General features: G+C 41.9%; 5 protein-coding genes across 8 annotated transcripts; 2 read left to right on the top strand and 3 right to left on the bottom strand.

Moving 5' to 3' along the window:
* Positions 1–7,098: 7,098 nt before the first annotated feature.
* LOC117397822 (uncharacterized) lies at positions 7,099–21,773 on the bottom strand. Of its 4 annotated transcripts, XR_009310849.1 has the most exons (7): positions 21,466–21,773; positions 18,612–19,148; positions 18,462–18,517; positions 18,205–18,317; positions 17,991–18,098; positions 17,766–17,888; positions 7,099–17,408 (listed from the first exon to the last, which is right to left on the bottom strand). XR_009310849.1 is itself a non-coding variant. In XM_059008734.1 (6 exons), exons 1-5 carry the CDS (start codon positions 21,640–21,642, stop codon positions 17,812–17,814), a joined length of 960 nt encoding a protein of 319 aa, XP_058864717.1. In that variant the 5' UTR covers positions 21,643–21,773; the 3' UTR covers positions 7,099–17,408; positions 17,766–17,811. The 4 variants fall into 4 exon arrangements, 2 of the variants coding, with proteins under 2 accessions (XP_058864717.1, XP_058864716.1); XR_009310850.1 differs by lacking the exon at positions 17,991–18,098 and having other exon boundaries at positions 21,663–21,773; XM_059008734.1 differs by lacking the exon at positions 17,991–18,098.
* Positions 21,774–21,848: 75 nt separating this feature from the next.
* On the top strand, positions 21,849–43,464 carry LOC131706859 (prosaposin-like). The gene is made up of 11 exons (XM_059008732.1): positions 21,849–22,000; positions 26,075–26,208; positions 30,362–30,436; positions 31,998–32,123; positions 33,306–33,452; positions 35,496–35,576; positions 36,145–36,328; positions 36,843–36,985; positions 37,648–37,728; positions 40,434–40,544; positions 42,485–43,464. Exons 1-11 carry the CDS (start codon positions 21,955–21,957, stop codon positions 42,518–42,520), a joined length of 1,164 nt encoding a protein of 387 aa, XP_058864715.1. The 5' UTR covers positions 21,849–21,954; the 3' UTR covers positions 42,521–43,464.
* A 297-nt stretch (positions 43,465–43,761) lies between these two features.
* LOC117966076 (U4/U6.U5 tri-snRNP-associated protein 2) lies at positions 43,762–53,500 on the bottom strand. The gene is made up of 13 exons (XM_034911489.2): positions 53,205–53,500; positions 52,793–52,874; positions 52,042–52,136; positions 51,093–51,229; positions 50,527–50,679; positions 50,016–50,241; positions 49,556–49,630; positions 49,329–49,396; positions 48,791–48,979; positions 47,954–48,096; positions 47,425–47,560; positions 45,500–45,586; positions 43,762–44,028 (listed from the first exon to the last, which is right to left on the bottom strand). Exons 1-13 carry the CDS (start codon positions 53,257–53,259, stop codon positions 43,975–43,977), a joined length of 1,500 nt encoding a protein of 499 aa, XP_034767380.1. The 5' UTR covers positions 53,260–53,500; the 3' UTR covers positions 43,762–43,974.
* Positions 53,501–53,551: 51 nt separating this feature from the next.
* On the top strand, positions 53,552–62,107 carry LOC117397676 (UPF0561 protein C2orf68 homolog). Its single transcript, XM_033996446.3, has 4 exons — positions 53,552–54,003; positions 54,610–54,731; positions 55,618–55,763; positions 61,076–62,107. Exons 1-4 carry the CDS (start codon positions 53,708–53,710, stop codon positions 61,196–61,198), a joined length of 687 nt encoding a protein of 228 aa, XP_033852337.3. The 5' UTR covers positions 53,552–53,707; the 3' UTR covers positions 61,199–62,107.
* A 45,037-nt stretch (positions 62,108–107,144) lies between these two features.
* On the bottom strand, positions 107,145–113,937 carry LOC117966061 (S-adenosylmethionine synthase). Its single transcript, XM_034911446.2, has 9 exons — positions 113,714–113,937; positions 111,681–111,758; positions 111,392–111,514; positions 111,179–111,291; positions 110,928–111,071; positions 110,447–110,665; positions 109,848–110,030; positions 109,478–109,611; positions 107,145–108,733 (listed from the first exon to the last, which is right to left on the bottom strand). The coding sequence occupies exons 1-9, from the start codon at positions 113,805–113,807 to the stop codon at positions 108,631–108,633; spliced, it is 1,191 nt and encodes a 396-aa protein (XP_034767337.1). The 5' UTR covers positions 113,808–113,937; the 3' UTR covers positions 107,145–108,630.
* Between the last annotated feature and the right edge of the window lie 7,959 nt (positions 113,938–121,896).

Below are 121,896 nucleotides of genomic sequence, written 5' to 3'. Positions count from 1 at the left end.
CTGGGAAAGACCATCAAAATGTGGATTATTTTTCCCGAGAGGGGGGAGTAATGGGAAAGGTAGATTCAGCCGAGTGTTCCTTCGGTTCCACTCTGAGCGGTGGGATATGTGACAGAAACATAATGAATCTTGGTTGTAAATCTCCCTCCCGACCTGTGAGGGCACTAAGCAGTGAGGACAGAGTTCTTTTGACGGCCTAGCCTGATAGTTCTTTCCCCAGGTCAGGAAGTCGGTCAGTCTGGAAGAAAGCGAGACTCCGTTGCAAGAACGTATTGACCCGGAAGGGAAACAATGTTGCAGCCGCAGATTGTAAAGGCAGCTGCATTCGTTTACCAAGGGGTCATGCGTGACAGCATATAAGGGGGACGGAGAATCGTAATCAGTTCCTTCGCAATTTTAGTCTAGCCTAGTTTATTTTTTCCACCATATTTGAATCTTGTCTGCATTTTTTTTTTTTTTTTAATATAAATAGATTCCTAAAAAAGTGTCAGTGAGAAGTGTTTTTGCATCCTCAGCACATGATTCTTCACATTAAAGGTAAACTGAGACAGTATTGTGCTCCACTACAGTAGTAAATGCACCAATTAGCAGCACAATGTTCTCTGAACTTCAAAAGCAAAGAACGGAAAACAATTCAAATATCAAATCAATACAGTTATACAATATATTGAACATTACTACTTTATTATTACAATTGTGCAACATCAAGCAACCATGTGGAAAATCAAGCTGTACAAAGATGGCTATATGATGTAAATTAAGAACAATTAATTGTATTTTAGATTAAATCTGAAAATGACTTTATTCAAATTCACATTTGCCTGCCCCAAAAATTTAAATGTAAAACTTCATAACATCCATACATTTCAGTGTAGCTTATGTATGTTTATTAGGCCTATTGTAATTATGAAAGAAAAAAAAGAAGCAAAAAAAAGCTTTTAAGGTTACTTTTATTTATTTTATTTTGTTTTTAGACAATGATTAAACCCAAAGTCTGAATAATACCTTTACGGAAGTTGTATACATAATAAAGAAGATAACATTGTTATTTACGCGAATGAGTGGCTTTATAGTCTTGCGGCTTTATATTTAGAGGCCATTTCCTTGATGTTTTTTCATGCATGGCGACCTCATGGGCACATACGGAAGATGCAAAACTTCAAATGTTTTTTTTTTCCCCCAGCTATGTTCAACAGTTCCCTGTTTTTGCTGTATGTGATAATGGGAGCAGACCCTTTTTGAGGATATGAGAATATCATAGTAATCACTTTCAGCCATTATTGAGAAGATCCTTCAGAAGTATCTATTGATCCAATACAACATGCACTTAGTGCGATCTAAACCCTGATTTTCTTTAAAAAGTGTGCTGTAAACACAATTAGAACATGGCAAAAAAAAACAACATTCTGTTAATTTCAGTGTCCGATGCTATAAATGAATAGCGAAATACTCCAAAGATGAACATTGTACCATTCAACTAGCAGCTCTGTAGATAAGTACGTGTCTTATGCTGATGTCAGTATTATGAACTCATCAGTCACTAGGAGGAGATTCATTACAACTGATTGGATCACATGATATACCCCCTAGGCTTTCAGTAATTTATTTATATTTCAATCACGTATCTTTGATATATTTTGTAGTAAGAGTGGCACAAAGTGTCTTGGGGTATATCTACACATGCTGGGGTGTATCAAGCCAACTTAGACAAGTTCTGAATTGTCGTTCTGGCACAAAACATGCCATGGTGCACACAATGATGCAATCGCTCCATAACTTAAACAACACTGATAAACAGGGGTTCATTTGTTCATTTGTGCTTGTCTGACAAGCAAAAAATATACAGTTTGCAAATGATGAACTGTATGATTAAAACAAAAACAGAACTCTATATACATGTACAATAAAAAAAGAAATATTTTCTTGCTCCATTAATTGAATGACAGAAGAGTATATTACAGGACGCGATGTCTAGGAGTGAGAAAATTGCTCTTAATAACAACGGTGTTGTCACTCCTGTTTATCAGATTAGTCGGCCCGCCGCTGGTATTGTTCAAACCTGAAGATTATGTTCACACATAGCTAGGCAACACCAACAACAAGGCATGAAACCAACAATTAGATGACAACTTGAAGCATACATGAAAGCTACTGCAAATCCTTAATTAGAAGTTCTGGTACCTTTTTGTTTACAAATTATCCCCTGCTGATGAGGTCAAACTTAATAGGAAACTAACTCAAATAGACAAATGTTTCAGCCAGTGCCTTCATCAATGTACAGAATAGAAACTGCACATGGAGGTGAGATTATTAAGAGCTAGGTGGATGTAAATTGTCGTTTATGAGTGAAAAGGGGAGGGGTGGCCTAAAGGTGTACTAAAAAGTAGAATGGATACAGAATGAGAGAAAAGGAAATTAATTATAAAGTGTAGCTTCTCTGGAAAAGTGGTATGACTATGTGTGAATCATGAATGGCACACCTCACAAAACCACCTGCAATTAACCTACCTATTATTAACATGAGTGCTGTTAAAACTGACAGATTTGCTTTTTATGTAACCACTCATTTTTGTAAGCACTTGTATTCTTATACATTAAAAATAATTTCCATTTATGTTTATACTTTATTTTGTGTGTCCCAAGAATCCATGCTGCAAAGGGACAGCATTGATCAATGTGATAATCGTTGGAAAAGATCAAAATATTACAGGAGAAGCAACAAAGTGTGAGCTCACCCTCCACGCGTGAGAAGCAGAGGGCCAGATGAATGCGGGTGGAAGCTCTTCATAAATGCATTTAGGTTTACTACTCACTGTTAAAACGTTAGCACAGCAGTCTGCACACACACTGTGGACTGGTGATTGCTTCTCAGCAATTCAAATATTCATCTGTACTTCCCAGTGCAACAGCTGTTTTGTGAACCTACCTTTCAAATTTGCAGCTCTTATTAAGAAGAGATTTTCATTGATTGTCGTTTAAGTAAATTTAAAGTCCAAAATGTGGCAAGCTACCCAGTAGAGGTAATTTGACACTGTTATTTTTAAACCAGAGCCGAATTATATTTAGTTTAAATGTACATACGCAGTGTTTAAATGTACATACGCAGTGTTTAAATGTACATACGCAGTGTTTAAATGTACATACAGTGTTTATTTAGGCAGCGGGAGTTTTTTTTCTTTTTTTTCCAGGAAGGTGAAATTTCTTTCCACTACACAGCAGTGTTTCGGGTCCTCATTCATGTCATGGGAACGTGTCCGCCCGTCTGTGCAGATACTCTTCTGAGTAATTCCCTTTAAGATGTTTTAAATAGGTATTAATTAAATTAAACGTGTTTATTACTGAGAACAAAACAAAGTGCTCCCAGCACTTTGGAAAACCAACAAACTCAAACAGCCTCCTGGATGTTGCTTGCTGTCCATTAACACCAGGAAAACAACATTTGTAATTGTGTGTAAATAGTGTGTGTGGGAATGTGAGGTTGGCAGGGATGGGGTTAATTTTGTCCCTGCCAGCAATCACAGGTGTGGCCATTCCCCAATTCGCTCTTAATAGAAAGAGATGACTAGCAGAACACTCCAGTTAGCTGTGATGTAAACCTGGATGGACACGACTTGGTAAGAAACTGGAGCTATTCTGTAACATCACTCTAAAATCTTACAAAGTCGTTACAAAAACCCTTTTTAATGCAATGCGTGTTTAATTATTGGTGCATTCTTGTTATATGAAATATTAGCATGGTTTCTTCTTAATTTCCATAACATGATGAAGAAGAGAATCAGGCGTGGCGCAACGCTTGGGCCTGAGGGGCCTGGGCCCCCCCATTTCGCTCATGGGCCCACCCAGTTATTGACAATTAAAAACATTTCATGCCAAACCGTATCAGACTGTAATCCGGTGCGGCAAGTCTAGCTCGTCCTTGCGGTTCAAAAAATATATCCGTCCCACCTCAGCACCGTTGTCATGGTTATGAAAAAAAAGATTATTTCGATTTTACAATTGTGTATGTAGGCCTACTTATAACCAGTTTACAGCTGGTTACACAATAGTGTTTATTTTATTATAGTTTTTCATTTTTGAAGTCGTGTTATGCAGCAGTGTAATGTGAAAAAAGCCTTTTATGTTATTTTTGTAAATAATGACTTCGTTTTCACAATTTTGTTAGTTTCTGTTTGCACTTTGTCAAATGAAACGGCTTTTGCAGTTATTGTGCACAGTGTGTTTGTTTCTGTAGGTTGTATGCATATGTGCTTTGTATTTGTAGTGTATACATGCAACTACTGTTACAAACTGCAACACAGGATGTGGAATAACAAGCATTATCAGTTGCACATGTTTCCTGCTATAAAATTAACGTCAGAAAAAGACTGACCTACGTATGGACTAATTGAGAAATATTCTTAATTTCATCACAGTGGTGCAGAAAGAACAGGTAATGACACTGCAAACAATTAGAGTGAGAGAAAACTTGTTATCTTTTGTTAATTTAATTCACCAATCTTAGCTGTTGTGCTACAAGCTGCTGTAAATCTCAGGATGGTCAGATATGTGTGTATGTGGAGGAAATCAGGGGATGCGTTTTCTATGACACCTGGGGCCGGTTTATCAAAATTTAATCTGGAGAACAGGGACCCGGATTAGGTAATCCTATATTTTGTGATCGAGATTACTTTTGTTCAGATCGTTTAGATCAGTTTTTTCAAAAAATACAACTGCTGGATTACAAAATATCACAATAACAAAATTGTTTATTTATTTTTTAAATAGGCCATTATTTATGATATAGATTAACTTAAAAAGATATGATGGTTAAATTATGAGTATTAATACACAGGTTTATTTATTTCTTATGTTTTATATAGAAATTTTTTTTTAAAAAAAAACCTTGACAATTCACTGCTCACTTTTAAGAACATAAGAAAGTGTACAAACGAGAGGAGGCTATTCGGCCCATCTTGCTCGTTTGGTTGTTAGTAGCTTATTGATCCCAGAATCTCATCAAGCAGCTTCTTGAAGGATCCCAGCTTCAACAACATTACTGGGGAGTTGGTTCCAGACCCTCACAATTCTCTGTGTAGAAAAGTGCATCCTATTTTCTGTTCTGAATGCCCCTTTATCTAATCTCCATTTGTGACCCCTGGTCCTTGTTTCTTTTTTCAGGTTGAAAAAGTGCCCTGGGTCGACATTGAGAAGTAATCTTTTATGCAGGACTTTGTCAAAAGCTTTCTGGAAATGTAAATAAACCATGTCATATGCTTTGCAATTATCCTCAAAGAAATCAAGCAGGTTAGAAATCAAGACACATTCTCCCTTTCCTAAAACCATGCTGACTGTCTCCCAGGATACTGTTACCATGTAAGTAATTGCACATATAAAGCATGCAAAGAGTCTTTTTTTTTGTAAATTTACTCGTTGCCAATTTTTTTTTTTTATTATTTGCTCCCAATTTGGAATGGCCAATTATTATTTGAAGCTCAGCTCACCGCTACCACCCCTGCGCTGACTCGGGAGGGCTCTGGAATAGCCTGGACTCGAACTCGTGACCTCCAGGCTATAGAGCGCATCCTGCACTCCATGCGGAATGCCTTTACCGGATGCGCCGCTCGGGAGCCCCCAAGAATCTTTCTTTTATTTACTTGGTAGAAATTAAATAACTAAAACGAGATGCACACTAGAACGCATCAACGGGGTCCTTGAGATGATTCGCTTGTCTGAATTGCGTATGGAACTGCTACGAGCATGCAACACAATTCTAGCCTGCATTGTTTTGCACAATATAGGTATCAAATGCAATGTACCAGCAATTGAAGGTGAGGATTTGAGCGCCGACCTGCCTGAGCCTCAGGCAGGACACCATGATGCATCTTTAGCAGAACCACAACAGGATGGACCTGCTGGATGGGCAGTGAGGGATGCCATTGTAAAGAACTACTTCTAGAAGGATACTCCATCGACGTTTCACATGAAACATATGTCATTTCCCCCACATCTGTATTTCTACACAGCACAGCACACACACATTTAAAAAATTAAAAAATAAATACATAAATCATGTGTTGGTGTCACGGATGGCTGGGTGGGTGATGTCACAGACCAGGAAATACACAGGAAAAGTATTGCAGGGCGAGTCTCCAATGCGCTAGTTCTTTATTCAATAACAATAACAAGCACAAAACAAAACGGCACAGTGGCCAAAATAAACAAACCCTAAAAACACGCTGTACAGTCCAGTGAAGTCCAGGGGTGAAGTGTAGCTCGTGAGTGCAGTGCTCAGGTGCAGGTGCAGGTGATAGGGCTGCTTCCGGGTTTGGGCACTGGCTTGATAGCGATGGTTCCCGGGATGCAGACAGCTGTCTGTAGTGCACAGACAGGGTAGAGTGCAGAAGGGTCATGCGGGGCGTCAGTTCCCGGGATGCAGACAGCTGTCTGTAGTGCACAGACAGGGTAGAGTGCAGAAGGGTCATGCGGGGCGTCAGTTCCCGGGATGGCAACAGCACTCTGGATGCACAAAACAGGAACACAGACAAACAAACAAAACACTTAACTCCTGACAGTTCTCTTCTCTCCGGAATCTCCTTCCAACACGACACGCAACTTCACAGTACACCACACCAAAATGAACCCACCCCTTCCCAGCACACAGCTGCTGTTTATATTGATGTGGCTGTCCTCACACTGGCAAACAATCAGCTAATTTGAAGACACATTCCACACGAGAATTTCTGGCAGGGAAGGTTTTTCACTTCTTCCCTGCCACACACAACAACAATAATAACACCACAGGGTTTTCCCCCCACAAAGTACATTTAAATAATAACAATATACAAAAACAATACAAATAAATATAGGGGCAGGCATACCCTGTCCCAGTTGGACATCATGTAAATAAATGGAAAACAAAGCTGTTATTCTTGATAAGAGCTAAACCACTAAATGCATTTTTTCCTTAAAATCAGACACACATTAATTTACAAAACTTAAATACGCGAAACATGTATTATAATACTTTATTTGGACATATAGTGTGTGTTCTTGTGGCAAAGTGGTGAGTGAATACAGGTGAGTGCAGTGCAGAGCGAATATAAAACACACAGACAATGATTTCCAGGTGCAAGGGTGTTTATTGATTTAATTAACAATGTCCAGAGCCTTATGGCAAACACCTGTAAATAATAATGATGGAGTGATACAGCGGCGTGTATCACTCGGTATTTGTAATTCCCCGGGTTTGACCCGTAACTAAAAAGTCCAGTTTTACACACCAACACTAAACACAAACACAGTGTGTTCTCCATTATAGGGATACCAAGATGGTTGTTACTACAGCAATGGCCAAAAGTGTTGCATTACTGGATAGAATTAACAATGTTTCCTTCATAAAGTCGAATGAAACCTGCTGAATAAGGCTATGTTAACATACGTTACCCCTTTGTAGTTTTACTACTATTATGGCTTCCGGTAGACTTTTGCAATATCATTTTGTAGTTTCTTTGATTACATGATGTTTAATAAAACATTTCTCAATCATAAAATCCTAGATGATGCAGAACTAAAACACTTCATTTAAATAAAATAGAACTTGTAGAACTAGAATCATCAACAGGTGACAACAGCAACAGAAATCCTCATTTCCTGTTTCCAGTGGGTTTTTGGTTCCCTTTTCTCATCCGATTCAAAACTCCTCTGCAGAGATTCAGCGAGTCTTTTTTTAGGAAAGTAAATCTTAATTAGCACGGAATGACCACTTTGAAGTAGACTGTAACTGTTTATTGCCTTACCCATGGAAAATATTTATTTTTGCTATTTAACAGACGCAAAACTCTGCAACTTTCAATTGTAAACGTTCTCCCTCCAGAACTCAAGTTTATTCACCATATTCTAACAAGGCATCACAGTACTAATCGATGATACAAGTAAAATAATAAAGCCTTCCATAAAATCAAAAGATTTCCTTCTATTATTATTATTATTATTATTATGACTATTTATTTCTTAGCAGACTCCCTTATCCAGGGCGACTTACAATTGTTACAAGATATTTTTTACATACAATTACCCATTTATACAGTTGGGTTTTTACTGGAGCAATCTAGGTAAAGTACCTTGCTCAAGGGTAAAGCAGCAGTGTCCCCACCTGGAATTGAACCCACGACTTTCTGGTTGAGTCCAGAGCCCTAACCACTACTCCACACTGCTGCCCTAGGGGCTAATAGTCATTTTTGTTTAAAAGTAAAAGTGGTTTTGGACCTAGAGCTAGTTATTTTACATATATTCACATCACAGCACTTACGATGATGCACTTTGAAGAATAAAGCTTATGCAGCTTTATTTTTCAAATTGTTTGTTAGTGCCGTGATACATATAATTAAACAAGCTCTATGTTCAAGTCTAAAAGCATGTTACTTTTAAACAAAGGACTGTATTTGGACTCTGAAGGAAAACTTATTTCCCTTTCAAGTATGAAATGTAACCATTACCGCATGGGAATTTACCTCCTAAAGACCTGAAACCTGAATATTGATATACCAAAGCTGCTCAGCAAGCCTGTGATGCAGTCGTGCCCCGCCCCAGAGGATACTTTTTGCTCTCACCCCAGGAAACAGATTAACAATCCCACAAAACAGAGATAAACCACCGTCCTGGTACCGACCGGGTTCCAACCCAGTGCCGTACCATAGCGAGCCGGTGCTAAAGTCACCGAACCAGTACCAAATACACCCGTTACCGTCCTGGTTTCTACCCGGTCCTACACAGCCCACTACCGACCGATGCTTCGGTACCAAACCGGTCCCTTTCAGGTCTTGACCCGCCCAGTCAAAATCTATAAGCAGATTGAGGCAGAAACTGTATAATTATATACTGCATTGCTTGCTCCTTGCATCATGCCTGGGTTCTATCCCTATGAAAAGTTCACCTCCCACCAGCAGGGGGAACAGGAGGAACCTGCCCATCCAGCGGGCTCTAGCAACTACGGGGTTAACATTCTGTAGGTGTCAGCCTGCCAGGAGGCTGGCGGAGGGGAACAAGGTACACCTGGTTCCAAACCCAGATAATTGGATAAGGGGCGAAGCCAAGGTGTACAAAAGGGGGCAGCCTCTCCTGGGACCAAGGAAATGCAGCCACATATGTCTTTGATGGTACAGTAAACTCTCCTGTTTTTATCTCCTGCAAGGTAACGATTGCTTCAGAAGATTGCAGAGCAACAACATTGTTGCTGCAGGGATACCTCATCCTGCAAATGAACAGAAATCTGTTTAAATACGCTTCACTATATATGTGCGCTTCCTCCAGGTACCTATGTACCCATTTATTTTGTGACCAGTTTTCGGTTGTTTTTTTGTAAACAAACGTTCATGCACCGTTTCACCTGAAATCCTGAACTCTCCGTGTGCCATTTCGAGGCCTTGCACACACAAGGAAATGTTCTCACGGAATTACTGTGGGACCGTTCAGTGCCGCCTGCCTGCCTGTCCCCTTGGGGCCTACGAGCGCAGATTGGCCACAGGAGGACATACTGTCCATTGCCACTTCTGAGGAGGTAGGTGAACAGTTCCTGTCTGAGGACTCCTCAGGAGTCTGACAGCTCATCCCCTGCAGTTAAGCACTCCCTGTCGGCAGAGCTTCTACCGCTGATCAAGAGGAGCACTGCAATATTGTAAGTGCCCTGGCCTACAGAAGCCGAAACAAGGAACTCGATTTTCGATGAGTCTACCGCCTATCCCGTATCCACCCGAGTTCACCCAGATTTTCTTTTTCCTGGTATCATCCGGCAACAGCTGTTTCCTGGTCGATGGACGCACTATATATAATTTCCGCCAGTTGAGGCTTCTATTGCCACCTTGGTCCAGGTGCCTAATTTCTCACTGCAGACAGGAATCCACGAAGGAGCTGGTTCGCCTGCTTCCCAAACGACCACCTCCAGTGCACAAACCAGCGGCAAACTGGCGCCCTTGGCTCCAGCAGCCTCAAAGACTGGCACAGAGGTGATGTTTGGGACGGGCCAAGCCACAGGTTGAGCAGCAGTACTAGGAGTTTGCTGCCACAGGCCCAGGGCTCCTTTTCAGGGAGCCATCTGGAGTATCGGTGTCATTATTCTGACCCATATTGATTCTGCATTGTTTTCTTTGTCCTGATTTAACACCTGGGCTTCAAGACTATTTCTTATGTATAGCGCTACCCCTCCTCCTCTTCTGTCCTGCCTGTCTTTCCTTGAAGCCCAGGTGTTAAATCAGGACAAAGAAAACAATGCAGAATCAATATGGGTCAGAATAATGGACAAAAATTCAAAGGGCATAATAACATGAGCATGCTATAGACCGCCAAATTCAGACGCTGAACAAAATAATCTGTTATACAATGACATTCGAAATGCGTGTAGAAAAGGAGAAGCCATACTAATGGAGGATTTCAACTTCCCCCGTATAAAATGGGAGAACCCGGTGGGGGGCACGACGGACGAAATTGAAATGGTGGAAATGACAAACGACTGCTTCCTAACGCACTTTGTCAAGGCACCGACTAGAGGGGAGGCATGCCTTGGTTTAGTCTTTTTAAATAACGAAGACAGAATAATTAAAACAGAGGTCAGAGAGCCATTGGCAAACTGAAGTATTTTTTAAAACCCCAAAAGTAATGACTAAAGCTAAGGTTTACAATTTTAGAAAAGCAAACTATGAAGGTATGAAACAGAGACTAACAAAAGTAGATTGGAGTAAAATAGAGAAAACATCCACAGAAAAAGGATGGCTGTTTTTTAAAAATGTAGTACTAGAGGCGCAAAACAATTACATCCCAAAAGTAGACAAATCTAAATCTAAAACAAAATGGCCAAAATGGTTTAATAGATCAATTAAAAAAAATATTCAGCGAAAAAAGGCACTTTACAGAGCGTTTAAAAGGGACCAAAAACAAAGTACACAGAAAGAGTACTTGGAACTGCAAACACAAGTCAAAAATAAGTTAGAAAGGCCAAGAGAGAGATAGAAATCAATATTGCTAAAGGGGCTAAAACCAATTCCAAAATGTTTTTCCAATATTATAAGAGCAAGAGAACATTCAAAGAGGAGGTTAAATGTCTAAGAGAAACAAATGGCAAAATCATAGATGAAGAAAAAAAAATAGCAAATATATTAAATGATTACTTTTCACAGGTTTTTACAAAGGAGGACATGGACAACATGCCCCACATGTAGACCTGTTCCTATCCAATTTTAAATAACTTTAGCATAACAGAGGCAGAAGTGTTAAAGGGACTAGGAGCTCTTAAAATAAACAAATCCCCTGGGCCGGATGAGATCCTCCCAATAGTACTCAAAGAAATGAAAGAAGTTATTTACAAACTTGGTTACAAGCTAACCAAGATCATGCAACAGTCTCTTGACACAGGGGTTGTACCGACAGACTGGAAAATAGCAAACGTAATACCGATCCACAAAAAGGGAGACAAAACCGAACCAGGTAACTACAGACCAATAAGCCTGACTTCTATTATATGTAAACTTATGGAAACTATAATAAAATGGAAAATTACCTATATGGTAACAATATCCTGGGAGACAGTCAGCATGGTTTTAGGAAAGGGAGATCGTGTCTAACTAACCTGCTTGACTTTTTTGAGGATGCAACATTGACAATGGATAATTTCAAAGCATACAACATGGTTTATTTAGATTTCCAGAAAGCTTTTGACAAAGTCCAGCATAAAAGATTAATTCTCAAACTGAACGCAGTAGGGATTCAAGGAAATGCATGCACATGGATTAGGGAGTGGTTTCAAAATTCTAAAAGGTATAGACAATGTCGACCCAGGGGACATTTTTGACCTGAAAAAAGAAACAAGGAACAGGGGTCACAAATGGAGATTAGATAAAGGGGCATTCAGAACAGAAAATAGGAGGCACTTTTTTTACACAGAGAATTGTGAGGGTCTGGAACCAACTCCCCAGTAATGTTGTTGAAGCTGACACCCTGGGATCCTTCAAGAAGCTGCTTGATGAGATTCTGGGATCAATAAGCTACTAACAACCAAAACGAGTAAGATGGGCTGAATGGCCTCCTCTCATTTGTAAACTTTCTTATATTCTTATGTTCTTAACATGTAGAAAACAGAAAGTACTGATTAGAGAAGAAACCTCAAAATGGAGCTAGGTAACCAGTGGTGTACCACAGGGATCAGTATTAGGTCCTCTGCTATTCCTAATCTACATTAATGATTTAGATTCTGGTATAGTAAGCAAACTTGTTAAATTTGCAGACGACACAAAAATAGGAGGAGTGGCAGACACTGTTGCAGCAGCAAAGGTCATTCAAAATGATCTAGACAGCATTCAGAACTGGGCAGACACATGGCAAATGATATTTAATAGAGAAAAGTGTAAAGTATTGCATGCAGGCAATAAAAATGTGCATTATAAATATCATATGGGAGATACTGAAATTGAAGAAGGGAACTATGAAAAAGACCTAGGAGTTTATGTTGACTCAGAAATGTCTTCATCTAGACAATGTGGGGAAGCTATAAAAAAGGCCAACAAGTTGCTAGGATATATTGTGAGAAGTGTTGAATTTAAAGGGAAGTAATGTTAAAACTTTACAATGCATTAGTAAGACCTCACCTAGAATATTGTTTTCAGTTCTGGTCACCTCGTTACAAAAAGGATATTGCTGCTCCAGAAAGAGTGCAAAGAAGAGCAACCAGAATTATCCCGGGTTTAAAAGGCATGTCATATGCAGACAGCCTAAAAGAATTGAATCTATTCAGTCTTGAACAAAGAAGACTACGCGGCGATCTGATTCAAACATTCAAAATCCTAAAAGGTATAGACAATGTCGACCCAGGGGACTTTTTTGACCTGAAAAAAGAAACAAGGACCAGGGGTCACAAATGGAGATTAGATAAAGGGGCATTCAGAAGAGAAAATAGGAGGCACTTTTTTACACAGAGAATTGTGAGGGTCTGGAACCCTGGGATCCTCCAAGAAGCTGCTTGATGAGATTCTGGGATCAATAAGCTACTAACAAGGGCAGCAGTGTGGAGTAGTGGTTAGGGCTCTGGACTCTTGACCGGAGGGTTGTGGGTTCAATCCCAGCTGGGGGACACTGCTGCTGTACCCTTGAGCAAGGTACTTTACCTAGATTGCTCCAGTAAAAACCCAACTGTATAAATGGGTAATTGTATGTAAAAAATAATGTGATATCTTGTAACAATTGTAAGTCGTCCTGGATAAGGGCGTCTGCTAAGAAATAAATAATAATAATAATAACAACCAAACAAGCAAGATGGGCTGAATGGCCTCCTCTCGTTTGTAAACTTTCTTATGTTCTTCTTATGTTCAATGCACCACGGACATCTGAATGCTTATTATTCAGAGCGGTTATTCAGCTGTAGTTCAAGCATGCTCCCCCTCCCTTCCACTACAACATCAATCACGGACCCACAGGATGCCACTGTGGTGTCTCAGGAGGGAGCAGCTCTGCTGCAAAAACTGGCTATTCACATGATAGTGGGAGGAGTGTTTTTACTCCAGGTACTTCCTAGTGCCAAAGTGGGATGGTAGCCTCAACCTCATACAGGTCAACCTGTATCTGAGCCGAAGGTGTTCAAAATGTTGATGATACAACAGCTGTTGCAGTCAATCAGGCCAGGCGACTGATTAACCATGGTGGACCTCAAAAGACAGCTATTTCCACATCCCCATAAGACCAGCGCACAGGAAGTACCTGTGGTTCGCCTTTCAGGGAACAGCGTACCAGTTCTGTGTCTTGCCATTTGGCCTCTCCCTAGCTCCACGTGCCTTCTTGAAGTGCATGGAAGCTATCCTGGAGCCACACTGACACTCAAAGGCATCAGAGTGCTCAATTATCTGGATGACTGACTGGCAGAGGCCCACACGGAAGTTGTCACCAGCCGCCTTCAATAGTTAGGCCTTACTGTGAGTCATGCGAAGAGCCAGCTCATGCCTTCCTAGACAGCCTCCTATCTAGAAGTGTGCTTGGACTCTAGGGCCATGTTGTCCACTCTGTCAAACGGCAGACTGCAGAGAATAGTCGCCTGCTTAGAGCTCTTTCAGCACAGCAGAGTGCTAAAGGTAGTAACGTTCCAGAAACTTCTGGCCCTGATGGCAGCAGCTTCCCAGACCCTTCCATTGGGTCTCCTGCACATGTGCCCTCTGCAGGCATGGTTCAACAGCAGGGTTTTGCAGCACATATTGAACCGTGGCCACCTATTGACAGTGTCTCATCACTGTCTAAAGGCATTCTTGGTGGAAACAGCCGGCTCATCTACACCTACGTGTACCGCAGTCTGGGCTGGAGCACTGCGTGGAATGTTAGAGCTGCAGGCGGTTTACCTGGCCTTGCAGAATTTTTTCCAAGCGGTTCGAGGGAGACATGTGCTTGTCCATACAGATAACCATAACCGTGTCTCCATCACGTGGCCCACAAGCTTTTGCTCTGGGCACACAAGAACCTCCAGTACATCTGCCTGGGGTGACAAACTGGGAGGTGGACCTTGTCTCAAGGAGAGTTCCCAGTGGCTCAGAGTGGAGGCTTCACCCCGAGGTGGTGAGCCTCATTTGGGAGAGGTTCAGGAGAGCAGAGATAGATCAACCCACTGTACCCTCGGGTTCTTGCTCACTATCACCTCCACAAAGCGGGTGAGTAAGATGCAGGCATTCTCGATAGCGAAAGCCTGCTTAATTTTTAGAGAGGCCAGGGCAAAGGTTACACTTCGTACCAATCCTGCCTTTTTGCCGAAGACAATCTCGGCATTCCACGTCAACCAGTCTGTGGAATTGGAGGCTTTCCATCTGCCTCCTTTCCTGTCTGACAGAGAGCAGCAGCTCCATATGCTCTGCCCAGTGTGGGCCCAGGCGTACTACGTTGACAGGACTAAAAGTTGGAGGCAGTCTGAACAATTTTTTGTCTGCTATGGGGCGAAGACCCATGGTCAAGCCCTGTCTAAGCAGTGGCTGTCCAAGTGGATAGCACACACAGTCAGGACTGCCTATGAGTAGGCCAACTTGCCCCCTCCAGTAAAGCTCACTGCCACCAGGGTCATGGCAACTTTGAGGGCTTTATTCCAGGGTGCATCTGTCAAGGACATATGCAAATGTGGCGGTGTGGGCTACTCTCCATAACTTTACCAGGTTCTACAGGCTGAATGTCGTGTATCCTCAAAACCCTGGTTTTGGAGCTTAACTGTTAATGGCGGTTTCCCAGTGGACCCTTACAATACAGGAGTTGAGAGGTGAGTTTCTCCCTCAAGTTTTTCACCCTAGCTACTTGTTACTGGGTTTCAGTATGGTAACACACAAGACAGCCTCTCAGCTTAGCCTTGTAGCATTCCAGTCATTTTGCAATCTTGCTCTTGTGATGGCTTTGGTACACTCACCCACACGATAATGGTTACATTTCGTACTTGAAAGAGAACGCTAGGTTATTATCATCAAGGTCGCTGCGTCCATGATTGCAGCAGGCTTGAAGGAAGAATGACGCTGAGGTATGTGAGCGCAGTCCTTAGGTACCCTCAGGGGCGGGGCATGACTGTGTCACAGGATCATTCAGCAGCTTTGGTATATCAATATTCAGGTTTCTGGTTCCTTAGGCAGTAAATACCCATGTGGTAATGGTTACATTTCTATTTCAGGGAAGCAGGATTATGATATGAACCTAACATTTCTTAGCGACTTTACTGTAATGATTTGTTTTATTCTAGACAGAAGTACTCGCAAACCGAACATTTCCTCATATTGATACGTATCAAAATACGATCACAAGTTACATTTGCAGATGTGTGAAAAACTACATTTGACAGGTTTGTGGAACTAGGCTTGTTTCACATTTATCCCACAAATTATACACCCTTAAATTTACAAACAAAAAAAATACAATAAAATAAATCAAAACACCAAAAAAACACATCAATATTAGAGAAATAAAAAAAAATAATAATGTAACATTTTATATAAAATGCTATTTAAAAAATATGAAGTGACTCTGCATCTCTAATGTCAAGATGGTAGTTTATTCCATAATCTGGGAGCATTGTAACTGAAAGCTGTTTCTCCTTTCCTTTTTGTCTTAATCTTTGGCAAAATGAGCATTGCAGTAAATCAAGTCTAGATGAGACAAAAGCATGAATTAACTTCTCAGAATCCGGCAATGAAAGACAAGACATAATCTTAGCAATATGTCGAATATGAGCCTCAATACATAAATCAGAATCAAACGTGAATCCCACATTTCTGGCCTTTGATTTTGGGTTTGAATTTAAATTCGAGAATTGGCACATTCTAGCTGTTGCCGAGACGCCAAAATCAAAACTTCTGTCTTATCCAAGTTTAACGTCAAGAAATTTTGAGACAACCAGATTTTTACATCATTCAGACACTCAATTAATTCAGAGACTGCATAGGTATCCGTAGGTTTCACAGAAATATAAAGCTGTGTGTCATCAGCACAGCTGTGAAAATGTACACTGTGTTTGCAAAATATCTCCCCCAGCGGTAGCATGCATAAAGAAAATAATATGGGACCAAGAATGGAACCCTGGGGAATGCTACAGGAATTATAGATAATCCTGATGCTGAATCTCCCAAGGATAATAACATTTAAACCAGTTTAGTGCAGTTCCAGACAGAGTATACCCAGAGTCTGCATTTACAAATAAGTCATTTACAACTCTAAATTATTTGCAGGTCTCTTATTAGTTGAAAGGTAGTTGATGACTGTTTAACAAAAATACACAGTAACCTCTAATGATTAAAAACTGTACTTGGATGAAGAACTAAAACCAAGTCTCTTTTTTATATTACACTTTATTTAAATAAAATATAAGAACTATAGGGGGAAGCGGGGTTAGAATCTTCAACAGGTGTCAACAACAATAGAAATCCTCATTTCCTGTTTCCAGTGGTTTTTTGGTTCTCTTTTTTCTTCCGATTCAAACCCTCTCTGCAGATTCAGGATGCAAGTCTTTTTTCTCAAACCGCTTTCATTTTACAGAAGAGGGAACTCACATCATTAAATATTTACATAGGGGGCCGAGTGGCTTACCTGGTAAAAGCATGGCTGCGTGGTGTGTAGGGTGTTATACAGTCATGAGTGCACAGGTTCCTGTCTGTGCCAAGTCATGGTCTTTGAGGGGGATTCCAGAGGGAGCATCGCATTGGTTCTGGTGCACCAGCAAATCTAGCAGGGACTCTCTCCTCATTGCTCTACGGCAAACCCTATCGGCCAGGCACTCAGTGATCTCTGACGGACACATGCAGGGCTGGCATTTGGCCTCCAGAGGCCGGTAGCTCGTCGACATCCGCTCTCGAGTTCCCGGGTGCAAAGAAGCAATTTACTTGGTCTTGGTATCGGAGGACGCCCACTGACCTTCAGTTCTCCTGAGCTGTTGTGGGGGATTGCTGCAGTGAAGGAACATAATGGACATTCTAAACTGGGGAGGAAATCTGTGGATAAAGCAATTGAGCACTCTAAAAAATGTTGCAAGAATGCAAGAACCAAAGACAGAAACGCCATGGAGGAACAGAATACATTACCCATTTACCAGTACTAAAGTATAAAAGAAAGAAGATGAAAAAGAGAACATTTAGCAACTCTGTAATAATGTACCATTGTGCAATAAAGAAGGTGTGGTCTTTTGGTCACGTTAGACAAGTTGTCTTAATACAGAGAACTCTCAATGTTTAGAAAGAGAAGAATGCAAATCAAATGATATCTGTCTCAGGTATTCTAAATATTCTGCGTATAGTCCACCTTACCTTCAAAATTGCAAGGCGAGCAATTTCTGGGAGGTGCAATGTCATATTAAATGCCTGGGGCAAATTTAACGGCGCCAAAATGTCGGGTTATCGTGCGGTAACTTGGGATTGGATACTTGAGTTCTGTAAAGTAGAGCATAATGACTGACTTACAATAACATATTTCACATTAGTCCCCTTCACAAAAGTGGCAGGCAATGAAAGTAAATTAAGTCAACATTTTACCTCAAATTGTCATCAACAACCAATGAGTTCCTTGGTCACATGACTAAGGTCATTGGTCCCGCAACTGATCAATGACCTTTGATCCCTGACAACACTCCCCACACACGCCTGTTTTATTGATAAAAATGAGTCAGTAACTAAATGTATATATTGACTGCAACATACACATGATATTGATGTACTGTTGGAAAAAAAAAACGAAATTATAACTTACCCTTTCTTAGGTATTCATATCCGTTCAGTCCACAAGCAATTCTGATCTTCAAACTGTTACTAAGTGTCTCTGAAGACCACTTGTAAAGATCATGTCCTGAGCCAGGTGTGAGTCTGTAAAATCCCATCACAAAGAATATGTAAAGGTTAAAGATTTGAATTGACCGATTGAACTCCTCAAACAAATGCAGAACGACGTTTGGTATTCCGTGCAACCATTAAACATACCAAAAAAAAAAAAATTGCTGCTTTGTTTACCTGCTCTCAAGCCACTCTATTTGATCTGGACGGAAGATTTGGGCCAGCATCCGTTCCTACAAAAAAATTAACATGGATCATGAACTATCTGCCCTTAATTGTTTCTGGCAGTAAAACAGCAGGATCTGAATAGAATGATTAAGCACTTACCTTTCTCTCCACCTCCAGTTTGAGACTCTCAATCAATAGATCTTTGTCTTGTGATGGCCTGTCTTTGACATTGTCAAAGGTTCGCACTGTTACTTCTGATATATCCTCTGGTGGATCAACATTGTCGTGGAAAGAGGATGGATCTTCCACACAAGCATGATGCACAGGAGTTTCACATGCAGAAAGATCAGTAGTGTCTTTTGGTGAATTTGAATGAACATGGACAGAGGACCCACCTTCCACAGATGGATCATGTGCATTCATTTCAGGACAGGAATGCTCAGTGTCGTCTTTTGATGCATCAGAATCCACGTGGGTGGAAACTTCATGTTCCAGAGGATGGTCACCTCCAATCAGCTTGCAGTAGGAATGATCAGTTATGCTGTACATTGTTGTGGTTGAGGTTACTTGTACTGCTGCCTGTTGCCTAGTTTTGGTACGTCTGCTTGGTCTTACAGGAGCGCCAAGAACCTTATCTGGTACAGCGTTACGCTTGAGGAAACCATAGCTGTCAAACTGGGCACTTGAAAAATGGTCCTGTAACAAGAAGGAATACATATAAAACTAGAGAAGATGTTGAGCGTAATCTACAAGAATCCTAAATTAGTCTGTATACATCTAAAGCCTAAGGCTGTCCAAGAATAAATCATTTTTATATTATATAAACAAATTCTTGAATTTTAGGATTGAGACAATTAAACGTTAATATTAAAATAAAAACTATATGAACATTATTTAGATCTCACATAATCAAATAAACTACAACATGATTATCGGTCTAATTTATACCACTTGTTCAGATCAGTTAAACCAGTTACAGGGACCATCTGTTTAGTACGCTACAATCAGGAGTAAATTAATACAGATTTATAGGGTTTTCTAGTCCGCATTTCAGTCCATTTGATGTGACTGAATCACTGGTACGCTGCAACTGATAATTAAGGTCGTACAAAAGCAAAAATATTCCCATCAAAAAATAGAAGGTACGAAATGTCAGCATAAATACACTGTTATTTGTCAAACAAATACACTAATAACCCTTTCTGCACAAGTTACTCAAAAAGTTGGCTGAGTAAAGGGCATTAAAATTAGTAGTATACGCCCCAGGGGTGTAGCGTACATTGAGGTGGAAATCGTAGCGTACATTGAGGTGGAAATCGTAGCGTACATTGACTCTTTTTGGACATTTTTGGGGAAAAAAAAGTGTATCTAATTTTTTTTTTTTTTTAATAATGTGCCCACTTTCATTAAGCGTGGCATAATCTACATGTTTTTATTTTTTTTTATTTGCAATTGCTGTGTGTAGCTCCAGACCTCATCTCTAGGTAAGAATGTTTAGTCATTTTATTTCTTCTTGTACTAATATTGTTTCTCTGCTGTCAGTCTGTTTTTCTTGTGCAATGGCAACGCCGATATAACGATTCATAGCTGTTAGTTTTAGTACTTTTATGTATTTTATTTTTGTGTGATGGCCTGATGCCATGGGTGAGAAGAATTGGAGGTAATTCTATCCATAAATTCACTGTTTGGCAACAGCAATTAAATTATATTATCAGTCCCAGCAGTGTCAGCACCAGTCTTACCAGCCGAGCAGTGTCAGCACCAGTCTTACCAGTCCCAGCACTAGTGTTACCAGTCCCAGCAGTGTCAGCACCAGTCTTACCAGTCCCATCAGTGCCAGCACCAGTCTTACCAGTCCCATCAGTGCCAGCACCAATCTTACCAGTCCAGCAGTGTCAGCACCAATCTTACCAGTCCAGCAGTGTCAGCACCAATCTTACCAGTCCAGCAGTGTCAGCACAAGTGTTACCAGTCCAGCAGTGTCAGCACCAATCTTACCAGTCCAGCAGTGTCAGCACCAATCTTACCAGTCCAGCAGTGTCAGCACCAATCTTACCAGTCCAGCAGTGTCAGCACCAATCTTACCAGTCCAGCAGTGTCAGCACAAGTGTTACCAGTCCAGCAGTGTCAGCACCAATCTTACCAGTCCAGCAGTGTCAGCACAAGTGTTACCAGTCCAGCAGTTCCGCACCGATCTTACTAGTCCTAGCAGTGCCAGCACCAGTCTAACCAATTCCAGCTGTAGCATCAGTGTCACCAGTCTCAGCATTAACTTAAGTAGTGAACCAAACGCATGTCTCTCAATGAAGGTATAAACCCATCTACTTATTCATATTTATAAGTTATATTCTTCATGTGCTTTTAATATCATATTTCTGACAGTGTAAATATGGTGATTTTAAGTTGGTGTGTTTTTGCTGGGACATTTATTTTAAGAAAATATGACTCATGAAATTTCAAACATCATCCAAGGTGGGTCACTGGGTAAAAAGAGTTATATTGCTTTGCAGTTTGCATTAATAGTCTCCAGGCTTTACAAGATGATAACTTTCACCTTCGTAACATGAACAGGATATGCAGGCATGTTTTTGAAAAAAATTAGATTTTTGCCTCAGTAAAAATCTATTCTAGCTACACCCTTAAATGTTTGTAACTGCATCACAAAAACTGACAGCTATTTTTATAATAAAAGTAAAAGTTAACGTTTTTCATAACGTGTCGACTGTAGAATGAAGATCAGCCCTTCCCAGACAGGAGCACCTCACATAGCAACACTCGGGGGCAGCAGTCGTACTAGTAGTAGTGCTGTTTTTTTTTTAGAACATAAGAACATAAGAAAGTTTACAAACGAGAGGAGGTCATTCAGCCCATCTTGCTCGTTTGGTTTTTAGTAGCTTATTGATCCCAGAATCTCATCTGTTAAATGAATAAAAACACACATTTTGAGAAAACACTTGACAGTCGTTCAATGACTTGTGAATGAAGTTCTCTGGAAAGTTAGTTACAGTGTTACCTCACATAGCCTGGAACCCGGAGTAGGAGTCCAGAGCGTCACTCCGTCCGGTCCTACTCTGTTGATTGATAAGACCCATTCCTTACATCTGTTTCTATCCTTTGGGAAACGAAAAGTCCGTTTCTTCTGCCGTCTATCACCCCTTTTAGAGCACTTTGGCGCTGCACAACACACCATTTCTCAATGCTTTGTATTACCTTTACCCTCCACTTCTTGAGTGGGCTCCAATAATGGCGCCTGTATTGTAGTCATACGCGCATTGAATCATGGGCTTTGTTGTCCTAGTCTTCGTTTTACTGTCCTTGGTTTTATTTCCAAGTGAAGCTGATAAATCCATTCCAATTGGTTCACGATTCTCTAACGCCCGCCCTATGACTCGGACATGTGTTTTGTGATAGGCTAGCTTCCCTACCATTCGCTTGTTTATAACCTGCTTGATGTTCTACTTGCAAAACAAGACCGCAGCTGTCGAAGCTTGAAAGAGAGGCAATGGCTGTTGTTCATTTTTCCCTGCTTTTGTTTTGTGTTTCTTCAGGTAAGCAAATACACATTGAAAAAGACTCTGTTTTCTTTTTTTTTTTAAGTGAACACTCTAGTGAGTCGTTTTGTTTCTGTAATTTCTAGATTATTGATTGACCTTTTAAATTTAAATAGCGGTTAATACGAACTAGTCTGCCATCCATTATTTTGTGATTACTGACATTGGCAAAACAACAATTAAAAACACAAGCAGTTGTTCAATAATGATCGTTTTACTGTATTTTAATTTCTCTTCAGTAACTCATCAACAATGCAATAGCCTTATATTTTTTAACCGCACCCTACTCAATATAGACACTGTCACAACCACAACAAATGGAAACGTCACGTTGGGAGTGCTGACAGATTCAGTAGTTATGTCATTTATATTTTCCGGTAACAATTAAAGCTAATAGAAATCTTCAGAAACAAAGACAGAAGTCGGTATTCATAGTACACGCACTGTCAATGGTAACGCCTGTGCGTGATATTATAATCACGGGTTTTTGTTTCAGTTTGCCTATCACGACATGCACTGTCGGTTTTGAATCAGTGCTACTCCCTGATAATAATATGTGTCTCACTTAGTTGCTTCGAGACAGGTTGACAGCTTGGCAAATGCTCCCTAGAATATTATTTTGCTATAACAAAGTTAGTAATTTATTAAGGGGAAAACATTATGACCAAAGTGAAGAACATAGTTAAAGTACAAGTAATGTGTTTCTTACGCGTGCCTCCTTTTTTAAATTAATAAAATATTTTGATTGAAACTGTTCGACTGGAAGTGTTTATGTTTTAGAACACGTTGAGAAAGTCTTCCAGTGGATCCAGTTGTCATTTAACTTACTGGGTCAATCGTAGGGGACTGTGTTTTAGTCGACTTCAAGAGGACTGAAAGCTGCTACCTACCAGACGCGTTGCGACCAGCGAAACTGTGCAGCGATAAGTATCTTTCACCCCGCAGGCGACGAGGAAGCGACACTGGAGCAACGCAAAATAAATACGATTCAATCCTATTTTTTGCGATTGAGCAATTAGAAAACAGCTTTAATGCACGTGGTCCAGCAGGGTGAAGCAGCATCCAGAATGACGGAGTAAACAATAATACTTGCCATGGAAAAATACCCAGAGCTTTATGACAAAGGGCATCACAATTATAAGGATACAGATTTGAAAGACAATATGTGGGAGTTCATTTCGAAGGAACTGGATAAGCCTGGTATGTATGATTTATTGTCTCATATGATGAAATACCGTCAGAGAAGACACTTGTGTAGTTTCCACATCATGTTGTCCAATATGTACCAGTCTTGCTCGTTTTGTCAATGGCAATTTGTAGTAGTTGTATGATGTCAGTTTTCAAACCTGTCGCTTCTGGTGTGTGGTCATGTTGCTGTGAAAGTATCTTGTCGTCCAATGAACAAACGCATCTCGTCTGGTGTGTGGCAGCCCACAGGTGTCCACACACCGGCTAGACATTTTCACAGCGACATGCCCATACACACCAAAACTATGATCAAGACTGGTACATATTCATCAACATGACGAGGAAATTACGAGGGTCTTCTCTGACGGTTTTTCAACACATATGGCAATACATCATACATACTTATCCAGTTCCTTCGAAACTGACTCCAATATATTATCTTTCAGATCTGTGTCTATAATTGTGATGCCCTTTGTCATAAAGCTCTGGGTATTTTTTCAAACGGCAAGTATTATTGATTCCTCCGTCATTCTGGATGCTGCTTCACCCTGCTGGACCACGTGTAGTAGCTGTTCTCCGATTGCTCAATGCCCTTAGTTGATGCGCGTCTAAATCACAAACAATAGGATTCAATCCTGTTTATTTCATGACTGCGGTGCCGCTCCCACGTCGCGTGTGGTGTGAAAGATACTTATCAAAAGTGTAGGTTCTGTTCTTTTTTGTCGCATCGCTGCTCAGTTTTGCTTGCTGCAATGAGTCTGGTGGGTAGCAGCCTTAACTTTAGGACTAGAAAATCCCAAACAACTAAACAAAATTAGTCCCATTTGCAACATACTAATCAGGAGAGCCAGTTAATTAATTTAGCTGATCTAATCAAGTGGACCAAGTTTAGACTGATCATGGGAACCAACCCACAGACCAGTGTATAGAAAATATAAATTAGGATCTTAGACAATTTGAAGAAACATATTCTGTTTGTTGTAGTGAAAATATAATTAGACCACATTTTCCCTCCACATTTATACAATTCTCACTGTTTTTACAGTTAATCTTCACAATGCATAAAAAGTGGACATTTACAGAACTATCTACACTACCCCATTGTGCTCAGCATACATGTTAATGATTTAGCCTGCTCGATAAACGCTGTTTAGTGTTCGTTCTTTTAATAGTAGATTTGTGCGGTTATTTTATGTGCAAAAAAAATCCATCCAAATATTTTAGCTGTTTTGCGAGTGTTGTGTAGGGAATTGGTGACTGCACCTTTTAATTGTCTCCAGTTGCATGGTAAACTCTGCAGCTGCATGTTCAGTGCAGGGGAGTCCTGTTCCGAGAGCATGCAACACAGACAGCTCTTATGCTTTTTACTGTACATGTAACCATTTGTTGTTTCAGTGAGTTTGTTCTGTTTACGATGTTAAATACACCAAAGTAAACACAGGATCATATATTTTAGATATTTCCAAACTATTCTTTTTCATTATCACAATCTGAAAGCAGATTTCTACTGCAATCAAGTAAGCTGCAGTACATTTAATTTAATTATTTGTGTTCTGCTGTCACCGCTCTTAATGGTCAGTTTGAGAATTAAACTCTGTTTTCCCTGCAGCAGCAGCTGACCCTGCTTTAGTACAAAACTTGTGCCACATTTCCGGTTTTTAATTCTGGTAACATCTTAATACAATGTGTTCATGTTAACTCAAAACATTATTTAGGCACCCTATGATTTGAGTGCGAAAGATAACAGTGGTTTATTGGAGTTCACAAAGAGAACTTATTTCAGCTTGATATAGTAACCTTCACTTCTGCTTTTTGGTTTAATTGACCTTTTTGCTGCATTTCAGGCTTTCATTATAATAATTTTCTTAAGTTTTCAGTGCATTTTGTTAATGGCACGTGTGGCTTTTGTTTTTTCGTTCAAGTTCAATTTTTTTTTTTTAAGGCAGTATTTATTTTAAGCTAATGTACTCGCACAAGTTTGGTCACCGTCACAACTGCTGCATGAACCTGTGGTTCCTGTATTCTGCTGGTGTTAATACAGCACCTCTGGAATTCCAGGCCTTTGAGTTCAATCAGATTGCCATCAGTTCTCTAGCGCTTCAGTTTGAAACATGTGATATGATGGCTTTTTTTCCTTTTACAGACCGACATCGCACATTTATAAATATTAACACAAGTGTTGTGTGTGGAATTGGTGCAACATAATCATGTTATTGTTTGGATCCAAACACTTCCTCATAAAGGCGTCTCTTTAGTTTCTGTAGCTGAAAGGGCATAGCGAGCATAATTGCTCTGAATAGGCAAACATTTTGAGGGGCACTGCAGCAATTGATAAGGGCACTGCAAGGTTGTGTTAGAAGTTTGGCATACCTTTTTAAAAATATACATTAAGTGCTGTATTATATCCTGGCTGATTAATTCAGGCATAAGGAACAAAGAACACAGTTTTCACATGTGTAACTCGTATTAGACAGATTTTCAAGCAAATATTGAGACACAGGACCAATCAGACTCCATTAATCCCCCAAAGTACATTTTGTGTGCTCCATCTGAACGATTCATTTTCTTTTTATTATTTCTATAAAACAGAAGCATATATTGAAGTATAAAATACATAACCATGTAGGAACATACCAAAAATATGTTCTAGTCAATAGATTTCAATACTGATGCAGCATGGGATACAACACATCATGGTTTGCCATTATAGTAAATTCATTTTAAAAAGTGAATAATGACACCACGATTATAAGCACTCGGAGGTATGCTTTAACCTTGTTCAGCTGACACTGATGCCTCAATGTTAAAGCCTGGGTGTGTGAACAGGAGTTTTACCGTTCTGTCATGCCCTGCCCATACCATCCTGTGGGTTCTTGTCCCCAGCTGTGGCGGGTCTGATCCCGGTCCAGTCTGAGTGCACGCTGGGCCCAGTGTTCTGGTGTCAGGATCTCCACAAGGCTCTGCAGTGCGGGGCAGTCCAGCAGTGCATGCAGACAACATGGAGCCAGCAAGCTGAGGTGAGTCTTGGGGGTGAGCCGTGCTAATTGATTAAAGATGCAAATGTCTTAGCATTAATGTCTTTCTAGCTTTCTTCTCTAAAGTTACACCTTTTTGTTCATCTGAAATGTTTACAATTTAAATAAAAAATGTAATAAATAAGTCCGAGAGAGAGAGAGATGCATGGTGTAATGTGTGTGATATCAGAATTTAATGCCCATCTGAGGGGTATTTTTTGCTAGGTTGTGGGGCTTGTTTAACTACACTTGGAATGCTTATAAATATATTTGACTGTGCTTTATCATTTGCATGTAGTTTAGAATTTTGAGATATATTGTATCTGAAATATGCTAAAAAAAAAAAAAAAAAGGAGAGCAACATTCCCAGCACTACTCTCACTGAAAAATAAATACATAATGAATTAATACATAAATACACTGCCATGAGATTTACAGTCTGTATTTTAAAATAACATATTGTACAGATAATCTCATATGTAATTTCATTTCTATCATTATAAACATATGTTAGTCTTCATGTTTTAATAAATCTATGGATTGTGCATGTTCAATAAATAACTAATATCGCTTCTTTCAAATCTAGTAAAAAAAAAAAAATGTACTAGTAAATATCAAACCTAGGTTAGCAACACTAAAATCTAAGGAAAGAAATTGTCTTGAAATGCTTCTAAATGATACGCTTCACCACGAAATGTTATAAATGATAATATACGGACAGCGGGGACCTTACTCGACCAATCACATTGCTCGTTTCATGTTCCATTGCCAGCCCTGGATTATAAACGTAGATATTCACTGTTGTTTTATTTAAAGAGACCTTTTGGTTTCCTGCCAGTCTTCCTCGCCCTCGCTTTACAGCACCTCGGTCTCTTCAGTGAAGCAGTGTGTACCCCTTAGGGTCATGTTGTTTTGTTTAATGTATGTTGAGCTTTAGAAATGCATGTAGTGCAACGATACGATAGTAAAGTAATTTACATTTTCAACAAATCACCAACAACAATTTGAGAGATGCAATAAAAGAAGTTCATAGACTAAATACAGCTGCATGAAATGATTGTCAATCATGCTGATGAATCGTTTTGGTTTTTGCAATCCTGTATGCAGAATTCTAGGGGTTTGGATATGCTTTGCTCTTCCAGTACAACTACAGTAAAACATAGAATCTCTTAAGTAGCTTGTATAACGATGTACTAAAAAAAGTATATCTTTGAAAAAAGGTGTCAAGCCAAAATAATCACTCAGTTCTCGTAGAACAAAACAGCAGCACGAATGCACTGTTAAATTAACATTTTAGTCTCATTTAAATGACTAATTGTGCTTTTAAAGACAGATTAATCAGTGCCCGAAATATTCATTAATGGCTGCAAAATGCACTAAGAATTACTTAAATAATCGTTGCAGATCCAGTGACCTATTACTTTATTTCTTCAGAAATATGAATCGTCTTCTGTTGCTTTATTGTTTTATTCCAGCAGCTATGCCTCAGTTGGGAACACAGTGATAAAGAGATTTAGGTTTGTGGTAGCCTGATCCCTGCTGCATCTAATCTCTGTAAATACACATAAACTAATCACGTTCACACAATTTAAGCAAAGCAAACAGAATATTCGTAATGTAGAAAATAAACTGGCATTGCCTTCGGTTGTGTTTGTTTAGTCACAAGCAGTACCTTAGAATACTTGTTTACGGTATTTAAGGTACCCTTGACTCAGTATTAATATTGAAAAAAATTCTAAATCAAGAGGGTGATTTAAGAAAGGGGAAATCTGAGCAAGCTCACAAGAGACTAGAATACATGTGTACGTCATTAGGACCTTAACTTCTCTTTCTGCTTCCTGTGTCTTTCAAAACTACACCCCAAGCACACAGATGGCTATGTTGGTATCAGTTTTGCCTGATGTCTGCTGAATTCTTTGTTCTTCAAAAAAATGTTTTTAATTGTGGTTTGAGGACAATTTTCAAACCATATGACCCTTTCAAAAGAGGAAGGGTGTTCTATTAAACCCAAACGCTCCATGTCACCTGGTGTGCATGTGTTTCTGTAGCCTGCAAATTACTGATGTTTTAAGAGGAGCAGTCGAAAAAGTGAAGTCTTTTTGGTGTAGATTTCCACATTTCTTCAAAGAATTAAACGAGGAATTGGTCCTGTACTGACAATATTATGTTTGACCCCTGTTAATTAGGCACAACGTGCAAGATTGTTGGTCTGAAATAAATGACATTCGTATTCATTCAAAAAATAACAAAAATCCTGTAAAGACAGCTGGGAGTTGCGCTATCCCCTTTGACACTTAGAAAGTCTAAGCGGAGGTCACAGAAAGAGGGTGAAGGTGTTTGGAAGTTGACCAGGCCAGTGCGATAGCCTAACAATTTGAAACAGAAACCAAAACTGTACAGTTCACTGGCCCAAGATGCTGAAATAAAAACTCTTTAGGCGTCTGCAACAAAACGGGTCCTTGCTTGTTTGTGTTCAGGAAAACTTGTCTCAAATTGTGTTGACCCTGTGCGGTATAGCAGGGCAGAGAGTGGGGATGCGGGTATCAGCATGCTGGTCTGGGGATTCATATATGTAAGTATGTAGAGTTCGTTATAGAACCGCTTATCCACTTGATAAAACTTGCCAACGACATTCTTGATAGTACAGTATCCGAATCTGGGATATATGGTGGCCCATTTGTATGTACCAGTATTGTCCATCTGTCTGTAGGTCTCTTATAAAAGTTCCCCATAATAAAAGTATAGCAGAGTGTAAGCATTGTAAAACCCAATGAGGTATAGTAAATCATATTAAGAACATGGCAAATCATGATAAACTATGCTAAATGCATAGTATAATTAAAGAGAAAAAAGGATCTGCACACCGAAGTAGAGGAGATGCAAGTTCACAAGGCTGAAGCCATAGACCAATATAGAGAAAGAGAACCGCAACCGTCACCAATGCGCTAACACAGAAGTGCCTTTGTCAGGGTGCAAAATATAAAAGTGTTGGATTACAGAGTTAAATACAATTGAGGTTATAAAGAAGCGGTGAATATAATTGCACATTAGTAAAATACAGTACTGTGAAAAAGTTTTAGGCAGGTGTGAAAAAATGCTGTAAAGTAAGAATGCTTTCAAAAATAGACATGTTAATAGTTTATATTTATCAATTAACAAAATGCAAAGTGAGTGAACAGAAGAAAAATCTACATCAAATCAATGTTTGGTGTGACTACCCTTTGCCTTCAAAACAGCATCAATTCTTCTAGGTACACTTGCACAAAGTCAGGGATTTTGTAGGCATATAGTCAGGTGTATGATTAAACAATTATACCAAACAGGTGCTAATGATCATCAATTCAATATGTAGGTTGAAACACAAACATTAACTGAAACAGAAACAGCTGTGTAGGAGGAATAAAACTGGGTGAGGAACAGCCAAACTCAGCTAACAAGGTGAGGTTGCTGAAGACAGTTTACTGTCAAAAGTCATACACCATGACTATATATAGAAGATATATTCTCAGAGCCGGAGACCACAACAGGTACATTGGAATTATTAGCAAAAAACTCTTAATACGAACATTCTTAAGAAATTTAAACATCAACTTTAAATCATTCATTCCAAAAGTAGGGACACATGTTAACCCCTGATCTAAAGTGCTTAATTGTAAAGGAGAATCTTCCTTGACAGGTTAAACACACAGTTTGTTGGTTAGGCCCGTGTCATGGGTCTCGTACGTCGGGTTCGTTTCTTCCCCAAGATCGACCCCAGCATCAAAATCCATTGTGGTCTTTTACTCTGTAAAAAACAGTCCCCCGCTGCAGAAGATCTGCTGTCTGTGGAAAGGAGTTCCGACGGGCTGGCGTGAATGTGAGCTGATGTGAATTGGTGTGATCTGTTCTTTGTAAGATAAGAGTCTTGGAAATTAGGTCTGTTAGAACCACTCTTTTGCCAGAAGTGTACGTTATTTTCTTTCTTATCATTTTGATCATGTTTTGAATTTCTTTTATTTTCTTCTCCTTGAGATCAGTAACAAAGTATAACCATGGAAAAAGCATGGGAAAACTGGAAAATGACCGTGCAGTAAGGGGTAACACTTACATTTCTATCTGAAGTGTTCTTTAGCAGGCTGGTTACCTTGTTTCTGAAGACATGTGTCTGTTTCCCCAGAATAATGATGTCTGTAGCGACTGCACTAAGATCATTGAGCTGATGATGGACATGCTGTCAAACCAAGACACCCAGGTTATTATTCTACATTTAAGAACTCGTAAAAAGAATTGTATAAAAGGAAATGTTTGTTAGATTAAGCCTGCAAAAATCAGAAAATGTCATAATGTAGGTGTATGAAATCTCATTATCCCCTTTGGTCACAATTTTTTATTTAAATGTTTAGTCATTTTAAAACAGTTTGTGTGAACTCGATGGAGTCTGAGAAGTTGAACAAACAATTATGCATTATAAAATGGACCGGAAACTTAACATCGTACAATTATACACACAGTGACTGAAGGGGATATACCAAGATGTACTGGAGGGTTTGTGATACTACAGTATAAGAGAGTTATTTTTATGTACAGTTATGATAAGCAGAACTGAAACTACTTCATTTTATGTTTTAGTTTTTTATATTTGTATGTATGTGGTTCATACCATGCCTGAATGCCTATATATATATTAGTGCATCTGCCCCGCAAATTGACTAAAATACAACTGCTTTCTATTGCATTTACATTTGCAGGGATGGAAGTAAGACCCACTGCACAGCAGTTTGATCCATTCCTGGTTTTACTATGAGTTTGAGACACCTGTGCTTGTTACCTATACACTGTGGCTAATCAAGCTCTTAGTTAAATCTGGAATGGGTGTAACAGCTACGCAATATGAGTCTTATGTCCATCCCTGCATTGATACATGAGGTATTGGTTGTCACTGTACTAAGTATAACAACCAGTCATGCTGGATCTCTTAAGTGATCTGGACCTGACAGTCTTTTTCATCCACAGACCAACAGCAGATAGCACAATGTGAGCCACCCTAGCATGTAGCAAGCATTATGCAAGATTGATTAGTTAAAAAAAAAAAAATGTTTTGGAGAAATTTTTACAAAAAATGTTTTCCCCAACATATTAATCACCTGCTTCATTTTGACATCAGTTCAAAGCAGAGATATCAGCAGGTAAAACGTACGAGATGCAGTAAGTAAAGCAGACAAGCGTTTGTGCTTTCAACAGTGTTGGCAACAGCCCACATGCTTTCAACAGTGTTGGCAACAGCCCACATGCTTTCAACAGTGTTGGCAACAGCCCACATGCTTTCAACAGTGTTGGCAACAGCCCACATGCTTTCAACAGTGTTGGCAACAGCCCACATGCTTTCAACAGTGTTGGCAACAGCCCACATGCTTTCAACAGTGTTGGCAACAGCCCACATGCTTTCAACAGTGTTGGCAACAGCCCACATGCTTTCAACAGTGTTGGCAACAGCCCACATGCTTTCAACAGTGTTGGCAACAGCCCACATGCTTTCAACAGTGTTGGCAACAGCCCACATGCTTTCAACAGAGTTGGCAACAGCCCACAGCAGAGTTCAACTCTTCCGATGTTTCATAAATAGCAAATCTGTGGATTTGTTTAGCTCTGTACCCCCTACAGCAGCTTCTGCTACTGGCCCTGGATCAGGTCTTAGGAAACGGTTGAAATCCAGAAGTAAGTGAATAGAATGCAACCCTGTTTATACCAGCGGCTTCAATCATCAAAACTAAATTCTTTCTTTTTTCCCTTCCTGCTTGTCTTGGCTCATGCAGGCTCATATCAAGAGCACCCTGCACAGTGTCTGCAGTCAGTTGCCAGGGGCTGGCTTGGTTGCCGAGTGTGACAAGCTGGTGGATTCCAGCCTGCCCATTTCCACCCGCTTCATCATGAACCATGTGGTAGGCAGCCAGTCTGTTTGTTTCTCTCTGTAGAGTTCCAGAAGTAACAGAGTAATACAAAAGAGTCAAGGGTAGAGATGGTGATAAAAGTCCAAGTGTTTCATACCTGTAATTACTGTGTACCAGTTTTACATGTTGCCTACCACATTTTCCAAAATATTAATGTTGGGGTGGGGGCAGTTCCCCACCTTACCCATAGGGTGGGAACAGTAATCTATTATCGTGATATTATCAATCATTTATTTAGTCTTGATAGTTTTTTGTCCTGAAAAGTGATGAGCGATAATCGTGTCAGCAGCGATACTTTCTGGAAGTCTATCCTTCCTGTAGACAACTGATTTGTCCAGAAGGAAATGGGGTGTTAAGTGGCACTAATTAAACCGGGCATGAAAGAGGCACTTTGAATTCAGTCACCCTCTAGAATTGTGGCTTCATTTTAAAAAGCCAACAACAAGCAAAAAGCAGACAGAGAAAAATAAGAAGAGCAAGGGGCTTCAAGTGGCACATCCGGTAAAGGCAAAAGTGGAGTGCAGGATGCGCCCTATAGCCTGGAGGTCGCCGGTTCGAGTCCAGGCTATTCTGTTGCCGACCGTAGATGGGACCTCCCAGGGGGCGGCACACAATTGGCCGAGCGCCGCACACACCAGTGACTCCTGTAGCCTGGCCGGGCGCCTGCAGGCTTGCCTGTAAGATGCCCAGAGCTGCATTGTCCTCCAATGCTGCAGCACTGAGGTGGCTGCACGGTGAGTCTGCAGTGTGAAGAAAAGCAGTCGGCTGATGGCACGTGCTTCGGGGTCTTCACCACTCCCGAGTCAGCGTCGGGTGGTGGCAGTGAGCTGAGCCTAAAAATAATTGGATATGCCAAATTGGAAGAAAATAATAAAATAATTGGCGATTTTACTAAATTTACACAAAAAAAATAGGAAGAGCTACTAATTATGGAGAAATTCTCAATTAATGGTAATTTAAACAGTATTTGTAATAATAATTGAAAATGTAATTATCATCCAACTCCACTTACTCACTTACCCAGACAAAACTGAATGGGTTAAATTGACATGTCTAGTGTATTTAGCGTCCTGGGCTTGCAGCCTCAGCCATTTCTCTTGCGCTTGTAGAATTGTCTGTCTCAGCCCCTCCCATGTTCCCTGTCCTTTTTTTTTTTTTTTTTTTTATCTGCAGAAGCCTAGTGCTGTTTGCTTCGCTCTCGGATTGTGCACACCCCAGCAATCAGGAAAAGGAATGCAGGAGCTCCTCACCAATGAGATTTCAGAGACTGGCTACATTGTTTCTGAACAAGCACTTCCTCGGGCAACTAGCCAGTTAGAGGTGATTGGGTAACCAAGCGTTACAGTGATATCTGAGATGAAGTTGTTGTTTTATATGTGTAAACTTTACTACACCATGAGACGCTGTAAAATCCATGTTCTTTCTACACACACACACTGTGGGTTCCATGGAAACTGTCCCCAGTTCTGCAGTAGGCGCAGAACATGATACTGCAGTGCACCGCAGGTTACTGGTCAGTTGCCGTGGAAACTTTTTGTTTTTGCGTCAACCAAATTTGTAAAAAATCCTCCAAACAACCGCCAAGTGGCGCAGTTTTCTTTAGACACTAGATGAGTAGACACTAGATAGTGTCACTGCACCAGAACTCATGGAACAAACACCACTGCAAGTGAAATTAATGGTAAAAAAATGGAAAATGCTGTAAACCAAATGTATTGTAAATACAAAACATGTTGTATGTCTGCTTTGCTGCTAGAAAAACAGATTAGGTATCATCACAGCTAATATTTTAGCATATTTCCCTGTCTTTCGTGTGGATAAAATCTGGAGTCATGAATTTGGAATGCCAATGAAAGAGAAAGGCAGAGAGATCTAAAATACATTAAACAATAGTTTATAAACCATACATTAGTATTTCAACTGAATTGGAAAATCTAATAAAAAAAAAAAAAAAGAAAGTTGTTGAAGAAAGACTGCATGCATGCATGCCGTGTTCTGAGATCACAGTGCACGTGCCTCCTCTCCCGTTTACCCCAAACAGCAAGAGGTAGTGAAGTCTGTGTCTCCTTTAGTGGTACTTTTAAGGGGGCGTGTGACAGGAATTAGCAGAGGGTGAGGCTCAGAGACAGTTGAAAGTTCAAAATAAAGCTTTTTAATAAACAAAAATACAAAATAAACCAGCACAAGGGCCAAACAAAAAGGTTTCAAACAGAAAATACACACACAAAACAAAACTTACAAATAAAGGTTCCAGGCTGGGCGTTGCCTTCACTGGTTTCAAAAAACAAAAACACAGCACACACAAAAACACTCTTTCTTCCTCTCCTTCTAGAACACTCCCCCTAACTGGGAGGCTGAGGCCTCCTTTTATGCCAGGTGGCTGGGTCCTTAATTGAATAATTAATTAGTCGATTGCTCCCACCTGACGCAATCAATCTGGGCAGGGAGGAGAATTTAACTCCTTCCCTGCCAGTATTTCTAAGGGCTGAGCTCTGCTCTGCCACACACCTCACTCCACGTACAAAGTACGGAGGCCGCAATCGGCCAAACTCCTCCCCCCCCTTTGAACCCAAGTCCTCCCCCCAAGAGTCCCCTTATGTCCCGTGGGTGGGCTATTTCAACGGGCGGTGGTGGGCGGGATTGATGTCGGCTCCCCCAAGCTTTCTTCAACAGCGGGGGCCCCGGACCTTCCAAGAACATGAACGCTGGCAGGGAGCTTGGACCCTCCAACACACAAAACAAAACTTACAAATAATGGTTCCAGGCTGGGAAACACAGCACACACAAAAACACTCTTTCTTCCTCTCCTTCTAGAACACTCCCCCTAAATGGGAGGCTGAGGCCTCCTTTTATGCCAGGTGGCTGGGTCCTTAATTGAATAATTAATTAGTCGATTGCTCCCACCTGACGCAATCAATCTGGGCCGGGAGGAGAATTTAACTCCTTCCCTGCCAGTATTTCTAAGGGCAGAGCCCTGCTCTGCCACAGGGCGGGTAATAGACCCAAGGCAGCAGACAGGGTATTACCTTTTGTGTATTTTAGTTAGTTTAGATGATTCACAGGTGGCTTCTTTCATTTTGAATTGGCTGGAAAAGTGTAATTTGCACCATATTACAGTGAAAGAAATGTAGCCTGGTCCCCCATCACATTACCTGTTAAAGAAAGGAAAGAAACACTGTACAGAAGAATGTGTGGTATTTATTTGAAATGTCATTTATGCATTGGTTTCCTTTGCACAATCTCTTTTTGTTCAGTCAGTTAAACATTTTAAGTAGCGTTTGTTTGAATATTTGTTTCAGCACTAGTTTTAAAATAGTTCTGTGCATCCCAGTCTTACTGTCTGCCTGTCTGTCGGTCTCCCAGCTGCAGGCTTCCCCCCAGTGCACACTTTGCCTTCTTATCATCAGGAAGCTGGAAAACATGCTCCCGAAGGAGAGGACAGAGGTAAGACTTTGAAGCCGTTTCTCGGTGTAAGAGCATATTCAGTGGTGGGAACAGATACTGTAAACTATATCACTGTCTTAACTATTTTTAAGAAACTCTAAACTTCAGTGAATGTTAAGCAGTAATAATTTTGCAGTGCATAGAATCGTGGTGTCAGCATTGATAATCTGACATTCCTCTGTGACTGATAATTGATTTGATATATTTTTGCATAGTTTTTCAGTGTGAATAATACGGCTTAAATACGTTCTACGTGTCCCTTAGTTTTGTTCAGTTTCCTTAACAAGCTGTCAAGTTAAACTTGTTCATATCAGTCATGTCTCTGTTGTCATAATGATGCCCTTTCTTCATTTTGCATAGGTAGTTTATTTTAGTATTGTGTAGTATACAGTACAGCACAATTAGCAACCGTTAAGGTTAGTGATTAAATACAGTGAAATAGAGATAAAAAGGTCAAATAAAACAGATTAAATTCTGTCCTGTCCTTGTCTTCACTAGGACACTGTGTTACAGCTGTTGACCGTTTCTGATGTCCACGCTGTGTCTGTCCTCTCCTTGTCTTCACTAGGACACTGTGGTCCAGCTCCTGGAACAGATCTGCTCCCACCTCCCCTCCGAGGTCTCCCAGCAGTGCCAGGACTTTGTGGACAAGTACGGGAAGACTGTCATTGACTTCCTGCTGTCCTCCATGGCACCGCACACGATTTGCACCCTCCTGCACCTCTGCCTCGGAGTGGAGAGCCCAGTGCCAGGTGAGGCAGCACAGCGCTCTCTGTCACTTCTCACATTCCCAGATGTTTACAGAGTTTTCCTTTCCTTCCAGGGGATGTGTATCCTTAGCAACAAGGATTTTTTTTTCTATTATCCAGTGATCTGGTCGTCCAAATGTGGTATAGACATTCATTAGCACAAGGTTTTGAGAGATGTATTTTTATTCTTCTGGCAAATAAAAATGCTGAAATGCTGATAGTTTGACCATATTAAGATTCAAATAAGAACCAAAATAAGGCTAATCTTGATAAAGATGTTCTATATATTTGGCCATGGTAAGACAGACACAACCTACGCTGACTTGCCCCCCCCCCTCCTGTTTTTAGTATGTGCTCACAAGTTCCAGTTGTTTGTTTTACAATTTTAAATGAATCTATTCATAAATATTGTTTCTATAGAAATATATTGGGAAGTACTGACACATGTAAGTGTATAGTCATGTTTACCAATGTCTCCGTCTCCTGGTCTCTGTAACCCTCCACTTTGTTTATCCAGTCATCTCCACTGTATCAGACTGTGAAGTTTGTGACAGCCTGGTCTCCAAGGTGAAGCTGTCCCTGGGTACGAATGTCACAGCCCCTGAGTACGAGGCTGTCATGGACGCTGTGTGCTATTCCTACCAGCCTGCCTTCCAGGAGGTCAGTGTCCCTCTGTAGGGTTTCTTACAACATTCAGCCCTGTTCGTCAAAACTTTATTCATTATTGTGGAAAGAAAAGAAATATCAGTGGTACAAAACTACCGTAGTAAGAAATGACTAACAGGCTGATCTAGAGACTCTGAACTGCACCTACATGGTTTCTTCCTCAATAATTTGTTTTTCACAAAAACATTTTTCCCATGGTCATACTGTACATTTACCATAGCTTGCTGTGTTTTTATACACTTTACCATGCACCTCTGGGCTTTACCATGCTTTCAATAAGTTTTATTACACTTTGCTAATCTATTGTTATTGAACGTTTTTAGAAGGGCACACAAGGAAGTAAGGAGTTAATAATATAAAAGGCTGTTTTGCTTTAAACTAAGTATTGTCAATAGAAGTCCTTCTGTAATACAGTATATTGGTATACAATACATATTTGTGTGACTTTGGATTATTCATTTAATTTTAATGATAAATATGTACTAATCAATGTGTATGTGAAGTTGTTATTTGGAAAACTTAATTAAAAAAATAGTAACTGTGTTTGATTCAGTTCTCTTTTTTTCCACAGAACAAACAAATAAATTGTAGCCAGGGCAGGTTTCATGTTGACATCCTAGTATTCAAAAAATGAATTGGTTTTTTGTTTGTTCTAGTGCAAGAACTTTGTCCAATCCTACAAGCCCCAGCTGCTGAAGGTGCTCGGGAAGCCTTGGGATTCTCAAACAACCTGCAAGGTAACTGACTGTGTGTTCATGAGAAGCACACACTGAACACAGGCACAGACTGACCTGTGTGTTAATGAGAAGCACATACTGAACACAGGCACAGACTGACCTGTGTATTAATGAGAAGCACACGCTGAACACAGGCACAGACTGACCTGTGTGTTCATGAGAAGCACACACTGAACACAGGCACAGACTGACCTGTGTATTAATGAGAAGCACACACTGAACACAGGCACAGACTGACCTGTGTATTCATGAGAAGCACACACTGAACACAGGCACAGACTGACCTGTGTGTTCTTGAGAAGCACACACTGAACACAGGCACAGACTGACCTGTGTATTAATGAGAAGCACACACTGAACACAGGCACAGACTGACCTGTGTATTAATGAGAAGCACACACTGAACACAGGCACAGACTGACCTGTGTATTCATGAGAAGCACACACTGAACACAGGCACAGACTGACCTGTGTGTTCTTGAGAAGCACACACTGAACACAGGCACAGACTGACCTGTGTATTAATGAGAAGCACACACTGAACACAGGCACAGACTGACCTGTGTATTAATGAGAAGCACACACTGAACACAGGCACAGACTGACCTGTGTATTAATGAGAAGCACACACTGAACACAGGCACAGACTGACCTGTGTATTAATGAGAAGCACACACTGAATGAACACAGGCTCAGACTGACCTGTGTATTAATGAGAAGCACACACTGAATGAACACAGGCTCAGACTGACCTGTGTATTAATGAGAAGCACACATGCTTAGAATTGACAGTAGATCATATTTTCTCCATCTTTTTACAGTAGGGTTGCCACATAATTACAGGACACTAAGAAAGGTCAGGTTTTTAACTCGCCTCTCTCAACCAAATGGAACCGTGTGAGCTGCCTTGCTAAATGAGTTGAATTGGGTTACTTACCAGCTACTCAAAGCACACACCTACTTGATTGGGAGGGGCTGTGTGAAGCTGGAAGAAATACTGAATAAACAGAAATTTCTATATAATGACGGAATTGAACAATTTTAACTGCTATTTGTTTTACCGTATACCCTTCGGCGGCAAATATTTTGTTACATTTTTTGGTGTTAACACTTTGTGTGAACTTTATGGAGTTTGAGAAGATGCCCTGCCAAAACTTTGAAAGAAACAGATATCAATTATAAAATAGATATATAGATAGGAAACTTAACATGGTACAATTATTATTATTATTATTATTATTTATTTCTTAGCAGACGCCCTTATCCAGGGCGACTTACAATCGTAAGCAAAAACATTTCAAGCGTTACAATACAAGTAATACAATAAGAGCAAGAAATACAATAACAGTCACTCAGTGACTGAATGGAAAATACATTTTCAAGCAATAGGATTTTAATCCAATGTGTTGCTCTTGGGATGGAATTGGCAACGCAATTACACAGTCAGTAATGAGGCAGCTTACACAGTTCACTCACTTTACATGTTGATTAAAATTAATTCATTTGTGGTTTAGAGGGGAGTCACAGTTAAAGACTGTACAGCTTTAATTACAGATCTAGTAACATATCTCAATATATTCTCATGAAGATTTATGTAAATAAATTGCAAGTTCCTGAACAAAGAGATTACATCTTGCAAAATCTTCACACCACATAACAAGAAACCCCCTGAAACTACACAAATATGATAAATGTATTAAAATCAACATGGCAAACTGTATACAAAGTGCTGAAAAGTAAAAAAAATCCCCTCCAAATCAGCGGCCGTGTCAGTAGATCGAAACTGAGTGAATTGTGTTAATGTGTTGTGACCCGTCATTCTCCCTCAGGGAAGTGGAACAAGCTGACGTGCAACATTTCCTGACATTTAATATTTGTAGAACAATGTTGAAGCATAGCTTACGATTAGCTTCCTGTAACTTTTGAAGAAATCTGTAATTTATAAGCTGTTGTCTGTGGTTACGGGGTGAGGATGAATTCATTCTGTGTTGAGTAAGGACATTACCTGGGCAACTGGGGACATTACTTTGGCAAATGTGACGTCAATATAAGTGGGGGCTTGTTTTGAGAGCATGGAGCAGGCTTTGACAGTTGCTTATTGGGATGCTGCCCTTGGTCATCTCGCACCCGGATATCTGGGTGTGAATCTTGAATTCTTTCTTATGTGTCATTGCTGCCTGCTCTAATAAACAAGACCTAGAATGTACTTGACTGTCTCAGAGGCCTTTCCTACAAAATGAATGAATGATACATTGAAGCTGATCTAATGGGTGATCCCTGGTATGGATACATGTGAATGAATTAATTCTGATATAGTTAATTGGGTAACAGGTACACCCCTAACATTCCTGGGTGCTGCACTGACTGAATGTTTCTGAAATGAGTTTTCCTGTGTTGAAAGACACTTCTTTAATTTGAACTGGAGACCAACAGGCTGTCCTGTCATGTTCAACTTAGATTACATCCTCTGCCAAGCATTGCAACACCTTATACAAGCAGAGTCCTTTCATTTTACTTCATCTGGCTGTGAGGATTGCGTTTTCCCACAAGTCACAAAAATGCTGGCTCTTAAAAAAAAAAAAAAAAGCATCTGTTAACATTTAACCAAAGCGAAAGAAAACATCCATGTTATAAATGTTGTTGTTAATTTTCTGGTATTTACTTAAATGAATATTAAGTTTGTCTTTTTTTTTTTTTTTAAACAGGAAGTTGAAGCTTGTGTAACTGTAAAGACTGTCCCTCTGTTGGGAACAAAGGAGTGCACCTGGGGACCATCTTACTGGTGCACAGACATGCAGACTGCAAAAGAGTGCAATGTGAGTACTGACACCAAGAGGATTTTAATATAAATGTAAATATGCTCAAATACATATGTTTACATCTACAGTTTGTCAAATTGTTTTTGGCTGTCCTTACGATACACTTTTTTTTTTTTTTTTTTATGTCATGCTGGAGATACAGTACTAGTGGTCCAGGTCCATTTAAATATTCAAAAGATTATTTTGATAATTGGTGATATGTAAATGTACCATCAGGAGATGGTTCACATTTTATCAATCCGGTTGGATTCCACCTGCCCAGTGATCTAACTATGAGATCCCAAACCCATTCTCAACTTCTAGTCGAAACGTTTGTCATTGAATTGATTTATGTTTCTTTTCGTATTTCTAAATGTTAAATTCTGTAAATTAACTGCTCATAATGGCTCTGCATATTTCATACATAACTATAATTGTGCTAAATTTAGAAATACTAAAAGGAACTTTAATAAATGAAATGAAAGACTATTACTTTTAGCATTTTTAAATAGTGGCTCATTAGTAGTTAGTCAATACAAAACAGGATTAGCCACATATATAAAGCTTCAATTTTAAGTTGTTATTAAAGTGCATTCCTCATAACTTAAATGAATAAATTAGAAACATTAAGCAGCATAAAAGTGTTATTTGTGTGTTATGGTTTTGCATTTTTAAATGTTGCAAGTCACTGTCTTTGTTTGAGTTACACTTGCACCCCCTAGTGACCATTTTTAATTAAACATTAAGGTGTGTATTGAAGATGAAAAGTAATTGAGAAACAGATACCTTGCTGCTTTTAATAATTACAGACAAAGCTTGGATTTTGTCTAGCTATTTTGTTTTAAATACTGTATATCTAGAGAACTGTTTTTCCAGTTGTGTTTTAAACTTGCTAATCAGATTCCTAAGCAGTAGTTATTGAGTGCCAGATCCTGGGGGTATATGGAAGCTGGCTGTCTCTCCACACGATGTAGGGTGCGTTGTTAAATTCACTGCTGCATGTGCCGATGTAGAGCGGATTCACCAAACCGTTGTTAAATTCACCGGTGCGTCACCGCTGAAGCAGCGGATTCACCGGGGGTGAGAGTTGGTGAACTGCAGCAAAACCAAAATGGCCGCTCCCACTGTGGAAGTTCCCTTTCAATTTGAAGACCACCACCAATGACTTTACGTATGGGATATGCCTGCCTATTAGGTACGTATTGCTGAGCTCTCTATACCAGAGCTGCCGATAGGTCCCTTCTTGGTATGATGCACTCAGTCCCGCCCACCAAGCGAATAAAACTCTCATCCAAAGGAAGCCATTTCTCTTTTTCCATCGAACCCGTGAGGGCAACCGATGCGACCTCGCGGTTCGTGGTCGTCTTCTCTTTTAGGGAACCAGGGTTACCGTAAGTAACCTAATGTTCGTCTTGTATGGAGATACTCTTTAATAAATATATAATCGCGCAAATAAACATTGATAAACAATATCACATTTGCCAACTTATCCAGAGTAGTCGACTGAGCTGGTGACGTACAAGAATTCAATGAGACAGAGAACAGATTATTGTGTTTTTTTTTTTTTTTTTATCGTGTATGCTATTTGTCCTTTTGTACTTCAAACAAATATGTTACAAAGTTGCAAAAAGTGGGCGAACTGTATTTGAAAGTGTATCCATTAATATATCTATAAATATTTAGTTGCAGGCTAGCTGCTTTCTACATTTGAATGTAACAAGTTAGCTCGTAATTAGTCGGTTAAAGATAACTAAACCTTAGTCCCGATAAGCTTTCCGCTCGCACAGGTCAGCCACAGCCTTGCATGCCGCAGCAGCAACCTTTCTGTTATTATTAATACTTTCTTGATCTTGTGTATTTGCATTGTCCTGAGTCACCATTGTGGTTAAATATGACATTTACTACCTTTTCCAGTAATCAAAAAATGATAATAAAAACTATTGTCTTTTCTTTAATAGGCTGTGGAGCACTGCCAGGCTCATGTCTGGAACTGAACCCCTCCCGCACCAGGCTGGCTTGAGGACAGCTCTCAGCAAGGTCTTCACCAGCATGCCACTGCATGACACAATAGCACAAACCAACGGACCGGAGCAGCCTCAGCCAAAATACACTGTCCAATTCATATCTGACATTAATACTAAAATGAGTGTGCTAAAACCTTTCTTTCTAATTATGTTACTAACCCTTTGAATTTGATGGTTTGTACAATTCAGTTTATGTAGATAGGCCTACAGTGTAAACATTATCTTACAGCTATATTGCAGGAATTAAACTAATATATTTGTTTGAACTTTTATTCTAAAATCATCTTATCACAGGTGTTTTAAAAAATGTATGTGGTGTACTAAAGCCTTACTTAAGTTAATTTTCTCCAGGGAAACAAATACTGTATTTGGAAACCATTTCTTTGAGCAGTCAAGTATTTTAATGTAGTTGGGTGATCATTTCAGACTACCAAGAAAGAAATGATAACTGCAGCAAAAGTGAGCTGTCAAAACGATCAATCTTTGATTTTATTTATTTATTTTTCCCTATTATCCAAATCTGGCCTCTACCCACATCCGTTGTCAGCTTGTTCTTCTTTAGGAATAATGCATACAATTTGTTTTGCTAATAGATTTCAGGTTCTGCTGTGTATTTTACACTGTTCTCGATCAAGTGCTTCATCTACCAAGGAGGACAGTGTATCATTTCACCAGTGGACCTGTTTAAGTAATTTTAATTTCACCAAGTTTTGAATTAATTCATTTCCATCATCATAAGTTAGCCTTTTAGTAAATGCAGCAGTTTATGCTTGTGTTTTAAATGTGATATGTAAGGCTTGCCAGTTTACTCCCAGTGACAGAGTACAATCATTTGTATGGGTTGTTCAATCTAGAACATGGTAATTCTGTACATTTTTTTTATTTTTATTTAAATAAAATCTTTTTCCTGTTAAGTGAATGTCCTTTTTTTTATCCTGCTAATTCAGTTTGTTTAATTTTTAAGAAAAACTAAGTTTCATGATACCCCTGATGTACCCCTGCTAATGGTAAAGTGACTATGCATTTAAACCATGAAGTCAAGTTAATATCACACAGCACTAGAGTGTTAAATGTCGTAAAAATAAATGTGACAATGAAAAATGCAAAGCTTTTTTATTATTATTATTGTTACCCATCTTTCTTTTCTACGGTCCCACCTACAAAACAAACAAGTCATTCATAGAATGTATTCCAAAGTTTGTTTAAAAAAAAACAAAAAAAAAAACACACACCTTTTATACCAAACCCTGTTAAAGACGCTTGGGGAGTACTTAATGGTTTTGACAACTGACCACAACAGCATGTATCTGTTTTCATAGTTTTGTGCAACGGAGATACTGTATCAAAACAAAATTACAATTAACAGCATACTATTTCCAACTTGCTTTTGAGAAAAAACTGCTAGTCCTTAAACTGTGATGCTCTCACGCACCATGCTGATTAATCTCATCATCATCTTCCTCTCGTCTCTTCCATATCTGCAAACATAAAATAGCACTTTTGATAACCTTTACAATTTGTTACTCATTAATGCCAAACAATGCTGTAGTAGAAGAAATGTGCCTCGTACAGTTACAAAAACACTTATTAAAGGGATTGTTTTCAAGCCCATGTTGAAAAGATCAGCTAATTGTCACAACACACTCCGATGAATGTGAATTATGTAGTGATGGATCTGATGTAGTGAAAGAAAACAGGGATTGTCTCCCGTATCAATTCGAGCCGTATGCCTCCGAATCAGAAGGTTCAAACGCTGAGAGAGACTCAGACAGCACCAACGCGGACGAACCACAGGAACAGCAGATGTCCGCGGAGAATCAGCGTCTTGGCAACATGGAATGGTTAATAAAACCCTTACTTTCAACATCGGTTGATACTTAAAATAGTTCATATTACCCATAATTGTATAGTTATGACAGTCCTTTAGTTAACAATATTGATACAAGAATTATTGATACTAGGAGAATAACCGAACGCTGTGGGTTGCTACTGGCATGTATTTAACATCTCTCTCTCTATATACATATGTACAGTATATTAAGGATATGCAAATCATAATGCAGAGATGTCAAAGGCTACGATTTGGCCGTAGCAACTATATTTTGGAGGTTCTGCTTCGGCGCTACGTTGAAGGGGTATGTATAATAAATACTATGATGGATACTCCCTGAACGTTTATGAAATATTATTTCAATACCATGTTTTTTTGTTCATTTTTTTTAATGAATTAATGGTTCGTAATACTGTGTTTATTGTGGCATTGACATACTGAAATCTGAGTCGTGCTGCTTAGTAACCGATTTAGAAACTGTACTGCCGCACAAAACTCTAAACAGTTGTTTTTATATAACCAAATTTATATATATTGCACATTGTGCTTATAAAGACCCTGTGCTTGCACTGTATTTTTTTCTGAAAAAACAAAAACTAAAAACAAATTACTAGTAGTATTCCGGCAGTGTAATGCAAAACTCTATAAACCCTAATTTTATACATGAATACGAAAATACCTGTACCTCCAAATAATAGCTGATCTCCGTTTATCACGGGATGGGATGGGACGGGAACATTTTTGACAGGACAGGATGGGACAGGACTGATGTTTCTTTCCCGTGTCACTCTCTATTGGGAACATACAGACCCTATAGGAGGCTGTGTGTTCCAGTGGTTAAAGAAAAGGGCTTGTAACCAGGAGGTCCCCGGTTCAAATCCCAGCTCACTCACTGGCTCACTGTGTGATCTTGAGCAAGTCACTTTGTGCTCAGTCTTTCAGGTGAGACGTTGTTGTAAGTGACTGCAGCTGATGTTCACACACCCTAGTCTCTGTAAGTCGCCTTGGATAAAGGCGTCTGCTAAATAAACAAATAATAATAATAATAATAATAATAATAATAATAATAATAATAATAATAATAATAATAATGAATTAAATGGTCAAGGCAGTTTTACCTGAATATAAGCCTCTGAGAGCGTAATCATCTGGGGCAGGATGTCAGTCACCTGAAGATCCTGGAGTTCATACCATTTCCCTGTCCCCTGTTAGAGAGTGGCACAAACCAAAAACAATCACTGCACGGCTTCTACATCTTTTCAACTAGCAACTTTACCAAGGGACCAGCAAGCATTCTGTACTGTCTAATAATGCTTTCATAATACCTACTGCATTCTGTAAATGGTTACATTTTGGAATACTGTACCTACTGCAATCTGCAAAATCCATTGTTTCAATATATATTCCATCATGTACCAGTCATCACAAATTGCTAATTCAGTCCCCATTTCACAATATTTATACGGTTTATATTCTGAAACATTTATATATTTACATGGTTTACAAGACCCCCAATAACTAGAGGGGCCTCTTCCTAGTAAATCACCTTTCTGAAATCTAACTCGCTACTGAAGCTTCTACAAGCAGAAGTTATTAATGCATATTTTCAGTCAAGATACTTCATTACATGATGCAAATAGTGATATTAAAGACAGTGAAATAGTGGCCTCTTAACACAGGTGGTCTCTTGAAAGAGGGCCTATAACTTGAATTGAATTTTTCTATGTCTCTGACATGCCTTCCTGTAATTATGTATGTCTTACATACACTGTCAAAGCCAGAAGATGTAATATGAACAAAAGGAAGTATGTAATTTAATAACATTCATTTAGATAATGCATTTACAAAAAAATTACTTTCTGAAAGTAATGAATGCTTGCCTGTCTCAGGTCACACAAAATGTTTTAAATCCTTTGCAAATTTCAATTCCTGTGTCTGCCTTTCAGGTACATATTGATTCATTGCATCCTGAAACCGACGCCAGCATAAGCATAGGATCTTTTTTCGATTACCGTGCACATTGTTTTCATACTCTTATAAGTATGGCTTGAATTTGTCGGTGTTTATTTTCCTTTTAACGGTTTGCCTTTAAGTCTTGCGCCGCTACATCCTAATTATAAGAACATTCTGTTAAATTACTGGGAAAGAACAACACAACACGAAACTGACACATTGGAAGCTACCTAGTTCCCAGGCAAGTGCGCAAACAAAATGCAAGTTAAAATAGGATCTGGGGGGAGTATTAATGTCATTGCTTGCTCTTGTGTTCGAATAATGAAGAAGGTGAAACAGAATCAGCAAGTCAATCAGGACATCAAGGTAAAAAGAGTGACTGTTTAGTAATCAACAGTTTTTTCCAAGTTTAATTAAGATACAGAATCAGCTCAAAACACGGTCACCTAAAACTTCAAACCCAAGTTCTTTCCGTTTCAAAATATTGTGTCTGTGTCTTTCTAGTGCCGAATTGTTCAGCAGTTTTTCTGGCACTTACTGTCTTTACAAGTTTAATAACTTTAATTCCGTCATCTAGGGAGGACCTTTTGTTTCTCCACGTTTTCTCTCTTCCTTTACAAGACAGTGCTGTTGTTTTATGATTACGGATAAAAGACCGCTAAAATGGTTACCGTATTCCTTTGAATTTAGGACGTACCATTTAAAACCATATTTTTCTTATAACAATATCACTGGGAGGAATTTAAAGTGGTGGTTTAGACCAGGTGGTCGCATGAGCAGATTTGACTGTATGTTAGTAACACACATCTTCCTCCTTGGCTGCAAATACAAAACTATAACCATGAGAATCATGAAAAAATAGAGCTTGAGCCACATCCTCCTTATGTACCTTTAAACTAGACTGTTATTATTTACTAGTGTTGGATACACCAACACTAGTAAATTATGCTGGTGCCAGGTTTAATTGGATAAGCAGTTCTCTAGTTGGATGTAAAGACACATGGACAAACACCTCCTTATATCACCCAATCCACACTCTGAGTATCATGCTGAAACATTGAGGTTTGATAAATGATAGTTGCCCTCTTACATGATGCAGCACGTGGATTCTATAAGCCCCCTCCGATGGTTTCCCATCATGCACGACGTTAGCCACAAGGTCATATGTTGTGTTCTTTTCTGTCACCTGAGCTTCCTCAGTAAGGTACTCCCGCAGGTCAACATTTCTGGGGAAGAAAAGAAATAAAATATGAACAAATAAAATCATTATCCAAACATGCCTGTAAATACAAAATCGTCAAAAATTTAAGTAAAAAAATTAAGTGTTGACATACTTCCAGGCAGGTTTACAGATACATCCCCAGATTTGATTCTTAAAATAGTTTACTGGATATTTGTAAAACTCTAAACTGCTTGGCGGCTGAAGACACTGATGGGAAACCAGGGCTACCAGTCAATGGTCCGTGTCTAAGAAAATTCTCTGCCTACGACTTAACTATATTCTCCCAGAATACATTCAAATGGGGCATTGTTCGTGGTGTAATTAAATTGTCGGTATGATGCATCACGTATTATGTCTCATAGGTGAAAAGTCATCTTGCAGCACTACCGTTACTCACGTGATAGGGAAGTTGACAATGGTGGGGTTCTTCTCAACAAAGAAGTTGTTTTTTGTGAATCTCTTGATGCAGAAGATGAGGTAGGGAGGCAGTTGGGTCAGCTGAAACCTCTTCAGGAAGTTTTCCTTGTAGGTTTTGTATTCCTTGGAAAATGAAAAGGACAGAGTTGTGAAAAGTATCCCTTTTGTTTGATACTGTGTAACTTTTATATGCAATTATTTAAGCTGATTAATGACAACTGATGTATGAATTGTGCAGATAAACATTTATACTGAGAGCTCAATAGTCACACCGCTCAAGGGACCACTAAAAGTGGAATTTTGAAACAGATGATTTAACGTGAACAGTGTCACTATAGACAGGCTTAAATCACGTGGAATGTAGGGGCTCCCAAGTGGCGTTCCGCATGGAGTGCAGGATGCGCCCTATAGCCTGGACGTCACTGGTTCGAGTCCAGGCTATTCCACTGCCGACCGTGGAGGGGAGCTCCCAGGGGGGCGGTGCACAATTGGCCTGCAGGCTTGCCTGTAAGCTGCCCAGAGCTGCGTTGTCCTCCAACGCTGCAGCTCTGAGGTGGCTGCATGGTGAGCCTGCAGTGTGTTAAGAAACGGGCGGCTAACGGCACACACTTCGGTGTGTTCATCTTCGCCCCTCCCGAGTCAGCGCAGGTGTGGTAGCGGTGAGCTGAGCCTAAAAATTGGACATTCTAAATTGGGAGAAAATAGTAAAATAATTGTTGACTACTACATTTAAAAATAAATAAATAAAAATGAATGTGGAATGTGATAAGCCCACGCGTGTATTAGTGTGGGAGTCCCAGTTGAAAGCCGTGCCCACCTTCTCAGTGCTGCCGTTGAACTTGCCGAGGATGTTGAAGAGGGGGACCTGTGGGATGATGAGCTGCTCCTTCTCATCCTTGTAGAGTGGTGCAGTGGGCAGGTCGAGGGTCAGGTACAGGAAGGTCGACTCGGACATCTTCTCCTGGTACTCCTCATTCAGCAGCAGCGCCTCTTTCTCCTCTGCAGGCTAGTGGCAGACAGACACATAGTGAGGAACGAGTAGTGTGGCTAAAAATCACTGAACCCCAATGGGATATTTATAGGCATTGTCAGTGTTTTCTCTTTAGACAAAGGCGAGGTACAAACAGATGACAACAAATATCACAGACTTTACCCTTTTTACGGTGTTGAGGCAAAAGCATACCCAAAAAGGATTTTAAGTTTGTGATTAGGGGTGTTTTCATTTTGTTTCTTTACCTCAAATTGTAATGCAAAGTTTCCAAGACAGACTGTTTTTGCAATACTTATTGACAACACAGAACAGGGATTAAATACAGTAATCAGAAAGCAGGGAATTTTAACCCTGCCAGACTCACCAGATCAGGGTGAGGGAGCTTCTTGGAGAAAATGCGCATGGACCCCTGGAACACCTTTGTAATTATTGCTGCAGAGAGACAAACAAGCTTAAATCCTGTATCTTTATATAGGGAAGTCACACAGCCACCCAATCAAACTCCCTCAGCTACAGTGAACAGGTGACTCGAGCAGAGACTCTTTATGCCCAGTTGGCTATCTGTGCCCCCAGTGGAAGGACTGTACTTACAGGGCTTTTTCTTTGTTCCCCCGAGGGCCCCGTGCAAGGCATTCACAAACCAGGAGAGAAAGTCCACAGCATCACCTAAACAAATAATAAATAGGAAAATAGATAATCTACAATAAAAAAAAATGTTAAAAAAAACTGATATATACAATGTTGGGTGTAAATATTGTAATGATTCCAAGCTCTAGTTTTACCATCAAAACCTAGAACTGCAAAATATTTACTTTCTAAAGGTGTGTTCTTGTTCCTAACAGGTTTTAGACAGTTGCTGCCAAATAGACTGGGGCTCAGATTATGTAAGAGGGCTGGTACTGCATATGATCCCGAGATGAACAGATAGATGAGGGGAATTCCACAGATGGGACATTTACAGAATACTTTTTCCTTAGCATCAGAATTGTGACACATATTCCTAATACTCAATAACTTCATCCGATCATGAATATTTCACAGGTGCAAATACCCTGTTTGGTGATCTGGAAGTTCTTCTTGCTGCACAGCACGACAGCCTGCAGCATCTCGTGGGGCGAGACGTGAGCCTTGAAGTTGCGCGGGTTCCACAGCTTCCTCATGAGCTCCCCAAAGCGCTGCACCAGCAGGAACATGATGTCTCCAGGCGGCCGCTTGATGGTCCGGTAGTTCTCCTCCTCCAGGAAATAGTTACGCAGCGGGGGCACGTTCGACAGTGCCTGCATAGCAATCACATAGAGAACATTCAAATAAAGAGGGTGCTGAACCGACTGTGATGGTAGTGAAAACAGACAGCAAAAAACGTAACGTTAGCCTGATAAAAGCCTAAACAAGGTGTGAAAGTAACTTATTTCCCATCAAGGACCACATTAGAAGTCAGTATGACAAAAAAAAAAAAAAAAATAGGTCACGAAGACAAAGTGTTAACCATGTGCATAGCATTAACAGCATTACTGGGTTAATCAAGACTAAAATAATCAAAGAGCTCGCTTCCATGCAATTACCTGCAGCACCACGTTGGCATAGTCATTCGCCTTGATGTTGTTCAATCCCACAATGCCCGGCAGGTAGGTGGTACCATCGTAAGCACGGTACAGTTTGCCTTGTTTGTCCAGGTTAGCGATGTGCTTCTTTGTAAAGGTAGGCTTCAGTACATACTGAAAAAATAAGGTTTTTTTTTTACCAATTAATTTTGGATTGTCCTTCAGCAATGTTACCTTCATCTGTGCCTAGAGTACATTACGCTACATTATAAATCATGAAGCCAAAACAGATGATTTCATTCCAGTACATCTTATTTTGAATAAAAACTGACAAAAATATACATATTTCTGTCAGTTGTTAATATACAGAGTATATTGTTTTATTTTTTTAAATAAAACATAATCTATAATAAGTTAATATGTACAGTTTCTGTTGTGATTTCTGAGTTCCGAAAAAGAAAAAACAAAACCTAAATAGGTCTCAGTCGAAGATCTAAGATAAAGTTTGCTTTTCTCCATTTAGCGGTCCAAAATAAAAAAATGGCTTGGTTACAGTTTTTTTTGGTTCTTGTCCCTCTATTACTCACTGTGATGTCCTCCAAGGAGGAGTCGATGATCTCATAATTGTCCGGCAGGCAGTAAAACTTAAGGGTGTGCAGGTTAAGGAAAACATGATGGCTGAACTGAACACTGTGTGTGTAGGCATGAGACTTCAAACCACGACCTGCACAGTAAAGAAGGAAACACATGCATTGTTGATTGTAGCTGCTGCTTATCGGGCTACAAGCTAATACAGTTCCATATAGGGCAGCAGTGTAGAGTAGTGGTTAGGGCTCTGGACTCTTGACCAGAGGGTTGTGGGTTCAGTCCCTGGTAGGGGACACTGCTGCTGTACCCTTGAGCAAGGTACTTTACCTAGATTGCTCCAGTAAAAACCCAAATGTATAAATGGGTAATTGTATGTAAAAATAATGTGATATCTTGTAACAATTGTAAGTCGCCCTGGATAAGGGCGTCTGCTAATAAATAATAATAATAATAATAATAATATTGCTCCATTACAACAGTGCACTGTGACTAGCACATTTCATCAACATTAATGGCTGGTTTCACAGACCGTGACTAGCACTAATCTTGGACTACCCACCATGTGGGTACTAAGAAACCATGTGGTCCATTGCATCAAATGAGCAAGATCCTGGAAAATATTAGGCAATGAAGACAATCTATACCCTTAACATTGCTTTGATCAATATCAACCTATTTTAATAGCTGTCCCATTAAATTATACATATATATATATATATACACATTATATATATATATATATATATATATATATATATATATATATATATATAAAAATCGGGAAACTTGGGACCCAGTATTGCTGCAAAGCATGTGGTGTTAACATTTATGTAAAAAACCTGGTCTACAAACTTGAAACCCTCGCCAAGCATCCTCCCCAGGAACTCCGTTATGTAAGATGTTAACATGCTGTTTTTAATTTCACCAAAGCGGAGAGAGAGAACACACCTTGGAAATATTTCCCACAGATGAGACAGGCGTAGACGTTGATGTGGGAGAGTGAAATGGAGCACAGCTTCTCAAAATCGAAATCCAGGACACTCCTGTGATGGAAAAAACAGACAACCCCACTTTATTTCTCACATGTAAATCAGTCCAGTCACAAATGCAGGGATGGAAATAAGACTTCCACTTCAGAGCAGTTGGATCCACTCCTTTCACTGAGTTTAATAAGACACGCCTGAGCTTGTTACCTATACAATGTCACTAATCAAGCTATTTTAAAACCTGGAAAGGGTCAAACCGCTATGTAAAAGGAGTCTTATTTCATCCCTGCAAATGTCAATATGGAATGATATGGTGAACATAGTCCACAACAAATCTTAAAAGTGCCCCATTTTTGTAATGTTTTTGTACAAAATGCTACTGCCTCTAATATGTACATTTTTTTTAAAGCTTGCATTCTCTGTCTACTCCATTTTGGAAAAAAGCAACCCAATCTTTTTTTTTCTTATTTTGCTTCTTGAGCTAGCTTGGATATCTGATTAATAATGTCTTGCTGCTACAGGTCATAGGGGAGACCTACCTGGCACACAAGAGAGGAGGGGGGGTTTACACCTTCAACAATATAAACAATCTGGACTGTCAATCTGTGTTTTGATGAGAATGTACAGGCCAAACTACGGAAGAATGTAGTAAGCAGTAAAGCTAACCAGTGATACCCATACAAACCGGCCATGCTGGCGCAGGAGCAGCCTACCTGTTAATGGTGTCCAGGTACGGGCAGTGTCGGCTTCGACAGTCTTCACTAATCTCCTTGCATCTCACTGCCTTCGCTGGAACTGAATACATCGGGAAAAAGAAACGACCCAACTTACATGTTTGGCAACAGAAAAAACTGCATACTACAGTAATTATTATTTATTTTGTTTACTTTTTAATTCTAATACCAAGTATGTTTCCGTGAAATAACCTATGTTGTTTAAAGTATATTTTAGTAGTTCTTACATTTTTACTTATATGTTTTTTGTTACTCAAGATGTAATCTTTTCTAGGACTGTTCGACCACTTCTCCGAAAACAAATTTCGGCTATATATGTAACAACACAATAATCATATACATAACACGTTCGTTTATTTATGGCGTGTGTTTGGCTCGGGTCACTTCTTACCCTCATCTTCGTCGTCCTCCCCCAGTTCAGGGTCTCTCTCCCTCTTCATCGACATTTGTTCTTTAGTATGATTAAACAATATATATTTCAATGTATTTATACAGTATACAATGGTATTACTGCTGCGTTTTCAAATTCCGTTTCAAACGACAGCCATTCACTCTCTGAGAAACAAAAAAACAGGCCGACCGAAAACTAAAACATGTAGAAAGTGCGACTGGACGCGGCGCCAATGAGCTATGAAGCTGTGAAGCTGTGTCTGTGTGTCTCTGTGTCTCTGTGTCTCTGTGTCTGCCATCTTGGCTCTTCCTGTTCACTCGAATGATAGATGGAGCCTCATGTTGGAATCAAAATGGCGCGGTACACAAAATACTGCATAATACTTCAATGTATTGCATTAACACTGCAAGATATGCTGGCTCTAAATCAAATATAGAAATTTGCCATTTATCATATCTACAAAGACTACTATTGCACGATGTATTTTATTTAGTTATGCATGAATGTCCAATTATCTGGTTTTAATCGTCACTCTGGGTAACTTGTTTGTTGGCCAATCGTATTCTTATACGATTCTTTTCATTCAATTTAATGTAATCGACTGGGGACGGTTTGATGAGGTATACAAATTAGGAAGCAGTAAAGTAATATTAATACAAATACTCGAAATGGAAGTCTTGCGGGAGGAGGAAGCAGCAATGGGACCAGAGTTTGACCACCAGACAAAATTCAAGCCCAGAGGCCGTTTGGACATGAAACACGGATTCCTGCACCACATCCGCAGGAACCAAATTGCCAGGTTCGGTTTGCCAAACAAAGACAAGAAAAATAAATACAAATACAATTAAATCAATTACTGCATTTAATTATAATGTTGTGTAAGGGTTTATAATGTTAAACGCTCGATAGCATACGTGTGTTCTCTCTGCGCATGCGTAGTAGTCTAAAGGGACGGACATGGTTTGACAGCTGGATAACTTTGTGACCTGTAATCTTAACCTGTTTATCTTATGCTGATAAATCGTCTAGTTTTATTCTGACAAAGAATGCATAACGTTTTACTCGAATGAGATTTCGCCTATTGCACAGGCACTAGATTTACAGTACACGGTAACTTAGCTGCACTGCTACAGTTGTTAAATAGTGCTGATCATTTTAAAAACTAAGGGGAAAAGCACTTTGGGATCCTTGTGATGTAAGGCGCTATAGAAATGTGAATTGTTTTTTATTTTATTTGAGAGGACTAAGTGGCCCTCGGGTGCATTGGCAGATGGTGCTGTGACCCTCAGTATAGCCTATCCTGTACCATGTCTGACTGCATTGCCTTCAGCGCTCATGGGCACTGAACTTCACATGCAGCAAAATACAAAATGAATAAATAAATCATTCTTCCTTTCTGATACAGAGATGACTATGACAAGGAGGTGAAGCAAGCCAAGGAGAAGCAGAAAAAGAGACACACGACCACGGCCATGCCCACTCGGCCGCGGCGTCCAGACCTCCAGGTGTACCACCCCCGGCGCAGAAGTAAGCATGCAGACCACACCTAACAAACCTCACAACACTGGGCTCATTCCAGCTCAAGGGGAGCAAACGTGAGAGGTGTGCCCTCTATTTGGGGCTTATACCCACGTGGCTGGGACCTGATTGATGATCAGTTGTTCAATCAAGACCCAGCCACGTTCCACACTTGTATTCAGCAGAGATGAAATTAACCCCATCCCTGCCAAACTTCAATACAAAACACACCCACACTATTTACACCAGCAGTGCTGCCGATGATACATAAACCAAGTAGGCCCATCCTGGGCATGCAGAACAGAATAGTGTGTGATGAGGAAGTCCCTGAAGGTTCTAAGAGTTCCCATTCTGATGATCGTTGACTTAATTTATTTGCCATGTGGGGGATGACCTAAACATACAACATTGTAATTTTAAAGCATCATTAACTTGACTCGAGATGTTCCTGTTCAGGAATTTGTCCCATTGCAGTTCTAAAACAGACCACTGGCCAGTTCAATGAACTCATTTAGGACCTGGTTGGAAAACAATGTCTGGAATGGATCTGGATGGACACTGAGTTTTGATCCACTGTGTTTGGATGTTGAGTACCACCTATTAGATTTACAGGTGTAATACCTAAGGTTTACAGTAAATAAATAAGGCGGCACAGCTTGTGTTAAGTGGAGTTTGTAATGCAACGAAAGAAAGAAGGGGAGGGGGAGGGCGCTAATAGCTGCAGACCAACATGGAGAAGAGGGCAGAAGAACAAACAAAGAGGAGGAAAATGGACTGATGCAAAACCTGTATCAGAAAGTCAGATCTCAGTTTTGAAATATCTATGGATGATGGTCTCTTAACTATTACATGAAAATCTTTTACATATGTAATTGTCATCATTGCCCAACCCCAGGTGGTCCAGAGACCTCTCCAGGCCTGGAGAACGAGGATTCGAACGAGAGCAGCTCCAGCACTGATCCTGACCAGCAAGGCACAGAGCTGTTCTGCCTGGAGTATGAAGCTGACAGCGGGGAGGTCACCTCGGTCATTGTACACAAGGTGAGAGAGAAATTCTTGGACAAACACTTCAACCTTCCTGTTTGTCTTACTGGTCTGTCATGTCATGTCTTGATTTAAACATGAGTGGCAACTACACTCAAGGTCCTTTCACACCAAGCGCGCTGCGTCAAAGCGTCTGTGTCAAGCGTAACATTGTTTTTTTAGAATACTCTATATCTTATGGAGGCTTTCACACCAGCAGTGTAGTGTAAAACAGACGGTTTCTGAAATAGACTGTGCTCCGATTTCTCTGTGCGCATCCAGCGTAAATGTATTTATTTAACCAACTATATATATACATATATATATAAAAATATATATTGGATATATATAAGGCTGGAATTAAGTCACAGTGGTCACAGGTTCTGTGATTTTTGTTGGTTTCTGTGATTTTAGTAGAGAACATTGAACTTAGAGTTTACAGTAACATATGATCTGTGTTCAGCAGCCGGTTAGCAGTGTGGCAGGGTGGAAGTCCAGCCGGTGTGCGGGTGTGGGGAATATTGGGTTGGCAGGGAGGGGGTTAAATTCCTCCTTGTCAGAACAGGTGGGAATGTGGCTGGAGACGTAAATTGAATAAATGATTAATGATTAATTAGGCTGCAGTCCCAGGTGTATAAAAAGGGTGATCACGGGTGTTATGTTAGAGTTAATGTTGGTGATAGAGGTGGAGGTTTGTGTTGTTGTGTTGCTGTGTTTATGTCAATGAGTTTTGTAGACCTTTTGTTTATGTGTTTTGTTTGTTTAGTGTACTGTCTTTGTGCTTAAACGGCAGCTAGAAAGCCAGTGTTCATACAGTTTTATAATTAATTATACAATTAAGTCATTGTTGTGCGTGTATGTCTGTGTGTCAAATGGGAAGGCCCTTAACTTTCAACAGTGGAGACGTACAGTAAAGACTGCTTTACACACTCGAAACGGAAAGCTAAACAAATGTATATACACTAAGTATTCATAACGTATTCCCATTTGTATTAGATTTTTTTCTGCAAAAGACACAGTCCTTTATTATTTAGTTTTCATGAGATAGTATTATTTATATTACAGTACTTAGTGCTGAAAGACCCAAAAATATAATTCTGTACTTTAAGGAAAATGTTGAGTTCAGTGACAGAGCTTCAGATTGATTGACGCCTTTGGTATGAAAACAACCTGACGGCGTCTAAATACGCCGAACGCTGATGCTTTGACACGATGCGCTTGGTGTGAAAAAACCTTTAGAATGCATCGTAGAGTGTTCTCTAGCACCCAGCATATCAAAACTCCAAATGCTCCACGCTTCATTACCAGTTAAATGTTGTCAACAGTATGGGTAAGTTAGTAAAGTTAGTCTTTAAAATCTTAAAAGGAGTTAATAATGTTACCCCTTATCAAGAGAAGCACAGCAACCAGAACAAAATAAACACATTTGGAAATGGGTGTGGAATGGGTGAGGGTGTGGGATGGGTGAGGGTGTGGAATGGGTGTGGGTGTGAGTATAGAGTGGGTGTGGAATGGGTGAGGGTGTGGAATGGGTGAGGGTGTGAGTGTAGAGTGGGTGTGGAATGGGTGAGGGTGTGGGATGGGTGAGAATATGGAATGGGTGAGGCTGTGGAATGGGTGAGGGTGTGGGATGGGTGAGGGTGTGGAATGGGTGTGGGTGTGAGTATAGAGTGGGTGTGGAATGGGTGAGGGTGTGGGGTGGGTGAGAATATGGAATGGTTGAGGCTGTGGAATGGGTGAGGGTGTGGGATGGGTGAGGGTGTGGAATGGGTGTGGGTGTGAGTATAGAGTGGGTGTGGAATGGGTGAGGGTGTGGGGTGGGTGAGAATATGGAATGGTTGAGGCTGTGGAATGGGTGAGGGTGTGGGATGGGTGAGAATATGGAATGGGTGAGGCTGTGGAATGGGTGAGGGTGTGAGTATAGAGTGGGTGTGGAATGGGTGAGGGTGTGGGGTGGGTGTGGGAGTGGAATGGGTTGAGAGTATGTGTGACAGGGCGAGGAGCCCTGCACATGAAAAGGGGGCAGGGCAAAGCCCTGCCATAAATATATTTGTTTATTTTTAGAACGGGGTACCCCTCCGCCCCTGGGCAATTTATTATTCATTATTATATTTGTTTTGTTGTATTATTATTATGATTTATTTATATGTATTTATGTATTTTTAAATGATGGCGTAGCCGTGCGTTTTTGTTTTGTTGTTATTTAAATGTGCTCTAGCAGAGGCGAGGTCGGCAGCTTGTCCTCTGCCAGTAGTAATGGCAGGGGTAATGAGATAATTGATAGTTAACCCCTCGGCATCAGTAAATAAATGCCTGCAGCTCTCTACGCTCAGGGTGGGTGTTCAGAGGAGTGAGCGAGAGCGAGAGTGGAGGGTAAAAAAAACCAAAGATAAAAATAAGTAGGATCAGTGAAGGCTACTGCCCTGCCTGATCGTATTATTTAGTTTTTGTGATTTTGTTTTGTTAAAACTTGTTTTGTCAGTGGTTTTTTTTCAAACCTTTTATTTTATTTTTGTTGTTTAAATAAATGGCTCAAGCACCTTTGCACCGTAGTACTTGCCTGTTTGTTTTTCTTCCTGTATCTGTCGTGACATCACCACTCTGCCATCTCTGTCACAGTATGGAATGGGTGAGGGTATGAGTACAGATTGGGTTTGGGTGTGGAAAGGGTGAGTGTATGGAATGGGTGAGGGTATGAGCTTTTCACAAAGTCCCGCATAAAAGATTGATTCTCAAACTGAACGCAGTAGATATTCAAGGAAATACATGCACATGGATTAGGGAGTGGTTAACATGTAGAAAACAGAAAGTACTGATTAGAGGAGAAAACTCAAAATGGAGCAAGGTAACCAGTGGAGTACCACAGGGATCAGTATTAGGTCCTCTGCTCTTCCTAATCTACATTAATGATTTAGATTCTGGTATAATAAGCAAACTTGTTAAATTTGCAGACGACACAAAAATAGGAGGAGTGGCAAACACTGTTGCGGCAGCAAAGGTCATTCAAAATGATCTAGACAGCATTCAGAACTAGGCAGACACATGGCAAATGACATTTAATAGAGAAAGGTGTAAAGTACTGCACGCAGGCAATAAAAATGTGCATTATAAATATCATGGGATATACTGAAATTGAAGAAGGAATCTATGAAAAAGACCTAGGAGTTTATGTTGACTCAGAAATGTCTTCATCTAGACAATGGGGAAGCTATAAAAAATGCCAACAAGATGCTCGGATATATTCTGAGAAGTGTTGGATTTAAATCAAGGGAAGTAATGTTAAAACTTTGCAATGCATTAGTAAGACCTCACCTAGAATATTGTGTTCAGTTTTGGTCACCTCCCTATTGAATCTGAATTGAGTCTATTCAGTCTTGAACAAAGAAGACTATGCGGTGATCTGATTCAAGCATTCAAAATTCTAAAAGGTATTGACAATGTCGACCCAGGGGACTTTTTCGACCTGAAAAAAGAAACAAGAACCAGGGGTCAGAAATGGAGATTAGATAAAGGGGCACTCAGAACAGAAAATTGGAGACACTTTTTTACACAGAGAATTGTGAGGGTCTGGAACCAACTCCCCAGTAATGTTGTTGAAGCTCACACCCTGGGATCCTTCAAGAAGCTGCTTGATGAGATTCTAGGATCAATAAGCTACTAACAACCAAACGAGCAAGATGGGCCGAATGGCCTCCTCTCGTTTGTAAACTTTCTTATGTTCTTCTGTTCTTCTGAGTATGGAATGGGTGTGGGTGTGGAATGCGTGAGGGTATGGAATGGGTGTGGGTGTGGAGTGAATGAGATAATAAAATAGTAAGTGAACAAATTAAGTATATATTTTTTTTAATTCTTGGAAGGTATTTTTTAAAATAAATTGTTACCTTAGGTATCCTGGGGTAAACTAAAGAGATTTCTTTTCACAGTTTCACATTCATCATTGAACCTATAGTTATACTCAACATAATGAACTGCACCACATTGGTAAAATAGTGTATAATTGCACATAAAATGTCAACAGGTTGCATAATAATACAAAATTAATTAATTAATTAATTGATTAATTAATTCATTAATTCATTCATTAAGTATAAATGAGCTTATTAAGCTTAAAAATAGCATCACCCCCATTCAGCAAATTAATTTACATAAGTATTATAATACAGATCTAGATGTTTAAAGGAATACAATAAAATATGCATATATATATATATAAAAAAAAAAAAAACTACTTTGTACATTTGGTTATTACGTTATGTGTCCGTCCACAATACAGATTTAGAAGTACAAAGAAAAACATGAATCCTTTACAGCATCTGAATAAAATACAAAGTTACAGTACATGGGCTGTTACACTTCATACATGCATATTTTTCTAAATAAATGTATTTCTAAAGTTTAGAATATCACAAAATGAATGACTTGCCTGTATTAGATGTTTTCATTGTCCTTTGAATTTTTGTTGGGCTGACACTCTGTGCAGGCAATGTGAAAATGTGGGTGTGGCAGGGCAGAAGAAAAGCCCTGCACATAATCAGAGGGGGCAGGGCCAAGCCCTGCATGTAAATACATGGGTTGTTTTATTGTAGTATTATTGTTTGTGTTTCTTTAGAACGGGTGTTTTTGTTTGTTGTTGTCTGGCAGCGTGGATGGGGTTAAAAGCCCCATCGCTGTAAACTCGTGTGGAATGTGACCATCTCCGAATTTAATAATTGAGATGGTCACAGGTATAAAAACCTGCAGCTTTTCTGTGTTGGGGGTAGGTGTTTGAGAAGAGAAACGAGAGTGAGATGGGAGAAAATCTAAAGCGAAAGTAAAAAGAAAAGAAAGCATTTGCTACTTGTGCTGGAAAGCACCAGCACAATACTCGTTTTGGGTGGAGGGAGATATTTGGGTTTCTGAGTTGTTTTTGTTTTCAACCTTTTATTTTGGCTCGGTGAGAGACGAAGACGGACACACGCGTCCTCAGAAACATGTGCCATCAGCCGTCCGCTTCTTTTCACTCTGCAGGCCCGCTATGCAGCCACCTCAGAGCAACAGTGTCAGAGGACAACGCAGCACTGGGCAACTTACAGGCAAGCCCGCAGGTGCCCGGCCAGTCTACAGGGGTGGCTGGTGTGCTGTGAGCCGAGGACACCCTGGCCGACCTAAGCCCTCCCCACCCTGGGAACTCCCGTCCATGGTCAGCAGTGGAATAGCCTGGACTCGAACTGGCAATCTCCAGGCTATCGGGAGCCCCCACTGTTCTTGTTTTAATTAGACCCCTGCATTTAGGTGATCTGAAGCTATTTACTGTTTAATAAAAGTACATCTGCTTATTCCCCTTCCTCCAGGATGATGCCCCTGACAAGGTGGTGGAGATGGTTGCTGCAGGAAACAGCCTGGACTCTGTGATGAAGGCAGCTCTGCGGACTCGAATCCAGGAGGAGATGGACAAGCGCAGGGCTAAGCGCTGAGCAGAGCTGGGGGGAGCGATGCAGCTCCCTGAACACTTCTCAATACAGTCCAGGGGCATGGGAGGAGGGAGAATATTTTTTACATTTTGTTTGGAATTGAGCCAGACAAGAGAATTCTCTGCTTCTGGGTTTAAAGGTAACCCCGTTGTAAAATACAGGCGTGTATATGACCTCTGTGAAAAGAAGATGGCACATTGTTCAAGACACATGTTTTAGCAGAACTGCTGGCAGCCAGATAGCCTTCTGATCGGAGCTGTCAGTCCAGAGCCGTTGCTCCTACAAAGACTTGCAAGTGGCAAAGTCTCTATAAAAGTGGCAGACTTAAGCGCAGGGCAGATGAGGAAGGGAGGGGAGGCAATAACTTACACTGCCTGAGTAAGCCAGGGCATGCCACTGGCCCAGAAGCAAATACTGACAGATGAGCCCCACTGTCCCCTACAAATGTTGAGGGGCCCTAAGATAGAACTTCATCCCTGGTTCAGGGGATTATTGACTTTGACTGGGCAAGAAGGCAGGTAGGAACTGCAGAAGGAATTGTTTGCAGGAAGGACCCTTCTCTCATCTCAGCTGTCTGTCACAGAGCCGCATTTCTCAAGCAATAGCACGCCCGTGAGTGCACTGCAGTCCAAGCATTACGGCATGCAATTGCTTTTCAAATAGGACTCTGCAAACAATTAAAGCAATACAGAGCTTTTGTTTTTAGTTTTGTTTTATAAGCTCATTACTGTCCACTCTTGTTTTAACAATTTCAGTACAAAGTTTACATTAATCTGTAATAGTGTCCTGTACTATAAAACACATGTCAATAAAATGTTTTAGTGCAATTCATATCAGCTCAATGTTAGTTACTATATAATAATTCTATAAAGCAATAAACATTTTGAGGTCTTGCTAGTTCCTCATAACGACTGTTGACTGTACTTTGTGTTACTTCCTTGTACAGTATTTTCTGGTTGTAGTTTTATTTTAAAATAATATTGCATTCTATCCCTTATAAAGGTTTCTTGTAGTAAAAGCCCAGCAAAGTGTAACAAATCATAAGTAAGCACTGTAAAGCACAGAGAGGTCTGGTGAAGCATACTGAAAAACAATGCAAACCATGGTAAACTAATTCATAGTATAACCATGGGAAAAGCATGGGGGGAAAACTGCAAATTGACAGTGCAAATGTGCTGTGGTCAACTTTATAAGGGATAGCTTGAATACATAACTTTGAACCAGGAGATGGGCAGAACTTTGGGCCAGTCTGTTCAAACGGGATTATAAAACACTAATTTAAATAAAAATTGCCCCTCTCACTGTATTGAAATGGGCACGCTCAAAGCTCACACTTACTGCACACCTTCACATATGGGTCAAGTGATGTTTAATTGCCTATAAGCATTTGGTGACCAGACATGGTAGGTCTTATTAATGATGTCTCACGTTTCTGTAGCGTGTGGGTATACAGCCCCAGAACCAGGTGCATGTTACTGTTTTAAAACTAAATCTAAATCCATCCTGACTTTATAAAAGAACCATAAAAATAAATATGCAATTGACAAAAGCAATTTATTTAAAACAAATAAAAGGGAAAAAATTGATTGTAAGTAATGAGTTTATTATAAAAAAGACACACGGCTCACAGATTAGGTTGCTTTACCTAACCTAATATTTGGAGATTAGTGCTCATCAGAGTCTGTAACCAGCCAACGAGGGATCAGACTGACCACGCTGTCCAAAGTGAAATTTATACTATTTTTGTTATGAACGTGAAATGAAGCTTCTTACAAAAACTTGTAACAAGCATTTTAGTAGGTTCATTTAAGGCAGGTTCCTGGAGGGCCGCAGTGTCTTCTGGCTTTCGTTCTACCCGAGCTCTCAGTTACTTAATTGGTCTAATTATCTGATTAACTGGACACATTTAACACTTCTCTTCAGGCCTCAAAATGTTACATAGGTAGTGTACCTTGAACCAAGTCCATTTTTAAAACCATCAACTGTAAAAGACCTTGAAAAATATGAAATATGTCAAATTAAACAAATAATTAGATCAATTATATCAATTGAGCTCTTAAGTTGGAATGAAAACCAGATGACCCTGGGGCCCTCGAGGACTGGAGTTTGACACCCCTGATTTAAGGATTTAACCGTGTGCAGTTTTGTGGCGTTTATTGAATTTTCCTTTCATAAAAACTGAGATTGCATTTAGGCCTATATCAGGCCCTATGTTCAAAGCACTGATTAGTGGTGACAATATCGCTAAAGGGTTCCGTGCCTTCATGGCTTGCATGCCCGAGTGTGAGGGCTGTTTCAGGGTAGGGCACTGTGGCTGTGGCAGCATTTCCCAGTCCTGGTCCTGGGAGACCCGTTTGTCTGCTGGTTTTCATTCCAACTGGGTTCTCAATTATTGAACCCTTAATTGAACAATTAATTAGCTTAATTAGACCTTTTTAATTGTTTTCAGCTTTTAACAGTTGCAGGTTTCAAGTTAACTATACGATTTTATAAGTAACTTTTTTAGGAGCTGATAACAATTAAAAATGTCTCATCAAGCACATGATTAGTTCAGTTAAGGGTTTGATTAAGTAATTGAGAGCTCAGTTGGAATGAAAACCAGCAGACACAGGGGTCCCCCAGGACCAAAACTGGGAAACCCTGCAACAGAGGATATGGGATCCTCCAATAGAGAACTGAACAATAAAGGAAGTGGCTCTTCACATTTTCTTGTTTCTTGATTCGGCTCTCATCTGCTTACTCTGATTAGAACTTTTTGTATTAAGCTTTGGGTTAGGGTTAGCTGACGTGGAGTGCAACACTGTGGTTCTGAACAGCCTGGAAAACTAAGAAGATAAAGTGACAACAGCACAACAATAAGGGACGACTTCTGTAAAACTGCTGCAATGCTTCTGAGAGGGAAGAAGTCTTGATTGTTGCACTAAAATTAAGAGAAAATTAAATGAGCGATTGAGTCGTCTTCTGAACATGACAAAGTGCAGACAGCTGGTGGAGCTGCTGTTGGAATACGATTATAATACCAGTGTGTTACCTATCAGAACCATTGGAATACCATTATAATACAGTGTGTTACCTATCAGAACCATTGGAATGCCATTATAATACAGTGTGTTACCTATCAGAACCATTGGAATACCATTATAATACAGTGTGTTACCTATCAGAACCATTGGAATACCATTATAATACAGTGTGTTATCTATCAGAACCATTGGAATGCCATTATAATACAGTGTGTTACCTATCAGAACCATTGGAATACCATTATAATACAGTGTGTTACCTATCAGAACCATTGGAATACCATTATAATACAGTGTGTTACCTATCAGAACCATTGGAATACCATTATAATACAGTGTGTTACCTATCAGAACCATTGGAATACCATTATAATACAGTGTGCTACCTATCAGAACCATTGAAATACCATTATAATACAGTGTGTTACCTATCAGAACCATTGGAATACCATTATAATACAGTGTGTTACCTATCAGAACCATTGAAACACCATTATAATACAGTGTGTTACCTATCAGAACCATTGGAATGCCATTATAATACAGTGTGTTACCTATCAGAACCACTAACTCACCAGGAATGGTGAAACAAATTGTGACATATAATTAACTCTTGTTTTTTGACTGTCCATTTTTTACTTCATAGAACTAGTATCTAAGTAATGTAATTGAAGATACCTGAAGTATTTAAATGGTTTAGTTCTCAGTTTTGTATATCACTGTTGAATTTTCATCTTTAAAAAAATAGGAGTTAAAAAGAAAACATTGCTGATGTAGCACACCATGGTATTTCAAATACCACTTTGATACCATTGGTACGTCAAAATCCGAAAGTGATGAATTTCTACCACTGGCTCATAAGAGTGAGGTGTGTCTGCTTCTCCACCACTAGAGGGTACTGTTGATCCATCATTGAAAATGATCCGAGCACATTACATTACATTACACATCAATTCATCATTTCCAGGTCAATGTGGCAGAGCTTCCAACAAACTAAAGTGAAGTGAGAAATCATTTAGAACATTAGCTAAAGCTAAGGTTTACAATTTTAGAAAAGCAAACTATGAAGGTATGAAAAAGAGAGAAAACATCCACAGAAAAAGGATGGCTATTTTTTAAAAATGTAGTACTAGAGGCGCAAAACAATTACATCCCAAAAGTAGACAAATCTAAATCTAAAACAAAATGGCCAAAATGGTTTAATAGATCAATTAAAAAAAATATTCAGCGAAAAAAGGCACTTTATAGAGCATTTAAAAGGGACCAAAAACAAAGTACACAATAAGAATAAGTTAGAAAGGCCAAGAGAGAAGTAGAAATGAACATTGCTAAGGGGGCTAAAACCAATTCCAAAATGTTTTTCCAATACTGTAACAGCAAGAGAACATTCAAAGAGGAGGTTAAATGTCTAAGAGACACAAATGGCAAAATCATAGATGAAGAAAAAAAAATAGCAAATATATTAAATGATTACTTTTCACAGGTTTTTACAAAGGAGGACACGAACAACATGCCCCACATGTCGACCTGTTCCTATCCAGTTTTAAATAACTTTAGCATAACAGAGGCAGAAGTGTTAAAGGGACTAGGAGCTCTTAAAATAAACAAATCCCCTGGGCCGGATGAGATCCTCCCAATTGTACTCAAAGAAATGAAAGAAGTTATTTACAAACCGCTAACCAAGATCACGCATCAGTCTCTTGACACAGGGGTTGTACCGACAGACTGGAAAATAGCAAACGTAATACCGATTCACAAAAAGGGAGACAAAACCGAACCAGGTAACTACAGACCAATAAGCCTGACTTCTATTATATGTAAACTTCTGGAAACTATAATAAGATCCAAAATGGAAAGTTACCTATATGGTAACAATATCCTGGGAGACAGTCAGCATGGTTTTAGGAAAGGGAGATCATGTCTAACTAACCTGCTTGATTTTTTTGAGGATGCAACATTGACAATGGATAATTGCAAAGCATACAACATGGTTTATTTAGATTTCCAGAAAGCTTTTGACAAAGTCCAGCATAAAAGATTAATTCTCAAACTGAATGCAGTAGGGATTCAAGGAAATGCATGCACATGGATTAGGGAGTGGTTAACATGTAGAAAACAGAAAGTACTGATTAGAGGAGAAACCTCAAAATGGAGCAAGGTAACCAGTGCTGTACCACAGGGATCAGTATTAGGTCCTCTGCTATTCCTAATCTACATTAAGGACTTAGATTCTGGTATAGTAAGCAAACTTGTTAGATTTGCAGATGATGCAAAAATAGGAGGAGTGGCAAACACTTGCAGCAGCAAAGGTAATTCAAAATGATCTAGACATTCAGAACTGGGCAGACACATGGCCAGTGACATTTAAGAGAAAAGTGTAATGTACTGCACGCAGGCGATAAAAATGTGCATTATAAATATCATATGGGAGATACTGAAATTGAAGAAGGAATCTATGAAAAAGACCTAGGAGTTTTTGTTGACTCAGAAATGTCTTCATCTAGACAATGTGGGAAAGCTATATAAAAGGCCAACAAGATGCTCAGATATATTGTAAAAAGCGTTGAATTTAAATCAAGGTAAGTAATGTTAAAACTTTACAATGCATTAGTAAGACCTCACCTAGAATATTGTGTTCAGTTCTGGTCACCTCATTACAAAAAGGATATTGCTGCTCTAGAAAGAGTGCAAAGAAGAGCAACCAGAATTATCCCGGGCTTAAAAGGCATGTCGTATGCAGACAAACTAAAAGAATTGAATCTATTCAGTCTTGAACAAAGAAGACTACGCGGCGATCTGATTCAAGCATTCAAAATTCTAAAAGGTATTGACAATGTCGACCCAGGGGACTTTTTCGACCTGAAAAAAGAAACAAGGACCAGGGGTCACAAGTGGAGATTAGATAAAGGGGCATTCAGAACAGAAAATAGGAGGCACTTTTTTACACAGAGAATTGTGAGGGTCTGGAACCAACTCCCCAGTAATGTTGTTGAAGCTGACACCCTGGGATCCTTCAAGAAGCTGCTTGATGAGATTCTGGGATCAATAAGCTATTAACAACCAAACGAGCAAGATGGGCCGAATGGCCTCCTCTCGTTTGTAAACTTTCTTATGTTCTTATACAGCGTTAATCAAGTCACAGAAACTGCAGGGTTTAAACTTTAGTCAACATTTAAAAAAATGTAACCATAATCAGCCCCTAACAGGGAGTAGTTAAATATCTAGCAGGACAAGCCAGGAAACTCACTAAGAAAGACATTTCAGTGACATATTATTGGATGCTAGGAATGTAATAGTTTACATTCCATGTGTTAAACATTTCACATTTTTCCTAAATGCTTAACCATTATCAAAGATATGCATGTCAATTAAAGTGGTGTGTTGTTTCCAGTAGGATGTGTGCAGTGTAAGGTAAGTCTTTTACACATGCACATCAATGTTGTTCACATGTATCCTCATGCTTTAGTGTATCATAAAACTGACTGAGGGCTGCTTTGATTTTGTTACAAAAATTCCAATATGTACTTTTTTTTTAGTTTTTAGTTTAAGTTTTTTATTTATTTTCCACCCAATTTGGAATGTCCAAATGCAGAGCAGAGGTGGGCGGGCACCGATCCCAGAGAACAGAGATCAGCCCTGCCAGTAGGGTTCGCTGTTGCGTGATTAAGAAGAGGAGTCCCTGCCGGATATCATAGCATATTCTATTGTAAACCGCTCTGTAATCTGTTAATCCTGCACATTGAGAGTTTAGGTTTTATTTTATTTTATTTTGTTTATGATTTTTCACTGGTTAATAAGGGAGGGTGCATAAAATTTGAAATAAGAAATCAATCCATTGATACAAACTGTATTTACGGTATTAACCCTTAAATCAGTGCTGTTATTGTGGAAATAAATATGAAAGAGAAACAAGAAATGAGTCCCTTTTTTTTAAGCTCCTCAGGTTCCAAGTAGCTGATTGATCTCAGAACTTTGTCAAGTTGGGGTTTAAAGTATTGAAGTGATTCAGCATCAACAACGTGACTAGGTGATCCAATCCATACCCTCACCACTCTTTATGTGAACACGTATCTCCTTCACTCTGTCTAAAGTTTCCACTTCATTTTCAAGTGTGTCCTCTGGTCCTGGTTTCTGGGCGGCGCTTAAAGTATTGTTTAGGGTTAAGTGTTTAAAATGTCTTCAATCAATTCCCACTGATTTTTCTATTCTTAACAATAGATTTGGTTCGTTCAGCCTATCTTTATAGCTCATGCCATTGAGCCCTGGTATTAATAGCAGTCTATGCACTTAAAATTCATGATCTGAACATGATGGGTAGATTAAAATATCCTGCTAACCAGTCTCAGGACAGCTACTGAGTCAGTGTACCGTGCTGTTTCTATACCCACTCTGAGAAAAAAACATACTGTCTACTATGAGCTTGGATCACTGCAGTTCGTCAGTATCCTAATGATCTCCCCTACAGAGAACAAAGGCTGTGCATGTCCACTTTAATCCTAAATCATTTTCTGACACCCAGACATTAGCACCCACTTTGAGCCTCTGGCTAACCAAAGGGCACCCGTCCAGCATTTGCAAAGTCAAACTCATTTTTGATATTGCAGGAAGAGGCTTGGAAGCAATGCTCAATGAGTACCCTTGAGCAAGGTACTTTACCCAGATTGCTCCAGTAAAAACCCAACTGTATAAACGGGTAATTGTATGTAAAAAATAATGTGATATCTGTATAATGTGATATCTTGTAACAATTGTAAGTTGCCCTAGATAAGGACGTCTAAGAAATAATAATCTACGGAAACTGAAAGGGAGTGGGGAGCTTTGAACAATATAGCTTGCATCCAAATCAAATAAGGCACACCCCATTAGTCCTAGATTAACAGAACATTGCTGTTTTTTGTGCGCAGATGGTAAACTCAAAATGCAACCTAATCATGACAAGCTGTTTTTGTCACATGTGGACAAGGGCCAAACAAAAACACACACTGTGATGTTGCTGAAGTCTGAAAGTTTTCTCTATGGCCTCTATGTTAGGGTTACAGGAAGTCTTATAATTGTTTCTATTTTTAAGGCTTCTTATCCAGCAAATTCTAAGCTATTGTAAAAGATTTGTAGTGGGAGGTGTGTTTGGCAGGGTCACGTCAGATTTCAATGCAATGGCCGCTCTTGGACCAGCTAAGCTTTATTACAGGGTTACAAAACAAAAGATTCCTATTCCCTCTATGGGACTGTGACAGGGTGGCTGGGCAGTGACATCACGGCAGAAGCAGGAACTAAAAACACTGACACCAAATACTGCAATAAATCAAAGGATTAAACAAAAACACTGTACTCACAGAGCAAAAATAAAGCAGTAAACAAAAATAATCACCAACATAAAATAAATAAAACAACACAGGTCAGGCTGGGCAGATTGCCTTCACTGTTCCTACGTTTTCCTTTCAGTTTCGCTTTCACTCTCTCTCGCCGCTCTCTCCACTCTAACACCCACCGCGAGCTGGAGAGCTGCAGGCTTTTTATATCGTGGCCGAGGGGTTTAACTCGCTAGCAATTATTCTATTACCCCTCGGCCACAATCTGCATGAGTTTTTTAAATTACTGTGGATGGGGTTTCCCATTCATGCTACTAACCAAAATAAACATTCGGCTACACCGTCATATTTATAAACAAAACATACGGCCCTTCACCGACAAATCTAAATAATAAATACATAAACAAACACGAAATACAAAATAACATGGGCGGAGGGGAAACCCTGTTCTAAAATAACCACACACATTTACACAGCAGGGCTCTCTACTGCCCTGCTACATATCCCCCCCCTTGTGCAACGCACACTTGGCCCCAACGGTCACCTCCCCCCTCAGTCTTAAAGTCCCGGAAGAGGGGAAAGCAAGGTGTTTCCGGGGGTGGCCATGGTGGAATGTCCTCCACCCCCCACTTCTTTGTGGCTAACAGCTCCCTCTTCCGGGGCTTCAGCCACACTATCTCCTGCCGCGAAAGTGCGGCTGGGGGAGCTGGTCTCCTGACCTCCCCCCCCCCCCTCTTCATGGGCGGCAGTTCCTCTCCTTGGGGCTCCGGCCACCCAATTTCCGGCAGCGAAACTGCTGCGGGGGGAGCTGGTCTCCTGACCTCCCCCCCCTTCTTCATGGCCGGCAGCTCCCCTTCATGGGCCTCTGGCCACAGTGTTTCCTGCTGCGAAAATGCGGCTGGGGGAGCTGGTCTCCTGACCTCCCCGCCTTTCTTCATGGCTGGCAGCTCCCCTTCATGGGGCTCCAACCACAGTACCTCCTGCTGCATGGCAGGACCGGCAGCGACCCCAGGCGAAGCAGAGCCCCTGGCGATGACCCCAGGCGAAGCAGAGCCCCTGGCGACGACCCCAGGCGAAGCAGGACCCTCGGCGACCCCAGGTGAAGCAGGACCCCCGGCGACCCCAGGCGAAGCAGGACCCTCGTCGACCCCAGGTGAAGCAGGACAGGCAGCAACCCTAGAAGCAGCAGAGCTTGCGACGACCCCAGGCAACGGCAGCAGCAGCGGACCCTCGGGAGGTGACGGCAGCAGCGGCGGATCCTTGGGAGGCAAACTCGGGAGGGGAGCCCCTGGCCATGGAGGCGGCAGCGGGAGCTCCACTTCTCCCTCGTACCCTGTACCCTGTGCGGAGCAACAGGCAGCCCCAGGCGATGCGGAGCAACAGGCAGCCCAGGCGATGCGGAGCAACAGGCAGCCTCAGGTGATGCGGAGCAACAGGCAGCCCCAGGCGATGCGGAGCAACAGGCAGCCCCGGGTGATGCGGAGCAACAGGCATCCCCAGGCAATGCGGAGCAACAGGCAGCCCCAGGCAAAGCGGAGCAACAGGCAGCCCCAGGCAATGCGGAGCAACAGGCAGCCCCGGGTGATCCAGGCGTGGCATCCCTGAGCAGTGCGAGGCAGGCATCCTTGGGCGGTGCGAGGCAGGCATCCTTGGGCGGTGCGAGGCAGGCATCCTTGGGCGGTGCGAGGCAGGCATCCTTGGGCGGTGCGAGGCAGGCTTCCTTGTGCGGTGCGAGGCCGGCATCTCTGGGCGGTGCGAGGCAGGCATCCCTGAGCGGTGCGAGGCTGGCATCCCCAGGCGATGGCGAACTGGCATCCTCGGGCGATGCACGACAGGGCAGCAGCGGTCCCTCAAGAGGCGACGGCGGGAGCAAACCCTCAGGAGGCGATTGAAGGAGGGGAGCCAGAACCAGCGGTGGTGCTGGGGTTGGCCCTCTTTTCAGCCGTGGTGACCCGGCGGTTTTCCCCCTTGCCCTGCTTAGCAGCCTATGCAAGGGCGGCTGCGGACCACCAACATCTTGTCCCGGTCCGTCCTGTCTTGAAGGGAAATGCAGCTCCTGCTCCTCTCCCTCGGGTGGTGGTGGTGGTGGAGGCAGAGACAGCTCCTGCTGCTCTGTTCCTCGCCTCCCCTTCTGGCTGCGAAGGCGGCAGGGGCGCCTCCCCTTCTGGCTGCGAAGGCGGCAGGGGCGCCTCCCCTTCTGGCTGCAGCGGGGAAACTAGCAGGCATGCTCCCTCTGCTGGTGGCGGCAATGGAGGCGGAACCAGCAGGCATGCTCCCTCTTCTGGTGGTGGTGATGGAGGCGGAATCAGCAGGTACTCTTCCTCTGCTGGCGGAGGTGGGAGCGGCAAGTCGTCCTCCCACGGAGGTGGAAGCGGAACCAACAGGAACTCACCCTCTGCTGGTGGAGGTGGGACCAGCTGGTACTCTCCCTCTGCTGGCGGAGGTGGGAGGGACACACAGTCCTCCCTAAATAATAAATACATAAACAAACACAAAATACAAAATAACACGGGGGGAGGGGAAACCCTGTTCTAAAATAACCACACACATTTACACAGCAGGGCTCTCTACCGCCCTGCTACAAGGACTTACTCACTTATAATACCCACTCTACTCTACAAACAGAAGTCCACAGACTTTGTTCCGTCTGGAATCCACAGGGCAAGGTAAGTTTCCTTCATTACGCGTACTTTTCCCTGTGACACACTGCAACACTTCAATTAACACAAATATTCACTTCACAGCTTTAAAAGGAAAGTCCCGGGTTCCCAGTAGGGTATAAACGTGGCTAAACAGCGCCACCTCCAAAGGGTTGGAGAAACAGGTAAGTAGCAATGTCCGTGTGGGCCAAGGGTGGCCCCTACCGGTTAGAAGACCCAGCGATAAGGAATCCAAAGTGGTGAAAGGCTGACCTCTGGTGGTCAGCCTGGGTAAGTATTAGGAGGAGTCCAAGATGGTATCCCCTTTCCCCACTGGGAGTGAGGCAGCAGGTCCATGTGGCAAACACAAACAGAACTAAGCTTGTAGTGTCCCCTTTGTTCCCACAACAAATACAACTGTCTTCAATTTTATGGCAGATAACACTATGTAACACAATTTTTGTTCCTGGGTAGTAAGCGTTATTTCCTAATTGCTTATGCCTCAAAAGTATAGAAAATGGCTATTATTCCCCACAAACTTTGCTTTTGTGACCAGGACAAAGATATTTTGAAATTTACCTATTTCCAATGAGAAAACGGGCCAATTTGTGTCTTTTCGTTCACATAAAGTCAGAAAAAAACAACATATGAATCCAAATTAACATGTATTTATACTAAAGTAATACAAAAATGACTACAAAAGATTTAGAAGTGAGTAGTTTTTCGAGATTTACGATTATACTGTAAATCACTTTCACGAATCAGCCCCCAAATGTAGTCTCCCATCATGTTCTCGTTATACTGTCCTTGGTAGCGGCGTTCAAAGTCCAGTATATCCTGGTGGAAGCGCTCGCCTTGCTCCTCCGAGTACGCTCCCATGTTCTCATTGAATTTATCAAGATGAGCATCAAGGATATGGACTTTGAGGGACATCCTACAGCCCATTGTGCCGTAGTTCTTCACCAGAGTCTCAACCAGCTCCACATAGTTTTCGGCCTTGTGATTGCCCAGGAAGCCCCGAACCACTGCGACAAAGCTGTTCCAAGCCGCTTTCTCCTTACTAGTGAGCTTCTTGGGGAATTCATTGCACTCTAGGATCTTCTTTATCTGTGGTCCGACGAAGACACCGGCTTTGACCTTTGCCTCAGACAGCTTAGGGAAGAAGTCTTGAAGGTACTTGAAGGCTGCCGACTCCTTATCTAGAGCTCTGACAAATTGTTTCATAAGGCCCAATTTGATGTGCAGTGGTGGCATCAGCACCTTCCGGGGGTCCACCAGTGGCTCCCATTTGACGTTGTTCCTCCCCACAGAGAACTCGGTCCGCTGTGGCCTGTCCCGCCTGTGGTAGTGCGCCTTGGTGTCCCTGCTGTCCCAAAGGCAAAGATAGCAGGGAAACTTGGTAAAACCGCCTTGGAGACCCATCAGGAATGCCACCATTGCAGCCTCTTGATGCCATCTCAGAAAAATGCAGATATGTATTCACTTAGGCAGCTGGAACTAAACTGAACTGGTGGGCTTAAGGCCCCTGTATTTATACTACTATTTATATTACTGGAAAGTTCTAGAAAGTTCTAGAAGTTACTCCAAGTTTACTCAGCACTGAATCTATCTGGAATGTTCTGGAAAATAGGTAAATTTCAAAATATCACTGTCCTGGTCACAAAAGCAAAGTTTGTGGGGAATAATAGCCATTTTCTATACATTTGAGGCATAAGCAATTAGGAAATAACACTTACTACCCAGGAACAAAAAAAAAAAAAAAAATTTGTTACACGGGTGTAATCTCTCAACGGTGATTTTACTCACCCACAGTCATAATAATTACACGTTGCACAACACAACACTCTTTTAAATAAAAGGTACAATACCCTCAAAGTAACTGGCAGACGAGGCAAGAAACTGCCGTTGATTGAATCCCAGGAACACACAGGAACCATTCTCATCCTTGACCAAACACCAACTGCCCTGAGCTACAGATTAATTACTTCAACTAGGCTCCGTGGCTCTCTGTGTAGTGTAGTTCTTAGCTCTAAACCGTCATTTCTTAAAGTGGCAGAGCCCAGCTCTGTCACACTATTTTAACACTAAATATTAAATATAGAATAAATGAAGACAAGATGTCATTAACACACTTAAAAGTGTATGAATATATTTTCATTCAACAAACTGATCCTTTTCTATGGAGGTCAGGCATTAAAACGGCCAGATTACCTAAGAGAGATTCTGTCCCCATATAAACTTCAGCGCATTTTAACAAACCTGCAGATATTAGGACCCACCTTGTTAGGAATCACAAATAACACCTGTTCCACAGGAAGTGAATTTATGGTGTTGTGGCAGTATCGATAGGTTTCACAGTCAATGTTAGAATAAACCCTGGAAAACATAACCATATCAGCAAAATGGCTGGGTTAGCAAGATAAAATCTATAAATGTATTTTGCACATTGCTGATCGGCTGTTTACACATAGAGTCTTATGCCTATATTAAAATATGAATTTGTTAAGTAATGCAATACTGACCAACCTCATCCTCTGAAAACTAGGATGCCTGGATATTTTTCACACTTTTCTATAGGTGTTATTTCAACAATCTGATTTGTTGAACGGTTGCACCGTGCTTTTCTGTTCGACCAAACAAACATGTCAACAAACAGATCCAAAAACATCGAACAAGCAGACGACACCTGGTTCTGTGCGCCAAAATTCCACCTGTGTGCCAAATTCCACCTACAGTACCCCACAGTAAACTTTTAAAAGCGATACCTAGAGCATTCCCAAGCAAGGCAAGGTTGCATCAGTCTTGCATCAAGCCCTTGTGTTTGTGTGCGACATTGAATGTGGGCGTACAAAAAAGATTACATTGTTCCATACACATTTGTTTCCTGTTAGCCTGTGCTTGGCACAGCACTGTTTATCTGAGGAGACAGTGACTCAGCAAAGAGCAGGCAGTGTCGAGTCAGAACAGCTCACAACAGGTCCTGACTTGCAGAAAGCAGAGGTGGGAGGAGTCTCTGGATGCTGCAGCAGAAGGGCAGGTACGGACTGCATCAAAACTGATCCGGTCTAGTGGCACTGTGCATGCGAGATATAAGGAATGCTATGGGTGTAAGGATTTAAGGATCATTAACAACTTATAAATGTAACTGTGTACAGATTCTATGTTCAGAATTCTTCACTTTGAAAATCGTCATACCATGCTTATAAGCATTCATAACATGTTTGTCGCATTTGTTCATAGATCTTTTGCAGTTACAAGTACAAGTTTCATATACTGCCTGGCCACTTTATTAGGACCTGGCTATCTGATTGGATTTGCCATCACTCTGAATTAAAGATGCTAATTAGGTTGATCATGTGTTGTGACATGTGATCCCTGCAGAGCTTTAAAGCTTCCATAGTTTCCGTAAGCATTGTTCCACTCAACATTGCAGCATTTTACCCTGTGACGATGGCTACAAGATGATAATGTCTCCATCTCCATGGCAACGACAGAAATATCACAACACCTTCACCCGGATCTCAAGCTAGCTGAGCATGTTTGAACAACGCATTGGTCATCACAATCCATTGCCTACCTCTTCACAAAATAACAATGACTGAATGGATTAACATGCTTTGACTGTAATAAGGGCAAACAGTAGCCAACCCTGATATTAGGTGCAGGTCTTAATAAAGTGGCCATCTGCTGTACGTATGCATTTTCAATTGCTGTGCATTTGGCAGTAATAAAGATGTCACTGGTTTATACAGCCTGGTGTCTGTAGTGTGTCACGTGACGATGGAGGGGAGATGTTCTGCTGTACAGCTGCAGCACAGCAGCCCTGCGGAGAGCAACCAGAGAGGGAAGCATCAGGGCCTGCTGTCTCCCTGCTGAGCTCTGTGGAGAGGAGCCAGAGAGGGAAGCATCAGGGCCTGCTGTCTCCCTGCTGAGCTCTGTAGAGAGCAGCCAGAGAGGGAAGCATCAGGGCCTGCTGTCTCCCTGCTGAGCTCTGTGGAGAGCAGCCAGAGAGGGAAGCATCAGGGCCTGCTGTCTCCCTGCTGAGCTCTGTAGAGAGCAGCCAGAGAGGGAAGCATCAGGGCCTGCTGTCTCCCTGCTGAGCTCTGTGGAGAGCAGCCAGAGAGGGAAGCATCAGGGCCTGCTGTCTCCCTGCTCAGCCTTACCTCCATATGGAAAGAAAACATATTAGGTGTTGTATTGGTCATACAAAAACAATATGATTATGTAGTGGAAATGTGTTTTTGTATGTTTAGAAGAAAAATCATCTTTCGCCTCCCAAAAATATCAAAACAATTTGGATTATGTTAAAAAATATATATTTCCACAATATGGACATAAGTTATAGTAAAGGTAATGTCTTATTTTTTCACATTTAAGCATCCGATTCTGGTAATTCCCTGTATTAATAGTTCTCATTATACCTTATTAAAAGGTCAGATCAATTTTGCACAACAGTTTCCTATGCTACTCCAATTTCTTTTTACAGTGCTTTACCATTTCTATCAATCCAGATTTGTTATCACTTAATATTTTTTTTAATAAACGGGTATATATATATATATATATATATATATATATATATATATACTGAGCATCAAAAGAAACTTATCACTTATATTTGGATAAAATTCACTTGATGTGATTGAAAAATGACAAACTCTGTTTTAGAGCAGGTGCAGTGACTTTTTATTGTGCTGATTAACAACTGAATCGGAATTGCTATTCTTCCATCCAGGACTGTGATATTACACCTTGGTAATATACATCTCGGCGCAAGCAAGAAGTGCCAGCAAACCGAAGAGCCTCAACAAAAGAGCCGGGAGTCTAGCTGTGGGAGTCTAGCAAGGGGAGGCCTGCGCTGTGATGCTGTTCGACTAGATCCGAACCTAACGGGGCTAGAAGAAGTTATCTACTAGTCAGGTCTGTACCCTCCACCTCACTGCTCCTACTGTGCCTTTTGTCCTGCCTGTCCTGCTATGACTGTCTCTCACATCCCTGTTCGGTCCTCCCGTCCTCGTCCTCTGCCCTCCCTCCGCTGCTGCTCCTCCAACCCCTCTAACCTCATTTCTCTGTCTCTCCCCCCCTCCCGCACACTCTCTGGTGCACTCTGGAACTGTCACTCTTCTGCTAACAAAGCTGATTTCATATCTGCCTTTGCCTCCCACCTCTGTAATCCAAGCCTCCACTAACAACCCACGTAAACTATTCTCTACCTTCTCCTCCCTCCTAAACCCTCCCCCCCTCCTCCTCCCTCCTCTATCTCCCCTGATGACTTTGCCTCCTTCTCTTCTAAAATCTCAGATATCCGCAAACTCTTTAACACCTCTCCCTCCCCCGCACCCCCTCCTGCTCCAACCCCTACACCCACTACATCCCCTACTAACTCGCCCTCCTTCTCCACCTTCTTGCCCCTCTCAGACTCTGACCTCTCCTCCCTGCTCCAGGGTCACAAACCCACCACGTGTGCCTTGGACCCCCGCCCCACTCACCTCTTTCAAGCTGCTGCTCCTGCTCTACTCCCCTTCATCTCCTCCCTCCTCAACACCTCTCTACTTTCTGGTATCTTTCCCTCTGCCTTCAAAAAAGCCTCCATCACTCCCCTCCTCAAAAAACCTACCCTCGACCCCACCTCCCTCCAGAGCTACCGTCCTGTCTCCCTCCTACCCTTCCTCTCCAAAACCCTCGAGCGGACTGTACACCGCCAGCTCTCTGCTTTCCTGTCCAACCACTCTCTGCTTGACCCTCTCCAATCTGGCTTCCGCTCTGCTCACTCCACTGAAACCGCCCTCCTGTCTGTCACCAACTCACTAAAGTGTGCCCGAGCTGCCTCTCTCTCCTCTGTCCTAATTCTCCTCGACCTCTCTGCTGCCTTTGACACTGTTGATCACTCTATTCTACTATCATCTCTCGCTGACCTGGGGATCTCTGGCACTGCTCTGGCCTGGTTCCCCTCCTACCTCTCCAACTGCACTTACCAGGTAACCTGGCGTGGAGCAACCTCCACACCTCACCCTCTCTTAACTGGAGTCCCCCAAGGGTCAGTCTTGGGTCCTCTCCTATTCTCTCTCTACACCCGCTCCCTGGGCCCCCTCATCGCATCCTATGGTTTCTCATACCATTTCTATGCTGATGATGCTCAGATTTTCCTCTCCTTCCCCACCTCTGACTCCACCATCTCCTCCCGTATCTCTACCTGTCTGTCTGCTATTTCCTCCTGGATGCACTCGCATCACCTCAAACTCAACCTCTCTAAATCTGTCCTCCTTTTCTTTCCCTCCTCCTCCCCCTCCTCTGATCTCTCTATCTCTGTTCCTCTGGAATCTACCACACTCTCTCCCTCTTCCTCCGCTAAGAACCTCGGAGTCACCCTGGACCCCTGCCTCTCTTATTCCCAGCACATCTCCACTCTGGCACGCACTTGCCGATTCTTCCTGAGCAACATCCGAAGAATCCGACCCTTCCTCACCAACTATGCTACCCAGCTCCTGGTCCAGGCCCTGGTACTCTCCCGCCTAGACTACTGCAACTCCCTCCTGGCTGGCCTCCCTGCGTCCGCCACCCGTCCGCTCCAGCTCATCCAGAACTCTGCTGCCCGCCTGGTGTTCTCTCTGCCTCGCTTCGCCCACGCTACTCCGCTACTCCATTGGCTCCCGATCACCGCTCGCATCCAGTTCAAGACTCTTGTACTAGCCTACAGATGCCTTGACCAGACTGCACCCAGCTACCTCCAGACCCTCATCTCTCCCTACACCCCCACTCGACCTCTCCGCTCCGCCTGCACTAGAAGACTAGCTCTACCTCCACTACTCTCCCCTGCCTCCAGAGCCCGCTCCTTCTCCACCCTTGCTCCGCAGTGGTGGAATGACCTTCCTACAGATGTCAGGACTGCCCAGTCCCTGACCACATTCTGGCGCCTCCTCAAGACTCACCTCTTCAAAGAGCACCTGTAGAACTCCTCTGTTTGTATCCTGGGACACTATCACCCTTCATTTAAATGTGCTTTATTTTGCTCTTATCTGCCCCCTATTTTACTGCATTTAATCCTGTACTTCAGAATACTGTAATCTGCCAAGTGTTTAACCTGTAGTATTTTGTATTTAATCATATCCTGATGTAACTATCACTATTATCTGCTGTATTATTGAATTGTGGTTTGTCACACTTGTACTTTGCTTGAACAAAAGTTATTGTATTTCTTGCTCTTATTGTATTACTTGTATTGTAACACTTGAAATGTATTTGCTTACGATTGTAAGTCGCCCTGGATAAGGGCGTCTGCTAAGAAATAAATAATAATAATAATGATATACATATGTGGCAAAGTGGTAATGACGTGCAGGTGAGTGCAGTGCAGAAGAATCACACAGACAAACGTTGGTACAGGTGCAAGGGTGTTTATTTAAATTAATAAATGTCCAGAGCCTCAAGGCAAAACCTGTAACTAATAATAATGCTGGAAGTGATACAGCGGCGTGTATCACTTCTCGTTATAATCCTACGGGTTTGATCCGCAATCCCAAAGTCCCGTTCCGACACCCACACTAAACACAAACACAAAGACAGTGCGTGATTCAAGTGCTAAAAGGTGCAAAACAAAAGACAGTTCCAGTAGTGAAAAGGTGAGTGGTGAAGTCCGGGTTTGTCGCTGGCCTGCGGCTGCAGCTCCGGATCGTGCTCAGTAATCTTTAGTGAGACAACAACACACAAGACACACAGTGTTAGAACACAGACACAAAACACTCACGGTCGATCTCACAAAACGGGCTCCTTCTTGGTCATATAATTTAACCATATGCAAAGGAACAGATCACTCAAGCCATGCCCCCTATTTATACCCTTGCCCATGACCCCGAGGTTAACGAGCGCATCCGCTCCTCCAGTCCTCGGATGCCACGCCGCTTACCGTCTGGGTCACTGAGCTCGGGTGCCATAGCTCCGCCCCCTTCCGAACTGACCGACTTCCATCTACCCTACGGAATAAATTGTCGTGCCATTTCATTAAGGGTACTCTGTTCCTCGTACACCGTGCTCTCACAGGTCGAAAGGGAGATCTAACACTAAGACTCATTCGATCTCTGTCACATAATACCATATACAAAAAATGCAGAAATGATAATAACGTTTTAAAAAACGTCACTGCATTCATTCAATCTGCTCTGTGGGAACACAATTCCGAATCTGCCTTAATGGGCATGGATGCTAGCTCAGTGGCTGTTCTTGTGAAAGTTACTGCTTATTAATATTCATCTCATGGAAGGCTGCTGTCCTTGAGAGTACAATAAATATTACAGGAAGCTGAATTTCCACAGGTAATAAATTTCTAATCACAGGTGGCGACATTTAAGAGATTAATGTTTTGTTGTTTTTCCAGACTAGTAGTGCAAAGCTGACCTACAATATAAGTCCATGCACATACTGTATAAGATAAAAAGAGCTGTAGTCAACCTAGTAACATATTGCTAACAGAATTTAAAAAAAAAGCATATTGAGGGCTGATAGATGATAGATAGATAGATAGTTTTTTAAATATGCTTTACCACACCTCTCTGGGCTTTGCAGTTATTACCATGTTTTCACTATGCTTTATTACACTCTGCTATGCTTTTACTATGGGAAACTTATCAAAGACTCTGCATACTTCTCCATGATGTAACTTGTGAGTTGCAGCATGTCTCAGGTTACTGTGTCTGTACTGTATAAGGATGTCACATGCCAGCTGGCCTGTGATTGGTGAAGATTGGTGTTCTGCGGACACACCCACCCCAGGAGTGAGCTGCGCACATGCTAAAGGGATGGGTTGGGGGGCGGGGGCGATGTGTTTAATTTAGACATTTTTGAGACCATCTCTCCTCCTCCTTGCCTCTCCTAGCTCCTCCCTGTGCACCCGCCCCCCTCACACCCCCTAGTTGATTAGTGCAACATTAAGAGCCTTGTTGGAGCTGCAGTTTTCTTGGGAATCTACTTGTCTTTTGAGACACAACCTTTTGTGTTGTATTTTCAGATCCCTTTTGTTAATTATTCCAATTATACTGATAAAAAAAAGTTCAAATACGTTTTGCACATTTCCTATGCTCGCACATTATGTACAGTACTTTTCCATTTCCATAAATCAAGTTTTGTTATACTTCTGATATTTTGGCTTTTCTGTAGAGCAGGAGTTTCCAACCCTGGACCTGGTTAGCTACTGTGGGTGCTGGTTTTCATTTCAACCAATCTCTCAGTTACTTAATTGAACCAATTATTGGCTTAATTAGTAAAGATTAACAGGTGTTCCAGATCTTTAGCCACTGATGATGTAAAGACACCTATAAAACCTGCTGAATAGGGGCTCTCCAGGACCAGGGTTGGAGACCCCTGCTATAGAGCGTGTTCCCAATGGTGACAACGATGCTGGGTCCTCCGGCAGTGGCGACGTTGGCAGCGGCGCTGGGCACTTCGGCAGGGGCGGATGTGTGAGACGCTGGTGACGATGGCGACGCTGACGGTGGCGATGCTGGCAGTGGCGACGCTGGCAGTGGTGACGTTGCCAAACAATACCACAGTTCACAAAGAGAGAAAAACATGTGCTTGTAATCACAACTGGAAATGAGAAGCAGCCCATCTGCGGAGTCACGCCTCCCGAGGTATCAAATAATCACTGCGCAGAATGCTCCTCCTCTTTTTGCCCCTCAAGACGGTAAGGTATCTGAGCGTATTGTGAAAAAGAGCTTTTGAGTCAAATGCAGTTCTCTTGCCTTTCAGGCTGAAAGCTGGCTTGTCACTTTCACGGAATCAGTGACTCCTGATTCAGCCTTTTTCTCACGTTGCAGGCTGCTGCTTTCCTATCTGTGGTATGTGAGTCGACTGCCTGTGCAGTACTGATTTAACACTAGCACCGCCATAGACGCTTTTTGAACAGCTTTTGCAATTCAAATTTAAATATAAGAACATAAGAACATAAGAAACTTTACAAACGAGAGAAGGTCATTCAGCCCATCTTGCTTGTTTGGTTGTTAGTAGCTTATTGATCCCAAATCTCATCAAGCAGCTTCTTGAAGGATCCCAGGGTGTCAGCTTCATCAACATTACTGGGGAGTTGGTTCCATACCCTCACAATTCTCTGTATGTGATATCTCTTCGTATGTGAATATCTCGTGCATGTCTGTTCTTAAGTGTTACTAAATATTTGAATTAAATACCCATACGGTGTTTCGGCTGCAGAATCGTAAAAATGAATAAGTTGTAAGCACTTGCTTCTTCAACCGCCAGACCCGCAGTTTATGCAGCATATTGAAATCAATACAATATAGCCGACTATTTAGTCTGGGCTTTGTAATAAAATCAACGTCATTGTGAAATAACGTATTATAATCCTGTTGAGTGCTTGAAACACTGATGAAAGTCATTCTACACATATATTATTATTATTTACACTACATTTCTCAGGCAGAACGATGGTGCCACCCTGAGTGTGACGGTGCCAGTTTAAATATATATAAAAACAGCAGGCCTTGTCATGGCTCCACGGGCTGTATATTTACTAGACCCGCTGCAGAGTAGACCTCGCCGGCTGCCTCGGTCCGCCCACTTCGGTGCGTCTGGCCTTTGAAAAATCAACAGCAGCAGCAGCAGCAGCGTGCATCCACAGATTCGCCCCCCATGGCTTCAGCCTGTGTGTCCCCTGGTATACGCTACACGCTGACCAGGTGTGTGACTACACGCGGTTAGGGCAGACATTGCTGCTTCAGCTGCCCCCCGGTGCTTCAGTACCTCGGTGCACATTCAGCCCTTGGTACTTCAGTGCCTCTGTGCGCGTGGTGCTCAGTGCACACAGTGCACACGGTGCTTAGTGCACTCGTTGCGTACGGTGCTCGGTGCCCTTGGTGCGGATAGCTCCCTGATGTGTACAGTACCCGGTGCATGCGGTGCTCGGTGCACACAGTGCTCGGTGCCTCGATGCCCTATGCCTGTAGACGGTGCTCCACTCCGCTGTAGGCTACGCGGTGCCCCGTCGTGTGACTGCACGTAGTCCAGGCTAGACACCCTTGTGTCTAGCCGCATCCCCGCTGTCGTGTGATTCCACCAGACTCCATCTGGCAGCTGGATTGGGTTTGTTTGGATGCCGCTGTGCTTCCCTGTCTGTGTATTAGACTGCACGACCCTGCTTTACTGGGTCGTGCTGTTGATTAGCTGCAGCGCGGTTGTTAACAACAGCCAACCAGCCATGTGTTAACAACAGCCAACATGCCCCACATGTCGACCTGTTCCTATCCAGTTTTAAATAATTTTAGCATAACAGAGGCAGAAGTGTGTGACAGGCTGGCTCGCAGTGGTGACGTCACAGACCAGGAAGTACAGAAACCACAACAATGGATGGGCGGGTGAAGCTGAGTGCAACGGCACTCAGCGTATTTATTAATAAATCAAATAAACAAAACAAAAAGATTTAAACAATCAACAAAACACAAACAAAAAGGCACAAGGGCCAAACGAATAAAACAATACTGTTTAGCAGTCGTTTTTAAATGTTGTTATTTTTTCGCTCGCTCTCTCCGCTTCCCATACTCTCCTCTGTACATTCCAACCAACCCCGCAGCACGGACAGCTGCCGGTTCTTATACTCTGGCCGAGGGGTTAACTAGCTGTTAATTATCTTATTACCCCTCGACCAGAGTCTGCACGCGTTTGGTAAGGATGCATGACTGTCAGCTAGTTAAATAATCAGTAGCTGATCAGTCATGCATTCTCACAAGGTTTCTAAATATAAATAATAAAAAACAATAACAAAAGACGCTGCGCTTTTATCCGCGCCGCAAACAAATACAAATAATAATAAATAAATACATAGGGGCGGGACACTCCGCCACACATGCCCCCCCTTGTGCGCAGCACACATGGCCTTTTCGGCCACCTCCCCCCCTTATTCCCTAAAGTCCCGGCTAGCAGTCCCGGCCCAGGAACAGGGGAAGCAAGGTGTCTCCGGGGGCGGCCACGGCGGGATGTCCTCCTCCCACCCCAACAACTGTAGCGTCCCAGTGGACCATGCACAGGCCGGCTCCTCTGGCCAGAAAAATTTTGGGGGTGGTCTCCTGATCCCCACCCCCCCCCCCCCCCCCCCTTCTTCGTGGCCGGCAGCTCCCCTTCATGGGGCTCCAGCCACAGTATTTCCTGCCGCATGGCAGGACTGGTAGCGACCCCAGGCAAAACATGACCCTCGGGAGGCGACGGCAGCAGCGGACCCTCGGGAAGTGACGGCAGCCGCAGCGGACCCTCGGGAGGTGACGGCAGCAGCAGCGGACCCTCGGGAGGCGACGGCAGCAGCAGCGAACCCTCGGGAGGCGACGACAGCAGCAGCGGACCCTTGAGAGGCGACGGCAGCAGCAGCGGACCCTCGGGAGGCGACGACAGCAGCAGCGGACCCTTGAGAGGCGACGGCAGCAGCAGCGGACCCTCGGGAGGCAAACTCGGGAGGGGAGCCCCTGGCCATGGAGGCGGCAGCGGGAGCTCCACTTCTCCCTCGTTCCCTGTAACTGGTGGCTCTCCAGGCGATGCGGAGCAACAGGCAGCCCCAGGCAATGCGGAGCAACAGGCTGCCCCAGGCGATGCGGAGCAACAGGCAGCCCCAGGCGATGCGGAGCAACAGGCAGCCCCAGGCAATGCGGAGCAACAGGCAGCCCCAGGCGATGCGGAGCAACAGGCAGCCCCAGGCGATGCGGAGCAACAGGCAGCCCCAGGCGATGCGAAGCAACAGGAAGCCCCAGGCGATGCGAGACAGGCATTCTTGGGCGAAGCGAGGCAGGCATCCTTGGGCGAAGCGAGGCAGGCATCCTTGGGCGAAGCGAGGCAGGGCAGGAGCCGTCCTTCCCATGACGGTGGAGGTGGAACCAGCAGGTATTCACCCTCTGCTGGTGGAGGTGGGAGGGGCAAGCAGTCCTCCCATGGCAGCTGAGGCAGAACCAGCAGGCATTCACCCTCTGCTGGGGGAGGTGGGAGGGGCAAGCAATCCTCCTACGGCGGTTGAGGCAGAACCAGCAAGCATTCACCCTCTGCTGGTGGAGGAGGCAGAGGCAGCTCCCACTGCTCTGCTCCTGGTGGTGGAGGTGGCGGAGGCAGAGGCAGCTCCCGCTGCTCTGCTCCTGGTGGTGGAAGCGGTGGAGGTGGGGACAGCGTGTAGTCTCCGTCTGTTACAGGGAACCGGTGCTTCTCCTTCTCCTCCTCTTCCTGGAGAATGGGGGCAGTTGACCACAAAGTGGCCCCATTCCCCACAGACAGTGCACCAGTTCATGGCCTCAAGTGCGCTGAGGTATGCTTCCCAGCTGCCCTTCGGTCGTCCCGCCTCCTCCTCTCCAGGGCAGGGGCAGTTGACGACGGAGTGACCCCCCTTCCCGCAGGAAGGGCACCAACTTGAGGCCTCGACCAGGTGAAGGTAGCCATCCCAGCGTCCGCTCTTGAGCTTCCCTCTCTTGGGTTCTTGACGCTTAGGCTCCACCTTCATGGGCGCTGGATGCACGGGCTCCCCCTCTCCGGGCGCTGGATGCACGGGCTCCCCCCTTCTGGGCGCTGGATGCACGGGCTCCCCCTCTCCGGGCGCTGGATGCACGGGCTCCCCCCTTCTGGGCGCTGGATGCACGGGCTCCCCCTCTCCGGGCGCTGGATGCACGGGCTCCCCCCTTCTGGGCGCTGGATGCACGGGCTCCCCCTCTCCGGGCGCTGGATGCACGGGCTCCCCCCTTCTGGGCGCTGGATGCACGGGCTCCCCCTCTCCGGGCGCTGGATGCACGGGCTCCCCCTCTCCGGGCGCTGGATGCACGGGCTCCCCCCTTCTGGGCGCTGGATGCTCGCACTCCACCCTTCCGGGCGCTGTAGCCTGTTTCTTCACCTTCTTGGCACCGCCCCTCCTTCCCTTCTTCGGGACCAGCAGTTCCACCTCCTGCCATGGAGGGGGTTGGTCGAGTGCTTTGTGCCCGACCTTGCCGACGGCAAAGCACCACTCTTCCCCTTTGAGGCAGGTGAGGCAGGTTTCCTGATCCCCCTGCGGCGATGGTATGGCCTTCAGGTGGACCCACTCCTCCGCGGTCTCCACCTCGCCTCGATCAAAGGCCTGCACAAAGAGGGGGTCTTCATATGGACACACATCAGGGAGGTGCCCATACTCCAGGCAGGCGAGGCACCATGTAGCCCCTCCTTCCTTTAACTCCCTCTGATGCTCATGCCACCTCTTCATATAGGCATCCACTTATCCATTTTTTTTTTCTTCAAACACAAAAGAACGCTATTCGAAAAAGAACAAAAAAAAAAGTCCTTTCCTTTCCTGGTCCGGCTGTTGGAGGCGTTGTTTGTCCCATGCAGGACACCATATGTGACAGGCTGGCTCGCAGTGGTGACGTCACAGACCAGGAAGTACAGAAACCACAACAATGGATGGGCGGGTGAAGCTGAGTGCAACGGCACTCAGCGTATTTATTAATAAATCAAATAAACAAAACAAAAAGATTTAAACAATCAACAAAACACAAACAAAAAGGCACAAGGGCCAAACGAATAAAACAATACTGTTTAGCAGTCGTTTTTAAATGTTGTTATTTTTTCGCTCGCTCTCTCCGCTTCCCATACTCTCCTCTGTACATTCCAACCAACCCCGCAGCACGGACAGCTGCCGGTTCTTATACTCTGGCCGAGGGGTTAACTAGCTGTTAATTATCTTATTACCCCTCGGCCAGAGTCTGCACGCGTTTGGTAAGGATGCGCGACTGTCAGCTAGTTAAATAATCAGTAGCTGATCAGTCATGCATTCTCACAAGGTTTCTAAATATAAATAATAAAAAACAATAACAAAAGACGCGGCGCTTTTATCCGCACCGCAAAGAAATACAAATAATAATAAATAAATACATATAGGCGGGACACTCCGCCACAAAGTGTTAAAGGGACTAGGAGCTCTTAAAATAAACAAATCCCCTGGGCCAGATGAGATCCTCCCAATAGTACTCAAAGAAATGAAAGAAGTTATTTACAAACCGCTAACCAAGATCATGCAACAGTCTCTTGACACAGGGGTTGTACCGACAGACTGGAAAATTGCAAACGTAATACCGATCCACAAAAAGGGAGACAAAACCGAACCAGGTAACTACAGACCAATAAGCCTGACTTCTATTATATATAGAATTATGGAAACTATAATGAGATCCAAAATGGAAAATTACCTATATGGTAACAATATATGGTTTTAGGAAAGGGAGATCGTGTCTAACTAACCTGCTTGATTTTTTTGAGGATGCAACATCGACAATGGAAAATTGCAAAGCATACAACATGGTTTATTTAGATTTCCAGAAAGCTTTTGACAAAGTCCCGCATAAAAGATTAATTCTCAAACTGAACGCAGTAGGGATTCAGGGAAATGCATGCACATGGCTTAGGGAGTGGTTAACATGTAGAAAACAGACTGATTAGAGGAGAAACCTCAAAATGGAGCGAGGTAACCAGTGGTGTACCACAGACATCAGTATTCGGTCCTCTGCTATTCCTAATCTACATTAATGATTTAGATTCTGGTATAGTAAGCAAACTTGTTAAATTTGCAGACAACACAAAAATAGGAGGAGTGGCAAACACTGCTGCAGCAGCAAAGGTCATTCAAAATGATCTAGACAGCATTCAGAACTGGGCAGACACATGGCAAATTACATTTAATAGAGAAAAGTGTAAGGTACTGCACGCAGGCAATACAAATGTGCATTATAAATATCATGTGGGAGATACTGAAATTGAAGAAGGAATCTATGAAAAAGACTGAGGAGTTTATGTTGACTCAGAAATGTCTTCATCTAGACAATGTGGGGAAGCTATAAAAAATGCCAACAAGATGCTCGGATATATTGTGAGAAGTGTTGAATTTAAATCAAGGGAAGTAATGTTAAAACTTTACAATGCATTAGTAAGACCTCACCTAGAATATTGTGTTCAGTTCTGGTCACCTCATTACAAAAAGGATATTGCTGCTCTAGAAAGAGTGCAAAGAAGAGTGACCAGAATTATCCCGGGTTTAAAAGGGATAAAACATGCAGACAGGCTAAAAGAATTGAATCTGTTCAGTCTTCAACAAAGAAGACTACACAGTGATCTGATTCAAGCACTCAAAATCCTAAAAGGTATAGACAATGTCGACCCAGGGAACTTTTTTGACCTGAAAAAAGAAACAAGGACCAGGGGTCACAAATGGAGATTAGATAAAGGGGCATTCAGGACAGAAAATAGGAGGCACTTTTTTACACAAAGAATGTGAGGGTTTGGAACCAACTCCCCAGTAATGTTGTTGAAGCTGACACCATGGGATCCTTCAAGAAGCTGCTTGATGAGATTCTGGGATCAATAAGCTACTAACAACCAAACGAGCAAGATGGGCCGAATGGCCTCCTCTCATTTGTAAACTTTCTTATGCCCTTGTGTCTCCCTGGTTTACGCTACGCGCTGACCAGGTGTGTGACCACGCGGTTAGGGGAGGCACTGTTGCATAGCTGCCCCCCGGTGCTTCGGTACCTCGGTGAGCGCGTGCTCATTGCACAAGGTGCACATGCTGCTTAGTGCACGTGGTGCTCGGTGCACTCTGTGCACACAATACACGGTGCTATCGGTGCCTGATCACACGGTGCTCAGTGCACGTCGTGCTCGGTGCATTCGGTACATGCAGTGTTCAGTGCATGTTGTAGACACAGTCGGTACAGAACACTCCACCGCAATGACGAGCAAGGCCGGGTTTCACACTTGCATGTCCTGCAGGACCAAAATCCCTCAGGAGGACAGGCATACTCTGTGTGCGCAGTGCTTGTGTGTCCAGCACGCCACCTTGGCCCTCGAGAGAGAGCATCTGTGTGGCTTTTCAGCCCCGGGTGAATGAAAACCGATTGGAAAGGGCCACGAGGGTGAGTCCCACGTCCCCTGTGGCCAGACCATTGGCGGCTCTTGGAGCCCCACAGCCCCTCTTCCACGGACTATCCTAGGACCTCCTGCTGGATTATTCCCCATGCACAGGCCCCCCTATAGTCGCTCCCCATCTCTGCAAGTGAGATTGGTGAAGCGATCCAAACAGGCCAGGGAAATTATGGACATGAAGGCTCAGATAGCCCAGGTCCTGAAGCAGGCCGCAGAGCTTGCCTCCTTGGAAGGCGTGGAGAAACTGGGCCTGGCAGGGTTTCCCCCAGTAGACTCCACCATCGCGGCCTTGGTCAAAGCTCTGCCGGTGGGAGGACTGGCCAGAGACCCGGTGTGCCCGAACCAGCAATGCAGGGTGATGGAGACACACCTCAAGAGGGCGTACGCAGTGGAGGCACAGGTAACCCGTCTGGCGGATATGCTGACGGCCTACATGGACGACGTACTGCGTGAGATCTTACGCCCAGAGTCGATGGCCACCGAATTACGCCTCGTGCCGAGCACACTGCTCCAGATCTCCGGTCTACAAGGGCAAGCCCTTGGCCAGAGCCTGGCTAGTTTGGTTGTGGCTCGCAGACATCTGTGGCTGTCGCAAGCGAGGGTTCCCAACATGGATAAAGCTGCACTCCTAGATGTGCAAATATCTGCGGGACATACTTTTGGGCCAGCCGTGGAGGAGATCCTGCAACAATCCCACCGGGAATGCAAGGCAGACCCTCTCCAGGCCTCGGTACTTCAAAAGGACGTGGACACCTTGCTGTGCAAGCAAGCCATTTGTCTTGTAGATCCCACGATAGACGCCTCCAGCTTGGGTTGGGGGGCGGTCTGGGAAGGCAGAGGAGTCCGTGGATCCTGGTCAGACTGCTGGGCGTCCATGCACATAAACATGCTGGAGTTGCAGGCGGTCTCCCTTGCTCTCCACTACTTCCTCCCAGTGCTGAGGGGTAAACATGTGTTGATCCAGACGGACAACATGACAGTGGTGGTGTATGTCAACCACCAGGGTGGCCTACAGTCCCCGGGGTTACATCTGCTAGGGCAGATTCCTCTAGGTCATTGTACACCTACAAGTGGAAGTATTTCCAGAATTGATGTATGATTAAGAGTCATGACCCAATCTCTTGCCCCATGCCAGGTATCTTACAGTTTCTGCAAGAACTGCTTGATGCTGGCAGGTCACCTTCCACTTTGAAGGTGTATTTAGCGGCTATTTCTGCATGCCATGCCCCTGTGAATTCGGTATCTCTGGGTGTGCATTTTTTGGCTACCCGGTTTCTTAAAGGCACACGGTGATTATGTCCCCCCAGGAGGACTGTTTTCCCCCGAATGGAGCCTTGATATTGTACTGGAGGCTCTCAGAAAGGCCTTGTTTGAGCCCGTATACTCCATAGAGTTGAAGTATCTGTCTATGAAGACAGTCTTCCTCGTGGCATTCACCTCCACAAAGCAGGTCAGTGAGTTGCAGGCGCTGTTGGTGCACAGTTCCTGCATGCGTATTTGGGATGATGGCAGCAGGGTGTCACTGCGTCCAAACCCTGCTTTCCTCCACAAGGTGATCACAGCCTTCCACATGAATCAGTCTGTGGAACTGGAGTCTTTCCATCCACCTCAGTGTGCTTCAGAGTAGGATAGGCAATTAAACTTCCTCTGCCCAGTGCGGGGAAGAATGTCCATTACTGTCTGTGTTTAACAGAGTTGCCAAATAAAAAAAGAGGCTTGGTGAAGCTCCACACCGTCTCCCTGTGTCTCTTCATCCTTGATTCCAGTGAAGTGGTGGGTGGTAAAGTGGCATGGCCCATGCAGAAATAAAAAGGACCCCACTGCAGTAGCATCCCGGACCAGGCTGGCTACCGACAGGAATTAGACCCAGAGACAGAAAGCTGCAGTTTTAAAGTGCTGATGAGCACTTTATTAAACAAATTACACAAAACAAACAGTGCACAAGGGCCAAAATAAAAGGTTTAAACAAAAGAATAACTAAGTGTAGGCTGGGCATTAGCCTTCACTACTACGCTGACAAACTAATACAAAAACCGTACCCTACCAAACGATTTCTGGTTGCTTTTATACATGTGGCCTCTCCCCAATTAGCACCAATTACCCAATTGGGGAATGGCCACAGCTGTGACCCCTGCCAACCTTACCTTCCCACACACACACTATATATATATTAAGGGCTTTTGGCCACCACACCTACTTTGACAACGTTCTGAGATCAGTCAGCTACTGTACTAGGAACATGTTATGTATAAACAACAATCTCTACTACTCAATTCACACTGATACTTGTATCTCTACTGTGTATGGAACCAGTATTGCTGTCTCTATGGATTTCGGATGAAGAAAACATGTTTGAAAGGTAAACAGTACATATTATAAAAGGTAACAAGTGACAGGAAGCGTTTAATGCTATAGTTCCATCTGTGGGATCTGATGGGGGTTCCTAGAAACATTGTTTGATGGAATTATAAAATACACTCACTGCCACCTATAACTCTCCCTCCAGTTTTGCTCAGAATTAAAAATTCACAAGGTCCATAAATATATGAGTAGTTGTGTTCACTTTCCCCGGTAATTTTTGTATTCAAGTCATATGTTAAGCGTCTGTACCCCCCTCCTCTCCATTTCCTGCTGATGGACAGTTGTTGTTTTATAGCATCAGATGTTTGTTTGGCAGCGTTTGTACTTTGAACTATAATTCTGTTGCTTGTAAGTTTGCTGAATAGGCAGATCATGTAACAGATTTCCTACTAATGTTCACACTTCTCTTGATCCTCTGAAGACACACTGGAACTAGGGGCGAGTCCAGTTTGGTGTGCAGTAAGAATTTGGCCGTTTATCAAAAGAGAGAACCATTTCATGTTTGGTATGGAAATCCAGATTTTCATTTTAAAAATCCTGGAGCACATGGCAACACAACATGTTGGGGGGAGGGGCACACATTCTGGGGGTGGGATTTGTGAACCACCTCCCACCTCAAACCAATCAGCTCCCTCCCTGGTTATATAACCTCTGAGAAATCTAAAAATACAGGAAATGTTTCCATGATGAAGCCCAGCGACCACTTAGTGTGCTGCTGTCTCAGGAAGGGGATGCTGCAGATCACCCAGCACAGTCAAAGCAGGTTCCGGACTCTCGTAGTCCTTCATTACAGCTGCAGGGCAGGGGGCCCTTTAAGCTTCCACTGCACTGCCTGTCCGAATGTAACCTTTCTTATATATACAGCCCAAGAGGAAATAGTTCATATTTCTGCTGCTCCACTTGTCAGAATGACTTTACTCACAGCGTGGTCTTTACAAATTCCAATATACAGACGTGCTCAAATTTGTTGGTACCCCTCCACAAAAAACGAAAAATGCACAATTTTCTCTGAAATAACTTGAAACTGACAAAAGTAATTGGCATCCACCATTGTTTATTCCATATTTAATAGAAACCTGACTTTGCTTTTGATTTTTTATTCAACATAATATTGTAAATAAGAAAACAAATGAAAATGGCATGGACAAAAATGATGGGACCGCTAACCTAATATTTTGTTGCACAACCTTTAGAGGCAATCACTGCAATCAAACGTTTTCTGTAGCTCTCAATGAGACTTCTGCACCTGTTAACAAGTAGTTTGGCCCACTCTTCCTGAGCAAACTGCTCCAGCTGTCTCAGGTTTGATGGGTGCCTTCTCCAGACTGCAAGTTTCAGCTCTTTCCATAGATGTTCGATAGGATTCAGATCAGGACTCATAGAAGGCCACTTCAGAATAGTCCAATGTTTTGTTCCTATCCATTCTTGGGTGCTTTTAGCTGTGTGTTTTGGGTCATTATCCTGTTGGAGGACCCATGACCTGCGACTGAGACAGAGCTTTCTGACACTGGGCAGTACATTTCACTCCAGAATGCCTTGATAGTCTTGAGATTTCATTGTGCCCTGCACAGATTCAAGGCACCCTGTGCCAGGCGCAGCAAAGCAGCCCCAAAACATAACCGAGCCTCCTCCATGTTTCACTGTAGGTATGGTGTCCTTTTCTTTGAAAGCTTCATTTTTTCGTCTGTGAACATAGAGCTGATGTGACTTGCCAAAAAGCTCCAGTTTTGACTCATCTGTCCAAAGGACATTCTCCCAGAAGGATTGTGGCTTGTCAATATGCATTTTAGCAAATTCCAGTCTGGCTTTTTTATGTTTTTCTTTCAAAAGTGGAGTCCTCCTGGGTCTTCTTCCATGGAGCCCACTTTCGCTCAAAAAGTGACGGATGGTGCGATCACAAACTGACGTACCTTCACCTTGGAGTTCAGCTTGTATCTCTTTGGCAGTTATCCTTGGTTCTTTTTCTACCATTCGCACTATCCTTCTGTTCACTCTGGGGTCGATTTTCCTCTTGCGGCCGCGCCCAGGGAGGTTGGCTACAGTTCCATGGACCTTAAACTTCTTAATAATATTTGCAACTGTTGTCACAGGAACATCAAGCTGCTTGGAGATGGTCTTGTAGCCTTTACCTTTACCATGCTTGTCTATTATTTTCTTTCTGATCTCCTCAGACAACTCTCTCCTTTGCTTTCTCTGGTCCATGTTCAGTGTGGTGCACACAATGATACCAAACAGCACAGTGACTACTTTTCTCCATTTAAATAGGCTGAATGACTGATTACAAGATTGGAGACATGTGTGATACTAATTAAAGAAACTAATTAGTTTGAAATATCACTATAATCCAATTATTTATTATCTTTTCTAAGGGGTACCAACAAATGTGTCCAGGCCATTTTAGAATATCTTTGTAGAATAAACAATAATTCATCTCTTTTCACAGCTTCTTTGCTTTATTCTATGACATACCAAAGGCATGCAAGTATACATGATAAAATAGCTTTTAATTTCATCACTTTTCAGGAGGAATGAAGCATTATTTCAATGAGCTGTAAGGGTACCAACAAATTTGAGCACGTCTGTATGTAGTTTAATAACTAAAGACTTGCTAACAGTGTTGAATTACAGGACTCAGTATTCATTCAAAGGCCAGTAACTGAAATTAAGATTTGGTGTAGTCTTAACACATAAATACTGGATACTTACGTCAAAAACGTAAAACCTCCTGCTGTGTACTGAGAGTGTTTGTTGTCCTTTTTACCCCACGACTCAAACCCCTCTTACTAAATATCTCGGTGTCCCTGAATAGACAGCCATCGGCTCGTCTAATGTTCAAATGATTTGAATCCGTCAATCTAACAAGTGCAGTGGTACCGACTTGGGCGTTTATCCACTCAGGAGTCGGTTTATTTCCTTGTACACCTCTTAACCAGCTTTGAAATATCTTTTAAATAAAATCCTGATTTCAGAGTGGACCAATTTAAACTTCATAGTGAGAAAGAGCCTCAATAGCATTAAGTGTGGCACCAGTGTTGGCAGTGACCATCGCAGTAATGATATTGAGTAACCAATCAACTTCTTACCTTATCCGAGTTTAGTAGTGTAATGTTATTCTACTCAGATTTTCATCTAGAGCGTAGAAGATAAAGGCCATACAAGATTTATCAAGATCAGGAAGCAAACAAAAAAAGCAGAACCACAGCCAGGCAGTACATTGCAGCAATGGAGAATATGATTGAAAAAAAGACTAACTACAACCATTCAAAGTGATTGCAAACATCAGAAAAAAAGTTAAGAGAACGGGTTAAAATATTTCAATCACAAGCCTTAAAGAGTAAGTAATGAGGTAGAGTGGTCTGAAAAGAGCTTTGAAACAGACTTTAAAGTTTAAGTAAAAAGTTGTCAGGATGTGTGGCAAAGTGCCCCGCCCCTGTGTGCATTTGTGTGTTCTATGTTGTATGTATGCGTGCGTATGTTAATGTTGGTGTATAGATTGGTATACGGGATATAAACGGGTCTGTGTTTCACGTGTGTTTAAAATGTATAATTATATTTAGGCACGAGGATGGCACATCACTTCACGTGCAGATAAAATGTGTATAATGTGTGGCACGGGGTTGCACGTAATGAATTCACGTGCTGGGATTCAAGTGAGTAATTAATTAGTAATTGAATACCAGCACAACAGTATATATAGATGCACGTTTTAGTCACTTGCGGTTGGGTGTTCGGAAGAGGAGAACGGGTGAGAGAGAGAGAGAGAGAGAGAGAGAGAGAGAGGAATAAGTAGTAGTAAAATCGTAAACGTAAAGTGTTTGTACTCACCGTGTTTGTTTGTCTGTCCGTGCACCGTTTGTTTAGTGTTAGTCGTTTTGTATGTCTGTTTATTTTGGCGCAAGTGCCGTGTCCTGTTTTGTATTCCGTTGTTTAAACCTTTTATTTTGTTATTAAACGCTGAGTGCAGCCATTGCACTCAGCTCATCATCACCACCGTCTCTGTCTTTGTTTGAATTCCTTTCTGGTCTGACGCAACCCACTCTGGCCGTCTTTGTGACACGTGGTGTCAGAAGTGGGATAGCCGCGCCTCCAAGCGTCAGACCAGGAGGGGTCTGGATTAAAAAAAAAAAAAAAAAAAAAAAAAGGATTACAAATATTGTCAATGGCAGAAGATGCCATCAAACTACGGGGCTGGTTCCTTGAGAATGCTGGGCTGGAGGCCCAGTCTCTGCCCATAGTCGTCCGGGCCCTGTGGATGATGGACAGTGAGAGATGGGAGGCCTATCAGCAGGAACACACCCCAAACACCTTGGAGGAAGGTGTGGAGTTTGTCCTCAGCTACCTGGAGGCAACCATAAACGGAACAGCAGCCCAGGTAGCAGGACCACCAGCAGAGGAGTACCTGCTGTCCCCATCTCCACCAGCAGAGGGTGAGTACCTGCTGTCCCCATCTCCACCAGCAGAGGGTGAATGCCTGCTGGTTTTGCCTTCACAGCCCAAATGGGAGGAGCCCGAACGTCCTACGCCTGAGTGGGAGGAGCCCGAACGTCCTACGCCTGAGAGGGAGGAGCCCGAACGTCCTACGCCTGAGTGGGAGGAGCCCGAACGTCCTACGCCTGAGTGGGAGGAGCCCGAACGTCCTACGCCTGAGTGGGGGGAGCCCGAACGTCCTACGCCCAAAAGGGAGGAGTCGGGGCATCCACAGCCCAACAGGGAGGAGTCGGGGCGTCCACAGCCCAACAGGGAGGAGTCAGGGCGTCCACAGCCCAACAGGGAGGAGTCGGGGCGTCCACAGCCCAACAGGGAGGAGTCGGGGCGTCCACAGCCCAAAAGGGAGGAGTCGGGGCGTCCACAGCCCAAAAGGGAGGAGTCGGTGCGTCCACAGCCCAAAGGGAGGCAAGTCGGGGCTTCCACAGCCCTGGGACCCAAGCCACCAGCAGAGGGAAAATGCCTGCTGGTTCAGCCCCAAGAGCCGGAAGGAGAGGGGTTACAGGCTCAACCCCCTGAAAATTTTTTGGGGGGAGAAGGGCAGGATGCTGGTGTCCCCCAGCAGCCTCTAGCTATGCTGCTGAAGGCAGCACGGCGCGCACATGCCCAGCCGCCACAGCAGAGGGAGCCAGCACCGCCACAGCCTCCCTCTGAGTGGCCAGCATCAGCCCCATCGCCTCTGCCTCCACCACCGCCAGGAGCAGAGGAGCTGGAGCTGCCTCTGCCTCCACCACCGCCAGGAGCAGAGGAGCTGGAGCTGCCTCTGCCTCCACCACCGCCAGGAGCAGAGGAGCTGGAGCTGCCTCTGCCTCCACCACCGCCAGGAGCAGAGGAGCAGGAGCTGCCTCTGCCTCCACCACCGCCAGGAGCAGAGGAGCTGGAGCTGCCTCTGCCTCCACCACCGCCAGGAGCAGAGGAGCTGGAGCTGCCTCTGCCTCCACCACCGCCCGGAGCAGAGGAGCTGGAGCTGCCTCTGCCTCCACCACCGCCAGGAGCAGAGGAGCTGGAGCTGCCTCTGCCTCCGCCACCGCCCGGAGCAGAGGAGCAGGAGCTGCCTCTGCTGCCCGTACCTCCGCAGGGAGTACGGTGGCCGGAGCCCCAGAAAGGGGAGCTGCCGGCCACGAAGAAGGGGGAGGAGGTCTGGAGACCACTTTCCCCAGCAGCAGTTTCGCTGCAGGAGTTCTTGTGGCCGGAGCCCCACAGGAGGGAGCTGCCGGCTACGAAGAAGGGGGAGGTCGGGGGACCACCTGCCCCCGCAGCTTTTTCGCTGCAGGACGGGACCAGCATGCTGTCAGCCGTGCCACTACCGGCAGGGGAGCTGACAGCATTGCCAGCCATGGGCCTACTGAAGCCTCCCTTCCCAGCCCGAGACTTTGTCCTGGACTGCTGGATTTTTAAGGGGGGAGGTGGCCGTTGAGGCCATGTGTGCTGCGCACAAGGGGGGGTATATGTGGCAAAGTGCCCCGCCCCTGTGTGCATTTGTGTGTTCTATGTTGTATGTATGCGTGCGTATGTTAATGTTGGTGTATAGATTGGTACACGGGATATAAACGGGTCTGTGTTTCACGTGTGTTTAAAGTGTATAATTATATTTAGGCACGAGGATGGCACATCACTTCACGTGCAGATAAAATGTGTATAATGTGTGGCACGGGGTTGCATGTAATGAATTCACGTGCTGGGATTCAAGTGAGTAATTAATTAGTAATTGAATCCCAGCACAACAGTATATATAGATGCACGTTTTAGTCACTTGTGGTTGGGTGTTCGGAAGAGGAGAACGGGTGAGAGAGAGGAATAAGTAGTAGTAAAATCGTAAACGTAAAGTGTTTGTACTCACCGTGTTTGTTTGTCTGTCCGTGCACCGTTTGTTTAGTGTTAGTCGTTTTGTATGTCTGTTTATTTTGGCGCAAGTGCCGTGTCCTGTTTTGTATTCCGTTGTTTAAACCTTTTATTTTGTTATTAAACGCTGAGTGCAGCCATTGCACTCAGCTCATCATCACCACCGTCTCTGTCTTTGTTTGAATTCCTTTCTGGTCTGACGCAACCCACTCTGGCCGTCTTTGTGACAGGATGTTAAACATGAAAATAAAAAATTAGATGTACGTTATTTAAACAGCTGTAGCAACACGTGGATGTGCACACACGAGGCTTTCATAAAAAAGTGAAATAGTCTGAAACTCACCCTGTTCAGTACAGATAACAAAAACCACATTATTTATTGTTTGTAAAAAATATTTTAGCATGGCCAGCTCAGATCTGACAGTGTACAATGAAATGTAGGGAACATGGAATTTTTTTTAACAAATTGTTTAATAAATAAAGGAATTATTGCCATATATACAAAAGGGACTAAAAGCAACCAAAAAGACGAATTAATTAAAAATGTGCAAAAGAAAACATAAAGAAAAAAAAAGCATTCCAATTTTTTATCCCAGGCACCCTGATCATGTGGCTCAAGATGGGGCTGTTCACTGTGGCTTGAATGGCCAGCAAGGTAGTCGACCAGGGCAACATAACCCTAAACAGCTCTGGTCTTGTGCATTTGATCCACAAACAAAAAAATATATATATATTTATCTGAAAATAGGTCCTTGTGCCTTCGATGTTGCCATTTCTCTTATTTTGTTTAGATTTTGTGTGAAAAGGTTTGTTTACTGCACTGAGGTAGGTCTGTCTTCAGCGCCGCAACAACATTCCAGAACACTCGCGTTCAAGGCTATCTACAGTCATCTACCGCAAGCAGAGCTGTCTCTCACAGTGCCTGAGTGAAAAGAGTTAAAGGGCCAGGTCGCCGGCAGGATTTTTAACATTGGGCGGACCATAAAAGGTTAATAGCTTGATTCATTCTGAAAGGACACACCCAACAAGATGTTTTTGTTTTTGATGCCTGTTTCCATGCAAGGTAATCTGGCAGCAACAAACTTATGTAACATCTTCTATGCAGCCAGTAATTTGTAGAGTGTAATTATTATTATTATTATTATTATTATTATTATTATTATTATTATTATTATTATTATTATTATTATTATTATTTATTTCTTAGCAGACGCCCTTCAGGCATCAACTGCTTTATCTCTGAGAAGACTGTGAATGTTTAAATTAAACTCTCAAATAAAAGAGATATGTGGGATCCCAAAGCAGCTCACCCCTTAAAGGCTCAGCTGTAGTGTGCAGTCATGACAACATGCAGCATTGTATTAGCTTGGCGCTCACACAGGTTGGGTTGACAAAATCATCAGGAACTGTTTCTCCACACCAAGTTACAGCACCCCCGCTGGTCAGGGCACCCGGTAACACCTCCAGGGTTGGTGTTATTCCTCCAGGGCCCTGTAGCTCACTGTTCAGGTCTCAGGTGTAACTTGGCTTGATGGGATTGGAGGGAGTTGAGGAAACATCATGGGACACTCTACATCTAAAACAGTGAAACATGATGAAACGTGTGCCGGGCTGGGAAACGTATGCCACACTGAAATATATAGGAATAAACTTGTAATACCAGTTAGTTAGATGTTTATAATAAATCCATATTACATAATATGTTGGTGTCTCAATCACACTGGCTGTTATTTAGGTTTGTCCAAATCAAAACTGATCAGTCTTTGTTTCCCACAGTATCAGTCTATCTCAGCAGGCTCTTAACATAGACATGCTCTGGTCTGGCCCATCTAACGGAATCAGGCAGGGGGCATTCCGGAGGCTTTGCAGTCACCCCTCTGACAGCATCGGCATCCTGAAATCCAGCCTCAAATTCTTTTACAGAGCTTTCCAGATACCCAGCCCTCCCTTTTTTTAAAGTAACAGTATAATGCCTTGTGATTTCCAAAGCTGGATGGAGGAGGCAGGAGCTGTTGAAGCCATATCCCTGTGTGAATGAGTGCCCCCGCCCCTGTGTGTATTTTGTTTGTTATGTTGCGTGTGGTGTGTTAATGTTGATGTATATGTATTGGTGCACGGGATATAAACTAGGCTATGTAACACGAGAGTTATAATATGTATTTAGGGACGGGGACTGCACAATCACTTCACATGCAGATAAAGTATGTAATAGTATGTGAGCATGGGGAGTACACAAATTAGTTCACGTGCTGGGATTCAAGTAAATGATTAATTAGTAATTGAATCTCGGCACAACTGTGTATATATAGGTGCACGTTTCACTCACTTGGGGTTGTTGTGTTCGGGAGTGGAGAACGGGAGAGAGAAGGAGAAAATAATAATTATTATTATTATTATTATTATTATTATTATTTGTTTATTTAGCAGACGCCTTTATCCAAGACGACTTACAGAGACTAGGGTGTGTGAACTATGCATCAGCTGCAGAGACACTTACAACTACGTCTCACCCGAAAGACGGAGCACAAGGAGGTTAAGTGACTTGCTAAGGGTCACACAATGAGTCAGTGGCTGAAGTGGGATTTGAACCGGGGACCTCCTGGTTACAAGCTGGTTACAAGCGCTTTTCTTTAACCACTGAACCACACAGCCTCCTTTAAAAACTAAAAAGCACAAACAAATGCTACTCATGCGAAAGGATTTGCACGATACTTGTTTTCAGGTTCGTCCACCGCTTGTTTGTCTGTCTATCAGTTCAGTGTTTTGCTCAACCTTTTTACTTTCTGTTTTGTAATAACCTGGCGCAACAGCGCAATTAACAATTCACTCACCACTCTGTGTGTTTCTGTTCTGGGTCTGACGTCACTACAACAGCCAGCCTGTCCACACCCTGTTTTTAAAATGAATTTGTAAAGAAGCAGTTTGGCAAAGGACACTGCAAATTGAGGTTTTTAAAAAATAAGCAATGAGTTGGGGGTCTCTGGTAAATATTAATCATCCCTTTCTCTACAACATATTTCCATGAAGGGTAATTTAAAGATATATATTTAATAAGGTTGTTACATGACAAGCTCAAGATGAAAATATAAGCACACTGTGTTTTCATCAGAGCGCCTGCTTTCATGAGCTACAGCAGAACCTCCTGTCGTAACGTGTCTAGGGAGGTGCTCCCTGTAGTGTATCCAGTCGTGCGTATGGGTAGCACAGCTGCTAGTTCTCAACAGGGGTCTAGGAATACATCAACCAGCCTGACACGCTAATAACTGTGAGGCTTCCCCTGGTAAATCTGGCCCTGTCAATGTTTTGTTAGGTTGTCACTAGGCTGCGATTGGTTTATAATCCTGTCCGTCAAAGATGATTAGTGGTAGGCAGGGCAGTTTATTTATAAAGGCAGCTGGGAAAGGCCATTCCAGCAGGGACTGCATGCACAGCGTCTACAATAAGAAAAGTCTGTATATAAATAGGGCTTCACTGTGAAAGCTAAATAAAGCTTTATTACTACTACTTGCCCAGAGTCAATTGTGACTTCTGACTAAGCGACAGACACACCACTTGTTACCATATCAATACCTCCCGTTGCTGAACGGGATCAATAAAAACAGTTGACTTAAATATGTATCCCAGCATTTTGACTTGCTAGGTTTTGGCTCTTGTCCTTAGCTTTCGGGAACTTTTGATTGGAGGCAGTTCATTCCTATATACAGTCTTTAGCCAGAAAATATTGTTTTACATTCAGAATTTTTTTTTCTTAAAGCATGTGGTTGCTCTGCTCTTTTCTTGTCAGTCAAAACATGGCTGCCAATCACATTCCCAAACCCCTGCAGACACCCCACTCAATGATACAGCTATACTACTGCACACCCAGCTCAATGATACAGCTATACTACTGCACACCCAGCTCAATGATACAGCTATACTACTGCACACCCATCTCAATGATACAGCTATACTACTGCACACCCAGCTCAATGATACAGCTGTACTACTGCACACCCAGCTCAATGATTCAGCTATACTACTGCACACCCAGCTCAATGATACAGCTGTACTACTGCACACCCAACTCCATGATACAGCTATACTACTGCACACCCAGCTCAATGATACAGCTATACTACTGCACACCCCGCTCAATGATACAGCTGTACTACTGCACACCCAGCTCAATGATACAGCTGTACTACTGCACACCCAGCTCAATGATACAGCTATACTACTGCACACCCAGCTCAATGATACAGCTATGCTACTGCACACCCAGCTCAATGATACAGCTATACTACTGCACACTCAGCTCAATGATACAGCTATGCTACTGCACACCCAGCTCAATGATACAGCTATACTACTGCACACCCAGCTCAATGATACAGCTATAATAATGCAGACATTGCAAACACGACTCCTCAGTACAAATCTGACTAAACATAACAATTGTATATCTGAGTAGGTGTTTGGTGTAATAGTAAAACCACTGGTAAGTGTTCAGCACAGCAAACATTTTAATCACTTTTGGGTTATAACAAATATTTAATGTACCGGATCATCCAATATTTCTAGTATAAGAAACCCTCACTTACACTGTAAGCCATTCCTCTGAATATACAAAACAACTAAAGGCTTTTCCAACAGAATTCTGCTAGAAACCATGCTTGAAGAAAAAACTTTATTGAAGCTGTGCATTGCAGGTTACACACAAGGTTCGGACAGGCCCCAGTGAAATCTTACCAACAAGTGGATCTCTGGGTGACAAAATGCTGCTTTTTCACCAGTTCAAGAGGAAGGGGGTTGTAGCTACAACATATTGTCATGTCCTGCCTGTCCGTGCACTTCTAATCACTACAGAGGTCCCAAATGTGCAGTTTTGAAAGAAGCACATAATAAGTATGTATTTGTATTTAATGAAATGATACCAGCATGCCTATACTTTCAGCTAGTCCCACACTTCCTTGCTCATTTCCCTGGAGAATGAAATTGTCCCCACCCCATGCATTGAGAGCACTTTGGTTATTTAAATATTATTAAAAGGCAATCTGATTTTCTTCATTAGATGTTGCCATTTCTCACCACAAAATGAATACGTATGTAAAGCATTATTGAGAGTGCCGTTTATTACAAATCTGATATCTGAATTAAGTAAACAAAACAAAAATCTAGCTCCACCAAGGAGTGCTTAGCTAAGTTTTTCACAGTCCTGCCTATCAAAACCGGAGAGCTGAGCCATTTACCAGTACTTATTCAATACAAGTACCACAATACCTTTCTATTTACCCAGTCTGTACCCACAGGCTTCCTCCACGCCTCACACAGACAGACTACAACCCTTTAACCTGCTTATATAGCATGTGACCCTGGGTCATTGACAATCAATTATTCAATTACCACCTGGCCACATTCCACACTTCAATTAAACAATCCCCAATTAACACTGTGTGGCTGTGCAAAGGCAGCCACAAAACACACATTTGACTTTGTTGTCTTTATCCCATCCCTGTTTTCTACTGCATCCTTAAGGATTTGCTACGGATTCATCTTCCCAGCAGGTGTGAGCGGCAATCATGTAAGGACATCAGGAAAGGACACTGGCTGTTCTGGGATGTTTCTGTGTTGTTATGCGTTGTGTTATTTTATTAGTTAGTTAGTTGTGTATTTTAAATGTTTATAATTCTTCATTTGTTTTTATGTCTGCTGTGTCTTTTATCTTTTCATCTGCCATTTCTCTCCGTATCCTTTTTCTATTTTATTTTTCCTTCTTATACAATCAAGACGGCTGTCATAGTAGCAATGTGTGCGTGTGAATGTTAATTTAATTTAATATATGTTTTTATTTTTAAATATAATTGGTAGAAGATGTATTTTATTGCATCTAAATATATATTTTTTGTATAGCATACAGTCATTATAGAATTGTGGAGGTGTGGGTGTTTCTGATCCGGATTGGGTGCGTGTTGAGATTGTCTTTTGGAGTGATGTTGTTTTTGGGGATGTGAGGTTGCTGCTGTCTTACGTTATTTATCTGATACTCGATCATATTCCCTTCTGTAAATGTTACTTTATTTGTATTATTTTCTTTTTCTGTTATTGTGTTTGTCCCGGGACAATGAAAACGAACTGATAGCTAAATCTGGGTGCACATCTTAAGACATGTCATAAATGTTAAACATTGTAAGTGGTCTCTGTCAAACAAATACATGAATAAATAAAAATGTGTCATTGTGCAGGCCTATGATTTTACATTTACAGCTCAACCTTTGGTGAATGTACAAAATCAGCTTTCTAATAAATTACAATAATGTATCTCTAAACATAATTGTGTAGCCCAGACAAAGTATAGAAAAACGCTAGCACTTGAAATGGGTCAGCGTTCACAGTAACCATGGTTACAAGAGATAGGTTGAAGTTGGGAGATTACGCCTAAGGAAAAAGTTACACATTTTTGGAACACATCGAACTTTGAATTGGCAATGGTCGAGTATCTTCACAACACACACACACATACAAGGAGTCAGCATAGATTAAAACCAATAGTTTAATCAAAAAACAATTTATAACAAATGCCAAACAAATGTTCCCCAAAAAGAAGCAATCATTTTATTGTATCAGCCACAACAAATGCAAACAATTAGCACTGGGTAAAAGGGTTTAAAGTAGATAGCAAATACGAGCACGGAATGGGGTGAGACGACATAAATGGAAGCGCAGTACAAATCAGTTAGGACAGAAGGAAGAAAGCACGTTTTACACAGAGCATGGCGTAGCCTACCAGGTGCACTGTCGAATGTTCTTATAAAGAATGAAATGTGAACATTCATGGGGTAAATTGTGAGTTATTTACGTGTTAAACTTTAATACAGCAAGGCTGTTTTACATTAACTCATACTATCAATATTTTATCAGGACTCTCTATCCTTGTTTACCTGCCCAGGTGCTGGTGATGTTATAAAGCAATATTTACTCTGTATTAGTCATCAGACTCCTGTTAAGTGGGCGTGTGTTTTATAAGGAATGTAATTGGCTTCTTCAGATGGGTGTGTGTTTTATAAGGAATGTAATTGGCTTCTTCAGATGGGTGTTTTATAAGGAATGTAATTGGCTTCTTCAGATGGGTGTGTGTTTTATAAGGAATGTAATTGGCTTCTTCAGGTGAGTGTGTATTGTATAAGGCTTTAAATTGACTCTTTTGTTACCTAAGTGTGTGTACAGTGCTGGCATGCAGCACTTACCTAGCTTTAAAGGAGGTGAATTGTTTATCAAATAAATTATTTACATAATAGAAAAATAAATTAAGCATTTTATATAATCACACCCCTAATCTCCTCTACATGTAAAAATGTTCCACTACACCTGTTTGTTCCAGAAATCAATACCAACAACATAATGCTAGATACTGGTTTCAGTCAAGGAGGGTTGAACTGGTTTGCCGTTTCATACAGGTATTACTGGTAACTTCAATAGTTTCATTTTCAATTCACAACTATGTGCACTTGTCTCTTTTAAATGTTGTTTGTTTGTTTTTCCAGTATACGTGTTCTTAATGTACATGTTGGTGCTAACAAAATAATTCTAATGCATACTGCTCTTTTTGGAGACTCAGATTTTCCTATTTGAAAACATTATGGTAAAGGTGAGTTAGATTTTTTAATGGCCATTTTTCTTTTACGCTGTTAGTGAAGAAAATGTACCGATCACTCCTTGCAGGTACTTCAGTGCTGCACTACAAGTCAACAGGGAGAGGTTGCATGAAGGAACTCAGCTGATACTGAAAACACATTAATCATAGAAAACGCAGGGATTGGTACTCAAAGGTGAGCCTATGCATTTAGCTTTTGGTAGTTCTTTAAAGAAAATAAATGACAAACATTTAAAAATGTTATGAAGAAATATATATTTAAAGAAAAACATGCTCAGGAAGTCACCTTTGACAGTATAGACTGCTCTATAGTGTTGTACCTTGTGGGAATCACACAAAGTTAAGTCTGATGAACTGAACAATGACAGCATACAGAACCAACAGTAGGACATAGATTTTAAAATCGTTTACTACACTTTTTTTTAAAAAAATGTAGTCATCGCCAATCATTTTTATTTTCTCCCAATTTGATATGGCCAAGCTCACCGCTACCACCCCTGCACTGACTCGGGAGGGTGAAAACGAACACACGCTGTCCTCTGCTTTTTTTCACACTACGGACTCAGCATGCATCCACCCAAGAGCTACAACGTTGGAGGACAATGCAGCTCTCGGGCAGCTTACAGGAAAGCCCGCAGGCGCCTGGCCAGATTACAGGGGTCACTGGTGCGTGGGGAGTCAAGAACACCCTGGCCGACCCCCGGGTGACACTGTCAATTGTGCACCGACCCCTGGGAGCTCCCGTCCACAGTCGGCAGTGGAATATCCTGGTCTTGAACCAGAGACGTCAAGGCTGTAGGGAACATCCTGCACGCAACGCGGAGCCCCTCGTTTACTACGCTTTTGACACCATCCACTTTGTTCATACAAATTTAGACAGCTTCATACAAGATGGTGAAGGTATGGAATGGGTTACCTAGCCATGTTGCTGAATCACTGGAATCCTTTAAGATCCAACAATCTAAATCTTTAAAATTTAAACAACTTCAATTTTGTGCAATTTATACATTTCAAAACAATTTCAGCTAACATCCTAAACATCAACAATAAATAGTTCAGTGAAACTAGAAAAAAGTGTCATCTTCAGTTAATTAGTTTAAATATTTCCACCAGTTTGTAATGTACCTTCCTAAAAACTGCAGCAGCCAGCTCTTACTTACAGTATCTTACTTTATCCATTTACCCTAAATTCTCACCTTAAAGTTTAAAAGTTAATGGGGCTAAATTAAGCTGGTGCTTAACCTTAGGGCTTACCCACATATAGTTTTGCACCTAAATGCCTGCCTTGTTGTTGACTGGGACAGAAGGCAATACCAGAATCTGAAGTCACAAGATCAATTAAAGTCAGTGGTTACAGCTTTATTTTGACAAATATAAATCATTTACCCTGAAGGTGGGTCTAATGAACAAGAACCAGAAGTCAGTCACTGTAGCCAAAGTTTATAAGACACTTGCATTAGTAACGACATTGGACACATTTTAGGCTAAATCACTTAACACAAAATGTTCCAATATTCCTTGTAGGGTTAGAAATTGAACATTTAATCCCCAAATCAGAAGTCCTACTTATTGACCTGATTAAACAGCTGCAGGCTAGTACTGCCGTGTGAAACCAGCACCGCCACCCTTACTTTCAACACTTCCTAGAGCAGCAAGGTTATAGCAATATACTAAATTGTTTTTTGAGATACTACCACCAGAACACACATTTGGTGTAAATGTTGTTAAATAAAAGACCACACAATATTTTCATGAAGGATCTAGCATTTTATTTATATTGACATGTCATTTTTTGGACTTTTGAGAAGACATACGTAATAACCTGAAATTTAAAAAAAAAAAAAAAAAAAAAGAAAAGAAAAAAGGCACTTCATGCTAACAGTGACCTTCAGACTGATCCTTTTTATAAAGTATGGAGAGAGCATGTAAACAGGCCGGCTTCTCTGTACAACACCGGCCAAATCTGCCTCTCCCAGGAAAGTCTGTGGCCCTGCTTGCCTGTCCCCTCAAGTGTTTCGACACCAGCCAGACCCCCTGTAGGTGGAACCCAAGGTTTTTCTGTAGGACACCTTGGCCTACCAGGGAATGCTGGAAACAAGGAATTGTACATTCGGAAAAAAAAAAAAAAAAAAAAAAAAAAGCCTTTTGGAGTAAAAGACAGCTGCCTTCTAAAAGCACAGGCTTCTCTGTATCTACGCCCAGCTTCAGAATACAATAAATAGGAACAAGAAATGTTCAAGTATTAATGTGTTTGCTTGACACCTTTTTGCCATAATGGAAGCCAGTTTCTCTGTATCCACACTAGCTGTCAACAGGCAAGAGCTTTTGTTTTTAAATAAAAATACCCTTTAAAAAAGTACTTATTTTGTGCAGTTTTTGGAATTAACTTTCTTATAAAGAAAAAAAAAAAAAAAAAAAAGTCAAAGTACCAGAGTGCAACCTACAGACCTTGGGAATAAGACCTTCTGACTTCCCTGTGTAACAAACAAGGCAGCCAGGGCCTGCGTTGGAAAATTTCACAAGTCCAGGTTTGGCTAGTGCTACAACTACGATGCATAGCTGTTTTTTGATTAACCCTCATTGCAATTGTGCCGTCATTACGTACATCCTCCAACAAGAGACCAGAGAGGGAGAATACAGAAGAAAAAAAACAAGCTTAAAACCACCAGTCAGAAGCAAAAAGTAAACCACTACAGTTTTAAAAGACTCTGCAACAAGCCTACAGCGTATTAAAACTAGGCAGATGAGCAATCTGTTTTCAAATTAGAAGGGGTGGTTTAAAATTTAGCGCATTGCAATTTCCATTACCACTTAACGTAGTCAAGAGGACCATTCTAATTATCACTACCTTAAATAGAGGGGTGCAGAGGGAAGAAAGGTGAAAGGATACATTCTAAAAGCAGGACTAGGTTTATCCATTAGTACTGATCGTGAAGCAGCTTCCACATGCCAGTTTAAAATTTAAAAAGGCAATTACATAACCTGCAAAAAGGATGCATACCCAGAAGAGCAGACGTCAAAATACTGATCCTTTCTAATGGTCCCATATACATACAAGCTAAGCTAACAGTACAGCATTGGTTGAACTGTTTGGAGTGGCAATGAAATGAAAAGGGAGTGAAGACAGAAAGTTATTAATTTGGGAACGAGGGGGCCTCTTCCCCCTAAAGGCCTGACAGGCTTCTCTGTAGTATACACCAACAGGCCTGGGGGAAAAAAGCTTAACACTTGTTTAGTATTGGAGTTTTTTGGGCATTTCCCAAGAGAAAGAATCTCTACCAAAGTGGCCATAAGCAGCAGTCCTCTGATAAATGGGTTTCTTCAGCTGCAACTCCCTAGAATACAGAAGTCAATCATTTAAAAGTGATCACATGTTACATTCCTTTGATGCTGGTTCAGCAATATTATACTTACCCTTTCTGCCAGACCAACCCCCCCAGCCCAAAAAAAAATAAAAAATACAGAAAAAAAAAAAAAAAAAAAAAAGGAGGCGAGTGGGTGTATTTATAAAAAAAAAAAAAAAAAAAAAAAAAAAAAAAAAAAAAAACTTACCACACTAGCAGAGCTGCCACGTCCAGAATAAAAGGACATTTTCTTGGATTTGTTGTAAATTGGGCATTCCATTATTGTGAACAGAGTTAACTGTCAGTCTACACAAATGGTAATGATATCTGCTTCTCTATGTGCTAGAAGCAACAGAAATACTGTAGTTACCTAGACCAGCAGTTTCCAAACTAGGTTCCCCTCACTCGTACCACTCGGGGGTAGTATATGCGGTTCTAGTATATGCATTTTCACTGTATTTGTATCAGCTTTGATGTGGGTTAGTGCAGTGCTTGAAAACCACTGCTCTTGTCTGGTTATAAAAAAATTCTTGTCTACACATTTTAGAGAAGTACTTTACTTACTTTCCTAGGGGCTCCAAGACAAAGTTAGTCTATGGTCAGTAAAAAAAAAGAAAAATAGCCCTCACAGCACCTCTCTGCATATGAACTGCTACCCCTGTCTTCTAGCAAGGTTTGGATATGCACTACATATGAGCTGGCAAGGCTCTGCCAAGCGGGAACCGTTCACTTTACCTGACAATGACTCCAGGTCGGAGGTCAAAGTTCTTCTTGACAATCTCCAGGAGCTCTTTCTCAGTCTTCTGGGAGGTCCCGTAGTGGAAAATCGAGATGGACAGCGGGTGGGACACTCCAATGGCATATGCAACCTACATTACAAATAGTTAACATTTGCACTTTTCTTTAACAAAGAATCTGAAACAAGCTCATGCACTACATTACCAACATCCATATTCCGGTACATGCTATAGCCCTGTAGAGCTAGATTAGATTCCAACTAGAACTTATTTTTCCATCAAACAAAATTGCTCAAGGACTGCCCTGGGAAAGGTCCAGGTTAATTCAGGAAAAAAAAAAAGGTAAAGATAGCTCAAGAAAGCCTTACCTGGACAAGTACCCGCTTGCAGAGCCCAGCCTTGACCAGGGACTTCGCAACCCAGCGGGCAGCATAGGCAGCTGAGCGATCCACTTTAGTGTAGTCCTTCCCTGAAAAAGCACCACCCCCATGGGCACCCCATCCTCCATAGGTATCAACAATGATCTTGCGGCCAGTCAGACCAGCATCACCCTGAAAATGATTAGAAACTTAAATTAGAAGGGAGTTGTCTTATGACAGAGCAAAGCTTTTTGTTGTAGGCATTACAGTAGTGCTAACCAAGGTTATGCAATTCATTTTCTTACCTCAAAAACAGTTACTTTACTTTTCCTACATCTAAAAGAAGATCTTTAAAAGTTTAAAATGTAACAAAAAGAACCTAATGTGGGTCAATGCTACAGATGCAGTTGGTGTACCTATTCTATCCTATTCCCTTTGTATTGTAGTATAAACAAATTATCTAGCTGCAATCAGACCACTGGACCTACAGTTTATTGATAGTTTTAAAATTTAAATATTTTCATATCCCAAATTAAGATGAGGCAAGGAATGTGCTTTGGAGAACTCTCAAATTGAATGAAATTTATTTGGACTGCATTTAGTTTCACCTGAGGTCCTCCGATGACAAAGCGGCCACTGGGTTGCAGGTGGTATATGGTATCATCGTCCAAATACACAGAGGGTACCACCGCCTTAATGATCTTCTCCTTCAGGGCATCTCTCATTTCATCCAGACAGATATCCTCATCGTGCTGCACAGAGACCACTATGGTGTGGACACGGACAGGGATCACTGCTCCACGGTCCTGACGGTACTGCACCGTCACCTGCAGGAGGTGGAGAACAGTGCGGCTTACAGGCAAGCCCAAACAGCCATCTCCATGCTCAACTCTGAACCAAGCCTGCCTCAGGAGGTTGAACTATATATAGGCAAGGACAGCAAATGTATCCAAGAAACAACTCCATTTGCAGCAATTATAAATTCACTGAAATACAACAGCTGATCACAATGCCCTGCTTTTCTATTGCTGTTGAATGAGATTAATATTGCTTGCAATGACCTTGGATAAACGGATCATGGCAATTTACCTGAGTCTTAGAGTCTGGACGCAGCCAGGGCAGTGTGCCATTACGACGCAGCTCGGCCATCTTCGCGTTCAGTTTGTGGGCAAGGACAATGGTGAGGGGCATGCACTCCGCAGTCTCATCTGTAGCATAGCCGAACATCAAACCCTAGAAATAAAATGCATAGCTTATTACAAAGTGTGCAGTAGATAAAATATAGCTATATTACTTGAAAATTACTGAGTTTTCTTGCGCTTAATTTCTGCGATTCTTACCTGATCCCCAGCACCTACATCCTCCTCATTCCTATCCAGGTGGACACCTTGTGCAATATCTGGAGACTGCTGCTCCAGGGCCACGAGCACATTGCAGGTCTTGTAGTCAAACCCTGTAAAGAAACATAGACTAAGAACCTACCCAAGAGAAACATGCAGAGGAATCGTGTGCAATTCACATAGATTATAGAATCACTTATCCCATTTGCTCACCTTTGGAGGAATCATTGTAGCCAATGTGTTTAATGGTGTCTCTGACTATTTTCTGGTAGTCCACATTGGCCCGGGATGTGATCTCACCAGCCAAAAGGATCATACCAGTCTTTGCAACAGTTTCTGCACAAAGAAAACAGAACATATAACACACATATTAAACAAGGAGAGAATATTGGGGTTCAGCTCAATTGGGAGATGCATAATGTATACCTCTGAAACAAGAACGCTAAACAAAGCATCTGAGAAATAAAACAAGCATCTTTGAAAATAAAGCAAAAGATCTTACCACACGCAACTTTGGCATCTGGGTCCTGCTTAAGATGTGCATCCAAAACAGCGTCACTGATCTGGTCACAAATCTTATCTATAAAAAGAAAGACAAAATATAAATGAAAATACTTGGTTCTGAATCCACACTACTCATCAGTGCATTGGGAATGTATTAACTAAAAGGAGCATGCCTTGTGTCACATTACTCTAAAGCCTTTGTGAATCCAGCATTAATGTTTATATAAACAACCCAGGATTTAACTTCCAACAGTGAACTTTGTTACTTGTGCTTTCATTTGCATTAAGCATACAATGTCTCGGTTTGTTAATATTTGGGTAGTTCTCCAGTGAAGATACACATGGCATGTATTCACAGGCATACAATGTAGTATTTAACATTGATGTTAAGTGAATTAATGAAGTTAAAACAAACAACTTGACAAGTCGACATTTTAGATCCGGGTGGGGTTGCCTTAACCCTCACAACACTGAAGCAATTCCACTTGGATATTTTATTACCCCAGAAGTTTGACTTTAGTCTTTGGAAGTGTATGAGATTAGCCTGCACAACGATAACAGGGCAAAACAAAGATATATATTTAAATGCACTGCACCAGAGAGCTCTGCCTCAAGGGTACCCAAAGTAAACGCCCACGAAGCTGCCGATTGGCTGAAAAACCTGCAACACGATGATCCAGTTTCTGGTCCAGTCAGCAAATACATTTGTGGGAAAACTTGGCAACCATTGGGTTTTTGTGTTGCCAACTAAACTCGTAAAACGCCCCTTCAATAAGATATCCCTATTTTGTGGCAATTTATGCTTTACTAAATCCGTTAAACATTGACGTTTGCAGTATATGTACAATTTAAAAACAAAGGGATTCCACAGAAATATAGCAGACGATGCTACATTTAAATTGGTACAGAGAAAGGCAACGCTGCAGCAACAAGACCAATTCATATTTAAAGCGCAGATCATGAAAATATGCGTCTTCATCTTCCCTGCCCCCAAAGTTTTGCCGCAACATTACCGGGAGGGTAGCCATGATGACGGTTACATGTCATTGACAAAACAAAACCATGCATTGAAGGGAACACTAACACTACGGGCTTTTAGTCTCTTTTTTGCAGTAAATTCTGATGCAATCACAGCGAGGACGGAGGTGGAGGTATGGTTTACAAACGGCGCCATTTGCATTTTTATAAAGCAGTAGATCAAGAATGAAGTCCGCCATATACACACACCTCTAACCACAGCAACTGCAATGCATATTGCATCATGCAGGTTTCCAAGTTATGACAGCCAGAGGCAGCGAACTATTTATTAGGCAGTCGCGAGTTTAGAAAGGATGCAACTGACATTAAAATTAAACAACGAAGAGTTCGGCTATGATTAATCTCATCCAGCCAGCGAGAACGCGCATTCGGGTTTCTAGAAAAAAAAAACCTGCAGCCTGATCTCGTGCTCGCAGCGCGGCTCTTTCTTGTCTGTCGACCACGCGCTCAATTCTACAGGAAATCCAACACCGGGATCTGAGCGCGCCGAGATTACAGCTAAACTGTGCTATAAAAATAACTTTAAAAAATGTGTCACGTTTAATCCGTATTACAACGGGCATTTTAAAATTAATACAATTCCTATATTAGTATATTAAATACAATACTGGTGAGTTAGCCTTAAAACTCCGTTTAATAACCTCAAATGTATTATTTTAGGAGAACAAAAATGGCCTGAAGCAGAATTATGAGATATTCGATGCGGTTTCGATAGCCTTCAGATAATCTCATAACAAACCAGCACTCCAGCACGTGTTGAAAAGCCACCCGTCTGTACTGTAAATGCCCGGTACTTCATAACTTCATACCCCGATAAAGACATATTCATATATTTAAAAAAATAAATAAAAAAATGTTGAAGTACTGTGACGACGTATTTAATATAACTAACATCCCAATTACCGTCAGGACTTTGAAGGGTATTAAAAACGCGGAGAAAACGAGTTTCCCCTTTACAGCTAAAAGGCCGACAAGCATCATCATAAAACTCACCGGGGTGACCTTCCCCGACAGACTCCGAAGTGAAAAGAAAGCAGTCTTCTTCGATCAGAGAGTTGTGGAAACCGTTCATCTGTCCGTTCATCATTTTCTCTTATATGTGCGTGAATATATTTATCTAGAAACGTGTGTTTGTTTCGGTAACGTTGCTGGCTGTGCTGCGCTCTTCCTTCTGTCTATGGGATCCCGGTGCTGAATGAACAGTCGCTCTCAGTGCACGAGTATTTATCTGCCAGTAAGCCGCTGGTTACGTCAGCCATGCGTGTGGCCGAGCGCTTTGCCCCTGGGCGGAACCATTAAAATATAAGAGGGGTTCACATAGAAAATATACTTATTTTTTTAAAACGATTTATAAACTAGCTGCAAACACTCAAATATTGTCTGTTTAACAGGAACGTTTCTGTTTTGCAATAGCAAGCCTGAACATTAAACAACCTGGTTACTAATGGACTCAGACACAGTTCAGAAAAAAATGGCACGGGCCTTTTTGTCTGATCATGCAACAATATCAAGTTCATTGCGAGAAATCAAAAAACGAGTAATAACAGCAAGATGCTTAAATATAATTGATCATTACTCACGACGCACTAGACAATAAACAAACACGCTTCGTAGATGTAAAGTATAACCATATTGTTTAATCTTTTTTTTTTTTTTTTTTGGCTTTGTCGTAAAAAATAAATTAGCTTTCGGGGTGCATGCAAACTGCATTATAATTATGAAACAGCAACTTTGCTAGTAAACCTGTTCCTTAGCAAATATATGTCGCAATGTCGTACGCTGCACAGTTGTACGTATATAATATTGTTATATATACTACAAAATAACGTATATGAGCCCACTCCGTATTTAAAATGTAACAGCAGTCCTGTAAAGATGAACACACTAAAGTGCACGGTAATGACCTGACTTTTGCTTGTTTTTATTAAGCATTCGCCAAAGGTTAGCCGTTTCTACCTCTGTTTTGCCATGCTTCCCTTTGCTTTACCCTGCTTTCACTATGCGTTTACTTTGCTTCACAGTTTGCAACGCTATGATACCATAGTGGAACCGGTTCACGTCATATTAAACACACGAGGGTATGTTAATGTGTGTAGATTAAGCACACGAGAAAATGAAATGCCCTTAGCAGTTGTGAAGTTTTTCTTGGGATGGTCTAAAACGGGAAACAAACAAACAACGAACATGTTATACCTGTCCAACTGCGGAGCTCAGGTATTTCATTTTGTTGTTTATGAATTGCTAAATTAATCTGAACAACGCCTTTCTAAAGATTATTAATGCTGAGTCATCCTTGTGTTTCATGTTTAACATTTTTCAAGGCCATTGTCACCTGCTTAAGCATTGCACTCGCGCTAAACCATTGCATGCAGAAGGTTCCACGGCACACCCCAGTGTGCTCTAACCAATGAGTATAATCCTCTACAGACCAGTTCAGCTGACTGGATGCATTACTTTAATATACAAGCACATGCGAAAATGTACGAACCAGAGTAGGCCTGTCAGCTCATCTGGTTTGTGGTAGCTGATTCTCTCAGAACTTAAAGAATCCAAGTGATTCAGCCTGAACAACACAACAAGCTTTTGACAAAGTCCCGCATAAAAGATTAATGATCAAACTGAATGCAGTAGGGATTCAAGGAAATGCATGCACATGGATTAGGGAGTGGTTAACATGTAGAAAACAGAAAGTACTGATTAGAGGAGAAACCTCAAAATGGAGCGAGGTAACCAGTGGAGTACCACAGGGATCAGTATTAGGTCCTCTGCTCTCCCTAATCTACATTAATGATTTAGATTCTGGTATAGTAAGCAAACTTGTTAAATTTGCAGACAACACAAAAATAGGAGGAGTGGCAAACACTGTTGCAGCAGCAAAGGTCATTCAAAATGATCTAGACAGCATTCAGAACTGGGCAGACACATGGCAAATGACATTTAATAGAGAAAAGTGTAAAGTACTGCACGCAGGCAATAAAAATGTGCATTATAAATATCATATGGGAGATACTGAAATTGAAGAAGGAATCTATGAAAAAGACCTAGGAGTTTATGTTGACTCAGAAATGTCTTCATCTAGACAATGTGGGGAAGCTATAAAAAAGGCCAACAAGATGCTTGGATATATTGTGAAATGTGTTGAATTTAAATCAAGGGAAGTAATGTTAAAACTTTACAATGCATTAGTAAGACCTCACCTAGAATATTGTGTTCAGTTCTGGTCATCTCATTACAAAAAGGATATTGCTGCTCTGGAAAGAGTGCAAAGAAGAGCAACCAGAATTATACCGGGTTTAAAAGGTATGTCATACGCAGACAGGTTAAAACAAATGAATCTATTCAGTCTTGAACAAAGAAGACTACGCGGTGATCTGATTCAAGCATTCAAAATCCTAAAAGGTATAGACAATGTCGACCCAGGGGACTTTTTTGACCTGAAAAAAGAAACAAGGACCAGGTGTCACAAATGGAGATTAGATAAAGGGGCATTCAGAACAGAAAATAGGAGGCACTTTTTTACACAGAGAATTGTGAGGGTCTGGCACCAACTTCAAGAAGCTGCTTTATGAGATTCTGGGATCAATAAGCTACTAACAACCAAACGAGCAAGATGGGCTGAACGGCCTCCTCTCGTTTGTAAACCTTCTTATGTTCTTATGACTGTCAATCCCCTCACCTGGCCTGTCCTGAGCTTACAATACTGGTGAGTGTTAACCATGTCAACTCCTTTTAAGATTTTAAATTCTTTTTTTTATTATTTTTTTTAGGTGAATTACTAGTACCGAGATTAGGAAAAATCTTGTTCTTGTTTACTTGTTGAAGGTAAGACATAGTATGAAGACGGATCTTCATGAAACTCAGAACACTTGTAGGAAATCTTTATTATTTTTTTCCATGGTTTTTATTTTATTTTATTGACATATTCATTATGCCTAGGGCCCTGCCAAATTCGCGGTACATTTTCATAAATTTCACTGTCGAAACATTTTAAAAATCTTACATTTCACGGTTTCAGCTATTTAAATCTTAAATTCACGGTGTAACAAAGTAGTTAAAAAATGGCAAAATGTAAACATTTAAAGCCCTGAAGTTAACAAAAGCACATGACTAACAAAGTAGGAACGCTAAAAGAAAATGAAACTGAAATCCAGAGGATCGGTCTACGACTGTTGCGTTTCTGTTATTATCATTAAAAAAACAAAAAAACTGTTCTTCTTTAAAATTCACGCCATTGTCACGGGTAAAGTATTGCATTTAGCGGAGTGTGCACGGAAATATAACATAAATTACGAGTTTCGGTAGTGATCTACATTAACGTTGCAGGATATACAGAACAAGAGCTTATCGCCATCGCTGCTGCAGACACATTTTTAGCCTTTTCAGAGACATCCATTTTCTTGTTTAGTGTGTAGTATTTTAATTTCCCGCTTAGATTGCACATAGTAACATAATCACTGCACAGCGCTGTGCATGGCGAATACTACACGCAGGGACACATAGCAGAGCTGTACAGTTTCGTTAATGTGATTTATTTTTATTTGTTGTATGAAATACAAATAATTATTACATAATTATTAATTCTTAAGAATATTGTAAAAATCGCGATACTGGGCTAATTTCACGATTTCCGCGCAGCCCATAAAATTGCAATTTTCACAGGGCTTTATTGTCTTTATCTTACGTCATTGAGAGCAGACGAGATACTACCGTTTTTCTTCAACTCGGTGATTGGCTGTTGCTCCAGCAGACTGTCAGTGATTCGTTGGTTGTCGTTGTGTCGTTGCTTGTGGGCGGAGACATGTTTAAACGTGAGCGCGTGTGACGGTAGATTATTGTCTTCTCCTTTATTTTAATACATATTGGAAGTTTAAAGGGTGGAAGAAGGAGGTGGATTATCCATGTTGTAGTTAGGCAATAGTACTATTATTATACAGTATTGACACCCAGAACATAAATAAAGAGTTTACAGAGAGATATATTCTGTCTGTGAGCAAGAAAGAGGGGCAGCAAATTGCTGCAGCCATTTTGATCCATTTAGTGGTTTTTTTTTTCTTTCCTATGTATAGCCTATATCATATAGATCTCAAAATACTAAATTTAGACCACTCCACAGTAATTTTAACTGACTACATTTAGGCATTATGCAAATATCAGAAAATACCACCCCTACATATTCTGTAGGAAAAAAAATGGTATTAAATTGTGGCAAGTATTTTGAGGTCAGGAAATGCCACTTGTATATTCAGTAGGAAAAATGAGGCATTATATTTAACCTTGAATACACCCTATTTTATCATTCCCCCATGTACTTGTATTGGGTGCACTCCCGGCTATATTAAAACCTTACGTCATTAACTTAATAGCCCAGGGCTACCCAAACCTACAGATCGCCGATACTATCTTCAAAACTAAAATTGTATTCAAATATATTATCCAGCGATTTTAACCTTTTCCTTTAACTAAATATTATTCTGAGCCTAAAATGAATAAACTTGCTTGTAGCAGATTGTGTCATTGCCAAGGATATGTGCACATATTCTCAGCAATCCACACAAACAGTCACCGCAAAACTTCAAAATCCATGCATACTTATTTCTTTTTACAGGTTTCAATCAAACTGGACCCAGCGCTAGGAACACCCCTTCTTAGGTAAGTTTTTCCTAATTATATTAACCCGCTCATGTTTAAAATGATATAATTGCAATTTTACCATGCTCCGAGGGTACTCGTGATAGAGTGGGTTTCATTCCGAGCATATTCGCCATCACACAGTGGCAGAAATGAAAGTATCTTACCTCCTAAATCTTTTTAATCTCTTGGTTGGGTTGGGTAGCTATTTCTGGCATAGTGTTGAGCATGCGCAGTGTGCAAAGGTAGCAAAAGAGCATGCACAGAGCATACGCAGTTCCTGAAGGAAGCAAAAAGTGGCAGGTGGCAAAAAAGGGCAGAATACCAGATTTAAATAACTAATTTAGTTGTACCTTCTTTTCCAAAGGCTACAATAACCATTTCATCCTTTGAGTGATATGTCTTTCCATACATATCTTCAAATGCACCGTTAAAAGCATTCATTTTTTAAGAGTTGCCAGTTATGGTTTGTATTTTCACCTGTCCCCAATTTGGTAATGCCCAATTGTTGTGTTTTACTGAACTGTAGAATCTCAGCACAGATCATATCAATGATTGCGAAAGTTGATATTGCTTTGAGGCGAATACCCTGGAAATGCTATATCAATTGTAACATGACACTGACATGGTCGATTCCCATGGGACTAAAAAGACACAGGAAGCCTGAGTTTTACATTTTACAGAAGGTCCCAATGTCCTGTAAAATAATCAGAGGACCTCTGAGAAATATCTGGGATAAAAAGAAATGGACGGTTCACGCAGGACTAAATTTCATCGATGTCAGTAAAAATTCCAAAACCACCTGATTATTTGGTGATTTTTAGTTCTGTGTGAATCAGGCTTTAGATTGCATTACTGATACAGTGTGCTTAGATGGCAGCGAAGCAAACAGCTCATGGGTCAGAGTTTTTATTGGTTGGGACAGGGGTTTACAGTGTTGCAGGTGGCTGACAAAGCATAACAACAGGAAAGCATAATCCCTCAGACTGTGAACTCTGTACCACCTGATCCAAAACCACCAGACTCCACATCTTCGTTATCTGAACCGAAGATAACCCTGACCCTGACCCTGACCCTGACCCTGAACCACTTCTAAGCACTTTTTATTTCTATTTATGTGAGCCGCAATATTTCCCCTCATGTATTATTTGTTCATTGGTTATTGAAATGAATGGTAAAAATGTGACTTTCAGCTAAAAGTTGGAGTGGGCCGATCGTTCAAACCAGAGTGTTGGCTCAGCAGAATCCGGTAACTCGTTTTTTGAAAGATGACAATTCTACAGGAATGTACAAAACTGAGAAACTATCAATTTGAGAATTCTTAAAGAGTAAGTAGCGGGGTTCCAAAAAATATAATCGCTCTTCCTGCACTGATTTAAAGGACAGATCTCAAACCCCAGTGCACTAGAGCAGCCATTTTGAAAAGAGCTTTGAAACAGACTTTAAACTTATAAGTGTAAAATGCTGTCAGGATGTTAACAATGAAAAGAGAAATGACAGGTACATTATTTAAACAGTTGTAGCAGCACACGGAGACGTATAACGCTATATTTTTCGGAACCCCATTACTTACTCTTTAAAAGACCTTCAGTTACATAACTTGTCTGACACTAGTTTAGGCCTGAACTTAATAAGACACACCACCCAGCTTTTGTACTGGGGACGAGTAGCTCACAGGAAAGCTGGGAATGGCGCAAACTTTTACACAACAGGAGTCTTAATTATTGTCTGATCTACCGTACTTTCTAACTATTCCAGTAAAACACGCTTCTGAAAAGACTCCTGAAGGCTGTTTTTTCTGAAGTGAGGCGGCAAAGCATATCAGTTTCAGTGCACCATACTTCTGCTGCGGGTCTCTTTTGGCAGCGCAAGCTAACATGCTTCCACCTTTCACTTCAGAAAAAAACACCCCTTAGGAGTCTTTTCAGAAGTAGTCTTTGCTGGAATAGTTAGTAAGCATGGCAAATAAACATTCAAGCAGAAACAACAAAAGAGAATCACATAGAACACACATGATAGGATTTTAAACAGGTAATACATTAAATATTAGTCAGTTGCTAAGAGGAGTACCATGTAGTGCCTTGTAATGTTAAGGGAAATCTGCATAAGATCTGAAGTTTACATAAAATATTTGTGACTTGAACTTGGGATCTACTGAACTGAGCGGTTTAGGCTCGTAAATCAGATTTGCAATGAGTCACATTGGGTTTATCCGATTTACATTCAATTTGCAAATAACTGTAAGATTTAATCTTCAAGTAGGTCATTCTCGCATCACACCATACAAAAGTGAGAAATGTCTGCATTGGTAAAAATTGTAAACTTGGTTGCTTTTCTGCAAGGAGAGTCCGCCTCTGGCCAACTCATCATCAGCAAGCGCATAAAGGCTCTGTGTGTTATTCTCCCATGCCGCTTCTTTTGTTTCGGGCTCTCAGTCACACGCTGGGAAACCGAAGCGGAAGTCAACCGCTTAGAGCCTGGAGGAAGGGCTGCCCTCAACCACGGATTCCCTGAGGTTTCACCCTACATCAAAAATTAAAAATATGTGAGTAGGGTGTTTTTCCTTACCTGAGTGCTGAGCGGTTCGTATTTAGTTCTGTAGGGTGAGTGGTCGGGTTGGACAGGCTGGGCTCTCTCCCCCGGCGCAGTCATGCTCTGGGGGACGGGCCGTGTCTCAGCTGCTGATTTTCATAACATTTTCAATATTTTGGGGGGTAGGTGGCAGTGTGCCACTGTGGGGTGTGTTAATCATTTATTATTATTTTTCCGTTCATAGTTTGGCGGCCTCGTCTTTTGGGGGGAGGTTGCCCATAGCCACTTCCTCTGCGGCACTGTGATGCATGTAACTGTACATGTTTTTCCAGCCGGCCTCACGCAGGTAACCATCGAGCACCCATGGACGAGGCCTCCGGCCAAATTTATCATTAACTCTGGCCCTGAGTGCCCACCACAGTCATCGGGCCCTGAGCGCCCTTCACAGTTCATTAAATCATCTGCAATTGCAATCAATAAATCATTCATTCATTGCGGATTCTCCGTGCTGAAAAAATGTATAGGTGTGTCAGGATGTAACTTGTCTTTCATTTTATGAAACACTCTTCTGTGCTTAATCGCTGTGTAGCAGGATAGCATCAAGAACGAGACAGACAATGCTGCAGTGATGTTGCCCACGTTTATTAAACAAAATACACAAATCAAACAGGGCACAAAGGCCAAAAAAAAGGTTAAACAAAACCATTCTTTTGTCAGGCTGGGCATTCACCTTCACTGACTAAGCTCTCCAAAAACCCTGTACATGTGATCACGCGATCACCTCAACACCACCTCTCCAAACCCCCCTAAACAAAGGATTTCTCCTTGCTTTTATACATGTGGCCAATCCCCAATTAGCATCAGTTACCTAACTGGGGAAAGGCCACACCTGTGATTGCTGGCAGGGGCAGATTTAACCCCATCCCTGCCACCCTATACATTCCCACACACACAACGTAAAAGCAACGCAAAGTGTGATAAAGCACAGTGAAGTCGGTAAAGCACTGGTAAGTATT

The sequence above is a fragment of the Acipenser ruthenus genome, chromosome 37, assembly GCF_902713425.1.
Source record: "Acipenser ruthenus chromosome 37, fAciRut3.2 maternal haplotype, whole genome shotgun sequence".
Taxonomy (NCBI): domain Eukaryota; kingdom Metazoa; phylum Chordata; class Actinopteri; order Acipenseriformes; family Acipenseridae; genus Acipenser; species Acipenser ruthenus.
The sequence above is the reverse complement of the archived record's forward strand: the minus strand, read 5'-3'. Positions and strand labels throughout refer to the sequence as shown.

Bases quoted from the DNA above. Each gene is read 5' to 3' on its own strand.
- LOC117966061 (XM_034911446.2), bottom strand. From the start codon at position 113,807: ATGATGAACGGACAGATGAACGGTTTCCACAACTCTCTGATCGAAGAA. The intron at 111,515-111,680 runs GTAAGATCTTTT...TTCTTTGTGCAG, and splicing joins AGATGCCAAAGTTGCGTGTG to AAACTGTTGCAAAGACTGGT. The intron at 110,666-110,927 runs GTAAATTGCCAT...CACCTCCTGCAG, and splicing joins GTCCAGACTCTAAGACTCAG to GTGACGGTGCAGTACCGTCA.
- LOC117397676 (XM_033996446.3), top strand. From the start codon at position 53,708: ATGTCCAATTATCTGGTTTTAATCGTCACTCTGGGTAACTTGTTTGTT. The intron at 54,004-54,609 runs GTTCGGTTTGCC...TTTCTGATACAG, and splicing joins CGCAGGAACCAAATTGCCAG to AGATGACTATGACAAGGAGG. The intron at 54,732-55,617 runs GTAAGCATGCAG...GCCCAACCCCAG, and splicing joins GTACCACCCCCGGCGCAGAA to GTGGTCCAGAGACCTCTCCA.
- LOC117397822 (XM_059008733.1), bottom strand. From the start codon at position 21,642: ATGGTGTGTTGTGCAGCGCCAAAGTGCTCTAAAAGGGGTGATAGACGG. The intron at 19,149-21,465 runs GTAACACTGTAA...TTCTTGTTACAG, and splicing joins CGGGTTCCAGGCTATGTGAG to GACCATTTTTCAAGTGCCCA. The intron at 17,409-18,204 runs GTAAGTTATAAT...CCTTCACTGCAG, and splicing joins ATATGAATACCTAAGAAAGG to CAATCCCCCACAACAGCTCA.
- LOC117966076 (XM_034911489.2), bottom strand. From the start codon at position 53,259: ATGTCGATGAAGAGGGAGAGAGACCCTGAACTGGGGGAGGACGACGAA. The intron at 49,631-50,015 runs GTATTTGCACCT...TTATTTGTTTAG, and splicing joins CTTCCAGATCACCAAACAGG to GTGATGCTGTGGACTTTCTC. The intron at 49,397-49,555 runs GTAAGTACAGTC...GTCTCTCTGCAG, and splicing joins GGGAACAAAGAAAAAGCCCT to CAATAATTACAAAGGTGTTC.
- LOC131706859 (XM_059008732.1), top strand. From the start codon at position 21,955: ATGGCTGTTGTTCATTTTTCCCTGCTTTTGTTTTGTGTTTCTTCAG. The intron at 26,209-30,361 runs GTGAGTCTTGGG...CTGTTTCCCCAG, and splicing joins CATGGAGCCAGCAAGCTGAG to AATAATGATGTCTGTAGCGA. The intron at 30,437-31,997 runs GTTATTATTCTA...TGGCTCATGCAG, and splicing joins TGTCAAACCAAGACACCCAG to GCTCATATCAAGAGCACCCT.